The sequence below is a fragment of the Schistosoma haematobium genome, chromosome 3 (genome assembly GCF_000699445.3).
Source record: "Schistosoma haematobium chromosome 3, whole genome shotgun sequence".
Classification (NCBI taxonomy): Eukaryota; Metazoa; Platyhelminthes; class Trematoda; order Strigeidida; family Schistosomatidae; genus Schistosoma; species Schistosoma haematobium.
This window is the reverse complement of record NC_067198.1, coordinates 23,201,297-23,328,090: the sequence shown is the minus strand read 5'-3', so window position 1 is coordinate 23,328,090 and position 126,794 is coordinate 23,201,297. Positions and strand designations below refer to the sequence as shown.

Here is a 126,794-nt window from a genome sequence, read left to right as displayed (position 1 = left end):
CATCTCACTGGGAAAACAAATACCTTAAAGCCCATCCAGTTCTATGAACCCTTTGACTACAAACTGATGGAAGTGAGCCGCGATCAATTTTGAGATAATTACCGTCATCCATAGACCATTTTTGGACAGAAACAATGGAACCGACACATCACTCGTGTTGTGGCCTTTGAGATTTGCGTACTCAGCGTGCATATAGACATGCTTGTCCACTTTTGTTAACAACTAATCGTGATTTGGATAAATTCAACAGAAAGTTCAGATTAATCTGACGTGGACATGTACGGACATATTTCTTTACTCATCGTTTGATCTTAATTTTGTCACCGTAAGTAGTAATGAAGATCTAACGATATGTAGGAGTTCATTCTCATGAAGTACAAATGTAAATAACTTGAAACAAATCACTGTTGTACAACATTAAATGCTGGTCTCCATGGCAGGCGTTTGTTAAGTATTCTTGCTTCTATAGTTGGAAAACTATGGAGTTTTCGGGTCGCTTCATCACGGTTGATGTCAGTAGACTTTGAAATCATACTGGTATATCCTAAACTAATGAGAGTGATGGAACTGAATGTCTTTGTTTTATCGGAACCATCTTATTGGTAATATACATTTTCTAAAATAAGGTAAATTTAGCGTACTTAGATTATATAATAGAATATTAAAACTGAAAAGCCATTAAAATGTAGAAGAAGAAGAAAACGAAAAAAGAAGCAGTACTCACATAAAGATTAGTTGCAACACATGAATATTGGATAACATCGCGTAGCTGTCTTAAGTTGTTGGTAACGGTAAACGATCACCTAATTACTTACGCCTGTTGCCCCTCATAAGGGAGCATATGCCTCACACCAGCATTTTCCGTTCAACTTTGTCCTGGACAATCCCTCCCAGTCGCTATTCATCCTTTTCATGCCTGCCTTTGATTACCGGCGCAGTGTGTTATTCGGACCTCCTCCCTTCCGTTTCCCTTCAGAATTCAAAGTTAGCACAGTTTGGTGATTTTCACAATGTACGTCAGATCTATTTCCAACGTCTTTACTCAACTTCCTCTTCAAATGGAAACTGATTTGTCCTCTCCCGTAGTAGGCCATTACTGATGGTATCCGGCCAACGGATATTGAATATCTTGTGCGGATAACTATTTATAAATACTTGCACCTTTTTGATGATGGTTGTGGTAGTTTCTGCAAGTTTCAGCTCCGTACAGTAGAACTGTCTTGATGTTCATATTGATGAATCCGACTTTTATATTGGCTGAGAGTTGTTTTGAGTTCCATATGTTCTTCAACTGTAGTAAAGCTGTCCCTGCTTTGCTACTACTCGTCTTTACGTCTGCATCAGATCCACCACGTTCATCGATGATGCTACTCAAATGCGTGGAACTTTCCACCTCTTCCAGAGTTTCTCCATCAAGTGTGATTGGTTTGGTGTCCCTCGTGTTGTATTTGATGATATTACTTTTTTCTCGTGTATGTTGAGGCCTACTGATGCAGAAGCTGCTGCTACACTGTTTGTCTTCACCTGCATATACTCATGTGCGTGGGGTAGAAGAGCTATGTAATTTGCGAAATCCAAGTCAACTAGTTACGTCCAACCTGTCCATTTTATTTTGTGCTTCCCGTTGGATGTGAAGGTCTTTATAATCCAGTCTACCGCTGGAAGAGAAAGGATGAGAGTAGGCAGCCTTGTTCGACTCTGGTTCACATATGGAATGAGTCTGTCAGTTTTCCTCAAAGCAAGGCTTTGCAGTGTAGTTCTTCGCATCAGTCCCATATGATGTTGACTATTTCCTCAGGAAATCCATAGTGTCGGAGAAATTTCCATAATACTTTCCTTTCAACACTGTAAAATGCTTTCTCATAATCGAAGGAGTTAATGTATAGTGAGGAGTTCCATTCAGTTGATTGCTCAACGTTGATCCGTAGTGTCCTGATTTAGTCTATACATAACCAATCCTTGCAAAATCCAGACAGTTGATCTCGAAGTTTGGCGTCTACTGAGTCTTTATCCGGTTCAGAAACACTCTGTTGAAAACCTTTTCTGTTACTGATGGTAATGTGATGATGTAGAATTATGGTCTACTATGATATTAGTACTGCTCTAATAATAGACCTAATCCTAAAATTGAATATTTGTCATGATATAACTGCCAGTCTATAAGATCTTACGTGGAAGTCACATCATCGTCTACACCAACTCACTGTATCGTAACAACTACCAATACATGATGAAAAACAAGCTTAGGCTAGAGAAAAAACAATATATTTAATGTGAATAAAAGATATAAGGTAATATTCAGCATGGCCGAGCCACCACATCCGATCAACCCCAATTCCTTCAATTCCTTGTTCCTGCCTTCTCCATCGTTAGATATTTCTTCGCGTTAAATATTGAATATCTATTTTCTGAGTAATCTCGTATTGAGCTTTGAGGATTGTGCGGTTATGGTCCAATGCCACTACAATGCCTCCGTAGTTCTCACATTTGCTCATATCTCCTTTCTTTCGAATCTTTATATCCTTGTTATTCTTGTGCTTCTTCCTAAATAAACCTGAATGGAGTGTGAAGCATGTTCTCAGTTTGACTTTAGTGCTTTGGCTAGTATGTTGTTGTCTGGTTCTCCTGCTCTCCCACCACTGACTTTTCTCATGGCCATCTTGATTTATTCCATCGTTGGTGGGGTGACATCTATAGAAAGGTCTGTAGGTGCTGCCTTGATATACTATGGATTCAACGGAGCTGGCCTATTCGGTTGTCATCCATAGTAGTTTCTTCTTTCAGTAGTTCCTGTAGGGTTTGAAACCTTTCGTTGGGAGTTATCTCGAATCCTCAGAGTTTATCGGTATCTCGAAGGGAGTCTGCATTTAACCTTTTTAATACTGCTTTTCCAGTCGTCCGATGCATCTTTAGCTGTAGTTTCTTCTTGGCATCTACCAGGTGGCGATCTGATGTTTCCCATCGACCTTGTCATTTTTTTTTATGCGAATATGACCGATTTGGTTCACCCATGTAGCATTGTGAATGCGTTTGTGTGAGAATATTGTACCGACAATAACCACTTAGTTGATGGTACATAAACTTGCAAACCTGTCACCATTCTGATTTCTTTCTCCTAGTCAGTCCACGTCGTCCCATGATAGGATAACTGCATACCCGACGTCGTCCATTCCGACATTTGTGTTTATGGTAACCCATCAAAATGTAGTTTCATTCCTGAGCACTTTGCTATGATTGTAACCACATAAAACGGATTTTTATCGTCGTCGTTACTATCACTGGTGACTGCATAACACTGGATAACATTCACTGTGATCCCATCATTCTTCGTTTTGAATGATACTTCGATGATTGTGGATCCATGAGATTCCCATCATATCAGTGAATTTTGTGCTTCTTTGGATAACACTAGAGCGAGTCGATACTTGTGCGGAGCATTTTCCTTTTCGTGACTCGAGGACAGCAGTAACTCTACCAAATCTAGCTTTTTCTGTTCAGCTTGAGTCCAATGGGTTTCAGTGACTCCAAGCACTGCCAAGTGGTATCTCCTCATTTCCGTTTATATTTGACTGGTCCTCTCGGTCTCCCGCATTGTCCGAACATTCTCTGTGCTTATAATAATGGTCGCCCTGGTTGGTAGAAATGGAATCGGCCTTGTGACTTCAGAAGAATTTCGGCTTTTAACCTGGGGCGTCATAATTCTTCCCTCAACTCGGAGAACAGAGTTTAAATCGTTTATATTGCTTATTCTGGTCGGTGTTTTTTAGCAATGTTTTTTTCCTACGGGATGGGGTTGTCGACCCCATGACCAAACATCCTTTTTTGTCTGGCTTTAGGACCGGTAGTTGCTCTGAAAAAGCTATAGGCAGAGTTAACGTAGTTAAGTATGGATAACTGAGTCTAAAAAAATCAAAAGCAAAACTGTGGGCCAATAGGACGTATCCAGCAGAAAACAAGTGATATTGTCTCAGTACTGAAGACTTCAGTCACGGCTCCAGAACTGAAATTAACCCCAAACCTTTCTAGATTGTTCGCTAACGCTGTACTTCAATACCATATGAAATCCGATCCGACATGTGGTGCATGTGTTCGATGTAAGGTAGTCCGACATGGTGAGTAAGAATTACTTACTTACTTACTTACTTACTTACTTACTTACTTACTTACTTACTCACTTACTTACGCCTGTTAATCACAATGGAGCATAGACCGCCGACCAGTATTCTTCAACCAGTTGAGTAAGAATTGGCCATAGCAAAATTCACGGAATTATCTAGTTTTTAAATAAAAATTACATCCAATTATGACAAATCCATTGACCACATGGATGCAAAATGACCGCTATTTTAACCTATGATACATTTGACTGACGTGACAAAGTTGACCATATTTTTACTCGGCTGAGACATGCTATACCTCACAATTGTCCCCGCGTTCACCATTTTTAGCCTTTTGCGAGTGTTACGTGTTTGATGTGAATATTCTCAGTAACCATATGCTCGTCTTCAAATATCGTGTGGTTAGGAATTAGCACCATTACAAGCTTAGTCAATTCAGAGCATCACATTAATTAGTGTGATCGATGTGTGAATACGTAACCTAACCAAGTTTATAATCTCAATCAACTCTACTAGAATAAGATTATGATCTGAATAATTTAACTTAGTTCATTATAGGAAACGTAATTTTGAAAACCGCAGATGTAGTAATTCTTGTCCTGGAAACATTACTCAGAACTCTTGACAACGCAAACAATTACGTCTGTTCAGTAAGAATTCTTGGAGGCTTTTTAATATATCTCTCTCTAGACACCATATGCAAAAGTTATAGATAAAAGAAAGATGGAAAAACTTAAATTGTAATTTTTAATGGAAACCCGGGAAGAAATATGACCATCATTTGAATAACAAGACCTATTGGAAAAATTTACTATCGACAGAAAAATCTCAGGGATAGAAGCAAGGTAACTGAAGAAATATATTAGTAAATAATCATAAATAATAACTTATCCCTAGTGAAAAGTTAAGCGCAGTTTAAAGAAGATGAATCACCGACATTTGTGACTTTGTATTCAAAGAGAGGAAAATATTGGTGTCATACGAAACATACTCATACACGTCTATACACGAATCCACATCAAAGGGTCTCATTTTGCCAGTGGATATTGATTTTAATGTTTCTCATTTCAGTCAACTTATTAGTTGAATTCAAGAGTCAATTAAAACTAGACCATCGTCGAAAACTTAGAAGCAATGGACGGCCTCTTCGTTCTACAGTGGAACTCCTCAGCAGTATGCACACACGTTGTACGCGGGACTCGAACCTAGGACCTTCGGTCTCGCGAGCAACGTTGAAGGGTCCCATACTGGGGCGGAACGGATTTTCCAAAGTGGTCTAGTTTCAGTTGACTCACAAGTTCAGCTGTTTAAAAATTACCACAATATCCATAAACCCTAATTCTGATCGATCAACGTAGTTTGTTAATTCCCATGATCTGAACTATTAAAGTGGCCGAGTCTCGAATGAAGCGCGTGTATAAATATACATCTACAGAAGTATTTTGGCCTACAGTATCATAAAAACACTGGTAGTGCCAATTAAACGTGATTATTCATGTTTGTCCTTGTTTGTCGTTAGTATGGCCAAAACGTTACGCCGCCTAAGAGTGAGTGATGGATCAGTGATTTATGGGTCAAGTTGTCAGGGAGGAGTTTCCAAGATTCTCCTAACGATTGGCAAGTTTGAACGATTTCATGGTTTTAAAATATTCAGTAACACCCAACCTGCATTTGGAGCATAATCAACTATAAAAATAGACACAGTAGTTCAGTGTTCAACACGAAAAACGGAACAATTAGTTTTTCAGGGACACAAGAGTAAACATTATCACTTACAGGCAATGATTTTATAAAGTCTATGGCAATGCAAAAAATGAATCTTCTAATTGTTGAGTAGCGGTGCTTCAGAAGTTTCGCCCACTGAAATAATATTCTGCTATTGTCAATTTTTGATTATTAAACAAGTCAATTTCAAATCACTCAAGTAATGTTTTTACATCGATGTCCTTTACAAGAATCTTTGCTCAGAAGATTTTAGGCAGCTATGGTGCATGTCAAACTATTTACGGAAAGATGATCGTAGATATAACATGTTGGAGTCGGGGCCGGTAAAAGAAGGATATTTTCTGCCAACTCTTTTTCATATTGCAGGCTCCGAGGAAAGTGAGCCCAATCACTAGTCAACACTGCTCGAAAGTCTTAGGACAAATACAAAAACTGAAGTTCTGCGACTAAGAACGGATTAATTCAAGTGTGTGGACGTCTGTGCCGCGGTAAAATGTCGTCTCAAGGGCAGCCAAGAGTATTTTCTCAAAGCAAGCTCCTAGATATAAATTTTATGTCTGAAAATAATTTGTACAGGATTCCCACGAATACTGGTGGGTGTCCAACAAGTGTTAGAAACGTTCAATAGACGAGGCCAATTTGACATGACGGCAGCATATGTGCAAACGACTGGTTCCTCGTCTCCTGCAGAGTTTCAGACTGCCTTCAAATATTTGGTGAACGTAGATGTATAAAGGTGATCCAGAGAATGGTCTTAATAAGCGAAGATGGATATTGGTTAGCAGTGGAATCCAGGACGCGCTCTCCGTCCCATTTCGAACTCGTCAGCTGGATGTACCTGCATATCAGAGTGGATGTCTACAGTCCATTTTGTTATATCGTGACTCTACTTTCTCTCTGTTACTCCTAAGACTTGAGTTGGAACTGAGCTTAATCAGGCATTTTATGGTGCACGTCGCGAGTTTGTCAAATAAAATGGATGAGCCGTATGAATCCGGTGGTGCTAATAACACATTACTGATAGGAATATGTGAAACATAGATAACCTCTCAATTTACGGACCTGTGTCATCTAGGGGACGAGTACGACAATCGTATATTGGAAGGATTATCCCACTCTACTCATTTCGGGTTCACTCATATCCTGATTCTAGGAGAATTTAACTTTCCTTAAGTCAATTTCGTGGAACATACGTACATCAGAGGTGAAAACTCTACTGAAGCTCGGTTCTTCAACCTCATTGAAGATCTGGAATTATTCGAAACTGTGAAGTCAGCAACTCTTTGGAGAAACAGTCAGACACTGTCACGCCTAAACTTGGTATTAACAAACGAAGAATTCCTAGTTGACAACCTCTCAATCTCAGCTCCCCTGAGGAATAGCGATCACGCCATCACAGCCTTCAGTTTTATCAACAAAACTGGGCCAAGACATCCTACCACTACAGGCATTGGAATTCCGAACGGTTGAATGTGTCAGCCTTACAGGACAATTTACAGCAGGTGGACTAGGAAGTTCACCATCAACTTGGTATGGATGTTCATTGGGATTTCTTACTGCACACGATCTTATGTGCTACAAAGCAATCTGTTCGGCAAACGATCCCCGAAATCTACAAGCAACCTACAATCATCAAGAATCACACTCTTCGTTTTCTAAGCCGCGATAGGTACTGCTGGGCGGAATACAGACATACTGGTAACAACAGTACATATAGGCAATCCAAACAAATAAGAATCAGTTGCATAAAGGCAATAAGAGAAGACAAACTTCAGTACCAGATTAAGCTTGTTCATAAATTTGTCGCCAATCAGAAAAGCTTGTTCCGTCATTCAACCTCTCTTCGACAAGTCAAAACCTGAGTTTCTCAATTGCCGGGTTCTAATGGCCCGACCAACAACGACGGTGACGCCTCTGACTTTCTGACAGAACAATGCCCTCTAACATTTCAACCGACCCGCACTAACTATATTGATGAAAGCTTCACCAGCAACTTCACAGGACACCCACAAGTGAGCCTGAGCTCTGGCTTGGTGTACCGGAAAGTGCACCACCTAAAAAAGACACATTTTGGACCAAATATAGTCCATTCTGCTATACTGAGGGAAGCAGCCTCAATCCTGTCAACACCGCTTAGTGCAATGTTCTCACACTCGTTAAACCGAAGTACATTACCGGAGGTTTGGAAGCTGGCTCATATCACACCAATTTTCAAAGAAAGGTCGACCCAAAGGACCTTCAAGCTACCGATCGGTGCCACTACTCTCTATACCTTCAAAAATTATCTAGTCCCTGATATGCGAAAGCATGTATGGCTATTTGTTATTCGTAAATTTCTTTTCACCCCAGGAGCATGGTTCCAGTAAACGTCACTCTTGTACAACCAACCTGCCGATTGAGGTGGATATATGAACAATCATCCTTGAACTCAAGGGTAAGGTTAACTTTACATACCACGTATGTCTTATCAATAAGCTCAAATGATTAGGTATCAAACCACTTTTCATCGACCGATTGTTTTCATATCTAAAAAATCGGGATTTTCAAGTCACGGTTAACTTCTATTTCTCTCAGGCTATGGAATGTCCTGATGGGTTCCCTCAGAGTTCAGTACTAGATCCTCTTCTTTTCTTGACTTATACAAACGACCTTCCACATCAGTTATTGTTAGATTTACCGCTTTTCGCCAATGATATGAAACTCTGGAGGAAAGTATGCAACCAAGAGGATAAACTAACACTTCAGGAGGATCCAACTGGATTTCAAGGTTGGGAATATGATAACGGGCTTGTCGTTAACACTTCAAAGTGTAGACATTTAGACATGTAGACATGTAGACCATAGTTACAACTTGTGCGACTCCCCTCCAGAAGTAGCCCAAGTTAAAAAAATCTAGGAGTGTTGGAATTCTGTTGTGTGAAGTCTTACGCTAACTGCGACGAAAATGCCTTTCGAGCAAACTCTATACTGGAAACGTTGAAGCGCATTTTCGACCAGTTCGACACAAGAACTTTCCACATAGTCTCCAACAGTTTCATTCCTTCCCATTTAGAGTACGGAGACATAGCATTTCCTCCCTCACTCCAAAAGGATAATGGCACTTAAGAGCATATCCAACGGTGAGTCACGAAATGAGTTTCGGGACTCAAATTCAAGTCTTTCGAAAAGTGACTTCGATCACTGAATCTTTACTCACCAGCGTATAAGTGTCTTACAGCTGACCTAATTGACTACAGCATCCTTAACACATCTGGGCATTCCACTAAACACCAACTTAAGCTTAGTTCGAACACAAACCTTAGAGATAAAATCCAGAAACTGGAGACACAACTCGGCAGAACGGAATGTAAACCCAACTTTTACTCCGTAAGATTAGTCAAATACTGGAATTCGCTGCCGGCTGAGCAAGTACAAGTGACTTCTTAGGAGTCTTATAAAGAGAAAACTTGACATATTCTTAAAGACTACAGATAGTATCTTACCAACTTTTTTCTTTTTCCTCTTTTATCGGCAATATACCTAGGTTCCTGGATAGAAGTATCGGTGATCCACTGCTACTAGATACGGAAGGCTGTTAAGCGAAAGCTTCTTCAATTCCATCCAGAACCATTTGGATAATTTGAACCATTTGAGAGCATTTAAAAAATACACACTAGTGAGATAAATAAACCTACAGTTCTCAGAAACTGTCATACCATTTTGTACTGTCATTTGCAGGAACCAAAACAAACAAAATTGTCTATTACATTACTTATGAAAATTGGATCAAAAATCTTTTGTTAAGTCTCGTTGACACTCAGTCACCGCCTTGTTTGACTATAATGTCGTTGCTTGGGTAGGTCCAGATTTCGGTAAATTATTACCGTTCCACACAACTAAAACCTCTTCGAGGAAGTATTAGTGCCTGACTGTTACTCCAGACTGACGCATAAGGTGTTTATTTCACGAGGTTCGGGTTTTCCCGACGTTCATCAACATAAGTAGTATCCCAGAAATTTGCTTGTCAGATTATTTCGTTAATATGTTTCATGTCATGAGATGTTCAGAGCTGTAGTTTCTCCTAGAACCGCATTCTCTGATCTTATTCACAAAAAGCAGTTCAAATCATGCAAGTACGTAGTTGTATAGTGCCATAAAATTTCAGTCGTTTCGAATTTCTTCTTTAGTCACGATTATTCCGTCTTATATTGATAACCTAAGTTTGCTCAGGTGCCTGCCTACCTTCGTTACGTCGAAGGTTTTAAGTCATTGAAGGTCTTGGTCTATCTATCTAACTAAAAAGGCATACATAAAATGGGTTGTTTAATTAGTAAGTCAAAAGCCTGTGAGAGGCCGAGATCTTTATAGTTCTGGAAGTAAAATAACGCTAATATATACTCGTAGTGGTTGCATTTTTGTTTCGTTCGAATCCTAGTTATGGTGGCTTAAATTCCAGTGATTTACATCATAAATTACGAAGTTGGTTGTTTGCAGTTAGTGTAGATAACTATTGGTCAGCTTTTTCGCCCGTCAAAATATCAACGTTCTTGACGTTGCAGTCACGGCCTATATTGGCGTAATATTTCAAATGTCTTTATAAATAACATTTACTGAACCACTTCAGCTGCAGAAATATTTCTTCGGACAGTTCCAAAATCGACTTTAACAAAGCAAGTACTTGTGTACGTTGCCATCAATAACATGTTTTTTGTGGATTTTTATCTTGTTATAGTTTAAATATCACGGATGAGCTGTTCGACTGCTAAGCCTACAGGGTTAGATATATTGTTTCCCCAAAGAATATCCCTAACCATGTAGAACGGGAATTTTGTGTAATTTCAGTGTATACAATGAGATTTTATATCTGTAAGTATGAATTGCTTGATATTAATAGTTGCACAGTGCTTTTACACTCCCCAACAAGTAAATAACTACCCAATGGTGCTCACATTACAACCATATTGTGTCCGTTATGTTTAAAAGTTTCGCTAATAAATCTTACGGATTCAGTCATTAATGCCAGGTAGTTTGTAAGTACATGAATACTTCCAAGAAAATGTTCACGTAAACTAATATGTTTGCTAAGGGGTTGGAAAAGCTTAACCGTAGGATAATCATGTTTTCGGAACTTCATTCAATGTGTTTTTAGACAACTCCCAGCTCCAATTCAAAAGGGTTCAGATGACTATGGAACTGCTTTAAACTTGAACGTGGGTTCAAGAGTCCTCGTTGCAAAATCAACCATCCCACCGTACGGACATCGAAAAAACTGGGTGCCACGCAATCAGGAGGATTTTTTAGATGGAGGGGCGTTCCCAGAAATACATGTCCCTCAATATCCTCTTGGGATGGGGCAGGAGAAAAATGTATCGAATGCCTTGGTTATCAAGACTGATAAAGATGGAAGAATCAGATATGATGAACTTGTTCGTCAAGGACACAGCAAAGACAGGATAATCTATTCGAAGTTTTCAGACTTACTACCTAAACCGATTGATGATGACGACCCAGAATTCGACAAACCAAGTCAAGAGACTATCGAAGAAGTAGGTTTTCTATTTTTGTTGATTTTGTTAGACAACGGAAAAAACACGTAGAGCTCTAGAATCATTAGTGGAAATGAAGGTTGCTGCTGCGGCACCTGTACGCCGAGCTGAAAAAACAAATCCTGCTGAATATATACGTTATACACCATCACAACAAGGTGCTGCCTTCAATAGTGGAGCTAAACAACGCCTCGTCAGAATGGTGGAAATGCAGAAAGATCCCATGGAACCTCCTAAGTTTAAGTAAGTTCCGCTGATTCAAAGTTTTGTTTTTTCAGAATTAACCAAAAGATCCCTCGCGGGCCCCCTTCTCCCCCACCACCTCTGATGCATTCTCCGGCACGGAAAGTTACAGTAAAGGAACAACAAGACTGGAAAATCCCCCCGTGTATTTCAAATTGGAAGAATCCCAGGGGATATACCATTCCCCTAGACAAACGGGTTGCTGCAGATGGCCGTGGTCTTCAAACTGTTCATATTAATGAGAACTTTGCAAAACTAGCAGAAGCACTTTATACGGCCGACAGAAAGGCTCGTGAGGCTGTAGAAATGAGAGCGCAAATTGAAAGAAAAGTTGCTCAGAAAGAAAAGGAACGAAAAGAGGAGCAACTTCAAAGAATCGCTCAGCAGGCTCGCGAATCTCGAGCGGGTCTTCGTCGTCCTGGCGCAATTGAAGGTGGAGACAATGATCCGGGACTACTTGACCGAGAAGAATTAAGGCGTGATCGTGCACGAGACCGTGCTAGAGAAAGAAATTTAGCTCGTTCTAACAATGAAGCCAAGGCTAAGATTGAAAAGGACAAAGAGCGAGATATCAGCGAACAAATTGCACTTGGACTTCCGAATCCGCGATTTAACTCAACAAGCGAGAGCTTATTCGATCAAAGACTTTTCAATCAATCTAAAGGTTTAGACTCGGGTTTTGAAGGAGGTAAGTAATCATATCAACTGTCTACTTCTTTTTAGGTGCGGATGATTTGTACAACATTTATGATAAGCCATGGAGAGGTGATTCTGAATTAGTAACTCATATATACCGCCCGCGCCAAAAGGATACTGATGCATATGGGACAGACCTTGATGCACTTAAGAAGACTAAACGCTTTGTTCCTGATCGTGAATTTTCTGGAACTGATCATTCACGTCGTTTGGATGGTCCAGTTCAATTTGAGCGAGACGAGGAAGATCCCTTCAATCTTAGTAAATTCTTATCCAAAGTCAAAAAGGCTGAAAAACGCCCAGGTGAAGGTACCTCAGGAACAGATATCAGTAATCGTGACACTACTCATCGTAAAAGAGATCGGAAGGATTAAACCGCTCTTTTATACATTGTACATATTGTTTATGATGAAAAAATACGCAAAGTATTTTCTTGACTTTGTTGGTGAACTGTAGTTGCAAATTATGTCAATTTGTTACGCTTTCACTGAGGTTAAGATACCTCCCTGTGTATTTAAAGCCAAATTAAATTAAATTGGATATGCTACAGTACATATTACTAGTCAATATTTCATTGTTAAGTGTGTGTCGTTCTCTGTCATCATGGAAAAGTGTTTATTGACTGACTTTTTATTACTACAGTCGTTTGCAGCAATGTTTCATATTTTTTAATAGTCATTTTTTGGGTGCCGAATGTTTTTTTCCTCAAACGAACGTGACTACTGTTTGAACCATTAAAGCCTATTTCCATTTCTATTTACGAAAGCGTGTTCCCTAGAGGAATCCCCCTCACTGTCTCCAACTCCTTAAGTTAGTATTTATTATTTTGCTTGGTTTCTGAGATTAGTTGTTACTCCAGCCCACTTGTTATGCCTAGTGAGGTGTTCGTTGTTCGATATCATTAAGGCGATTTGTATCAACAGTTTATTAAAATATTAGCTTTGACATAGCAGGGGCGACAGTGAATGCACCATACAAGGACCCCCAAATGCCCTGGTATGGCCGAGAGTGGGGTGGGCTCTCCCTCCCTCTATTGTTGTCCCTATCTTTAAACTGGGTTCACGTGGTTTCTGTAACAACTATCGGGCGATAAGTCTACTTCCGATTGCGTCCAAGCAATTGGCTTCCGTCATACTTCGTAGGTTGTTCAAAACCCGAGAAAGATTGACTCGCGAGGAGCAGGCTGGGTTTCATTCTGGTCGAGGATGTATTGATCATATCTTCACCCTCCGCCAAATGTTAGAACACCGCCATACTTATCAAAGGCCAACAATCGTAGTATTTCTTGACATCACGTCTGCCTTCGATTCGTTGGACAGAACTGTTCTCTGGGGTTGTCTATTGAAGAAGGGCGTGCCTGAGAAGTTTATTAACATCCTAAAAGCCCTATATACAAACACCTCAGGCAGAGTGAGGGCATACAACCACCTTTCTCCATTGTTCCATTCGAGTAGTGAGGTTAGGCAGGGTTGCCCAATCTCACCATTCCTCTTCAACTTCGCCATCGATGACATTCTGGAAACAGTTGTGATGGATGTAAGTAATGGCGGTGTGGATCTATTGCCTGAAGAAAGAATTCTCGACCTTGAGTATGCGGATGATATTGTCTTACTGTGTGATAATGCTCAAGCCATGCAATCCGCACTTAATCAGTTGGAAATCAGTGTCCGTAGGTATGGTATGTGCTTTTCACCTTCGAAGTGCAAAGTACTTCTACAAGACTGGCAGGATTCTAATCCTGTACTCACCCTGGATGGTGAGCAGATAGAAGTAGTCGAGAAGTTCGTGTATCTGGGTAGCTGCATAAGTGCTGGTGGTGGCGTGAGTGATGAGATCAATGGACGTATAGTGAAAGCCAGAGCGGCTTAAGCCAAACTGGGCCATCTTTGGCAGCTTCGTGATGTCAGTCTAGCTGTAAAAGGTCGGATTTACAACGCGTCGGTGAGAGCAGTTTTGCTCAATGTTTGTGAAACCTGGCCTCTCCGAGTCGAGGTTGTTCGAATCGCATACGATCCACTTGAGGATCGTTCACTTTGTCCTTTAAATACTCAGGTGAAATACAAAAATATTACAATATATTCTGATCCCGAATAATATGTAAACTGTGTATCATAATAAAAAAACTGAGGTTATTAACAAATAAGTCGGTATTAACAGGCTAAACAGTAGGGGAAATTATTATCATAGTTTTCGTTGCTGTGGGTCAGGTGGGCTTTGGAATTTTTGCTTCTGACGATTAACGGGTACACTACCTTAGTGGCCCCCAAATTTACTTGTACAGTTGAGGTTGAGGGGAGTTAGCTCTCCCTCTCGAAGTGCTCTCACATGGTCACGCGTACACAGCCACTGCTAGGGAAGTCCTACTCACTGTTTTCTCGCGGCGGTGGTGTTGTTTACGAAAATGAGGACGAAAAGCGAATGTCCGGCGCTTTAACCGGATTCCAAACCAATGGTGCACATGGATACCAGTATCCTGCGGGAACAAATGGCGTATGAACCAATTGTTGGTCACCGGCTTCCATGGGACTGCATCTCCTTACGATGCTCCACTGCCTTGTGGATCAAACCTTTAGGTCGAATGCTCTAGGTGTGGCCCCCCTAAGGAAACCACCTACTACGGTCTGAGCACCTGAGCATTATCACAGCCCACACACAAATCAAGTGGCGCATATGTATTTGGCGACCTTTTATATAAATGTGCTCAAATAAATATATAACTGTCTCAGTGACATCGTGCTTTTTGCATAGTTTGAATGAAAGGAAGTTTGAGCTTGATAACTTACAGTTGTCGTAAATGTTGTCTATAAGCATCTGTATGTAAGCCTTGTGGAATTGTTTATGATGGGTGTTTTCCTCGTTTTTCACTGGGATCAACCGATAGGTATCACGAAGTTGAATAAAACTCATAGTAACCCGGCTTTTTTAGTTGTTGTCGATTACAGTTACAAATAACTGTGAGTCGGGTAACAGTATGCAACTCAGTAATTTATTATGAATTTGGCTAATGTAGTTCACATCACAAATTGTATGCATGCATTTAGTTGTCGAAAAGCTTATAACAACTGTCTAGTTCAATATTTTCGAATGTGCTTATTGGCCAGATATGCAAATCCCATCTAATTCGGTGTATTTTGACGTAGTTTTTAGATCAGTGATGGATTTATGGTCGGTGCATAACAAACTTACAGTCTTACCGCATATCGAACAATATCAGTCCATGTTAAGGTTATACGGGGCAAGTAAAACCAGTTGCTTCTGCAGACTTTTTCGTTTGACCCCTAACCAACTAAGTCTATTTTGACCACTGATAAATGCGCGTAAAGCACATACTTCCTAGTATTTACTGTCGTATGTTGGTAAAATATTGCTGTATCCTGCGAGCTTAACTGTTTACTTACCCTGTCTAGCTTTCACAAGGACATGCTACGACTCATTGAATTGGTCGTTTTTAACAGATCCCTTACTGAGGTCTTAAAATACCTCGTAATAATAATCCGTAACTGCTGTTCAGTGAGAGTGTACTTAAGCTGGTGCTGCCTCCTACGTATTTGGTATTTTGTACAATATTAGTTACTGAAAATGATTAAGTTTGGTTTCCGAACAATGTGATATTCATGAATGATTAGATTTTGTTGAATTTAAAGTAGTGGAAATGTGGCATTCACTTTTGATAGTAAAGAACGTTGTTGTTAGAACCAATTATATTTGTTGTATCTCAAAAAATATCAAAGCTGTACAATTCTCAATACCGGTTCATCCACACTTAGTTCCTAATGAATTCATCAGACCAGTACTGTTTTTATTCAAATGATAAACTCAAGTTGTGATGAAATGGTTACACTATCCTCTATAGATCGACATTTTGCTGGGTCATTGTTCCAGACATCCATATTCTTTTACACAAGAGATTCATTTCCCATGGTAGATTGTTATTATTAGTTTTGTCGAGACTGAACAGTTTTAAGTTACTGACTGGTAATAGTTTGGACGAACAATTTTAAATAATATACGGTGATAGTTCGCTAATTAGTAAAATAAAACGAACCCTTCACGAGTTTGTCATCTCTTTCAGTAAATGGGGGATCAAAGTCATTAATTGATGTCTAGACGATGTTCAGATTTAATAGCTCTGGTTCTAGTTTAGCAGAACCCAACCTCATTTCATGTTAGAAAGACATGCTCTTTCATCGGGCAAAATATAAAGCCATTTTCCAAAGGGGAGATAAAGTGAAGAGTGATGTCAGGAGAAAGTCGTACTATTTGTTAAAAAAAGAACTAGCACTGCTTGTCTAATTGTTTGGTAAGGTTGATAATTACACTTGTTAAAAACCATCGGGGAATACACAGTTGATATTAGAAACCTGTAAGTTATAGAGTTAGCACTTCAAAACTAAACTACAAAATCTAGCTGACACAAATGGAATCCATCGTAAACATTTTTGTCTCCATTGTACTAGTTCTAACGCCATTTACCGATGAGCTATAAAATACACCACCAGATCCATCTTTGTTTCAAAATCATTATCCAAATATAACTACAGAGAGATTAGTATCCAAAACATAGGAAATATATTCTTTAATTACTAATCCCAATCTTCGAGTTATCCATATCCATAAGTGAAAGTATAGATAAGGTGCGCTGTTAAAATAATTTAGTGCAATTATATCATTGTTTAGCATAATAATAATGGTAATAATAAGCATTCAATCAGAAAGGAATCACGCAATACTATATTGTCGATCCAAATAGATATTATCATGCTGTAAAATAACCGGGAAAGTTCAGCAGTTTCGCAAGACGTGTTACGACGAGTGAAAAATCAATATTTTCAAATAAGCTTGATGAATAAGAGCACAACAAATATGAATAGACAAGTAAAAAAGTATGGCAAGTCATTTATTTATTCTACTTTTCTAGAAGAAAGGAAGAGAAAAAAGAACGGGACGAAGTCGAGAGAAAAAGCATTCTTCCATTCTCTAGGCAGAAAGAAAACTGTCATATCACTAAATATAATCAATATGAGATCATACAATAACAAAATGATGAAAATCAAGTACAAAGTTGAATATACGATTTCATGTCACTCTTCCTTGTGCCGTTGATACACAATAATGGGGGTAGTTATTTTGAATAATGAAAGACTTAGGTATGCATTATTAACTGATTACTGGAGTGGTATTAGTAGTAAGATAACAAATTTTAATGATAATAACGTAGGTAGATAAGCTGTTGAAATAAATCTATTTACATTTAATTTGGAAGGTAGATTTGTAGACTACTTTATTTGTTAAATTTTCATTGGGAGTTTTTCATTATCTCTCATTGATCAACTGGTAGTGGCAGACATGTGTATCCATGTAAAGAATTTATTTGGACAGAATAAAATAAAAATAAAAACGATTAAAAATTTTATATACTCTATAACTAGATTTGCTAACTATTTACAAATGGGTTAGTGCATACGCATATATTGACAAGACGTTTGCATAAACAAATTACTTTACGACAAGGATAACATTTCTGGAAAAAGAGTTGAAACTGATATGCTTTCTGAAATCCTTCATAACCTGAAAGATTCTGGTTCTAATATCAGATAGGATTAGGGATATACGTCAACAGAGACCTTGAGAATTCGATTACGTCATGCTAGTTTCAAGTTGCTTTACAAATGACGTATTGGTTTTCAAATGTAAAAATATCTTTAAGGTAATCCTCGGGTTACAAAAATTGTCCATCAACTAATTAGACTAGCAGACAGCCAATATAACCCTGTATTATTGTAATGTACAAAATGAACAAACAAATAAATCATGCTTTTAACAAACATCAAATAAGCATATTATCACGAATAATGGTGATGTAAACAACGCCCATACTTTCTGGCAAGAAAATTAATGGATCTCTTTTCAAAAAAAGTAATAACCAAGGTGATCACACTAAAAAAGATTTACTAGTCTAAGCAATTCACTTGATGTTATTGAACAAAAACTTTTATTTACCCCAAGTCGTACGTAATAACAATTGAATTTTCAAAAAAAATAAGCTAGTCATTCACATTCATGCATGTCATTACTTCAAACAAGAAATCCTACCATGTAAGTAGATTGATGGATTGAGAAATAAAACAGTTACAGAAAATATGAAGATAATTAAAAGAATGGAGGTGCAGTGACGTAAATTTGCAGAACAAAAGCAAAGTGAAGTATTTACATAAAGTAATAATATCCCAACTGGGATGATGACGATGACGTGTATCCCTCCTAGGTCAGGGAATAGTAATCCTAACAATAATTGATAAGCATCTTGATGTTAATAGGATAACCATCCTGAGTGAATGTGCGTAAAAGAGTAAAGTTGACTTATTTTCAACAAGTACCTATAGGAGGTAGTTGTTACATGCTACACAGAACGATATAATTCGATATAGTTAGGTTCTACACCTACTGATGGAAACAGGTCAAATTCACTTCTCTGCGGAGCTTCACTGACATTAATTTTCCAGCTAATGTTAAAACACTTATCTTTGAACAAATCAACCGTATATCTCTAATTTTTGGAGTATAGCAAATTATTTTCATGTATGTAGGGTTGGTGATTTCATTACTGAAAGTTTATAACAGCCTTCGGAACCATTTTTTAAAAAAGTTATCGCTCTTTCACAACTGAATAATTAAAATTATGTGTTTTCAAAATATAATTATGTACTTTGTTTGGAAATAAAGCAATTAATATATGTGAAGTATAAGACAATTATTTCCTTCGATAAGTTTCGATAATGCAATGAGAAGACAAAGGTTATCAGAATTATGCGATATATTTGCGCAGTACACCTCGAACATTCTGACTACACATATAATGCTGATATTATTATGGTAAAACCTGATAAAGGGTCAGATATCATTATAATAAGTCCTATTACAAAAATAAAATGTAATTCATTCTCAGTAATCAAAGCAAATTTATGACTGATGTTGACTTTGGTGGATTACGTAAATCAGAGAGGAAAGGCAACTCGAACCTAATAAAAGTGCTTAACATGAATGCAGTTAGCAAAGAGAAATATAATTTGTTAAAACATATGGGTTAGGTGTATCCTAATCTATATGGACTACCAAAAATCCACACGCCCAATACCCCCATACATCCAATTCTATCAATGTGTCGGTCACCTACACATAATCTTGCAAAATGGTTGACAAAAGTATTAAACCTTATTCGAAGCCAATTTTTTGAGTATTCTTTGAAAGGCTTATTTGGATTAATTAAATACTTAATAGACATCAATACAAAAACTAAAGCAATGTGCTCTTTTGATGTAAACGCTTTATTTACAAATGTACCTCTTAGTATTTTGTATGACTATATGTTATTAATTACCCTCCAATTGACATTTTCTGTAAAATCTCTTAAAGATTTATTATTATTATTTGCTGACAATGTGAAATCCACTTGAGGGTGAGCATTTTCGACAGATTGATGGCATAACTATGGGTAGTCCTTTAGGACAATTGTTGGCTGATGTGTTTATGGGATATGTGGAAACACTAGTTGAAGACTCAATTCAAAAGATGTATTTGTATAAGCGGTACGTGTATGACACCATAGTTATAGGTGATAAGCACTCATAACAAGTCCAACGCATATTTATCTTACATGAAAGGAAGAGCTGCACACGTACCTAAATGACTGCAAAAAAACCGATTAATTCCAATGGTCAAATATGATAGGATAGAAAAATATCTTCCTTCATTGCGGAACATTTGATTGAGACTGGTCATAAGGTTTATATCAAGTCAGCCTTTGTAGTTTTGTACAAAAGTTTTCAAGGGCGTATACTAAGGTTTATTGAAGCCTTGTCTATACGAAAACTGAAACCCCCTTTATATGTTCAAAAACGATTTGTTCTTACTCTTAATATACCTTGGTAATACTAATTTATTATCCAATGTGGTTTTCACATTGCTTGTGTACACGTTATCATTGTCTTTGTTTCCGCCCACCTTTTAATTTGTCTAGTTGACGTTTTATATGTCTTAACAATTATAGGTGTGATCAGATTGTTTTAAATGTATCACACAAATAAACCTTAGTCTTCTCATTGCATTATTGAAATGTGAAGAAATCAAACTTTTTGCCATATTAAACGCAAATTATTGAAAAGTAGATTAGTAGCGGAAATTTTTCTGAAGAAATCTACTATACCATTCGAACTGTTTTTATTTCAAATTAAATCCTGTCAACGTTTGAGTTTTTCCAAATCACTTGCCTTACCTAGCATTGGTTGTTATCATTTGAATATTGAAGAAAAAGATATCTCAGAGATTATTCAACAATAAAAGGACCAGTTACAAAGTTTATCAGTGTTAATTTAATAAGTACTTAATTTTAAAAAAAAAAATACTACCCCATTTACTGTAAGATGGTATCACAAATGTTATCATTTATAGATGGAAAGAAATGAAACTCAAATGCTTTGCATAGCTTCAAAATCATAAATATCACTGAAAAACAAAAAGAAAACACTGATGTCCTAAACCATATTTTGACTTTACATCTACTTTCTTTGACTATTTCTTTTCATATGACTGGTTAGTTTCGAAATAAAGTTTAGGAATGCTGAGATTCCAATACGTCTAAAAGTATTTGATCGGTAATTCAGATGATCTCAAGTACATGAAAACCTAGTGGATAAAATTATTCTTTCTGTAGAAAATCCAATAATAATAAAGTTAAGGTGACGGTGTGATACATATTAGTCCAATACATAGGGAATAATCTGATCACAAGATTACTTGGTAAGATATCTATAGTACTAGAAATCATATCAGACAGACAGTAATACAAAAGAAGACAATAAGGCAAAATATAAATATGTGATTAGATTGTACTGTACTTTCTTCATAAATAAACATAAGTAAAATGACTATTTGAATCAATTTTTGATTCACTGTAGTTGATCTGGAATGACTCAAACAGATGCTCTGTGATGAAATAAACATTTAATTAGTAAACAATAATAACTGATGTGAATATTCTCTCACTACAACTCAGTACTTTGAAATTATACTCTTAATTTGTACTTTTAAGTACATTTTAAATCTAACTATATTTATAGAGAATAGTTATTAAAACAATACAAAACATCAATAATTTACCTCTACTTCAGCTGATAACTGATAATTATCTCTTCTTAATTTAGCTAAACGTTGTCGCTCATTTGTTAACGATGTTTCTAATTCAATAATTTTCACTTGTAATTCAACTTCCATACGTTTTGCTTGAGTTAGTGTAAGGCTACTAAAATCAAGTTCTAAAGTATTTTTAAAAGAAAAATAAACAGTATGAGCAGTATATGGTAATAGAATCAACAAAAGAATGATTATTTAAATTTCAGGAAAAAGTCGAATCTAACATGAAAACAATTTCCAATCAGTAATCTGAAAACAAATGGGTTTAGAGTATATGCTATAATTATAGTAATAGTATGGTATATGCTACCTATGTTAACAGATATAAGTAGTATGTAACATCAATCATTAATGGAATGCCTGCCAGCGAAAGATGGAGAAAATTGAATTGAAGAGAATAGAAATGTTAACAGAGAGTAATTGAAATAACAAAAGAATTGAAAGAATCATGAAGCATGTAAGGGGCAACCAAAGCAAGATGTGCAAATAATGTACTTCATGTATAGCTTGCATATTTTACGAAGGCACTCTGTAATTTTAAATTACACAATATATTTGTCACCCCTGCTAAGTCTACGTTCACTACAGCAGGTAGGATACTGAGTATTTATTCAAAGCATATCATAAATTAATTTTTATGAATTACATCAGTAATTAGAATTTGCTTCAATAGGTTAAAGGCTAGCATAATTATTCATTCGTTTATTGAGAGTCAATATTAATAAGAAATCCAAGTTTCTGGTTACATAGATGATTAATTTATTTAACTTCTCGTTTCTGAAATCCTACGCTTATCTGATATCAATACATCGAATAAGTATCGAAGAATTCTTCAGGTACAATGTGTCAAGCTTTTATGATAAGTTAAATACATACACAGGTGATCTATAATGAATGACTAAAATACAGATTAACCCTAGATTAACCCACTTACCTATCTGTTACCCGTATCATTCTGATAATCTATTAATACACGCTGTAGTAGCATTTCAATGGTAGATAGAGATTCCTAAACAGTTTGCTTGTTTCTATCTTGATGAACTATTAAAAAGCAAGAACTGTGGACTGTTAATTAAACCAGACAACAGACAATATATGTGGTAATATACAACATAGTTCTAATAAACGTTGTCTTTTCATTGTCTTATCTAAATTTATCAAGAAAACTATTCGGTATTATAGAAAATATAAAATAACGTCTAAAGCAATATTCCCCATGTGTACATTAAAATATCTAACTATAGGAAATTCTATATTCGGGACTCTTGAGTATTTGTTGCCTTGATAAGAATTCAGCCTAAAAGGTGGTTTCTCAGTTCAGTATTTTAAGTGGTTGGGATGACTTAGTTGTGAATCGTGTGTATTTAAAATTTTTCACTAATCCTATCTTACAAAAATGTGTATCTACAACTTTGAAAAATCTTTTGTTTTCTCACTTCATCTAATATTTAATTCAAGGGGACAACAGACTTGTGACTCAATGATTCAAGGACAGAACATTTAAATTTTAGTTCGGGATTTTACAATGTGTTCTATGTAGATCAGCCGGCTATCCTAACTGACATAAAGTTGTTTAATAAAGTCGTGAACTAGAAATGGTACCTGATTACCAAGTTGCACCGTTATTATTTGTATTCAGCGTTATGAATAGCAGGAATTCATGACTAGTAGAACCGGAGAAGTTGTATAATCACCAACGTTATTGTGAGATAATCACAAATGGAAGATGCTTGTGAACTTATTTTCATACAATCCCTCAAAATGTCATCAAAAAGAAATGCAATTTTTACATTCTGTAAGTTGACAGTATGTACTTTTGAGCAATTTTAATCCCGAACAAAATAGAAAATTCATTAAATAATGCATTTTATTAACTTGTCAGATGGTTTAAATTTGTGATCGTATAATCTTAAACATATTTATTCGGTCAATACCATTAAAGATTCTGTCAATCTATATATTAACTAAAAGAATTTATATCAATCAGTTTGATTCACCAAAAAAATATCACGTTTCATTTACAATTGCTAAGGTTCTATGAAATAAATAAACATTTTAAGAATTCTCAATTTGTCTGATTGTAGTTTTATAGATAATTTATTTGCTTCCAGGTTTTACATGGTGGTCTAGCTTCAACAGACTCATGCTCTCAACTATTGAAATAATTTATTGTTTATTTTATTACTAATTCAGAAGCTTAGATTTCCTTAAACTGGAAAATCAAACCATCTATCACTGATGATCTGAACACCTAATGTAATTCTAGTATCCGTTTTCAGTAGTATCCTCATTTAACCTAATTTTCTTGGTAGAATTGTCAGAAACTGTTATGAAACATATAAGTGAGATTTTGTAAAAAAAAAACTCAAAAGATCATACCTTCTATATGTTTTGCTTCAATTGCCTTTTTTACACATGCAATCAAATTTCCAGTACACTTGCATATTTCTTTACTAGTTAACTGTAATTTATTGAACATTTCAGATTGTGAAGTAGTTTTTACACGAGTAGCATAAACCAATTGAGTTGTACTAGCAGCTATCTCTTGTGAAATTACAATTAAGCGTTCTAATTTTACATCTTTTCCACAAACTATGGAATCAGCTATTTCACTGTTTAAAAACATTTTTTATGTGAAAAAACGACAGTTAAACATCTTCATAGAAAATAAACAGTATAATGATGAAGATGTTTCATGATAAACATTGAGAGAGTAAGCAGTGAAAAATTACTATTCTAGTATAAACGCCACAGAAAATCCGGAAATCATTGTGAATGAGCATTCTACACCGTTGAGGAAGTTGTTTAATTCAGTGGACGTTGGGTATTATGTGATTAACACCATCATCATTGAAGAGTGACTGATGTAGACGAAAGTAGTGATTACAAAATTGTAGACAGAGATTCGATAATCTCTCATAATAAAGACAAATTATTTTTCTTTAGAGAATTCGCAACTTTCCATAATAATTTTATTGATTGTGGTAAAGTTACCATAGTATTGAAAAGATAACGTAATAAGAAACCGTAAGTTCTGTATAAAAGCTAATGTGAAAATATAACAGTAACCCATGTCTCTTGAATTTTTCTTAATACGGATTTCAGAAGTCTAGATTAGATCATGTAGAATGGTTTCAAATTAGATGCCCACATTATTTAACCATTCGATCGTGAAACAAACTAAAAGTAGTGTTAATGACAATGTCAGTTTAGTTTTGGTAAACGTAAGTTGAAGACATAATCAAATTTATAACGCAGAACTCGATTATCATTAACGAATAAATAAAACATTGGTTACTACTAATTGATCATTGATTGTATAAGCTTTTTTAATTTTATACGAAGTAAGAAACATCCCTAACTATTTAATGGTAACGCTACGAACCGCGGCAACTGGTAATTAGGCTAGTCTCATAAGGATCGCCAGCTCCCTAAAATTTTTGAATATACCTTTCTGATGAGCGTTTACTGGAACGAAACTCTGGTTCACGACATACTGATGATTTACAGAAACCAAAAAATACTTAAATCATCATGTCGAGTTAATTACCATAACAGATGTACCAAAAGGTAACCGACAGAATTCAATTAGGATTAAGGACTGGACAATATGACATTGAATATTATGAATCGAACAGTCTGCGTACCCAAATTAAATTCATGGGATACAGGAATCTTTCTTTTTTCGAAATATCAAGTTTTTAGCTTCACGAAGTTCCCTTATATTAACGTTAATTTTGATAATTTCCACTTAAACTGAAAATAACATGTTACTGGTTACAGAGGAAGATTATTCACTACGCTTTCAATATAAGGTATAATACACTGCTAATTTATGACGGACTTTGAAACGGTTTATTGTCAAATCCTATATTGAAAAGTTATGATTCCGCAATTTAATTAATCTAATTGGAAATGAACAATAATTTCAGTAGCTACTTTAAGTTGCCAAAAGGCTGTTGTCAGAAAACTAGAGGCTACCTAGATCTATCTCAAATGTCTTGATTATAACACATTTCTTACCGGATAAACAGATTTCGGATCTATTTAAAAGATGTTAATTAATTAGCAAAATTCGTTTGCACAATCTAATTAGATAATAAAAGTGAACATAGATTAGAGGCATAAATAACGAGGTTTCGCTTAGTTTGATTGAGTAGGAAAACTAGAAGTATACAGTATAACAGGGCAACTTACACCATGACATTAGCACTAGCACCGACAAATTTAGCAGCCGATAAAAGACCCTTGGTCCAACGATTATAAGGTTTATAAAACTCAAAGGACGTTGGCGAATTCTAGGAAAGAATAATTCATATAATAGGCAGAGAATAAAAACAACGTTAAAAAGAGCAAGTACGAGTTCTTTGTATTATTCGTTAAACGAATCTGCTTCAACTGTAGAATAGATGTATAATAAGATATTAAATTAATTTAAATATACCTACACACGACAATTCGATTAACTTAGATAACAGCAATAACTTAAAAAAACATATGATACATTTACAAAGTCATTTTAACGGTTGATGGCTCTTACATTGACTTAAGTTTAGCTGTAATTCAACGGCGTCGTTTATCCTTAAAAGCCTGGTCTTCCTTTATTGTCGAATGTTATAAAACAGTTTAATAAACTACTATTACCCCACAAATATATCTCAAGATGTGTTACGCGTGACAAAAACTCGAAATCCTAAAACAATAAAAAAAGGCCGACAACATATGTTCTAGCTATTACTAATAAATGTCTAACTCGAACAGCTGAGGAGACAAGGAAAACATGGAAAGTTAGCTGTGGCTCAAACTAACGCTGATCCAATGTGAAATGCCAAATATTTTTTAAAATCTCTTGAGATATTCTTGAAAACGGGCTACAGGATAACAGATCTAATTTGACGCGCATGGTTTAAGCTGTTCAAAATGGTGATTAAAACGTTTACTTTGGAAAAGTTCTTAGAATTTAGTTATGTACAGAAAAATTAGGCACATACACAACACTAAGTTTTGCCGGGTTAGACGATAACACATATCGCTTTAAATGAGAATGAAGGTTATATGTGTGAAGAGTAAAGTTCTAAACTGTTTAGCGACAAAATAATTTTAACGTAGATTGACATCAGGTGAAGAACCATTATAATCACAATTGATTGATCACTGGGTGGTGATCAATGTCATGCTTGTCTAGTTCTTATTAGTGCAGATCGAATGCTATCGATCATGTTGTAATGTGGCCACCAGTCTAGGTGTCTCGACATTGCGGGCACTATGTATTGAGATTAGATAGTGGTTGGAGGTAGTCAACATGAAACCCTGGACCCGTGTTTCGTGCTACTTGGCACTCGTCAGCAAGGTGTACCTGTAATCTTGAGGGAACTGGTGCTCGGATAGCTCAGTGGTAACGTCTCTGACTGTGAAGCTGGGTGACACGAGATCGAATCCGCCAGGGAGCACCAGTTCCCTCAAGAGTACTGGTACACCTTGCTGACGAGTGCCAAGTAGCACGAAACCCGGGTCCAGGGTTTCCTGTTGACTACCTCCAACCACCATCTAAGAACCATTATAAGTCAAAACGTGACGGCTGTGTTATGACTACTGGTCCTAAGTATGGGAGATATTAACTAATAAATTGGGAATAAATTAAGAATCGTAAATCGTATAACAGTAACCAATAGACCAGATGAAAGTTATTGATAAAAGGAATATGAATATACATATAATGTAGTTACTTAATAGCTATCCGATAAGAATATATGTAATAACATTCAATAAATAATCCCTAGCAGTTACCATTCATTTATTCTTCGTTCAGATGTAACAGGCTCCCAAGTTTATCATAACGCTAAACTTCTTTATACAAACACACTTCACAAGACTCATGACACGTCGCTTATTTCTCCTAGAAATATATAATCATTCAACTATTGGATCAGATTTTAATAGCCTGAAATTACAATTTTACTTGATCTGCAGTAAAATAAGACGGATACTGATCACCATTGTTAGACACTTGTTTTTACCTATTATTTGGTTAGTGTTGTCGTCTTACATCTAGTTAATTTTCTCTCGTACTGTCCCAATTGTAACTCGAACCGGTATATATTTATCCAATACCTACGATAACTATTACTAGTAAGCTCTAAAACTTACGCCGTCAAAGCTTTAAAAAGTTAATTTCCAAACACCTCAATTGCTAGTGACTCAAAATTTAACTATTCAAATGAATTAATGGTATAAGAAACAGTAGAGATTTGCAGCTCTGGTAGATGTTTTAGTGGTATTGTATCCTCTAAGCTACTTTATATCACAACAGGCGTAGATGATGACTAGAGAATGATAATGACAACTTTCCAGTCAAACTAACACTACAACCTATTATGATTTCTTTTGTGTTTTCGTCTCTAAAATCATCTAAATGAGGAATTTTTAAACATACTATTTTTTCAGTGTTTTCCGAACTACCTATAAGGTGAAAACCATAATATTAGGATAATACAATACACCTCAGTGTTTCAAATCAACTTAAAATATGTCAACTTATCAACCAACAACTAATAAACACAAATATTTAAGAAGAAAAGAATCTGTAAGCTAAATGATTTACATCAAAATATAATAATCATATATAAAACAAAAGTGTAAAAATAACCAAATCGATAAAAGTATACACAGATATACATACTTCAAACTCTTGTTGAATCAGTTTAGATTGTTTCACTAGATCACCAACACAAAGTAACAATTCAGAACAACAATCTAATATAAGTGAATTCACTTGAAGATTTTCATTGTTGATTGAATTTTTTTTAGATTCCTCAATTAATCCCTAAAATAAAAGAATATGTTAACATATAAAGTTGAAGTTTTGAAAAATCCCAACTAATTTTAATAACTAATGGTAATAAGTTCCACGATATACATACAAGGTAAACGAAATCAAGGATGGTTGAACTGGACTAATGACCAATTGATTGGGATGTCAGAAATTAGTAGCTAGAGTCTCTAAGTGACATTGTTCAACATCAATACATTATTTATGTTAGTTAGAGAAATTACGTCTTTCGTGAACTTATATTCATATTAAGTCGAAGTATAAATTCTCATTTTAATGAATAGTTTCGATAATAATTTCAAACAATAAACAACGAGTATCTTCAGTATTAAAGAAATGTCTCATTGATGAGCGTCAATAAGTATGGAAATAAACGAGGTATGTGACTAAATGATGATTGAATTCAGCATTTTAATTAGTAAAAAAAAACGAAATGTATATTTTTTGATAAAGTGTAGCCTTTAAAAGCGAGTTGCTGGGTTTGAATATCAGTATGAACATCAACATCGGGATCCAAACATACTTAGTTGAAGAATCCCGAACAAGATGGAACAAGCAATCTGGATCTCACTGCTAGCCCCAGTTCATAAATTGATGAAAAAGAGATGATTACCTGGAATTTCTGTTCTGCAGCTGTGATAGCCTGAAAAGTGGTTTCCATTTCAATCTGTATCACATCAGTCGACGACATAATGTCATCATTATTGTAATCATTCGACAGAGAGTTCGATAAATTTGTTACTTCAATAGACATAGATTTTAACTGATTATGAATCTTAGATAAATGCTCTTTGATTTGATTGAAATAATTGTGTTTATCGTTATTATAATTTATATGATCCTGATTAATACTGTTGATTTGTAGCAGAACATTAAGTAATTCCGTAAATTCACTTTGAATTAAGTCTAAATTATGTAAACAGTCTATAATGTAAAAAAATTTTGAAAATAAGAATAAATTATGACAAACTTTCACCTAAAAAAAAAAACTCGAAACTAGATTATCAAGGGAACAAATTGTATGGCACAAACTTATATGTAGCGTCGATTAATACACTGTTGCATAATTATTATTGTCAGTACCATTTAATCGTCTCCAGATATCCATAACAGAGTTTTATGAAGCAAAAATAAATGGACAAGTTTCTATATATATTCCGAAACTTTAGAGAAGTTCAACCGCTTTCATAATGTTAGTATGAAAAAAAGGAAATGTGAATAACACACTAGTCAGCTGTCAATAAACTTATCAGGCTTGTGTAATGCTGATGTCTTTCTCTACAGTAGCGAATACGTGTCAGCCAGTGTTGGGACCAAAGATGTTAACGACAAACTACTTGGGATATCTAAGTTCAATAATTTTGTTTGAAATACACTATTATTTATTATCGTTAATAAAATAAAATAGCTAGTTATCAAAAAATAACAAATGACAGTTCTAAGATAGATCTTATGCTAAACAAATAATGGAAAACCATATATTTAGAGCCACAACTATGTATTATAAGTAGTACGCAACACAAATCAGAAATGGAATGCCTGGGAGCAAAAAGTTGAGGAGAATAAACTGAAGAAAAGAGAAAGGGAAACATAAAAAAAGAGAATTGGAAGAATGAGGGAGAATGCAAAGGACAACTCATGGAAAATTTTCAAATGAAGTATTTAATGTATGACCGCGCACGAAAAATCTGCTCAAAAGAATTCCTCGAAGAAGAAATTACTACAATCACCAAATGCCTACGTGAAAATGCATATCCGGATAAATTCATCCACAAATATGCTAATACAAACCTTCCGATTAAGCATGATACAGTTGAAAAGAAAAGCTGCTTCCTATCCTTGCGCTTCAAATGAGATGAAGTCACCGGAATTATCAATCACAGAATTAATTCCGCTTTAAAAGTGACCTACCCGGCAGCCAAACTGACTACGTTATGGAAAACATACTGCTCACTGAAACAAACGAAAATCGACAAGTCCTCTCCCCTCAGTTGCTCCAACTGCATTTACCAATTCACATGTACGTGCCCTAGCACATACATTGGAATAACTGAGAGAAGGGTACAGGTTCGCATTTCTGAGCATATTCCGAAGAACTTGACGCTGCGAGGGACTAAAGCTTTTAACAGTGCAATAGCTCGGCATCTACTTGACACCGGGCATACCGTCGATACTATGCGCGCGTTTAAAATTAATAATAGACAAAGAACTAGTACCGCTCTCCGCTTTGCTGAAGCCATTGCAATTAAGAAACTGAAACCGGACTTATGCATCCAAAAAGAGACTTAAATAAACTTATCACTACCCTGGTAATCTTTTTGTTTCTGTTTGTTTTGTGTTTTGGTTATTTTATTCATTTATTCATTTATTTTATACCCCCCCCTATTACCTAATTCTTAAAATAAATTTTATTCACACATTTCCACCACCTGATCCTCTTAAATCATCTTAACTTTCCAAACCCTATTTAATTATTATTACGTAATCTACCTTATCATTATTTAATTCCATTCATGTCTACAATTATCACACAATTTATGAACTTCACTAAATTATTACACCACCCACCCTGGATTAAACCCCCTCTTTTGACCTCTGACCAGTTTCTAGCATATATATATATATATATATATATATATATATATATATAGTTATTATTGTAATCAAGCTATTTACACTCATTTATGTCAATTGTTTCACACTATCTCCATGTAAAAATTCTATCACAATTTTGGTTTGTAAGCAGCTGACGAGAAACCTCGAAATAATATGAATTCATACTATTCTGCATCAATGTTTGTTCTTGCTCTATTTAAATTCGCCTAGTGTTGTTTTACTTATATTTTCCTATTGCTACTTAGGACTGCAATTGACCAGTTTCATATTGGCATCCTACTCAAATGAATTAAGGAAACAGATGGAGTGGAATTTGAATCAAATACTCCATGGTTTAAAATCGAGTAGCCTAACGGTCAAAGTGCTCTCATACATTAGTAAAATAAGTTCGATAAACCAATACATGCGCGAGACTATAATTTATGAACGACCTTTGAACGAGTCTTAAGCGACCTTGAGAAATATTAGCCAATCAGCAAACAGTCAGTACAGAGTAAAAATATGTTATACAAAACCAAGGAAATAAAGTGGATACACCTCTTGTACATGGTTCAAAAACTTTTCAAGGTTAGAAAGAAGTTCAGGGGTTCTAAAACCGTAATCCATGCAGTAGAGGAAATCATCCATATGGCTACAGAATAGTTGACCTCTGGAGCCACGATGGGGTCCCAAAAACTCTTTCAGCCTCGACCACATAGCTTTAATATTGTTTGTGTGCACTCCGGTTGTTGAGCACACAAAATGCCATTTGTGAATGACGACACGATGCACCTAACCAAGCCTATGTAGGAGTCTGTACGCTCTCCGGTCATCCGTATATTTTGTAGTATCTGGCCGCAGCCAGTGTTAATCGTGCTTTTATTATCAAGTTCGCAATAATTGTCATAATTTGCCTTAGTTAAGAATTATATATAGGGTTTCCATTACGAACTGACATCAGGTATAGTGCCAAAACTCTATTTAGCTAAATGGATGAAAGACTCGCAGCCAAAATCCGAGATCTGTTATCTTATACCTGATTGGTTCGTCCACAAATCATAATCTCGCCGGTTTATTTGTTATAGCCGCTCAATTATTACGGTTTGTTTAAAATCCCCTATGAACCGATCGTACGTTAGCATTAAGTACTGGAGTTGGCGCCGTGACCTCGGAATCCCTCAAAGGCTTCTGATTGGCTCGTCCATAAATTATAGTCTCGCCAATAGTTCGACAGTTCATTACTAACTTAATTGTTATAAATTATGATTATAACTGTACTAGTACAAAATTAGCTTTATAAGTCCATTTCATGAGAAGAAACACGTGTATTGAATTGGATTCCACTGCTAATCACATGCTATCTATTTTATATAAGCTTGTGTTGTAATAGCTATATCAAGGCAATATACACAGAATGTACATTTGCCAAATGAAACCCATCAAAATTCTGTCAAAATATTAACAAAGAAATTATCTAAACCATTGTAAACCAAATTATTTCAAAAGACTTTTTTTGATGAGTTATCCTGGTGATAACTATTGATACTTGAATAGGACTGTGATAATCTTTATTAAAAGTTTACAGAATATTAAAATTATGCCACTTTCATTTCATGGTTTAATGAAACTATTTAATTTATTGTCAAAAGAATATCAATACAAACTTCAACATAACTTTACATATTATTCATATTTCACTACTAGATATTTTGTTATAAAACAGCAGTATGAAAGTTATTCAATTTTCGTTATGTAGTATAACCTATAGAGTTCTTGGTCGATTCTGGCAACAAATATGGAAATCTTGTAGTGATGCTGAGTAGGCATCTGGTAAATCATTTAACCAGGAGTCTGGAATTGTAATTACACCACAGTTACGATACATGTTTAGGCTTCGTAGGAATTGAAGACAGTCCATCGTGTCAATTAGTGATCGCCAGTTAGATGGGAGCAGTTCAGAAATCAACATCTGAATAATGTTCATTCTTTTCAATGAATACTGTCAGCCACCACAACGTCTCTGATTGTACTTTTTGTAAATTGTACAGCGAAAGGCTGTTAGCTTTTCATTAACGTACCTGAATAGGCCATACGATTAACAGACATAATCATGTGTTAAAACAACCAAAAACAGATAACATGTTGAAATATCTACATGGCAGAAACAGAAAGTTCAGCTATTCAAGCAGACCGCCATTCATTACTAATATTATAGAATGTATAATAAATCACATAAATTTCTTGGAAAACAGAAAAAAGGAAACCCAGATGACATTTTTGAACGACTAAAATATACTTAATTTTCAAAGACGTGGAGAAATCCAATTGAGGTGTATACTTACGTGCTTGCAAGGAGAATTTAATCAATCCACACTTTTCAGAATCTAAAAACACACTAAGTTAGACACAAACAATATTAGATGAGATAAAGTACCAGGAATAATATCAATACAATCACTTACTGTATGAAGAATCACTTGTACCATTTGATTGACGTATCGATTTAGATAAGAGAGATAGTAATGATAACTGAGAGTTTAGCTGACCAATATAATATGAAGTTTGAATCAATCCTGTTAAAATATACAAATTTATATACAATGAATAGTAAATTAAAAATTGTTTTATTATACTTCTAGTACACTGTAATACAAACTTAAAACAATCATGAAGTAAAGAGTAATACGTGGTATCCCCAAATCTAGTTTAGGCGATATGTTTTACATTTATTACTGACTAAACACTAACTAATGTCACGTTTGTTTAGAACGTAATGATGGTCAAACAATATTGATCAATTCTCAATGTAACAACTAAATGAAATGACTCAATATAGTTGCACGTTTTATTTCATGGTACACAGTTATCAGGAAACTCCAAACATATGTTCCATGCTAATTTTTATTTATCAGAAAAGTATGCCAATGAACAGTAACCAATGTTATATAAGTAATTATTTAGTGTCTGGTGAAATTTAATTAATCAAGTTGTAACGTGACCATCATCAGTTTAAGTAATTTAGTATCACAGGGTATTTCATTTGATGTGAAGTGATTGTGAGGCTATAACTTCAGAGAGTGGTGGGTCCAGGTTTTTTGTCTAACTAGATCGCTAGCCAATATCGAATTTGTTTCGAGAGATGATAAATAAAAGTAAATTGCCGAAATCATAAACCTTAAAAGATTTCGTTGTATATACTTCAAATAAATGATAAACGTTAAATGGTTCATACTACGTGATGAAATTATGAAAGTGTATCAATTACGCTTGAGTGAAACGTATATCTAAAATATGTAAATATAGAAATAGGTGAATCTTTTGAGTCTCATTTCATCAGTTACTTGCACTTATGATATCCAAATTCTTTTATTAACAAACTTCATGTAACCAACTTTTTAAATTTGTTTAAAACTTAATAAATAAGCCAATGTTATACCTACGACTGAGACACAGATTAATTAATTGATTCAACTTATTTACAAAGAACATATTTCTGTACCAAGCTTCAAGCCACAATAATTATAAGGACATTTGATACTAAAAAAGTACATTAACCGGAGTAGATGGAGTGGGGTTAGTTCACGAGAATTAATGATTAGGGGATGAACTCCGAAAACACTAAGTCACTACACCACTTATTCATCAAATATTTTTTTCCATTTTCTAATTAACATTTTGATATTTCTTCCATCTTTGTTGTTGTTTATTCTAGAATATTCGTGAAGTGAAGAAACACTGATGAAATAAAACACAAAGATTCATCTTTTTTAAAATAATACTATGATCTAAAGACAGGTTTAACATAAGGGGAGAAATTTCATTCAATTCAAAAATACAGGTTGCTATAATTATATACGTATCCAAAATTAACATTTAATATTTTTCAGTTGTGATCCATCAAACAAATTCGAATATTTAAAGAATTAATGAATAAATAATTAAATTTTGAAAAATAAAAACAAATGATTTTATAATTATTACCTTTTTCATTATCCGACAAGTAGTCAGTTAATGCAGATTCAAATAAATTAAAATAGTTAGTAACTTGTGATAAATGATTTAAAAAGTACGCTAAAATAAAAATAAACAAAACAAAACAAAATGAATATTAGGTAGCGCATGATATTTTGATTTCAACTCGTTGAACAAATTTACTATCCTATTGTGAAGATATTTTGACAGTAATAATTTATATACTTTTTAAAAGGATTAAATATTTAGAAACTATTGAATTTGACAGTAAATACGTCAACTAACGAAACACATTTGAATTTACTGACAAAATAGTAATTTGTTAATATAACAAAAAATCAAAGTAATTATAAACATTAGTGATGAAATGAAAACAGAGGCATTAATAAATAAGAAAAATAGATACAATGATATTAACTGTTCAAGATTGACAGAAACATAGAGGTATAATTCAATATCTTTAAAGGTATGTTATTTGAAGCCTTATACAATAGAGGGTGGAAAATGTCTTCGTATAATCATGTAGCGATAGTGATTCAGAAAATCTTGAGATGTGATTTACAATTATTAAGTCGAATAGGTGAGTGAGAAGTCTCAATGTAAAGGAGAGGAAAACCTTACTTTAAAATCAGTGGTTCACACAGTTTTTAGGATCTCGAAAAAATAAGACAATATAAAACTCGTTTATTTATTGTGCAATACATTAATGCCTCATCTGACACTATCGTCCTTCTTTATAAATAAAAATTTTGGATCAAGAACATAGTGAATAATTCTCCGAGTAGACCATACACTCTCCATACATTGATTGGAATCATGTATAGTTGATCTTGTTAATATGCAACAACGAATTCCACCTATCAACATTATAAAAACTACGATTTTCTGACATATAATTTCTGCAAAATGTTAAAGAATTAGACTACAGATCGAATTCACGGGATTGTATGAATATAGAGGAGAAATAAAAGATAAGATAAAACTCACTTGGAGAACAATGTATGTACACTTCTATAAATTCAGGTGATTGCCCAATAGTTTGATTACTTTGTAATACAGATAATACCTGCTCAACGGTATTTGTTAAAAGCGTTTGTTTAAATTTATCCAAATGCATTGTTAATTCGCCATTCTTACAATCTTTATCATCACCAACAATATGTGTGAAAGTATTTCCGTTGCATGTATCATTTCCCCTGACTGCAAATAACTTCTCCTGGTTAAGTTGATCATTTAAAACTTGCAATTCATTAGTTAATTTGGAAATTTTCATTTCAGAATCCTTTAATAATTGTTGACTTTCTGAAAGCTGAAATTACCAATCAATTAATCAGATTATTTTAGTTACGTTTTATCAATGAAATGATGGGATAATAGACTTTCGTTACTATAACGAGCAAAATAGTATTCTAAATGCACTAACTATTAACTAAATAACTACGAAAATCATTCTGCTTAGTTTTTCGTTAATTAGTAAAAATAAATTACGGCTTGGTAAAAACGTTCGCCTCATAAGGTCACTACATCAAGTCATCACAGTGTGATGAAATTAAACATATTATTAGTGAAGGAATCAAAGTATTACCAGCTTCTATGGTTGTGAAGACCGGTGTTAGGCAAGGTTGCTTACTCTCACCCTTTCTCTTTCTCCTGGTGATCGACTGGATCATGAAGACGTCAACATCTGAAGGGAAGCGCGGGATACAATGGACATCTAGGATGCAGTTGGACGATCTAGACTTCGCAGATGATCTGGCCCTTCTATCCCAAACGCAACAACAAATGCAGGAGAAGATGAACAGTGTGGGAGTAGCCTCAGAAGGAGTGGGTCTCAATATACACAAAGGGAAAAGAAGGATTCTCCGATAAGACAGTTCTACTATATGGGGCAGAAACCTGGAGAACTACGAAAGCCATCATCCAGAAAATACAGATGTTTATTAACAGTTGTCTACGCAAAATACTTCAGATCCATTGGCCGGACACTATTAGCAACAACGTAATGTGGGAGAGAACAAACCAGATCGCAGCGGAGGAAGAAATCAGGAAGAAGCGCTGGAAGTGGATAGGACACACATTGAGGAAAGCATCCAACTGCGTCACAAGACAAGCCCTCACATGGAATCCTCAAGGCCAAAGGAAAAGAGGAAGACCAAAGAACACATTACGCCGGGAAATGGAGATAGACATGAGAAAAATGAACAAGAATTGGATGGAACTAGAAAAGAAGGCCCAGGACAGAGTGGGTTGGAGAATGCTGGTCAGCGGCCTATGCTCCATTGGGGGTAACAGGCGTAAGTGGCAAGAAGCAAGCAAGTAAGTAAGCGGGCGCGCAAGGCAAGGCAAGGCAAGTATGTAAGGCAAGTGCAAGCAAGCAAGCAAGCAAGCAAGCAAGCAAGCAAGGGCAAGCGCAAGCAAGCAAGGCAAGCAAGGCAAGGAGCAAGGGCAAGCAAGGAAGCAAGCAAGCAAGTAAGCAAGCAAGCAAGGGTACAAGGCAAGGCAAGCAAGGCAAGCAAGCAAGCAAGCGCGGGAGGCGCAAGTAGCAAGCGCGCGCAAGCAAGGCGCGCGCAAGGGGCAAGCGCGGCAAGGCAAAAGTAGCAAGCAAGAAGGCAAGTAAGGCGCAAGTAAGTAAGTAAGCAAGTAAGCAAGTAAGAGTAAGTGTAGCATCATTATCATCATATTGCTTATTTCAGTAAATTATCATTCAATTAGATTATTTTTAAGTTTACTATGTTTGTAAGGGTTCCTTTTTTTCTACAGTAAGGTTTAATTGATTAAACAAATATGATAATCATAAATATTCTATATATGTCCAATAGTAACTATATACACACTAGGAATAAGAATCACATGACATTTATTGTGTATCATTTGTATATTAGTCAGAATGATAGAGAAGAAAAAATGATAAAGAGATATGAGAATAGTTATAAATAATTTCTTCCCAGTATAAATTCATATATAATTTTAGTGATACCAATTGTATCTTTGATATTGAACATCAACTGTCTTCAAGTTCCAACAAGTAACGCTTCGCTTTGAAGCACAAATAAAATAAGTCGTTTTCATAAAGACAAATATAATTAACACAAGAGCTACAATTTTATGTAATGATTAGCTTATGGAAAATTGAATAATGTATATTTAAACAATAGTATTCATAGAATTATGTGGTCGAAATTCGAAAAGATTTCTTTTTTCAAATAATCGAAAATATTAGAATAAATACAAGGAATAATGTAAGGAAACAGAAGCAAAAGATGATAGTAAATCAGATTTTAACAACATAAAATGAAGTGATTATATTATATGAATCATGTTAATTAACACAAAATACAACATACTAGTTTGCCAGTTATTTGCTTATATCATTTTATGCTTTTCAGACAGAAGATCTACTAGTTTCCAGAACGTCTCAGACCAAAATAACAATAAACTGAGGAATGTTATGTTTTGGTTTGACTGTATAGAGATGTCTTTAAAATAGATTCCACTCACAAATGTAACTAAAAATGTTTGAAATCCATCAAATATCACCTAACAATTCACTATATAGACATATCGTCTATAATCAAGCATACATATATAAGCAACATAGAATCATTTTAAAAACTAGTCGTTAGAAAGAATAGTCATGGAAATATGTAATTCATACTTTGATTGTCACAACACGATTTTTACGAAAAGCGAATGACATTCAGACCACGTCAAGATTTAAAGGCAAACTATTGTGCACTGAAGAAGTAAAGGTGAAATTCCTCTATATTGTTTATTTCTTTGATTCGAAGTCAAATTGGTGAAAAAAATTAAAAATAAATTATCGCGCTACTTATGCCATAAATAAATAGTATACACTGGAACACTAAAAATTCTACTTCACACATGCACTGAACTACTAGATTATCATCTGTATTTATGACTAGTTTATTTCAAAAATGAGTATATTACCTTGTTAAATCAGTATGTATTTGAAGTTAGTTTGTTAAACACTGTCCCTTATTCTGCTGAGATTTAGGTTAATCTGGGAAGAATTGGTCACAGAAAAGAAACTTGAAGATGATGATGGTCAGTTGCTTGATTGACTTTATAATATACTAATAAATCAATTCACAATGAAATTTAAGTAAAATTAAAATCCGGATATTTGATATTACTTAGAGTGTGTACATACAGGTAAAACACTAGACTAATTATCTTAAGATTGTACATTAATCTAATTTTAAAGGAAGCTACAGTTTTCATACAAGAGAAACTCAATGACACAAATTAATAGAAATTAGTAGTTTAACAGAACTATGAAATGACTTCAATGCGTTTATAAGGCGACAATGAGAAACACAAAGAATTGTTTGTAAATAGGAAAAAAATTATTGAATAAGCATTATGTGTAACAGATAAATGTAGATGTATGGATGTAAGCACAATATGAATAAATTACAATTTAGAAACTGATAATCTTAATGGATAAAATGGTTTGTGTATACTAGCCAAAAATACATATAAAAAACAATGATACATAACTAATACCAGAGCTACAGATAGATATTAGATGGTAATTTAATAAGTACTTCATGATATTTAGCTGAATTAATGAAAGAAAAAAAGTCAGTTCAGACTATATGTACCATAACACTAACATGTGAAACAATCTACTGTTAGTTGTTTAATTCACAAGATACAAGATTTAAATCCATAGTTGGTTGACTGAAACAAATGTCTTTGAGAATTTCCCAGTGCTGTAATTAAACATGTTATAACTGAACGAACGATTCAGGTCAATAACTGATAAAATTTTATTAATATTAAGGTTGCTTGACTTCATTAACAAAGAATAAGTAAAGGCATAAACAATTCGATGGGATGAGGCTGTGATTAAGATACTGAGTTGTTTTTATAGTATGTATTTTATCTTGAATTCAGATACATATCCATAATAATCATAAACGTGAATAAAACCAATTCTCTGGTTAATCGTAAGAAAAAAAAGTGTCAGATTCTTTAGACAAAAAGAATTTCAATAAAACATTTAGACATAAATATTTCCATCTCTAAGGTTTTTGACCTCTATCCATTTGCTTGTTAGTTAAGTAATTATAGCTTCATGATTTCCAGAGCAGATGTAAGTAACGTAGTGGTGCATTTTGTACCCTTAAGTTTACACTAAAGAAGTTTGATAAAAATTCCAAAACAGATTGAGTTAATAGGCTACTAACTTCATTGAGTTATAAATAATCATATAAAACGTTTGATAGAATTACGAAATAACGCTGAATATACGCAAAGTCACGTATTGGGTATTCTGATACAGTCAGCTGTGATACATAGAGTTACTGACCATAGACAATCTCCACTATTTTCTCTCAAGTTGTAGACAGAAAATTCAAGTTTCCCTGATTTTTAATTCAACAGTTCGATCGATGGTCGTTCTGGTATAGTTGTATAGACTTTTTATCTTATTGTTTTCCCTAGATTTGTAAACTTTCTAGTTTGAAGATTGAAATATCCCATTGTAAATATTTTCGATTGAAATTTCATCAAAACATCCGGCTGACGTATTATACATAGAGCGAAATGTGTGTGCTAGATTCCACTGCTAGTAATATTTCATCTGTCCAATACTAATTTGTGTCATAATGACCATACTAAGGCAATCCACATGGGATGCACATATGCCAACTAATACTGATCGAATTTCAATCAAAAATATATACAATGGGATTATACAATCTATTTCAAATTGAATTGTGATTAGTCATGTTTATTGAAGAATTATTTTGACCACTAATTTTTAAAAGCGGTGTCGAAAAACATTCATTTTATCTCTGATCCCAGTACCTTTAATGACGACAGATTATTCTTCTCAAGTCACAGAGTATTTGAGTCTAGAGACAGTTTCATTAAGGAGATAAAGCGTCACAGCTTACGTCATAGGATCACACAAATGATCAAAATAATCAAAGTGAATTAGTGGCCAACTAACGGAACATTTATTTAAAAAACCACAGTTGTCATTTTATGTACCAAATTAACTTTTATACATATCTATAAATACTTCTTTGCCCATTTAAAGAGCATAAACACAGTCATTAACAATAAAGTCAAATATCAAACAAGTTTTATTCATTCATTAATCAATTCATTTCGAGCTAAATTTTAGCGAGATTTTGTGAATATGTAGTAAACAATGACCTCAGGATGTAAACGAATGACATACATTAGGACTGTCATCTATCTTTCTATTTCTAACTGAGAGATGGCTATTTCGCTAAAATGACACTGCAAGCACAACTATTAACATGAACTACGAATAATCAATTTAGTAAATATTATATTGTAACCAATAGTAAAATAAATAAGTTTCATAATAAACAAATAAGTAATTCACTTCATAATTGATTTCTAAAACTGAAAACGGCACAAACCTCTACAGTAAGTTGATCTTTCTCAGTATTTACAGATTCCGATTTTGATTCATAGGCATTCAACTGATACTGTAGTTTTAAACATTGATCGACCGATTCTTCAGTTCGATTTCCAGAAACAAGCGATTCAACTTCACTTAGTGATGAGGACATTTGGTGGTGACGGAGATCCTAGAGTAGAAAAGTAAGAATCAATTAATTAAATTTATTTTAACTTCGCCTGTAGCCCCACCAGGGTGACTGGTGATCCCAAGACCAGAGGATTCAGAATGAAATCAAAAATACCACCCGGCAGAAACCAAACTTATTAAAAAGTGCAACCACAATAAATAATTTTATCATTTAAACTCTGACCTACAATTTGAAGGATATTCATCCATAAGAGTTATAATACATTATAGTGAAAGTCAAGATTCTCAGCAAATTACGAGGCCGATTCTCCTTCTCATGATTGGAGCAACAATTAATATAGGTATATGAAATGTCCGGACAATGTTGGAGATTGAAAAGACAAGTCAAATAGCTGCAGAAATGAGGAGATTGAACTTGGCTGTGTTCGGAATAATTGGAACCCATTATATCAAAGATGGACAGAAAAGGTTAGAGTTCAGAAAAGATGCTGTTGTATTCGGTTCATGAATGAGAAAATCTTCCACACACCCACGGAGATGCACTGAAAGCGTTCAATGAACCACGAAAACCACTCACAGGATCGACATCACCAAATCATTCAGCAAAACGAAGCAGAGGATTACAATAAATGTTGTTCAGTGTTATGCACCTACCAATGATAGCAATGAAGACGATAAAGATCAGTCTTATGAAAGTCGGAAATCGATAATACCGAAATGCTCAGGAAATGAACTCACAACCCTGACGAGAGATCTAAACACCAAAGTCGGAATGGACAACAACGAGCATAAAGATATCGTGGAGTTACATCAATTGACTGGGAGAAAGAAACGAGAATGGTGACAAATTTTCAAATGTATGTGTCCCAAACAAAATGGTTGTAGGTGAAACCACATTCCCACACAAACACATACACAAGGCTACTTGTGTATCACTCGATCACAATACAGGGAATCAGGAAGGAAACAATTAACAACAGTCGAACAACAACAGAAAAAGCGATAGCACACGTCGAATACACAGAAACGAACAAGTACGTGGAGAGGAGCGTTACAACAGACAAGAAAAAAATACATGGAACACCTACCAACCACAGCTGAAAAGACTGAATCAAAATGAAATATCACACGACAATATGACACAACGAAGAAACTAGCAGTGATATATAGTAAACCAGATCGACCAGTCAAGCAGAAAGAATGCAAGCAAATCACGGAGATTCAAGAACAAAGGAACAGATGGGTTTAACACTCTGAAGAACTTTTGAACAGACCAGTCCCACTCAACCTATCAGACATCCAAACAACACACACACATTTCCATAGCTATCACTCAAACAACGATCGAAGAAATAAGGACGGCCATCAGACAAATCAACAGTGGGAAAGCAGTAGGATCTGACAAAATACCAGCTGAAGTACTACAGTCAGACATAGATGTAGTCAGTCAGTCAGTAACAACGTAGAACTCCGAACGTACGTACACCAGTTCGAGTTACCATCCCACATTAGCACAGAGATGAAGTTGTCGATTCAAATCCCGTAGTGGTAGAGGTAGCAAGAGTATAAGCAGTAATCGGAAACATTAGTGTTTGAAGACATTATTCAACGAGTATAATCCAGTGGAGTAAATTCGGAAAGCGGAAAAACGGAAGATGAAGAATTCAGAAGATGAGAATTTGTGAGAACTCAAAAAGTGGATGCACCTGCACCATTCCAAACGATTTTGAGCCAAGATCTCTAACCGTCGGTTGCTATCGTCTCGCGGATCCCAACCAGGTAGTCTACACTTACCAAAATGACTCAGCCCACTTGTCAGTGACTTCATGGATTTGTGCCATGTTTTGGTCTGGCCACCTCTAACTTTCTTCCAACCTACTTCTACACCATAAAACATCACAAGTCGGGGCAGTCGGTGGTTGGGCATACGTAACACGTGACCCAGCCATCTCAACTGATGAAGTTTCACTACTTCATCAATTGATTTGCCATCCTTACCTAGTACCCGTTTCCTAACAACTGTGTTACTTACTCGATGCTCCCACGATATACGAGAAATATTTCGAAGACATCTGTGATCGAATACTAGTAACTTACGAATATCCTCTACTCTTACCGGCCATGTTTCACTGCCATAAACTAGGACAGAACGAACTGCTGTACAGTAAAGCCGTCCTTTGGTTGGTAGACGGATATCTCGCTTACGCCATATACGACGCAAAAGCTAGTCGAGCCTTCTGTATCCGTGCTGAGATTTCGTCACACACCAGACCACAAGGCTTGATGAGACTTCCAAGATAAGTGAAGCGGTCGACACGCTCAACTACTTCACTGCCTATCGTTAGTTTGGGTGTCGATGCAACCCAATCCTGAAACAACATTTTGCATTTCGAGGGAGAGAATTGCATCCCGAACATGCTTGCATTGTTGCTTAGAGTGGTCATAAGACTCCTCATTTTGTTAGCATCTTCATCAACAAGTGAATCTCCCGGTAGAAGTTCAACCCCTGGAAATTCAAATGAGGAAAGTATCACTTCTAAAAGCACGTCTACGATAAAGTTAAACAAGAATGGAGAGAGTGGACATCCCTGACGAACACCACTTGAAGGAATTATTTCTGATGACAGTTCGCCATAAGCTCTCACTTGGCCTGTTGTGTTCCAGTAGAGAGCCTTTATAAGGTTAATGTAAGTGCAAAGATGACCCAAATTCTATTCAAGAAGTTTTAAGAGGAAGAAGGAATGTCACAGACAGACTGGAAAAAACGACACCTCGTCAAGACACCAGATAAAATATGTGTACTAGAGAGGTATCACACTACCATCAGTACCAGGAAACGTTTACGACAGTGTTAATCGACTGAATCAGTAGAAGATCAACTTCAAGATAAACAAGCTGTATCCCTCAAGGAATGGTCGCAACAATCTGAATTATCGTTGAACAATCAATCAAATGGAACTTGTCACTATGCATCAACTTTCTTGACTATGAGAAAGCATTTGACGATGTGGATAGGAGAATGTTATGGATCCTTCTTCGACATTATGATGTACGTGAGAAGCCTATCATCATCACTTGAGATATTGAAGATTTGTAGCTCAGTTAGATGATTTGGATGGAGTTCTGTTCTCTAAGTTGAATGATTTGGTCGTGGAGCTTTCATTGTTCTTATGAACGACATCATCAGCATAAACTCCGGGCAGAAGTGAAGTGTTCAAATTTCTCCACATATGACTCACCAATTGTCCTGTCAACCTTACACCAGTCATGTCCACCTCTTTATTTTGATTGTATCTTCCTTCGATTTGATTCTTCGTCCAATATTTGTCCATGATTTTTCTAATTGGTTGATGGATCAGATCGATTTCAATGCGTTTGTTGATTGCTGATTAATCTGAGTGCAAAACTTCTAAAAATCCTCTGGTGCATTGGTCTTTCCTCTATCCAAGATTTATGTGCTACACCTATTCTAAACGGCTTCAATAGTCTTGTAATTTTCTGTCTTTTGTATATGGTAGGATGATCCATTTGCTGGTTTCTGTACTTGATTTAGTTCCTGCTGAAGAGTTGAGTTGACAATTTTTTAATCAAGTTGCGTGGACAGCCATCCTTTTGAAGGATAGTCATTAGATATTCTTCTTCTATTTTCCACGCTACAAGTGTGTTGCAGTGTGCTTTCATCCTCTTTAAAAAGTTTGTATGCAGTTGATTTTGTGAGGTTTTGGGTTGTTACAACTGTAATCGAGAATTCGATCTGTGTTATTCGGCTCTGGAATAGGTGAAATCCCCCACATACCTGAGCAGTATCATCGATGAACAAGGAGGATTCGATGCAGATTTGAAGATAACGATCGGTAAACCGAGGGCTGTATTCCTACAATTGAAGTACACCTAACACCCAAAACAACTCTCAACCAATATCAAAGTCTGAATCTTCAATACGAACATCAAGACAGTTCTGATATACGGAGTTGAAAATGGAAGAACTATTACAACAATCATCAAAAAGTACGGGTATTTCTAAACAATTGTCAATGCAAGATACTCAATGCCCACTTGTCGGATACCATCAGTAACAACCTACTGTGGGATAGAACAAACTAGCTTCCAGTTGAAAAAAAATCAAGAAAATACGTTGGAGGTGGATAGGGCATACGTTGTAGAAATCATCAAACTGTATCATGAGGCAAGAGCTAACTTGAAATCCTGAAGGTCAAAAGACAACAGAAAGACTAAAGAACACATTGTGTCGGGAATCGGAATCACCTGGAAAGGACTGACCATGAAAGATTTCGATGGAGAGTGATGGTGGGTGGCCTATGCTCCCTTCGCGAAGGATAAGTAAATAAGTTTATTTAATTTAGAGAACCCTAGATTGTATAAGAAAACAAACAAATTATTGCAGGTAGAGTGTTATGTCTGAGTCTTTTTCCCTCTGAAACAGAATCGCGTATTAGAACGTCCCTGAACATCACCGAGGAATCGTTACATAAACCAAAGTGGTAGTACTTGTAAATTGTAACTGAAAAAGTGTTCCTCCTGAACTGAATGGCGCAATAATCACAGATGCACTGAGGACCACAATGAAACCAAAAGCGATGGTTTAACAGGTGATCTTAGGTACCGATAAACAGATGAATGTATTTCTAAATATTCATTTAATAGAATACCTATGTTACGTTACATACATTGTTATTACATTATGTTTGATCACGTTTTTAATGTTAACCAGATAATACATATACCTTAGCCGAATGGATATATAAATAAAAATTATCATAGTTGGCATCTCTGTGTGTTTATCATTAACTAGATTGTTTATAACTGGATAAAATGTATAATAAATACTAAATGTATACCATTAATAAAGTGAAATAGTTATATTTTACTGATAAAATCAAATAAAGACAATTTAGACTGAAACTGTAATAATATACTCGTAATTATTATACAGAGAATATGACTGAATTGAATTGAAAATGAAATTATACGAAACAATTTCAGACATGGTGTATATTAAGAAAAATAATGCCATAAGGCAATTTAGTCTAAATATATACAAGTGTGTGTGACAGAAGAAAATAGAACGAAGGGTTAAACAAACACAGAGAATCTCTAAAGGCATATTATATTAGTTACCTAAATATGAAGCTGTTTACCATCAACAAGAATTTGCTAAATATAAATCCTAGGTTTAATCGCTTGTTAAAATATCAATATTCCATATGTTAAAGATGCTACAATATCAACAAACTATTTGCTGACAGATTATGTTGTTATTTTTGTTCAATATACTTAAATTGCTATTTTTCTGCGTGTAATCAATCTATCTACAGAAAACATTTTTCGTTTTTAATACAATTAAATGATCCCACTTCATTAATGCTTTATGGGCTATCGAGCATACTAATTTCTTACCCTATGCCAAAAATCATCATTAGAAACGTGTTTAAACGCACCGATTGTTTGCTTAAACAAATCTTCTTTGATTTCCCTAATAAATCTTCCTTGAAAGATTGATTTTTGAAGTGCCTGGGGGTTAGAACGAAAAGAATGTTATGGTAGCCAAGTATCAAAGTCTAGATAGGACTTATTCTCGTATTTACAAAACATTACGATAATACGTAATTTCATTAGTGATGTTAGTTCTAACCAAAAGATCATAATAGTCACAAAAAAAGGGCAATTTAAGAATTCATTCAAAGCTGATACTCAGTAGTCACACTTATTTTTGTCAACAAATCTAGATAGACTTCAGTATCAGAAAGCTTCTTTAGAAACACACAAAATTAATCCATGAGTAGTAATTGCATTGCATTGCATAATTGGATTTATATCTTGAAATAATAAAACGATATTGCTGACATACTTCAATTGTTTTTACTAAATCTTGATTCTTTTGAGTTTCTTGTTGTAAGTTTTGTTGAACACTGCCATACTACATGGATAATATGTTAAATAAAAATAACAAACAAATATAAGATGTAATATTGTTTAAAGTTAAAAATTATGCTATATAAATGAATAGATAGTAAAGTAAGCTACATGAAAACTATGTGCAATAATATTTGTAAGTTAGTGAAGCTATACATACATCATACATACATCATTATTAAATTTATATTAGTTAAATAACTACCGAAAACCACTAAACAGTTGTCGATATTACTTAGCTCAATTTATTGCTTGGTAGAAATGTGGACATTTCGATAATTTAAATGTATTATGAAGAACAGGAATAATCTTGGGAAATTGCCAGAAACTGATTCAGTTCTCTTGAGATATTTATAAAATATTTATAAAATAAATAAAATGTTGATTTGTCATACAGAAAAGTAATGTTAGCTGAACAGTTCAGTGTGAAGATCATTTACAGTAACAGCTGGTAACTTGCATTCAAATCTTACGAGTGGTATCAATTTCCTAGAGACCGACAATACGGGCTGCTGCATGGTTTCAGACAGCAGAGAACTTAGAAAAAGATCTCCCGGCCTATTGTCTCTAGCCAAATAACATCAAATTAAACTGCTCAGAAAAATCGACTCACTTAGACCAATAACTACCTTAATTTGATATATCAGGAATTCTATTAGCAATAGGGACTATGAAGAATGATATTGGTTACTAGCCAATGCTCAGTTAATGTAGATCACAATCACAAACCAAATAGGATGCTTAGAGAACAGTCGTTGAAGGTGTTTTGAAAAAAAGTTATCTAAGCTAAAGAACAGAAAGTTGAATTGGAGTAGATTGAGCTGACTGGTAAATTATTAAAAGAAATTGATTGTCACTATATATACGAGACTTTTTCTAAAGATTTTGATGAAAGTGTACAGTTTTACTACATCGTTCGCAAAAAAAAGAAAATGACAAGCAATAGAAATTTTGTCAGGAATATCTCGAGGTGAAGTTTACAATCATGTATGTTGTTTTATGCCAATTTTCTTTTGTAAACTTATATAATCAAATCGTTTCTAAAATAAATTCATTATAACACAATATATTTATACAGAAAATCTAAGATGATGAACACACGAAAAATATATCATCCTCCTGTGTCTTATCACCTAAACACTACTAGAAAAGTATTTATTCATTCAATTACAAGTATTCAACAACATGGCATACATTTGCCTCTTTATGTTATAAGTTAACTTGAATGAATATCAAAACTTGTATGTCAGTGGATTTAAAGAAGTGATCATTTAATTTTCAATGGAAAAGTTCATTATTTTATATATGTACGTTGATCATGGCGCGGATTGCAAGACATTTTTTAATTAAACTAAAAGACTAAGTCTCAGGCACCTATATTGACAAAATATTTTTGGTGATAGTTATCCGATCAAAGTGTAGTTCGTAAATATTAGACGAATAAATCACTTAATTTATGATATACTGATGAATTCACACAAATTGAACACTATGCAATAAAAGTGCACATAGCTGATTGAACAAGGGAAAAGCTATTCAGCATTAAAATTGTTTCTACTTGCTCAAAAAGATCGACTGTTCGATTGCTCGATGTGAGTGACTTTCGAAAACAGTCTGTACTGTCTAGTGGTAGAATTTCACAGATATGAAAGTGACTGAAAATCACACTAATAATACTTTGAATTATGAAATCGTTTACTAAATATCTGTAATGTAGCTTTTATAGAGGTAAAAAATTATCTTTGTAGTAGTAGTAGTAGTAGTGCTCATATTTAGAGTCGAAATGGTGAAGTTAAAACATAATAAGAAACAGCACATCCTGATAAATTCAAGTATTAGTCTTCATTAAACGATGCTACATTATCATATTCGGTCGCTTTAATTTATCCTAACGATATTATTTAAATGCCTTACACAAAACTTTCATTAATTATATCGATCAAATATAGAAAATTTGCTATGATGGTCAAGTTACATTCTATTAATATTTATTGAAACATCCCCTCATTTTAGGTAGCAGAATTTATGATGATCAAGCAATTTCAATTAGCTTGAAAGTAAGTAGAATTCTTCCATAATGTGGGTTAGTGTTATTTCGTATGTATTACGTTAATATTTTGTTTAGATAAATCCATGTTCCTATTTTTTAGTCGATCAATTCCATTTATAATCGAGACAAATAAAAGCAAAACACATAAAGTCATTAAGCTTTATTCTAAGTATCATATGTGCTCAGAAATCTGTGTGCTTATTACAAAGAACTAACAATAATATTTGTATTGCTTTTCAATAAAAGTCATTACCTCTAACAAGTGTTATAATGAAGATTCGCAATTAGACAAATTTTTATTATTTTTATTTTATTTTATTAAGGATATTCATGCAAATATGAACAAATTTTTGATAGCTCAATGTGATCTTCATTTCGAATGGTCTGAAGTACCTAATCTATTTATATTGTTTGCTTAACAAAAACACCTAGAATTATTATGAAAGAAGCAAAGTGTAACATGAATATTGCTGTAATGAGAATAAAACCATTCCTAAACAGTTTGTGTGGATTCTATAAGAAATAAAGTATATATATATATATATATATATATATATATATATATATATATATATATATATATATATATATATATATATTATATAAATTTGCGTAAAATAGGTCGTGTAGCAGATAACATAATCTCCACCCAAAGAGAAAGGGTCAGAAAAGAAATTTAATTATGTTGAAAGTTGCTCGATTAATAAGGATTTGAAAAGAAAAAATAGATATCTAAAAGGCATTTACATTTGCAAAAATTTCAGCGACTAGAATTTTAACAATTAGAATCTCATTTTTTCACTCAACACACATTTTGTAAAAAATGTTTTGTTCGAATTTTCATAATCTTTTCGTCCTGGTTTAAGACTCTTTAAAAACGTGTACCAAGATCCCACAAGAAATCTAGAACTCAACCTTTAAATCTTGCAAAAAGCATTATTTTTTCAAGTCAATATATTTCAATCTAAAGCTTCTCGACTGCAGATAATAGTAGTAAAGCACAATACTCATCCAACTTTAATGAAGAATTACTACCTTTTAATTTTTACTTATCAGATCACATAGATCACAGTTTTTCATTGAAACTTCAAGCAATCCATCTCTAGTAGACACATACAATTACGATTTACTAATGTTTAATCACTCATCAAATATTTATACATCCAGTGAATGGAAGTTAATATGCAATATACAAAAAGAAACGTGATAAACATACATTTTTTAACAGAACAACGTGTTCTTCACGTAGTTTAGTATAGACTTCTTTTAATTTTAGAAATTTCTCTTCAAACATTTGAGCTTGACAAACTTTTTCAGTTAATTTCGTCTCATAGTTCACTTGTTGCTACAAAAAAAAACGTGGAAAAGAAGAAAAAAATACTGAGATGAGATTGTTCAAAAATAATTAGTTCATTTTTATAATAAACTGAATTAATGTATACGAGAAAATTTCAATGAAATCCATATTTAATCATAACTGAGTAACTTGGTTACAATTAACGAAATAATTTTTAAAAATTAATAATATTTACAACAGTCATCATAATTTTACTATACAACTCAATAACTAAGTATAGACATTATGTAATTGATTTTATTTTCTGTGATAAAGTGTTAATATTACTTAGTTCTATAAACCAAGACAGATGAGACGAGGTTCAAACGCGCAACTTAATTTCTAAAATGTTCAATACCTTAGTTACTATGGTAAGATCGAATGCAATTTCAATTATGCTAAAAGATACTTGTTTCAAATGATAAATAATGTCAATTGTCCATGTTGATAGAGTCAAATATTTTTTTGGAATATTTCTGGCCCAAACTGTCAAAATTTAAATTACTTTTCTTGCGTATACGGTTAACATATACTTTTTAGATTTGACTAGTACATTGTCTAGTTTAGTAGATCATTAAAGAATGTTCTAGGAGTATAGGATTGTTTTCAACCACAAAGAATGTGTTATTGATTAGATGCCGTGGCTACTGATAATGACCACATAACAGTGAGGATTAAACAAAAGTTGGAAATGAGAACAATTAGATTCAAACTCATATATCCCATATCTAGGGTTTAAATTCGACTAAAACAGTCAAGAAAATAATCAAAGTCATCCAATACAATATATTTTACTTGGAAACTACGTTTATTATACAATAAAACATTTGCTATGAATAAATGTAAATATTTGCCTTAGTTCAATTATATAATTAAAAGTGACGGAATATAAAATCAATCGGACAAAAACAATACTTATTTTTTTTTACAAATAACCAAACAACATTAAATGTCAAAAAAAGAGATTAGAATTATAAAAACATAACATATTTCGAATTTCGGTTAGAAAACTAAACATCAGTATAAAAAAGAGTAAATGGATGTATTTATACACATAAACAGACTTGAAATAATACAAAAGTTTACAAAGAGATCCATCGGTTCAGGCTATTTCACTCTCCAAATAACAAAAATAGAAAAAGAAATAGAAAAATGAAAAAACGGACAAAATTAAAAGGATGAGAAGTATAAGGAAGGTAACAGGAGTTACAATGAAAAAATATATATGAGAAACATTAGTTGAAATCATGATTCAATTGAAGCTAGACCGTCATGGAAAACCTGGAAGCACTGGACGGTCGTTTCGTCCTAGTATGGGACTCCTCAGTGTTCGGGAGCTCGCACGCGAGATTGATAGGTCCTGGATTGGAATCTCGCGAGACGGGATCGTGAACGCACATTGTTGAGGAGTCCCACAATAGGACGAAACGGCCGTACAGTGCTTCTAGGTTTTCCATGGTGGCTTAGCTTCAATTGACTCATGAGTTCAGCTATTGAAATTATTAAAATCTCCACAAAACTCCTGATGAGAAACATATTCAAAAAATGCGTGAGACCGAAAAAAAGTACACAATAACATGAAGCCCAAGTATCAGATGATAGTATCAAATGAATACAGCTATATTGGTGAATGAATCCAGTCATCCGTCTCTAAATTAAGACTGTGATTATCTCGTTAATAAAAACGTTTAAAAAATCTTAATGTGAGTCAAATAAGCAGTTGGTGACCTTAAGAAATGATCTTGTGTCTTGATCGTCACCCTTTCCCAGCTTTTGTTTAACCTACTTCTATGATAGCCGATATTTAGCGTTGGCGTATGTGGTAAGTAATGATGTCTAACACTTATCCACATTATCTTAATCAATAAAGGTTTATAGTCTCATCAATCTGTATCCCATATTTAGCATATAACCTACTTCTACTCTCTGAAATATTCTTTAGCATTTATTGTCTGTGGTGTTAGTATTCTCATACAAAATTTTGCTTTCGAAATTTTAGCTTTACATTCAAATTCAGTAGATTGGCATTCTAATTCAGAATTGAACTATAGTATAGTTTTAATAATCCCTTATTTTTAAGTAACATATTACTAAACACACATAGGACATATGATTGACATTGATAGTAGTCGCGACATTTCAATGGTTTAATTAACCCTGTTATATAGGTTAGCTAATAATGTTGAATGTATCTTTTTATCATAATATCATGTTAACTTGAAAGTATTCTATCATAAAAATAAGAAATCCGTTTAGTAATATAAACAATTGTAGAGGTTATTTGAAGCGGTAACAGAAAGTAACCATAAAAGTTACTTTTAGAAACGTTTAAATCCTTCAATATAAAATTAAATATCTTACAAAAAATAGTCAATCCAATCAGGTATGCCTAATTCAATATTTGGTGATAAAGTATATTTTAAAAATTGTTACACTATTATATTTTGTTCTTTAACAGTTTATTTAGCGATAGATACTGTAGTAAATTTTTATATATTATGAAATGAGCACAGTTCGCATTGATTTTATAAGGGAGTGGTAGCTCGAAAATTCATAACAAATCCTAAGTATCTATCATTGAAAAAGGAAACGTTAAAAATTTGAAAGGCGTATAGGTTGTTACCGAGATATTTCATAATTTCTTGATGAGTATTGTACAGTACTGAAAATTTCATATGAAGAGTTTCATGTCCACCACCACCTCCAACTGTCTGTATTCTATCAAATCTCTAATTCAATTCGTAGTCGAAATGATGAGTACTTCACAGTACATCATTTAAGTATTTTTTGCTATTCATATCATACATCCTTTAGACAATATGACCAATTCAATCCATTTTATGGTGTTTTTTTATTAACTAAATAAAATACTTGTATTATTTCACTGCAAAAATGATTACATTAGCGAAAAATTAGTTTCTATATCTTAGATCCCCTAACATGTTTGCTGGGTATATGCAAAAATAACCAATTGAAATGAAAAATATCCTAAAGTTAAAACTTAATTATACCAAACATCTGCTCATAAGATAGAAGGATCAATGTCTTAAAACATATATATATATAGCTGCAAAGGTGTTTTAGTTGTCAATTAAAAAGTCCAATGATCAGTCACAAGCAAAGTGGGATCTGAAGCACATAAATACCGGTCCATCTTGCCACATCAGATATCAGCAAAGAAAGATGTATCTATCAAGATGAATACTATAGTAATAGAAGTAGTAATGAAAAGGTATCGGAGATAGTGTAATAAATTAGAACACAGGCGGGGCCAACCAATAGTACTTTAACACATAATTACAGAATGTCTTGGTAAAGTATGAGAACCATGCAATTAATACTCCATTTGAAAATTTCCACAATTTATCCCTCTCATTATGCATGATTCTTCCTATTAGCAATTCCTTTCTATTTGCATTTCTGCCCCCTTCAACTTGATCATCTTAGCCTTCTGTTACCAGGCTTTCCACTTCCGATCAGTATTACATACTATGTATGCCGACAGACATAGTTAGCATATACCACATTAGTAAAAAGATTAATTTTAAAGAATTTGACTCAAGAGGAAATAATTGATTCCAAGAATGAAAGATGCAAAATAATTTTGAAATCCAGAGTATAATAAAAAACAAAAATAAAAGGTAAATGAAAATACAAACCATTAACAGAGTTCAACTATACAAGTTTGCAATTGACCATGTAACAAGTTAGTTGACAAGTGAAGACGATAATCACTGTTTCATAAAAGCAACGACAAGTGATCCGAGTAAGCTGGGGAGTTGTAAACTTTCTGAATGAGATATTTGGGATAATGGAATTCATTGTTTACAAACTTCGGATTTCATACAGCGAAATCGACCATAATGATGGAGATGCATCCGTGACTTTTCTTTTCTTTACGTCTTGAATACTTTATATTTGTCTCTTCCTATTTTATTCATAATAATTTTTCCACTTCTACTCTTTTTTCTTACTGTACTGTTGTACAGAGAAATGACAGTAATCAATTAACTTTAGTGAGATTCTACATAGTTCTATGTTTATTAATTTTACTAAGTAAAAGTATCAAGGTAAGACAAGTAGATACTCTTGATATTCCGATCCTGATACATACATATCTAATTGGTCATCGGGTTTTCATTAAATATTTGTGAATTCATTTCAAAAATAGTCATTAATAGAAACTTAATTGTTCCTAGGAAAGCGAGTTTGTGAATATTGTTGAATTTCAGAGTAATTTTCATAACGAATTATGATTAATTGTAAAGCGAATGAAAACCAGGTAGTACAAAGCATCTTTTGGGTTTCTTAGTCAATAATCTTAATACACCTTTCTTAATAAATCTCCTTAACAACTGGTTAATATAAAATTTAATAGAAAATAACGACGTACTTCTACTACCGATACTACCAATGATACTAAGAATAATAATAAACAGTTAGGCATTGAACTTTTTTTCTGAAACATAAAATGGCACCGAAAAAAACAGTAGAAATCTGGATAGTAAACAAGCAATAAGCAATTACACATACAGACACGATTAAACAAACAATAGAAAGAACAAATGAAAATTTTGTTTAAAAATGAGAGAACAAATAAGAAATTGCTTCTTTAGAAGACTAAGAAGAAAATGTTTTGAATGGATTAGTGCGGAAAAAAAATAAGAAAGGAAAATTAATCAATTTTTGTTTTCCAGCTACCATACACAATGAAATTCACGCACTGAAATTTTGTAAAAATTGCGTTCTTAAGTTAGATGGTTTGATTATTAAATTTTCATTGCCTTTCTAGACAAAACTTCATAATTAGACCACTCAGCACAAATAATCCAATTTCAACAATATCATTCTCGTAAACTAAAAATATTCACTAATATCTCAATACAATAAACTACTTCATACTGTAGAGTACCAGAGAAAATGACTGAATTTACAAAACATCTAGTTAAATAGAGATCTCATCTTCATTTTATTAATTTATTTTGGAAGAACTGAAAACTGTTGAAAACTGTCTATTAGGTAATTGATATATACTAGTATTTATTCACAAATGTAGGGAAACTAAGGACAATAAAGTAGCTACAGTAATTAAAATACCCATTAAGGACAAATAGTACAAGAATTAACATTGCACCAATGAGAAACTAATCTGAATCCAAACCAATAATCCTGAATAAAATAACATATTTATTAACTCAATCAAAAGACACCAGACACAGTCATTTTTACATAAACGTAGGTGTAGCTGCCAAACAAGTCATATTGCTTAATGAAAAAAATGGACTACCGTTGATTTCTCCAGAAACGCTCCCTAAACCCTTCGTTTAAAAGGAATACAGACATTGAGTATCGCAATTTCTATACATAATTTGGAAATAGAAAAACAAGTAGGCACCATGAAATCTTTACTGAACCTATTGCCACTAAGCGTCGGAAAGCTGATCTGTGTTAAACAGGAAATATTTGTCAATCATTTTTGTCTTTGAAACTGTTCTTTCATTGGGGTTTTTCAACTCATCCACCCATTCGATTAGTTCGTTATGTCATTTCGTCGACTCTCTTCTAGTTTAGTAATTTTATCGCCAAATAATTAAGCTTTACTTTTTTTACTCTTCCTTATTATTGTCGTTTGTTTTTTACGTGACCATTTATTTTTAAGCTTTTTGTCTTTTTCTATTATTAATGTTCCAGAATTTATATCTATCAGTTGCTTGAATCTTCCCAATAATGTTTGAGACTGCAATTGATCAATCGCTTTTAGCACATGTGGATCTTGTGCTTCTATGTTTTGATCTCGCCACTATTCTCAACTTTAAAATACATGTAACTTAGTTGCAATATCGAGGCAATCCGCACAGGATTCACATTTGCTAAATGAGACTGATCAGTTTCAGTCCTAAATATTAATAGAAGGATTCGACTAATCAGTTCATATAAATTAAAGTTCACCCATCATACAAGCTAGTGACTATCTGGACTCGGTAGCTAAGTGGATAAAGCGATGGCACTCAAAGTGAATGGTAATGGGTTCGAGTTCGGTAGTGAACATCAACTCTGTAGCGCAGGTGCATACAGCTGACGAGTCTGATAGAAAACGAAACGCGGGTCCTGAATTCCAATCCTGACCATCATGTATATCTGTTTTAAAATGTTCCAGGATGCTCTTCTACACATGATCTATCACAATTGATTGATCACTGGGTGATGATCAATGTCATGCGTGTCAAGTCCTCATTTAGTGCAGATCGAATGCTATCGACCATGTTGCAGTGTGGTCACCGGTCTAGGTGACTCGACACTGCGTGCACTATATATTGAAATTAGATGGCGATTGGAGGTAGTCGACAGGTGGTCGATAGCATTCGATCTGCACTAAATAAGGACTTGAAACGCATGACATTGATCCCCACCCAGTGATCAATTAATTGTGATTACATCACAGTCATACAGTAGGTCAGTCACGGCCCGGATAGCTCAGTGGTAACGTCTCTGACTGTGAAGCTGGGTGACACGGGATCGTAATCCGCCAGGGAGCACCCGTTCCCTCAAGATTACAGGTACACCTTGCTGATGAGTGCCAAGTAGCACGAAACCTGGGTCCACGGTTTCCTGTTGACTACCTCCAACCGCCATCTAATCTCAACATATGATCTATGTTTAACATGCTTTATTCAATCACAGATCATTGAATATTTGATTTCTTTTCAGTATATTTAGATAAGAATATACAAATGGAAGACTAGATAAGAGGACACATTTATCTTAAACTTTTAACAAATCAAGTCACTGATATATATAATATTTCAGAAAAAATCAATTCAATTTTTTTTAAAAAGAAGCATTTATTCCCTTTAGAGTTGATTTTAGATTTTCTATGGCGAAATTTTGATTCACATACAAATTTTGAGAAAATTCACTGCTTTTTTATGGCTATAACCTTCACTAAAAATTGGTCAGATGATGCTATTTTTATGTATACAATAAAATGCATGCATTAATTCTTCAATTTGACAGTTAGAAATAATCAATAAGACAATAAGATCTAACGTTCAATTTCGAACGTAAACATATTTTGATAATCAGACGAACATATTTTATCGCCATTGATAGAGATTTGTAACATGTATAGAATTTAATGGACCCTATACAAAATAAGATATAAGAATAACTGGACGATTAGGAATCACCATTTAATGCTAATCAGATAGTATAATTCATTGTACGATTATACAATCTTCAAGTAATTAACAAGGGTGAAAACATAAATTTAGTAGTCGAAATCAACCAACACTGACTTCAGGTTTGAACCATTTCAAACAATTTAAACCCGATAGTTTATATTAGAGACAATCGTAATTGGTGGTTGAAGTGATCAGAAGATATGGGAAAGAATGGGTTGTAGTGGAGTAGTTACATTTTTATCTAATATTCAACCAAATCTTCGGTTTTATTTTAATTCGTAGCACTCTTTGTTCATTGTCACTCATTTTTATTACTCGTGGGGAAATTGGTACTGGGGCTTCTTAGCACTGTACACACAAGACTCTACCAGGTGTCGAACGCATGACCATCAAATCTCTTATCGAATGACTTACGTTTATATCAGTGAATCGGTAATCAGTGATCTACATAACGTACTCTAGTTTATTCAAAGGCATTCATTTATTGCCTTTTGTGATGACTGTCTCACTTTTAACACGGCTGTAGTCCACCGCTGATGGCTTCTCAACAGAACTTTGGGAAATATTTTTGGATTTAGTTATTAATGTGCAACTGAATATTATTATTTTGATGAGAGACATATTATTATTTAGTTTGAAGATACCTTACAAGACAAAGCGATACTAAATCGATAACCATAGAAAATCAAAAGGCAAAGTTAATCTATGGTGTGAATGATCTTTGAGTAAAACACGATTTCCATAAACCTTTAATCAATATAGTATATTTTCAAAAATATTTACCTCTTCATGATTAGACTTATATTGTACAAGTTCTTTGATTTCATCTTCTAATATTCGTATACGATTCAAAAGCGAATAAGATTGTTCATGATGCTAAACGAAAACAGGAAGAAGTAAAGGGGAGATGTAAATAATCCAACATTCATATCTAGAAGATTTTCTTATTAAGAAAATACCACGAAAACATTCAACATGAGAAAAAAATTACTGAGTTAACCGTAACTACGAAGTAGTAAAAAAATGTTTTGTTCATTAATTTTTGAACTTTTAAAGCACTAGTCATTCAAGGTCGGAATGTACAGATATCGCTCCTCATAGACTGATCCCAATTCACGTACCACTGAAAGCATTGGAAGTGTTTTGTTCTCGTATGAGAATCCTTACCAGTGCACACTCACGACTCCAACAGAAATCGAACTAAGGACCTTCAGACATGTCGAGAGTGAAATAGTCATCAGTGCCGTTGAATAATCGTCGCCCTATATATATACTTTTACATCATTTATTTTACAGTCAAGTAAAGCGAGAAAAAACATGGTCCTGATGATATATTTTCTACTTCAAAATTATTACACACAGTAATAACAGTTCATCTTATTTATCTTTAAAGAAAAGTAACCATAATGGCACTGAATGTTTTCAGTTATTCCTTACTCTTTAAAATAATCTACAGTATATTTTTCAGCTAAATTGCCGGTCGTTAAAATCGTGATGACTACAGATCAAATGATCAATGTACAACTACCTTTTTTTAACTGGTCACTTTCAAAATCTTTTAAGAATGATACAATTCCATAGTTTAACATTATAGTTTTTAGAGAACTTTTAACAAATCAATGTATAAATATTGCTTACTTCTGCTTTTAATCTTTCTATTTCAGACTTCAACAACTCCACTTCAATGAGTACTTCATGTCTAAAAATTAATTTTTATCGGGAAAACAATGAATCACTACCTTTTTAAATTAATTGTAGAAAAAAATAGGAATTTGTGTATATTTAATTTTCATATCAAATAAAGTCATGAATAAGTAATAAAAGGAACAACAAAATCATCAAGTATTTCGAGATCTGAAAAAGATGATTATTTATTCAAATGTGAGAAAATACGCAATTATATAATGAAACGGTGTTTTACTTCATTCCAAAGTAATATATATCGTGTTGAACTGGTTAACAGGGTTGAAAACGTTATAACACTGACATCATTAAGTTAACACAAACGTTTTTGTAACTTTGAGTAGTTTATGCAATCATCTATGAACTTTGTAATTATAATAATTATAATAATGCTATTTAGCATTTGTTTATAATACATTAAATATTGAATTAAACTACATCATAATGTATGTTTAATCATATTACATCTCCAGTGTACAGCGTGTGGCTTTGGATTCCTCATGAAGCATTGCTGACAAATGAATTATACGATGAAGAGTGATGGCGAATCAAATCAGGATGCAAAAACTCATGGAGTTGTCGTTCAACAATTTAATCTGTCACTATGTTCTCACCAACTAAAGTTTGGACAGTTATGCAGTCATATACTAGTTTTCATACAAATACTTATGACTTAAACCATTGTATTTAATTACTCAACTGCATTCCGTATGACTTAATAATCATTACATTCATCATTTTCGCAAGGAAAATGAAGTTTAAAATTTGATAAACACAATGTATCAACATGAAAACAAACTTCAAACTGAATTGTTAAATTGACTCAATGTATCGGAAAATATACACATATCTATCTAGATAGATCGTTAGACTTTAAAGTGACTGTACCAAAGTATCAAAGTTAAAAAATAATAATTTGTTTATCAAAGAATAATAGTTGAATTACGGTCAACCAATATAAACAATTGAAATAATTATCATAAGAATTCAATTACAGTTTAGATATTTATCAATACAGCTATGTATTTACTATACAGTATTAAGTGGAGAAAAAAATACAACGAAATATTAATCTGTACCGTAGATCAGTAAAACAGTGTTTTAAAATAGTATAGAAGATTAATGAAAAGTTAAAATATACAATAGAACTACCGAAAAGACGTACACATACACACAAATATAACTAAGTAGATGACAAGATAATATATAATGTCGCTAAAAACTCTCCTCTATACACTACACCACTAATGATTACCAGTGAACTGATGTAAAAAGTAGTTATCGACGTAAAGTAAGTAAGAATACTCGATATATTCACAGAGAGAAAAGTAGTAAGAGTACAAGTGAACAACATTATTCCAGATTAATAATACTTTAAGTTTGTATCAACTTATTTCGATCATTTATTTACTCTGAATAAGTGGCTTACATTGTCACGAAACGTCAGAAAAATATATAATTACTTAACTGAACAACGGCAACATAACTGTTGACAAACAAGCAATTCTATTTAAGGAATTTATAACTCTGTTACGATGACGGAAATTCATATACTTTATTTATGTTCAGATGATAATCATCTTTAGTAAAATAGAATGAACTCACGCTACCGTAATTAGTAGTTTATATAATGAAAAATCATAATCAAGACTTTCGTTTATATAAGGTATGAAGAACTGAAAGATTGTAGACTAATAAAAATTGATTATTAAATAGATTGGGTTTAATGGAAAGTTTTTATAGATTCCAATGGTGAATTTCATCGTAAACTGATGTCAGCTGGATGATGAGTAAAACTAGAGAGTACTGGGCCATTTTTCCGTTCTAGTTTGAAACTATACAACAGTGTACACACCTATGGTCAATTGAAGATTTTCAAATCCCCCCAACGGTCACAATATATTTAGTATATTGAATCAGGGTCCAATGGCATCAAATTTCAGTTTCAATCAATTTTCGACACATCGCGATTCTCATTCACTGTTGGCTTAATTTCTCTTTCAAACCTTGGCTGACGCCACAGAATACAGAGATATAGTATCACTTGTCGGGAAAAAGAAATGATGTAAACATAAAAAATGTAAGTCATTATGAAAACCCAGTCAAATCTATCGATTTATTCATTCCAAGACGAAAAGAACCAGTTATCATTAGTAGATAATACAGTGACGATTGAAGTGAAATAGTTCCAACAATGTATACTAGACTGAGAGCAGGAAATAATGAAAAACAATCAATTCACCGTGTACTGTGATTCATGTCATCCTTGCTTTATTGGAATTTTTGGATTGAGACTATTGCATGAAATGACAACAGAGAGTTTACTTTGGATTAATCTATTCGAAACCACAATACTGAAATACTTTGGATTAGATATATACTTCATAGTATCAAATGAATTGTCAATATAGTACATGAAAGCAACATGTGATCTAAATTATTATTTTAGTTAAACAATGATAATCTATGTACTGAATGAAATAAGATTTTTAAAAGTATATATATATATATATATATATATATATATATATATATATATATATATATATATATATATATATTAAAGTGTTTTCAAATCAACGGTAACATAAAATAAGTCGTGCAATACCGAAATCCAATGGCAGTTGACAGTCAGGACTACTTCACATTTATTTCCAAATATTCAGTCAGATATAGAAAATGATCAAAACCAAGTTGTATGATTTGATGACATATTCGAATAAAATAGTGGGATGAAAGTGTCCGTGTAACAAAAAAATGTAGATAAAATATACAGAGTAAACTAAGTACAGTCAGTTATTATTTTAGTGTTACTAAAAGGATGGAAAATATTTTCCGAAAACCAAACGATGTTTTCTACAGTTCTACTAGTAATAACCCTAGAGAATGGATGTATTTAAAGTTATTAAGTTCAACTGTAAATCATCTGTTGTCATTTAGGACAACATCAATTTACATGAAGAACAGAAATTGTTATCATTTAGATCATTCAACTAAGAAAATACAACATTATTGAAAGTAAATTTACTTTTTTTATTAAAATTATTCTCTTAGAAAGTAACCTTGAACCGTAAGAATAAATAGTTGAACTTAAGAAATAAAGAAATTATTGAAATGAAATCCTTCAAGAGTACTGAGTATTAATCATTGAATATTGTATACAATATGAGAGAAGGATATTAAGAAATTGGAATTAGTTAACTCAATTCTAATCTAATTAAAGGAGGTTAAATAACGCAAACTGTTTATAAATTTTGATGCATATACACTTATCAATTTGATGAATAATGAAATTATATGGTGGATAAAGAAAATTTGACTGATATTTGTTAACCCTTGAAAATTTTCCATATAAGCAAAAACATGTAGTTTGATTATGAATACACTTTTATTATGAAGTTAATTAAATGCTCATTATGAATATACAACTGATATCTAACAGGAACACTTACTTTGATATCAGTAACCTAAGGAAATCGATTTTTTAATAAATTTATATTGATTATTATTTAGGGTAATATTCTGTTTATTTTTATCAAGTGAACACCTTAAAAGTCTTTAATAACTATACTAAATAAAGAAATCAAAGTATTTGATTTCGACTGAATCAAAATCTGGTGGAAATTCACGAAACTATTAGCTAATAAATAGATCGTTAGAAATGTAAACAAATAGAAATATCGATAATAATGGGGATTATTCACCACAGTACAATTCAGGGTTATTTGTCAAGGTAAGATCTTAGATTTATTCCAAAATTTTCATCAATGCTCCTTTTTTAAATCATTTTATTTGAGCATATGTTCTTTAGTTGTCAAGAAAAATAAGTTTATATAGCGACAATTCTTCTTGTGAAAAATAAGCTTCAAACGTTGATCAGTCCTTAGTGCATACAAGATTGCACGATTTTGGTTTTCTTTTCTTTTTTAGTATCATCAAATGACACGATTTTTAAGAGTAGGTTACTGTACCTGCTACCAAGTAATTCACTATTCCTCAAAATTACTGGTATAAAGATCTATTTTTAAACATGGCTTTCAATTAACTATTATTGAGTGTTTAAATTTTCCTTCATTGCTACTGACTTAATCAGTTTTGATGTACGATAATGGTACACAAAAATATCCCAACGATGAAGCATGTGTATATTTTAACTTAACACACAGCTGTACACTTCTTAATACAATTCAGAAATATTCCACAAACTTTGATAGCTATCAACAGTTAAAATCTTCAACATGACACAGTGGTCCTAAAAGTTAGCATATACTAATCGTTGTCGTTACTATTGAGCAATGAACTATAAATACTGATCATCTAAGGACCTACAGACAATACATGACATCTGAATATGCTACGACTATTTTATTGACCTAAAATCATCGATTTTCCCATATACCTTCTAAATAAGGAAATGGTGAAAAAATTTCTTGTTCGAAAATAAATCAAGCATGTCTAGTGAAACGTCGACAAATCCGTAGTTTATTATAAAACAAGAATTAAAGTCTAGCATAATGTAGCGCTTGGAAACAACTAGAAAGGAGAGCCCATAATATAGTTGGTTGGAGAAACCTAGTGGACGGTTTATGCTGCCCCTAGGGGTAACAGGCGTACGTAAGTTACTAATCTGATCATGGCCTTTGAAAAACCACACAGACAGCTTCTGAAGATTCGATACAAACTCAACGCTTCTCTTAATATGCCGAGTATTCAAGTATAACCCATATAGAGATTTAAATAACCACTTTTCGGTTTCTAAGTAGGCAAAACCTGGTTCAATCAAGCAAACAGGTGGGAATGTTTAAATTAATCAACCTGAAATATTAGCCCAATCCATATCTGCTTGTATTTGTTATGATCACCAAAGAAAGTGTTTGTGTCGACTTCATAATTTATGAAATATACATATACAATTAAAGTATTTGACCCCTCAAGTAAGCTACAAATGGATGGAATGGGATTTTCCGAAGCTTATTAAATAATGAAGTACATAGATTTTAGATTTACAATACTAACAGAAGTAAAAAAAATGTGAACCATTCGAGAGTTGGAGAATCAAAAAAAGCACTAATGTTCGGACTCGGATTGAAATATATTTAAAAATTAAAAATTAACAGTTTACGAATAACTGTGTTGAAGTTAACACTTTTCAGTATATAAAGTTTAGCAGTGAACTGAACGACATCTACAAACTTGTCATCCTAATACCGATAATGCTCTTATGCTCACTATCGATTCACTTCAATAATTCTTTTTGAGGTTATAGTGAAAAGTAGATGGTCATTGTTGTGCAGGTGCATTTAATCTTTGTCGTATTCTAAAACTTAATTTTCAATATTACTTCGTACAAACTTTTAAACTGTCATACCGAGCAACACTACCAACGTCTAACCTTCCTCATATCACTGCTACCACATCATTTTAATTAGTCTGCTATTCATTCTGTTAATTTCACCTCATCGTGCTAAAATAATATGACAACTTGAACCAATGCACATTTGTGATAAGCTGTACGTTGTTTATGACTGACTGATCTGTAGAGGTTTTCTTATATCACGAATAAACTAAAGTATAATATTTGAACTACTAGATAAGAACGCAGTGATCTAAAGGTTATATTATAGCCACGAAGTCAGGTTTTCGGTCTAGGAGCGTACATGAGCACTGGCTCAAACGTTCCGTGATAGGACAAAGCGATGTCCCAGTGTTTGCTGGTTTATAATGATTAACCGGACAAATTCAGTCCTTGATGTGAACCGTTTTTAAATTGCATTGTTTATTTGAACCTTCCCATTGATGTACAGGACTGTAATTGAACGATAGAATGGCTTTTTACTAGTCATCAAGTATAATAACCGTACGGTCCAAAATGTTTCATAGCGATTTATAATATCATCGCACCAAGTTAGATTTGAAATGGGAAGTGAACTAGACATGTAAACCAACTGTTTAGTCATATTGTAGTTAACAGAACACGGGTGGTGACAATCGGATGTATTTGACATGAAATTACAGAGCATCTCAATAAAATCTGAGAACTATATATCAAATCGTTAATCTGCAAAATGTCCACCAACTGTCTCAAAATGCCTCAGACTTCATTGTTCTTACATTTTCATACAAATTTCATTCTATTCCCGCTCTTGTTTTCTTGATCTTCCCTCATCTTCTGCTGCCAGACATTACATTCCTGACTCGCACAATATACTACTTATATCAATATAAGTAGCACGCACCACAATATAGTTATCGACTTCAGCGATGACAATATTGTAATTAATAAAACAAGCTTGTAATTATTTTATTATCAAGAGCACTAAAACATCTTATTCATTTAAATATCTTTAACTCTACAAAGTTATTAATTGATGGGTAGATGTTAAATAAAACTCTTCTTTTATTCCAAACCATTTAATTATTCGATATGAATTATTATTACTTAGTAATCAATTAAATGTTGCAGCATGCGGTTTTGAGTCCCACTTTCAGTCACAAGAATAATCATACTACTACACTACCTTAACAACACAATATTTATCAGTCAACAGTTTTAAACATCTCATTAAATATGAACCCTCTATTATATAGCATCCAACTCATCATTGGCATCCACATATATATATATATATACGTAGTAAAAAGCTTCCATCACAAAATGTACAGAATATGATTCACAACAAGTTCTTGATATTTTGACAACTGAAAATGTAATATCTATGTACACATGGTTTTCTAAAACAATTCAAAGAAATCGGAAGTATATTAATTGAAAAATAAAAATTTAAATTATATAAGAGTTAGAACGATAATTTATTAATGTGTTTTTTTGTTTACATTTTATTTGACTCAGTATTTCAATAACTGGTATAAAATTTTATCGGCTAGAGTAACTTCAAGTTGAATTTAGATAATAATACAATGTTCGATTATTGTAAATATTGTACATTCAAGTAGTTAGTGATTACGTATCTAACAGATCACATCTTATTTATACATTGATAACTAATACAGTTAGTTTAATTTAACTTTTGTAACTAAGTCATAACATCACTATAAATTTACTACATACAAAGATAAAGACTACTCTCATACTTATTTTAAATAATTTTATCCGTTTTTTTAATTGAAATTAGTAGTCGTCAAACAGCTGATTCTAAAATATGTGAGAGTTTAATAAACAAGAAACTGTTGTAAGTAACTAAGTTAACTGATGTTCAGTCGATCGCTTTAATTACTGTTATAATCGTGTAACTGCTGTATATTGACCTAGATGTAAATCACTCACGTATACGTTAACAAGTCTATACCAAATAATCTAGAGAGATCACAAAATCAACTAGGAATAAGTGCAACATCATAAATAAATCCACGCCCCCAGTTACACTTAATGTTCTACAAATAAACGATATAACCCAGTGAAAAGGTGAAACCTGAAACGCGTCCACTGATCAAGAACTAACTTCCAAAAAATCATAAATGATTCGTTACTTTTTGTAAATGGATTTGGAAACAATAATGAACCCAAACAGGCTTAGTGTGATCAGTGACCGATTAGGTTAGCGGTTATAACAAAGTGCATTAGCGTATCTGATCAGGAAATCACAGAAACAGATTATGTGGTGCCTTATGGTTTCCTGTGGTTGCTCAACAAAATTAGTTGATGATACATTTCTGAAGCATGCTACACGCCTATTTTAATCCTCCTGACAAACAACACCAGGAAATAGAATTTACTATGGAGTATAAGGATGAAGAAAAAATCCATTTCTTAGGAATTGAAATTTAACGAAGTTCAAGTGAGAATGATTCATATAGCTTCACCTATCGGAAAAGCACATGGAGCGAAGTTTATATTAAGCATAACAGATTTAGTTCAACAAGTCATAAAGGAGAGAGAGTACGGACCCTTTTGACTGTATTCATAAACCATGAGTCAACGAAAGACTAGAAGAAGAGTTTGCAGTCATTAACAACAGTTGACATTAAAATTCATACTCACAGAAATCCGTCGAGAAGCACGCTGCAACTAACGAACTTGCTAATCATGACACAACAGAAAACAGAACTTGCTCTGTACATCTTCGCATAAAAGAGGAAATTATTTGAATAACTGATGCTACAATGCGGATTACTTATACACCAGGAAGGCTAAGTACCTCATGTGAAATCAACTCCTCCCTAAAACATGAGTAAGCCAACAAGTTCCCTTTTCTCAGTTCCTTCAACTGTATTTGTTAGTTAGTATATACGTCTTAAACCACATACGTTGGAAGAACAGAGAGAAGAACACATGTTCGCATTTCCAAGCACGTTTTATATAGTTGGAGACTAAAAGATGCAACAACTAGGTACTTAATTGACAACAGGAATATAATTGACGTTTCTCAATCCTTTAAAATGATCCCATTTCTTTACGTTTCGCCTAAATAGTATCAATTAAAAATTTCAAACTGTATTTATCTGTCTAGAAAAAGATAGTTATTAATTTATACTTGCCCCGGTAAATTCATGTTTTCGATTAAAACTACCATTAATTATTATCATTATTATTATTCATTTTGATATTCAATCTTCAGTAAGCTAAGTGCTACTTCATTTATGCTAAATTTATCTTTTCATTCATATCTGCATCTTTCACCAATCTAATTCTCAAAGCTTATGTCAACTCTTAAAATCTCCTATAATTACTACACAATTCATTTTTTGGTTTCCAGATTCTACATACTACCTCATCTCTATTTTTTTTTAGTTCCATGTTAAAATGACCTCACACATGTTTATTCATATATATAACAGACAATCATTGTTTTAATTATTTCTGTCACCAGTATCCATAATTTCATATCGTATTATAGTTCAATGCTACATTTTAACACCAATACAGGTGTAGGCAGCTGAGACGAAACCACGAAATAAAACAAATTAATGTTATTCTGCCTTAATTGTTGTTATGGATTCATTAAAATTATTTTCTGTAAATTAAAAGGAAATTTGTGAAATCAATTATTTCGAGAAAAAAAAAGATACTATTCACTTACTTTTCATCCGTTACATGAGTATGATAAGGTGACAGTACATGGTTTTTTGTTTGAATTGAATTATCCAAAAATGGGTTCCAATTCATTTTCCAATTATTATCAATAGTATTACTATTATTATTATTAATATGGTGATGTTTATCATTGACACTTGGATCCTGAACGTTGATATAAAAGTAAAAATTCATTAAAATTATAAGTTGTATGTAGTTTAGCTATCAGGTCAAACTTAGTTAGGAAATTACTGAAAACCAGGAAGTAATAGATGGCTATTTTTTGTAGTATGGGACTCCTTAGAATTTACTCACTGATGACGCTGACTAAGGATCGTAGTCTGTCGTAAATTGATTGGCACTGGAATTATAAGACAGTGGATTCTACCTCAGTGATCTAGAGGAAACGCGTGAACTGCGGGCTCTGTCGTTTAATAGCTGAAGCTTACTTTTGGTAAGATCGGTATCAGGACGAAGTAGCTGTCCAGTATTGTCTGGTTTTCCATGGTCACCTAGTTAAAATTAGTCCATGATGTAAATTACCTTAAGATCAAACATCTCATTCCAACAAATTACATACAAATAACCAAGTTAAACATCAGTTATTCGTCAATAAATACTGATAACTACCATCTTTTATGCTAAGGATACACTACACTTTCCGGTATAATTTCATGGTCCCCCAGTTCGTAAAGAAATCAACGGATGAGTTATTTTTGAACGTAAAATCAATCTTTTGTTGTAAATTTACAGCCAATAACATCACAAAAGCAAAAAATGAACTTAATGGTTACATCCTATCCTAGAATTTAGACGCTTATCATCCATAAGCGATTTAAAGAAACAAATATAACTTTTGTATGATCTTAGATAGATTGGTTTAAATGAAAACTAACAATTGTAGTTGTTAACAACAGACAATGAAAATTCTGTTATCTAACACCGATTGGTAAACTGCATGATAATTTTTTCATTCATTTAATCAATTAAGGAAGTTTATCTGAAATTATGCTTTGTGTGTGAAGCTAAAAAGTCTACAAATCGTAAAGAAAAGTCGTACATTTTCTACATTTCAGTAGTTTTTTAAATCATAAGGTGCCGTAGAGCTACTACGTGTATTCCAATTTATTATCCACCAGCCAGAGAACATTTTACTCAAGATGACTTAGATTATTTTTATAACATTTTGAACCAACTAAGTTTAAATGAGTACTGTCAACAATAATGAAAGATTAGATAATTTGATGAAACCTAGATAAATGGTCCATTAATTAAGGCAATGGTATGGATTACCACTAGTACATGTCTTGAAAGTAATGAACAGTGGGCCCACCTATGAATTTACATATCAAATTACTTCTGAATGCCTTACTAAAAACTAGATTAGTGACCACTTTTAGTGATAAGGACAAACCCGTACCAGTAGCAATGAAGGACAATATAATACGATCCACACACTAATTCAGTTCAAATTGAGGTATTCTATCACTAGATACACATGTTATACAATAGCTAATGAAGCGAAGTGATTAGAATGACTAAACTAAGTAATAGAATATACAAAGCAATGAATCAATAACTGAAAGCTATATCCGTAAACAAACGAATGTTTTTCCCATAAAATAATAAAAATTAGAAGATACCGAGTTTTAGACTAAAATACAATAGTTTGGTACTAATGTATACACTACAGAACCTGAAAGCACCATAGTTGATAAAAGAAAAGAACTCAGTAAAGTAGTACTTCAGAACATTAGATTGAAGCACAACGGTTGTGTAGAGCTCTCTGATTTTCATTTATTTTAGGACAGAAATTGACATCATGTACAAAAGAGAGAATGCAAAAAATAGTCAAATTAACAGTAAATTTCACATTCTCATCATCATTCTTTTTCGTGTGGCAGCTTATGAGCAAGTTAGTAAGAAATAAATTAGCACCATTGTGGTTACGGTCAAATATAAAATGGTTAATTTTGGAAAATATGAATGGAAATTTTCAGATAATAAATAAAACTCTTGTTAAACAGGAACAACAAGTATTTCAGGATGAAGTGAATTCATTTCATTTAGAAAGCTACAAATTTTCCGCATACCAACTGATTTACATAAATAAATTTATTTACCCATTAATGTTTGTTGTTCTTGTTTTACAAAATAAGAATTTCTCACCATTTTCACTTCTTTTGACAACATAACCGTCTTCTCATTTACATCCGTATTTTCAGAACCTAATTTAATTAGTGTCTGTTTTTCAGTTGATAATTTAGTTGGACGAATTTGTGACATAACTTTAGGTACAATGGTTAATTCACAAGAATCTTCTTCATCACCTGAATGTGGACTGTTCCGTTCATCCACTAGTACTGCCGTCGATGACAACAGTGAAGATGGTGGCAGTGGTGGAGATAATGATTGTGATTCATTCATCGTAACTCTAAGTGTAGTATGTTCACTCAGTTCTGACTGAACACAAAAATTCGGCGGATTCTATAGACAAACATAAAAACAAATATATATGTACATGGATTAAAAAAGTGTCAAGCAAGAATACTGAATAATTGTAATAGAAGAATAAGAATAAAGTAAATCAATAAGGTTGACATAAAATATTGGTTGAAGTAAATAAGAGCAACAGAAGAGAAGAGGGTAAGTTATTACTTATATGATAACTTACAGTAGTTATGAGATATATGTGTAGCCATATGGAGAATCCTAGAACTCTTGATTGAATTTTAGAAAAAAACAAAAATCGATGGTTATAAGTTTTTAAAAAACTGACTAGAAACTTTTATTAGTGAAACAGGTTCGAATACATTTTACTCCACATCTTGCCACAAATCTTCACCTTTCATCATATAATTTGGTATTATATTGGCTTTGATGTTTTACCACTCTTTATGCGTTAATTATAAGAGGCGTTTCTATTATTAATGTTTTCAAGTATAGCTGAATAAATGGTATTTCTTACATCTCACAACGACTTCAACCACTCATAGCTAGTTTATATGAAAGCAATGAAGTCCCGCTACATAAATTCGGTCATACTTTATGGTCTAAAAGTCACGAGTTTTCTGTTATATGATAACAAAACCAATAAGACTTACTATAAAATTTTTGTATGAAAATGACTCATTTATGAAGCACTCATTCATAAATTTAAATCATTAAACCACAAACTATGATGAATCACTAAATACAGCAGGCGGATAAGAAAACTATAAGGTATATAAATAGTCTGCTGTTAGTAGAAAGTCTTATGTTGACTAACAAACCAAAGTTAACCTAGAATCCTGAATGCCTTTCGCTAAACCTAACCGTTCGCAAAGTTCGGCATTTTCATTAAACCGTAAGCTTCATTTGTGTGTTGAATAGTCAGTGTCCATTTCGTAGCTTTGATACATCCCTGACAGTTAAGTATCCAATCAAAACTACTTATTTAATTCTTTTGCTTATCACTCTGTCCAAAAACATAAGTTGGAAGATTCACCAAGGCTCGGTACTAGTCCATCAAGTTATTGACCTTAAGTCTGGGGCGCGTAGGGAGATTTAGACATTCTTATTTTTGTGACGATTGTAATCTATATAAGGAGACCTGAAATTAAATCACCGAAAAAAAATTCGGTGGAGAATATGTATTGGTCATTTTTCTCCCTCTGAATCTTGGTTTCCAAAATCAAACAATATCTTGAGTTCTTCGATTCCATCCAATCTTTTCGAAATTTACTAGCCATTTTCGGTTTTTTGCCTCATCTGAAACTAATTTCATTTTCTTATCTTTTGCCTAGTTTATTTCCTCTCTAGCCATCCAGAAATGAAGTGTGTACACTTGAACCAATACATACTTGTGCCAGACCGTACGTTATCCATGAGTGATCGATGAACTCTCATCAACTGAAATTTATAAGGCATAAAAAGGCTTATATACGTGGTAGACCAACATTAATGTACGTCAGGTGTAACAGTTTACCGTCTATAACGACAAATAAGGTAAGTTATAGAATGAATGAAAGCCAAATCCTTCATAGAATTTATAAAAAAACGTCGGACCCTATGTGCCGAATATTTTAGTCAGTTCAGACTGGTAGGACAATTTTATTAAATCAGTTGAACTGAATGCCATATTAGTTTTTTAAAGTGAAATTCCCAACACCACATAGCAAGCATAGCATATAATAATCAGTTCACTTAAATTAGAAAACTATCAGAATAAGCCACCAAAAACAAATTCCCTAAAAAGACCACACGCACTTGGTTACCCGTGTCTCTGAAGCATTTCTTGTACATAGTTGAACCAATTAATGAAGCCATCTAGCCTGGAGCTTTACAATGTAGAAAGTGGGTGTTGATGAAAAGAAGCACCATTAAAGGTTGAAAAATGGTATTAACCTCCTGTTGAGGTGCAAACAGAGAATAACTTATTTCTGAATATCTATATATTTCGGATCGTACCTTCTATCAGACCTTATCCTCGACATTCTTGAATTACCTTTACTATGGCGTACTGAAGTAAAGGCTGATAGGGTGTACTGTCGTATTGGGTTTCACATTTTATCGATGTTAGTCCCATTATAAAATTGGATGAATAGTGTCACTAACTCCAAAAGAGACCAACGTTTATACTATATTGTTAAAAATGAAATCTTTTTACGTAACAATATATTATACTAAACAGTTCAACAAAAATATGTCATGGTTGGACCCATTGCTAGTAAAATGATTGACTGACACCTCCATTTCGTACTTGCAAAAAAGATTATGAAGATTTATTTAATTGAAAATTAGAAAAAAAAGTAAATTAAAGGAAACTTCAGTAATAACGCTCAAAAAAATTGTAGAAACACCCACCAATATTAAACAAGCTAGTGAAGTCCGAAACTAAAAACTTTTATGTTATCGGTCACTTAAGATTTTGATTAATACTACCATTACTATCAATAACAAAGGGGTTAGCATTTTGACAAATTAAAATGCAAAGTAGTACAAACAAACGCCTAAGTAATGAAATACGTTTTGACAACTAAATGTCAATAACAAACCTGGGATATTGAAGGTATGTGAACAAATGAACGGAAATATTGCATGTGGGATACATTTTCAAAAAATTTCTTGACAGAAATATGGAGATCTCTGAAGCGTTCTCTGTGACCGGACATTGTTCCATTGCCTAATAACTCGTGTAACTTAAAGATTACTTGTACGCTTAGTTCATAGAGTGCTGCAGCATCTTGAATACATTGAATGAGTGGAATAAGTTTACATTGACCAGAGGGAGTGAATGAAGCGGCTTGAATACCCTCCAAAGAAAGGAGCACAACATCTTTGAAGCGCAATGTTTCTTCTAGCATATCCATGAGATCGACACTAAATTGAAATCTTAAGAAAAGGAACACAGTAACTTTATTCATGAAACCCTGAATCCTGATAACAAAAACGAAATAAACCGTAAGATGTTTATCTACATACTTATATATTAGTAAAAGTGGAACTTTAAGCGGTCATCATTTCAGGTAGAACCAAACTGATAAAGCAACAATCGGATCGTTTGATGTGGTGTATGTCCTTACTACTAAGTACTAGCGAGAAAGTTTTATTAGACAACTGATAGCTTTGAGGTATATCACCGGATCAATATCGGGTTCAGTAGAATCAGTTAAATTATTTTTTAAATCCTCAACTACCACTAGACTCCCAAAATACTAAGTTGTTTGAAAATCAAGTCAAAGGTTACATAAGTGAGTTTGAATGGCAGAACAAACTACAAGTTTGGTATTAAATACTTTTATCTTATAGTTTGTAGCCGTTACATATAATATGTATGCTAAGCCGCTCCACATCTAGTAGGAATGGCTACATAGGGGAAAATAGTGAAGAAAGCTTCACAGAAACTGCGACATGATGTCAATCAACGGGAAAATCTCTTTAGGTTAGCACAGAGAATCGTAATCCTTCTGACTGACGCCCTAGAGATTTTGAGAATCAATATTTGTATGTTAAAAACTAACAGGCTAAAAACCTACACTAAAAACATGAACAAAGTTATTTTAGACTCTTTCCAGTCTTAAATATAGACACAAGTATGTTGGAAGTTTCCAAGATTTTCTGCTGAAGGTCGGAACGGTTTAGAAACTAGGCTTAAAGACAAATTGAATAACAGTTTTTGAGTTATCAATAAAACCCTTTATCTTCTCAGTCCTTTTTTCACAGGAAAGAAGACTAAATACTCAGATATATCCAGAGCATTATTCGTAACGCACTTTTAAAGCCTAAAACTATTACTTGACCTTTGACACTACGTTGAGATGTTATATGGTCGGGTACATATTCTTACTTGAATAAAATTCTGCAGTTACTGGCTTAAGCTATCAAAATGAATCGGTCAGCCAGTTACATAAAGGGCAAAACCTGGCACACGTGCATCCACCCAAGTTTTCATTTTACATTACCACAGCAAGACAAATCCCAGGAAAGTAAGAGTAATAACAGCATGAGTAGTAATGGAAAAGATTAGGTTGTTAGAATATCTGGAACATCTTCAACAATCAGGTACCACGAAAAAAATATTTGGAAAGCTATGACTCGCTCTTATGAGGTTGTTGTAAAAGCAAGCTTCCAGGCAAAAAAAAATGGTTGTATAACACGAAACCTGGTATCTTGACCAAATTACATTCTTAGTTAGGTCATTGTAATGACATATGTTTTATGATTATAATCATAAAACATTAGTTCAAGAGTTACTTAGATATGAACCACTTTCTGCCATGAAGGCAATTTATTAGTGGAAAAAATAAGTTTAGTACTAAAATGACTTACAAGTGGTCTACTTGTGCAGAAAGACAACTCTTCAGCTCACTGGGAGTTAGCTCCAGACTTCCAGGTAATACTCCATACTAAAATATCTTGATCGAATAAATTTACATGGTTACTTTTCTGTGTAGGCTGATTTTACGGGTTATCAGTTGACAAAAGTCTACGATCGGATATCCACATTTTGTCGCGTGATTACTCTAAATTATACTAGACTTATTAGCTAAAATTTACCCAGGCAGACTGCAACTGGGAAACTCTGGTTGCGTGACGTAGTCCGTCACTTACGCACTAAAATATGGCATAAATGCATTAATCAGTTGTATTGTTATACAATACCTCACGGTGCCCATCTCGGAACAATTTATGGATAACATATAGAAACTTCCAGCAGACTACAGGATTGGTGTATATAGCGAGCTTAAGTGCAGTCTCATAAAAAAACAACGAAGACTTTCCACTAAATGTAGCTAAAATAATTCCACGAATATGTTTTTGCTTTGGTGGGACTTCCTGATCCGTGATTCCCTTCAAAATATGCACAATCTAATGATTTTAGAAATGGATATGATTGAATACTTGTTGTTTATTTGCGTTATCTTTTCCGACGGCGATGTTTTTCAAAGAATCTAGGTTAGGTAGCGGCATTCTCCACAGTCTGCATACAAAAACGACCTTCAAGTTTGAAACACGCTCTTTCGGGCCCATTAGCAACGCCAAACTAATAAGTTCAAATGGTTGTGCACGAAACATTAGTTTCTGTCTGGCTTAGATTGTTTTCAGCGAAAATTTGTCCTTCATCCATCCTTACTTTAGCACAATAATCGAGTTCCGCCTATCTGGAAAAATTACTGTAATACTCCTAATACTATATTTATAATTATGTGACCAAATATATGATCGAGATGTTTACCCAGTACATCATAAGAAGAGAGAATGGAAAGTAATCACAAAAATAAAAAAGTCGCATGTATATAAATATTTGGAGTAAATCCAGTTTAATATGTCTTTATGTTATCACATCGATACGTAAATAAATCCCAAATAATGGGGTTTTGTTTGTCGAGTTTCAGCACGTTTATCTCTCTGATATCTCTGTCGCGATTTCGCATAAGCTGATTAATTTCTCTGAGCTCCCCTCTCGTCGTTCTAGTACAGTTACAGGTATTTCGTAACGTCCAACGTATGGCATCCTAGCCACTCTATTGCAGTAATTCTGATGAGTTTGGTAGTTGCTTGTAGATTTGTGTCTTTTAAAATTCAAACTAACGAGTGAGGTTTCGGATAACAGAAGTTATTGTATTACCAGTTAGGGGGCTAGTTGGTCTTAATGTGAAGAATAGTAAAGCGATTATTCGAATGCAAAGAGATGATGGATTCAAGAAGTAAATGACTTAATTAATTAGTATTTCAGACAGAGTGAAAAGACCAAATTGAAAGAACAAGTAGAAACACGTAGATGGCAGTAATTGAGATAGAAAGCGGTTGTTAATGATAACTATCGTAAGGCATGCATCAGGCACAGCTAATTCAAGAGGGAGATGGTAATCCAAGGGCGAGTACGTATTTGTCAGGTCCCTGCATCCGGAGACATATTACAGATTGTTGGAATAATAAAATACTCTACTGAATTCTGAGACAATTACTTCACAAGAAATTGTTATTTGACGAACATACATTACTTGGATCTTATTGGTATAGATTGGATAGACAAACTAAATTTACGGGATGTACCACTGAGCGAAATATGTGCGATGAAATGCTCAAATAGTCCTTCAGATCTGCTTTTCGTTTATGTGGCTAAGAAAGCCATAAAGATAGAAAACCTTTTATGGAAACATACCAACTTGCTCCAGAATAAGTTAGGATGTTGCACAATCGTATAAGCAAAATTATACTGATGAGATGACGTGAAACTTGTTCTTCAAACAAGACGTCTTATTCTATATGCAGCTGCTGACAAAGTTGACAGAGAATTAGACCGACTAGAAAAGCTCGGTGTTATGCAACTTCAGCACGGACAGCATCAATTGAAGTAGTTCAGAAAGCAAACGGGGCTATTCGCCTTTGTGCAGATTTTTCAACAGGATAAAACGATGTTTTACAAAATAATTCATATCCACTACCTTTGCCATAGGATTTATTTGTTGAATTATGCGTGTGTGTTGTTTTGCTAAACTTCATTTGTTTGAAGTCTACTTACAAGTGGAAGTTGACAAATATTCACAGGGGTTATAAACCATTAATACCCACCGTGGGCTCTATCGACTTAACCGATTACCGTTTGGTGATAAGCCAGCTCCAGAAATTTTCCAGCAGATAACGGATACTATGGTGTCTAACGTCGAATGTGAACGCGTGAAGTCAAACCCAGCAATATATATGAATATGAATAATATGAATACGAATAATCAAGAAAGCCCAGCAGAAGCTATGTTTGGAAGGAAAATTAGGATACCATTAGAACGGATGAAATCAAAACCTAGAATCAGTCTATTTAAGAATAAACGGACTAAACAACAATTCAAAAAGCGGCATGGTACACTAACCGGAAGTTCAGTATAGGGTAAACGGCAATAGGATGAGATTTCCAAGGAGTAAAACTAACAAGGAAGATTGAAACTATAGTCTGCAGAGGAGGAAAAGTCATTTGTAAAGTAAAAGTCAGAGGGAAAAGATGGGTAGGAAATGAGAACCAACTACGGCCCATCAGACAAGAGGGGCAGACTGAGAGTGATTTAAAGCCGGATATACCATCAAACAAATGAACCGAGTTGTAAAATGGAACTAAAAACTCAAGTACAAAGGGAAAAAACAACACCTCCAAAGTAGTCCCAGCGCATCCGGCGGATAACAAATCGATTAAAAATAAATGCACTTGATCTTCATTACGCCTAACGCCTCAAAAAAAAGAAGGTATTATATCCAAAGAAGAATAAATGATGGGAAACTTACGGAATTTCTTTATATACTGTTTTTACAAATACATCAATAATATAAAGCTAGTCATGGATATGTATGGACATTCAAGATTAACACTTATTTGGCTGGTGACTTAACCTGAAAGCATCTCTCAGCGACTCAGAACTTTACGGTGCATCCGTTTCTCAGTGCCAATTACGACCTACAATCAGTCACCCGGGAAGACTCTCCACTTATGCCAGGCTCTCTTTTTGGTCTTTAGCAAGCATCCCGTACCTCGTTTGACTCAGTATCTGCGCTTTCTATGTGTTTTTTTTTACCTCGGATCCATTGGATAGAATAGCATTCTGAATAATGTCCCTCATTATCTTTAAGTGGCCATCTACTGTTAGCCTCCATCACTCTTGTGGTCATGTAGGCATTAAAGATCCTCCCTCATGGTCGTGTAGTCTGCCTTGGTATAGCTGGGATAAGAATTAACCCCTTTCCCTCGTCCCGAAGCATTTCGTTTGAGACCACGATAGACATATCTGTACCGTTGTTACTGTTTCCTATTGACGTGTGGACACGGCAGATAGATAGAAGCTGATCATCTATCAGCAAACAACCTGAGCTTGAGGACTTTTCGTTCATACCCCAACTCAAGGAACCACCAACATACTCGGACAATCATTAAACTTAACGTATGTGACAGGTCGCTAGCAGAACCACCATGAAAATATCGTCTCCTGCTTGCTGTGATTTCAGCAGTGACGTCACGTGCCAGTAGTGTTTTGGTCAACCGTCGGGTGTGGATGTTTTAGTATCGATTGTGATATCGTTCCGGTTGTTATAACATGTGAGTTGTCGATATGTTTCTTTAATTAAGTACTTTGAAGAGTTCAAATGGAAGAGCTAAGAGCACGATTCTGTCACGTTGGTCAGTTCGATTCTGTGTGGAGGTACGTCTTTGATATGACTGTTAATGTATATTGCCACTCCACCCACTGTTTTGCGTACTCTACCTCCTCAGAGAAGTTTCATGCGATAGCCACTTTTCAGTGGGGACTACGATCTTCGGGTCTAACTGAAAGCACGTGTTTTTGATTTCCCTTAGTTTACCCCTGGTTCTCTTACGCTGCCGTACAGGCACATGATGGTTTGTCTCATCACTTCGTTCTCTCCTACATCAGAATCTGCCTCCTGCTATTTGTAGAGATCGTTGTCTAAACAGGGCTGGCCAGTTCCGTAGGGACTGGTCGCTGTAGGTGTCGTATCTGTATAGAGTGTTCCTCTAGCGGGACCGTGGCCTTCGTGCGATGCACTGTGATATGTTGATTAAATTGAACCGATATAGAAGTTTATTTTACTGGGCATTTCTGCCTTCGCCCTACCGATATAGATTGGTTCTCACAATATATTATGTTACTGCGGAGGGTATTTTTCGTGCTGTACAATGGCTGAATTACTTCAGTTAGGCTCCCTTGGTTTCTGTAGTTCACAGGAATCAAGTACGAAAACTCAGTGGCCGTGTGGTGTAACAAACGAGGTAGTATGGACACGCCAATTATAGCAGTGGTGTGAAGACATGTGCCACGTGATGGCTAACGCTGCTGTTGCATATCGTATTCGCGAACTTTATCACAAAGACCAACCACTTGTTTAGGTGCTCTTTAAACAGCTTCACTGTTTAGTTCTTGTAAGGTTGACGATCTAGCGAGATCCTTAACAACCCACAGTTCCACGTGTCTAACTTGCATTTGAGAGGACCACGTAACGGACAGTCTCAAAAATGTCCGTGAGTTTTCTTCTGAATCGTGTGCTAAGCCTAAAATTACACTCAATGGAGTAAGTCTGTCTTATGCTACGTTTCGTCATTTATAGGGATGGAATGTTTTGGCCATAGTAGTAGGGTTTTTCAGCATTGTCCAGTATTTACCCCCCTTTTTATTCACTCGCTGCCCTTTTTTCTGATTTCCTACTCTCCGTAACTGGAAGGCAAAGTGAAATCAGGGAGTTTTGTCAATCGTCTTTGTCCCTCATCTTCATACTTTTGAGAGCTATAATGTTGTCATTTCCCTGCCCAAAACCCATCCACTGCTACTTTTTATTACCGGATACTGGGGTATTAACAACAATCGGCAATTGCATTGGTCTGTGAGCTGACGTTCTGGCTCTCATATCCGCGTGTTGATTCTTTTTCGTCAGTTTGGATATACTGTTGGGGATTAATACGGTTCCTTTCGTTGGAGTCATATGCTTCCCTTTTCTTAGTTCGACTGATGCACATTTTATACGCTCTGAGCAAACATACAACAAACACGGATAGGCGTGACCTAATACGAATCCATAGTAGTAATAATTATAACAATTTATTCTCAAGTAACAGTTCGTTACATGAAGCACGGGCATTCTAATATGTTAGAGAAAATACGTGTAAACAAGGCACTGATGGATAAAGAACTGTATAAATGAATGTGGTTCAGAAAGACGCTGAAAGTATGGGATTATGTACAGTTATAAAATATAGTGCTGAAAACAGTATTCTGATACATAAATGGCTCTCTCTTTTTTCTCGAAGCTATTTCGGCCCATTTTTGTAGATTTTATAGGGTCTTGAGAAATCTTCATTTTTATTGAAATTTCCAATTTGCTTGTGATAGGATTACTCTGTAGGAAGTGAAACCAATTCAGCATTCTATCACGATTTAATGAGGTACATTACACTATAAATGAGCATCAATACCACTAGACCATAAGGAGCCGTAATTAATCACAATGTTCTGCCCTACAGACATGGGTGGATTGAAGTTATCTCCCCACCATCATGTTTGCTGGTCAGTGACTCCACCCTCCCTCTTTATGTGATGTTGGGCTCTCTTACGTTTGTAGTAAGTATGAATAATGCTCTAATTAAAGCCCATGGCCGGAATACACTGTCTCTACTAGTTCCATGTTACAGGCAAATCAGATAGTTAAAGAATTTGTATTATGGGTTAGATGTCCATTTAGTGTATCAAACTACTATGAAGATAACTAATGGTTTAAAGAAAGTAAGGACTAATACCAAATCATAGGATATGAAAGAGTACATAACTGTAGAAAAAATTTTAGGGTAAGAAAAATAAAACATTGAGCAACTCACAAGACTTTACGACTAATTTTGTATGATCGGCCTTAGTAGATCAGCGTCCATAAGATTAGTGAGTTATGTCTACTTGCAATAGAAATAAAAAGGCACTACACTTAGAAGGAATAATATGTATTTAACCTGTAGAGAGATTTGGGAACTGAAAGTGAGTGTTAGGAGCATAAGGCCATGATTAATGAACAATTAACAATAGGCAAGGATAAACCATATGTTCTGTAATTTAGTTATATTCATAATAATAGCAATGGGGCTCGTTATATTCTTGTTCCGTCTAGATATTAAGCGGTTCATAATAAAGTGTTTCATTGATGGGTGGGAGTTCAAGGAATAGTTGGAGCTTCTCAGATTCTAGTAACAGGGTTATTAGCCTTTTGAATTTTGTAAAAATGTCACAGTTACGATAGGTACTGGCAACCTTTTCCACAATAAACTATACCGCACTGTAAAAAACCTACAACGTATTTGTTTTTGGTGTTTTACGGTAAGAGCGACTTGGTACTTTATTTGAGACTACATTTTCATGTCAATGTCAGCTTGTTTGTGCTTCTATACATTACAGAGTATTTTGTGAAATGGTAGATATTTCAGTTATGAAGTATGCTGACAGTAAGATTAATCAAGAAATAGTTCGTTCTAGAAGATATTCAGATGTGTAAGAAAGTAAGTGATTGTTCATTAAGGACAGGATTGCTCAAGATCAAAAAGTCACATTCGGCTTTCACAAAAAATGTTCGATCTGCCCAAAGCATGGTGTTTGGGAAAGAGATTAAGATGCTTTTTTTTCCAGAAACAAGTACAAAAATCGAGGTAACGTACTCCCCACAACAAATGTTGAAACCTTTGACGATATATCTACCATTATCTGTTTTTGTTTAGTTTAAAGACAGTTCCACAAAACACCCTATCACATCGCCATCGAAGCGTACAATTACAGGTTTGGTTTTATAGTATCATCGTAAGTTAGAAGGATAAGCTGATGCTACACAGGTGACAGCAACAGTTCGAAAAGGATTTTGTTTATTGATATGTGGTATAGTTGTGATATGGGTGATGAGAATCAATGTTCCTCCCAGAAGAAGGAACCCCTGTCATATTCAACAACTAGTGCTACCACTACTGTTGGTCTACATAGAGAATTGAAACTAGTGCTTATCAGATGGATAGTTGTTGCTTCTATAATGGTAAAGCAAGGTGGAAGTTTCGAAAAGCACCATGGTTGTGACTTTAATTATCTAAAATTGAGAGCTTGCTATCTGAACATGGTATGTAGCTTACTAATGACTGGTTTTTCATGGCACTAATGATGTTTGTTGATAGAGTCTATCCAGGAGAGGTGCTGCGATTATTAATCGAATTTGAAGAAACTCGACGAGAATTAAAAGAATGCCTTCAAATTTTGGCAGAGGGGCGTATGCATTCTGACTTGCTCTGGAAGAGGGCTGACTGATATTTCAATCCTCCGGTTGCTAATCACTGATAATGAGTCTGGGAGCTCATGATTGTCTCTACTCGTAAGATACTAAGTCCTCCTGCAAATGAGCAGTTCTTAACAGATGAGTGCCTTAAAACTTCATTATAAGCATCGAAAGTATTGTTCATAGTCGACGTCTGGTTACTATTAAGGATGACTCGGACGATCTTGAAGCGATAACACCATCCAAGCTGTTGCTGTTGAGAGAAAGTGACATTACTTAGTGATACTCAATAAACTGGCAGGTTTCCTAAAAGGTTTGCAACGGCGAATTCTTCGGCATTGGAGTTTTTTGAAGTAGTGGCTCAAAGAATGGGTTTTCATGTTATAACACAGTCAGAAATAAACTCAGTTACAAAGAAGTACGGGGGAAGGTGACTTGGTAGTGATATGCACTGATTTCTCTAGGGGAAATAGACGACATTGGATCCAGTGCAGAAAGCGGTAAATAGTAATGGTTGACGTCTGATACAAGTTGAGTTGAGGACAGGAAAGAGGATCTTCGTAGGGGACATTAGGCGGTATGTGATGAATGATTACTAGAATTTCTAAGCATACTGACGGAAATCTTTGGGGATCATGTAGTTAAGTAAGGTTTTAAGTGTACCTCTGTAGACATCGAGGCTAGTGTTTTTCTGATCATTGCCTAGTTGCTTATGATACTTATTCTCACCTGGATCAGTGCTGACAATTTATTTGTCTGTTGAAAATACCAAGCTTCTTCCGGTAGGGAGTGTTGTTTGATGAATTGAAAGCAGTTAATCAACTAATAACTCCTATTTCAACATCATTAATTTCAATATTTGAATACATTTGTTTTACTCAACTATTGAAGTGGTTTGTTTATAATTTTGGCCCATCTCAGTTTCAGTTTCACAATATTTTCGCTAGGTGTTCTGGAGGTTTTGCCGTTACTTACGCCTGTTACCACTCGTATGGTGCTTTCAATTCCCGACACAGTGTTTCCTGATCTCCCACCTTACCTTTCCTCTTCAGGATTGCAAGCAGGCGCTTGTCTTGCGAAGGAGTTTCATGGTTTCCGTAATTTATATCCTATCTACTCCCAGTGCCTCTTCCTAATTTCCTCTTCAGTTGGAAGCTGGTCTGTTCTATCCCACAGTAGGTTGTTGCTGATGGTATCCGACCAGTGGGTATTGTGTATCTTGAGTAGACAACTGTTTATAACTACTTGTACCTTTTTGACAATGGTTGTGTTAGTTCTCAAAGTTTCAGCTACGTACAGTGGAACTTTCTTCACGTTCATATTGAAGATTCGAACTTTTTATATTCGTTGACAGTTGTTTTGAGTTCCATATGTTCGTCAATTGTAGGAATGCTACCCTTACTTCACCAATCCTTGCCTTTACATCCTCAACGGATCCTCCTTGTTCGTCGATGGTGCTTCCCAGGTACGTCAGAAATTCCAATTCTTCCAGAGCTTCTCCATCAAGTGTGATTGTGTTGGTGTTCTCAGCGTTGTGTTTCAGGATATTGCTTTTCCTAGGTTTTTCCACAGGAACCTAAAAATTAAAAGTTTGTTGTGAAATTGTTGAGAATTATTATTAGAAAGATATACATAAAATAATTACATGTAAACTTCAAACAAATCTTAGTACCTAATTTCAACTATTGTTACTTTATTGTTTCAATTGCAAGCTATATGTGTATCATTCGATCGTAATATGGATCATAGCAGAACTGAGATACAACCTTTAACACCACAGAAGAGGGAAGGGTGGCGTTTTTAGACAGAAAACATAACGATTGGTATATAACCTTAATCCACCCACGCCTGCAGTGCGAAGCATTTCCTCTTCTACCGGCTCCCTATGTCTTGATGGGAAGCAACAAAACAACGGTTTCGCTGTTGCTCTCCTCTTCAAACTGCCTCTTTTTTTACAAACTCTTGTGGCCTCAAATTGGCCCCAAGTTTCACTAAGGATTTCTATCACAAGCTAAAACAAACTCTTAGGCTAAAACAGAGTGACTCACTTGTGACTTTGAGAAAATGGATAACGATAATAATGATAAAAATTATGAATAAAATAGCTAAAACGACGTTTGCATTATTCAAACTTTGTATTTCCCTTACCACATTTTGAAGATCCAGATAATCTCAAATTGCATCCACCTTTTTAAATCTCCCCTATTGGTGCAGTTCTTCACCCACTTTTTTACGTACTACTGAATGTTTTCTCTAATTCATCTAGCAAATGGAAATAAGTTTGAACATTCCCATCTTAATCTTTCCATCACAAATGATTCATATCATTCGTCATGAAAGCATATATAACTTTTCTGTCATTCTTTACACCTCTGATATATGATAAATATTTACAGTTCTCACTATAGGCCTGTTTTAACTTTTGTCTGGAAAATATTAACAAGAAGCCGTAGAAATATGTTGGGACTGGTATTTTAAGAAAATAACCGTGCGTTCACCGCAATACGTCTATTGTAAGCTCCGAAACCCGGTTTACTTTATTTTTGGACCACCGGTTGTTCGTTGCAACGCAGCCTCCACAAAACATGCCAGTGTTTACACTGTACATTTTAGTCTTACCATCATCAGATGTATTCTTATGCATCAGAATTTGTTGCTCTGTCCCTATGAATAATGTTTGCTGGAACATGTCCTAGCTGAGTAATTTACTACTTAAATCTTGCAGCATTCGTAACATTTCCGTCTTGCCCTCGAACATGTATGACTTGTAACTTTTTATCTCATAACAAATTATTGTTGTCAAGGTCCATTAAGTATACATTGGTAAGCAATGGAAACTCCCCTTATATCAAAAAAGTTCGAGAATCTTAGCTGCTTAGCAGCTGTATCATAACCGTATGAAATATTACCCAGTTATATATAGTGTTTGAATAATGCAGTTGTTCCAGTTGCAATTATAATCGTATTTATTACTATAGTGAGACGTGTTTTCTCAATGTTTTCAGGACTACATAAGTCATTACCAGTCATCAGTAGTGAGTGTTGCTTCTCTTAAATGAATGCAGATTGCATATCTACAAGTCTCTCTGGATAAAGCTTCTAGTGAAATCATAACTATTAGATATTCATCAAGGTTACTTGAATTTGATTTGTTGCTATTTCTCACCGCAATTTGGGAGTATTAATGAAGAACGTTATGAGGTAGATAATTTTAGGAGTTCAATGATCACCTCATGTATAAGAAAGTCTATAAACATTCGAGTGGACATACAGTGTATAACTAGCTCAAGTTTATGATATAACACGGCCGATTCACTATAAAGCGTTGATTTAGAAGCAACAATAACCGATGAAAATTACTGATAACTGGACCAAACATAAATATCATAAAAACAGACTGCGATTGGTCATACTTAAAGTATAGGGAAGCCCAAAGGAAGCCGAATGCAAAAGTCGAAGTAGTGGTAAAAATAGGAGAATAATCTCGATATCATTGAATAAACGTCTGAATTCTGATCATAAAGAGATCGAAAAACAAAATGTTCTAATCTACAAACAATAGTGAGTTGCAATCATCCTGTCACCATCAGTGTTTACTGACTAGTAACTGTACTCTCACTGCACTTTCGTTGTTAAGCTTTTTCCAAGCTTGAGGTTCGTTTGTGATTTCTGGCCCTGCGATAATCGACATGAAGTTGATATTTTGTGATTTAACTTAGCCGAAAGCAAATGAGATTTTTACAGTCCAAACATACTTTAATAATCCCACCAAATATATATTGAAAGATAAAATATTTCCATTATGTCCCTAAAACGTTGTTTAGGTTATGGACAGATTTTTACTGTTCAGTTTGAAAAAAGATAACAAGCCTATCTCAAGACTGTTTTGTCGGCTGATAATAAAGATAATTGAGTGATTTACCATATACGTATGTGACTATAGCATACCCAAAATACTTAGGTAATGAAAATTCCTTTACGTTGATTTCCAACTCCCAGCTCACGTTGTGACGATGGATTTTGCAATGGGGGTGTGGCCTTCAAACAGTTTTTTTCTTTTCCCTGTTCTATGTCCAAATTTTTAACCGTCATCACAGTAACATGAACGTAATTGGGTCCTGAAATGAAATCGTTGTCCAATACGATTCCCCAACCAACGTAAAGGGATTCATTATTTGCTTTTCCAACATATTCATTGAAGATCCCCTAGTAACACTCAAAGAATTTCTGCCATAGGAAGCATGGTGTCTAATAATGGCATTCTTCACTTTTAAGTCTCTCAATTTGAAATCATTTACAGTTCTAACAGGAATTTTGAAATATTGACAGGAAAAAGACCAAAATACTTTGTGTGTCAGTGAAAGCACGAAAGACAGAGTTAAGCACTGAATTTACTAAAAGCTGTGAATTAACAAAAATAATGGAATTTATTGTTCGCGAACTACACTGTTTCCTTAGAACAGGGAACGAAGTTCATTTTCAGGTTGTCATACTTCTTTACAATAACATCTGCTTCATCTTTACCTATACGGGCATATGCTTCATGGAGTTTGAACCCCTTGAGATCAAAAAGATTTTCAGACATCTACATAAAATTTTTGCTCTAAGTTTTTACTCAAAGTCTTGAAGGAATGTACTGCCCTTCTTTGCTCTCACTCTGCTACTCCCTTCAAGTATTCCCTAGTCAAAAGGAAGCAACACTCTAAATGGAAAAATGGGGTAGTTATGTATGTACTCAAAGAGGTTGGCAAAGAGTAAGTCTCCATTATCCAACCTATCTTCTTGCTCTACATTGTACCCTTGTTCTATCTCCACTACTGTAGGATGATGTTAACAAAAAATAAATCCCGCTTAGCCTCGTACATATCGACTTGATTCGCGTTGGCGAATAAGAGAACAAAATAATTACGAAAAACGGTTCCTGGACGAACATGTTTAATACATCTATCAATTCGGATGGACAGTAAGAGAAAATGTGAGTGGAGATGGCAAGCGTGTCAACCTATTTTAATGACGTGCGACTAAGCATTTATATCCATACGGAAAAACAATCTATAGATATGTGACTCATAGAGTGAGTGGTAGACACATACACACATGTCAGCTCCTGTAGCCCCTTGTGGGCTAACTAATTCTATCCTGGGCTTTTCTTTCAGGCTGATGATGTCACAGGTATTCAGTGTTTGACAACGCTTCTACCAGTAACACCTTCTAATATATTTCGTTCCCACCAAGAGAAATCAAAAGACAGAGTCGAGGAGATCGGAAGAGTATATTTGGCGATGACCAATATACCGGAATTCTCTGATCTAATCTGGCTAGCGATTGCGGTTGATGTTGAGCACGGCGTTACCACACGTGATCTGGTGCGGATGCCTGACCGAGCGCCTTCAGCCAGGTGAGTCCACTAAAACATATGGTCAGCATCCAATGTCGAAAACTTAGTGCTATTTATTTTGGGGATTGATTTACCGCTACAGATCACTCCCCCCCTAGTGGGGCAGTGACGACCCTAAGACGTGGCCAGCCAGAAGTTTAAACCCAACGAGTTTGTCGTTGGTAAACACTCTTCTGATAGCTTACTAAATTTAGCAGCGTCTGGTCGTCTTTCCTTACTATATGGGACGGAGGTACAACATAGTAAAAAAAAGAAAATGTACAATGAAAATTTCGGATCCTCATAAACGTCATCGTTCTTTTCCAGCCGTCCTGGAAAAGAAAAAAGAAAATGTAAGTGCATGTCGAAATACACTCGTATGTGCGTAAAAACACAATGTCGGCGGAAAAAAATGGAAAATAAACTCATGAACACGTAATAGCGTTAAAAAAATTGTTTTTTTGTTTGTTTTTTTTAAATAGAAATAAAAATATATAAGCATATTAAAATTGTTTTTTTTAAAAAATAATATAAAATGTCGAGAAGTGCCTTACGTGCAGTAGTCGTTTAAATGTTCTGGAAATCTCACCCTTCTTCCAGAACGCGTCGTTTTAAGTTTATTTTCGGATACTGTCGAAGTATCATCGTGTGTGTTGGTTGTCGGATGAGGTATTGTCAGTGTCGGAGTCGTGTCGTTCGATTGTACCGAAGAAAATCGACGTAGATAGGATTTCCTTCTAAATACGCTGCTTTTAAGCGATCGATGCTGATGCTATCGTTGGTTCCGTTCTTATCGACTATATAGTACTTAGATTCACGTTGACGAACTTTGAGAGGTCCTTCGTATGCTGATTCGAATGGTCGTCGATGTGAGTCTCGACGAACGAAAACGTGTGTACTATATCGTAAGTCAGGTTGAACGAAAACATCGGTTGATTGTGGTCGAGTGGAAGCAGGTTTAACTGAACGCATTGCGTTTGTAAGCCTGTTCGTGTAGGAGGTTAGATCCATGTTCGTTGAAGAGGATGAAGGATCCACGAATTCTCCTGGAAGTCGAAGTGTCGTTCCATAAACGAGTTGAGACGCAGTGTATCCAATGTCAGCTTTCACTGCATTGCGGATACCTAGTAAGACTAGTGGAAGAGCGTCGGTCCACTGTGAAACGTTTGCTGCTGATAGCGAAGCTTTCAGTTGTCGGTGAAAACGTTCTACCAACCCGTTTGCTTGTGGATGGTAGGCGGTCGTTCGGAAGCGAGTGATTCCTAAAAGTGTGGTCAGACGACGGAAAAGATCAGATTCAAACTGACGTCCGCGGTCTGTAGTGATGGTTGAAGGGCAACCGAAGTTTGCTACCCATCGTTCGACGAAGGTGCGGGCCACTGTTTCAGCAGTGATGTCCTTAATAGGTACTGCTTCTGGCCATCGAGTGAAACGGTCAACGCAGGTTAAGAGATAAGAGTATCCATTTGAATCTGGTAAAGGTCCTACCAAATCCAAATGAACATGGTCGAAACGAGCATCGGGAGTTTTAAACGAGCCTAAGGGACATTTATTGTGTCTGATAACCTTAGATTTTTGGCAGCTTACACAGGAGCGTGCCCACTCCCTCACGTCTTTATTCATTCCAGGCCAGCAAAACCTTTCTGCTATAAGCTTGATGGTTGCACGAACACCTGGATGAGATAGTTTGTGCAACGTATTGAAGACATTGCGTCGATAATGTTTCGGCACGATTGGGCGATCCCTACCTGTAGATGTGTCACAAAGTAAGGTTTCTTTACCTGTTCCCATCTGTTTGATGCGTAGTTTAAGTGTTGTGGACGATAACTCGTGCTGAAGATCACTGTCTTCTTTTTGAAGCTCGGCGAGTTTAAGAAGGTCGATTCCTTGGAAACTGTTCAAGGAAGTTATACGAGATAAGGCGTCTGCAACTACATTGTTTGCTCCAGAGATGTGTTGAATATCTGAAGTAAACTGCGAAATGTAGTCCAGTTGTCGAGACTCACGGAGAGAGTACTTGTCAGAAGGAGAGATTAACGAGAAAGTGAGCGGTTTATGGTCCGTGAAAAGAGTGAATTCACGACCTTCGATGTAGTGTTGGAAATGCCGTACAGCACAATACATAGCTAGGAGTTCCCTACCGAATGTGCTGTACCTCGATTCGGTGTCTAGCAACCTTCTAGAGAAAAATGCCAAAGGTTGCCAGGAGTTGTTAACCCATTGTTGTAAGACTCCTCCGATTGCTGAGTCGGATGCGTCTACTGCGATGCTAATGGGTGCTTCGGTGTCCTGATGTGCGAGCATTGTTGCTTTAGCAATCAGTTCCTTAACTGTGGAGAATGCTTTTCGTGCGGTGTCGTCCAAATTAATGGATTTCGCATTTCCACGAAGTTGGTCGGTCAGAGGTTTCATAAGTAATGCGCATTTGGGTATGAAACGTCTATAGAAACTTACGAGGCCGTTGAACGTGCGTAATTGCTTGATGGTGGTCGGTTCTGGGTAATCCAGAATGGCCGCCACTTTGGTCCTAAGAGGTCGAATGCCTTGAGCATCGATAGTGTGTCCCAGAAAGTCTAATGAGTCGGTTCCGAATTGGCATTTCTGAACGTTTACAGTAATGCCATGTTTTTGAAGTCGTTCGAAAACAAGATCCAGATGCTTGAGATGTGTTTCTCTGTCCGGACTTGCGATTAGACAGTCATCAACATACGCGTGTACGAAGTTGAGACCTCGAAAAACGTCGTCTATGAATCTTTGGAATGTTTGAGCAGCATTCCTTGGACCGAAAGGCATTCGCAAAAATTCATAGAGTCCGAAAGGAGTTATGATAGCTGTTTTCGGTATGTCGTCAGTAGCCATAGGGATTTGGCTATACGCTTTAACCAAGTCGATTTTCGAAAAGACAGTTGTACCTTTCAAGGTAGCTGTCAAATCGTGAATGTGAGGCAACGGGTAACGATCGGGAATGGTTTTCGCGTTCAATCGCCGATAGTCACCAGTTGGACGCCAATCGTTGCTGTCCTTTTTATGGACCATGTGCAACGGAGATGCATATGGGCTACTTGACGGTCGTATGATTCCTAAGTCCATCATATGATGGAATTCGTTTTTCGCTAACCTTAGCTTTTCAGGAGCTAGTCGTCGTGCTTTAGAGAATACAGGTGGTCCTGTAGTCGTGATGTGATGTGTAACGTTGCTGGTTACACACGGTAGTTTCGGTTGAGTTTGTTGTATCCCAGGGTACTTATCGAGTAGTGGCTGATAAAGTGGGTCGATCATATGCTTAACTGTGACTGGGGATAATCTGCAACCAGAAAAGGAAGTTACGCAAACGGACAAATTAGTGTTTCCGTCTACTAGCCTCCGTTTGCGCGTGTCGATGATCAGATTGTGGTGTTGTACAACGTCCATACCAATGATTGGCATAGAAACATCTGCACCAACGAAAATCCAGTGGATGGGTTTGCGTAAACCCACGTTAAGGTAAACGTACCTTTTGCCATACGTAGCGATCGGTTTTCCGTTTGCCACCTGTAAGTTTAGGGTCGATTCGTGTAGTCGGTCGTTAGGATTTGCTGGGAGAACGCTAACTTCTGCGCTAGTGTCGACGAGGTAGCGAACTCTCGTTGTCACATCTGTGACGAATAACAGACGGCTTTGTTCGCCGGCTACGGTTGCCGTTAACGCGTGCCGGCTTGGAAGTTTCCCGAATTGTTTTTCGAATCAGTCGGTTTCGTGTTGGGAAAATTGCAGGGTTTTCTGCAATTTCTGGAAAACTTTCCATACTGGTTATGATACCAACACCAGTCGGGGTTATCTGTCTCTCGTGGTCTAGAGACAGATCGCTTACGAGAAATGCTTCTACGTGGTGTGCGCGATCTCTTACGGTCGGTACGAAGACTAAGATAACGCGTGAGTGTGTGACATAAGTCGGTTATATCATTCTGAGTCGTGTGAGGCTTTTCTTTGACTGAAAATGTTATATCCGGTGAAGATTAAACTACAGGTAAATTCCAAGGACTATTCATGGACTAATATTCTATAAATATTCTTATTGTATAACTACGCAACAATTACACTATGGATATTTATATTCCTTTTATGATAAGCTTTATTTTGACCTATAATTTATTATTGTACGATTTACGGTCCTTAAGTTATGTTCAGTTTATTAACTACTGCCTCCTTCATTCACAGCCACTTTTTGGCTTATTTGTGTACAAATATTATTTCCTATTTTATGGTACGTTGCGGTCTGTATGATTGATATATAAACCAAGTATGCCTGAAATAAACGATCTGCTCTGATTCGGAAGCTGGTATTGTGTTCTGGACTCAAGTGGAAGGGCTCGTAGGACATAGGACCAATAAGGACGCTAAACTGCCCACACCGGTTGAACGTCATTGGTTGGCCTAGTGTGAAGATTCGTATAAGTCGTATTCGGATTGGTAGATAAGTCGTGTGATCGAAAAGTCAGACATCCAAGGTCATAACAATTGGCGACGGGGATTTTGGCAAAAACAAAATAATTGGGAGACGCAAGGTCATAACAATTGGCGACGGGGAATTTGGCAACAAAGAAATAATAATAATACAAGTGGTGACTCAGATTTTGGAAATAAATTAGCTGTAATAAGTTGCCGGTGATTTTTGGATTAATATTATTATTAGCAGTAAAATTTTTATTTTAAAAAAAAAAAAAATGTCAGATTCTTCAGAACAATTGCAGTTATTATTACAGCAGCAGCATCAAATGTTAGCTTCGCAACAACAACTATTGGAGGCACTTTTGGGTAAACTATCTATTCAACAAGGTAATCCAGATTATAGAAGTATAGAATCATATCTCAATCCAATTCCAGAATTTATATTTGATGCAGACAGCGGTCACACTTTTGAAGCATGGTTCGGCAGAGTAGAAGATATTTTCGAGTAGAATTTGCTACTATGGATGATGCAAAGAAAGTCCGGCTGCTATTACAGAAACTTGGTCCTAATGAGCATCAAAAGTATAAAAACCATATTCTGCCTAAACATCCGCGAGAAGTTAATTTCGATGAAACTGTTAACATCCTAAATAAAACGTTTTGTGAACAGGCGTCTTTATTCCGTATCCGGTATAACTGTCTACAGCTGACTAAAGAGGCTGATGAAGATTATAATACGTACGCCGGAAGAGTAAATTTACAAGCAGAACGATTTAAATTAAATGTATTAACCAGTGATCAATTTAAATGCTTATTATTCATTTCTGGTCTGAACTCTCCTGTTGATGCTGACTTTCGCATGAAGTTGTTATCCCGTATGGAACATGATGATGAAATGACGTTACAAACTATCACCACTGAATGTCAACGATTAATAAACCTAAAACAAGATACAGCTATGCTGGAAACCAAAAGTGTTGTGCCCTCAAATTCTGTTCATGCTGTCAAGACAGGTCAAAGACAAAATAGTACCAAAAGTCATAAATATCACTCAAAAGCTCCTAAACCTGCAACTAAATGTTGGTATTGTGGTGCATGGCATTTCTCAAGATTTTGCCGGTTTAGAAATCATAGATGCACTATATGCAATAAAGTTGGCCACAAAGAATTAGTCTGCCGAACTAGAGAAAGTTTAAGACCAAAACGAACCAGACGTCCGCACCAGTACGAAAATAAGTATATAAACAGCGTATATTCTACACGGGCTCTAAGCGTAGCGAATAAAAGAAGATATGTGGAATTAATTGTTAATGGTGTTTATATTCGATTGCAATTGGACACAGCGTCAGATATCACACTAATCTCGAGACGAACTTGGTATTTAATTGGGTGTCCGAAAGTATTACCAACAGAGCACACTGCACGGAATGCGTCCGGAGATATATTGAAACTTGTGGGAATGATAAAATGCTCTGTTAAATTCCGAGGTAATTACTTTACAGGAAATTGCTACTTAACGAACAGACATGAGTTAGACCTTATTGGTATAGACTGGATAGATAAACTAAATTTATGGGATGTACCATTAAATGAAATATGCACAATGAAAGGCGCAAATAATCCTAGAGATCCACCCGCAGTTCATGTAACCAAGAAAGTCGTAACGATAGAAGATCTTTTGCAGAAACATAAAAACTTGTTCCAGAATAAATTGGGATGCTGCACAATTGAGAAGGCAAAATTATACCTACGACAGGATGTAAAACCTGTTTTCCGTCCAAAGCGTCAAGTTCCATATGCAGCTATTGACAAAGTCGACAAAGAATTAGACCGACTAGAGGAACTCGGTGTTATACAACCTGTTAATTATTCGGCATGGGCAGCACCAATTGTAGTAGTTCAGAAAGCGAGCGGAGCTATTCGCCTTTGTGCAGACTTTTCAACAGGATTAAATGACGCTTTACAAAATCATTCATATCCATTACCTTTGCCAGAGGATTTATTTATTAAACTAAACGGTGGACGTTATTTTTCTAAACTTGATTTGTCTGAAGCTTACTTACAGGTGGAAGTTGACGAAGATTCAAAGGAGTTATTAACCATTAATACCCACCGTGGACTTTATCGTTTTAACCGATTACCGTTTGGTGTTAAACCAGCTCCAGCAATTTTCCAGCAGATAATGGATACCATTTTGTCTAACGTCGAAGGTGTAGCAGTTTACTTGGATGATATTATAGTTGTTGGCTCTTCCGCGCAGGAATTAGTGCGTCGGTTAGATGTGGTGCTCACTAAAATATCACAAGCTGGGTTTCAGTTACAAAAAGAAAAGTGTGAATTTCTGCTCGAGTCTGTTAAATACCTGGGATATATATTTGATAAAGATGGTCGTCGACCGGATCCAGACAATATAAATGCTATCAAAAATATGCCCAAACCGACTGAGGTTACAACCCTTCGTTCATTCTTGGGGATGATTAGTTATTATAGTATGTTCGTACCCCAGATGTATAAATTGCGACAACCATTAAATCAGCTCTTGATGGCTAATACAACATGGCACTGGACGAAAGAATGCCAAGATTCTTTCGATGAAATAAAAAGGATTTTATCTTCTAAACTATTGCTGACTCATTATAATCCAAAGCTTGAAATAATTGTAGCCGCCGATGCTTCAAACTATGGAATTGGAGCCGTTATCAGTCATCGTTTTCCTGATGGTAAAGAAAAGCCAATTGCTCATGCATCCCGAACTCTTAACTCAGCCGAACGAAAATATAGTCAGATTGAGAAGGAAGGATTAGCTTTAGTTTTTGCAGTAAAGAAATTTCATAAAATGATTTATGGTCGTCGATTTACGCTTTTAACAGACCACAAGCCGCTTTTATCTATATTTGGATCAAAGTCAGGTATTCCTGCTTATACAGCGAATCGGTTACAACGCTGGGCTATTACGTTGCTTGCTTATGATTTCCAAATCCTATATAAATCAACTGAAAAGTTTGGACAAGCCGATGCTTTATCTAGATTAATTGCTAATCAGAAGCAGAAAAGTGAAGATTCTATTATTGCAACGATATCGTTGGAGAATGATGTTCACCATATACTACAAGTTGCCATAAAAGCAACACCGTTATCCTGTGAAGACATTAAACGTTATACTCAAGAAGATGATGAATTGAAGCAAATTATTAGATACCTCGAACATGGTTGGCCTGCCCATATACACGACAAAAATATTGAACAGTATTCCCACCGTCGGAATTCCCTATCACTTGTGGATGGATGCTTGATGTTTGGGAGTCGAGTAATCGTACCCATAAATTTACGCCGTAAGGTGATGTCACAATTGCATGCCGCACACCCAGGAGTAGCAAGGATGAAGGCACTTGCACGTGGATATGTATATTGGCCGAATATTGACGCTCAGATCAAAGAGTATGTTGAGACATGTTCTGCGTGTGCAAAAGCTACCAAAGCCCCTCGTAAGACAGAAATGCAGAGTTGGGGGACACCAACAAATCCATGGTCAAGAGTACACGTAGATTTCGCCGGTCCCATAAACGGAAAACAGTACTTAGTGATGGTTGATGCTTTCTCAAAATGGCCAGAAATCCACTACGTAAAGTCTCTTTCTACAAAAGCTACTATTGAAAAACTGAGACAAGTATTTAGCTGTTTTGGGTGTCCAGATGTATTAGTATCCGATAATGGACCACAGTTCACCTCCGCCGAATTCTCGAAGTTCTGCGCCGCCAACGCTGTTAGACATATAAAGACACCCCCATATCATCCACAGTCAAACGGTCTAGTTGAGAGGTTCGTAGATACATTTAAAAGAGCACTACTTAAAGCTGAGGGAGAAGGTGAAATAGACGAGATGATTCAAAGATTTCTACAGACATACCGAGCAACACCAAACCCAACAACAAATAATCAAGAAAGCCCGGCAGAAGCAATTTTTGGGAGAAAGATTAGAATACCTATGGAGCAAATGAAACCAAAGCTTAGAGCCAACCTCCGAAAGAACAAACGAATGGAACAGCAATTCAACAAGCGGCACGGTGCATTGCCCAGAAGGTTTAAGGTGGGACAAGCGGTAATAACAAGAGATTTCACGGGAGTAAAGCCAACTTGGAAGTTTGGCATAATAATACGAAAAAAAGGGAAAGTTATCTACGAAGTAAAAGTTGGAAAAAAGATATGGGTGAGACATGCAAACCACATACAGCCAACCAGACAAGAACGAGAGACAGGAAATGCTACAAAGTCGAATATACCAATAGATATATTAACTGAGTTGAATAATGAAATTAAAAATTATCCGAATAATAACGAGACGTGTGAAACACTCCCAAGGAGGTCGCAGCGCATCAGACGAAAACCCAATCGGATAAAAATAAATCCTAAGGATCATTATTATCTCTAATGCTTCAAAAAAAAGGGGAGGTGTTATATCCGGTGAAGATTAAACTACAGGTAAATTCCAAGGACTATTCATGGACTAATATTCTATAAATATTCTTATTGTATAACTACGCAACAATTACACTATGGATATTTATATTCCTTTTATGATAAGCTTTATTTTGACCTATAATTTATTATTGTACGATTTACGGTCCTTAAGTTATGTTCAGTTTATTAACTACTGCCTCCTTCATTCACAGCCACTTTTTGGCTTATTTGTGTACAAATATTATTTCCTATTTTATGGTACGTTGCGGTCTGTATGATTGATATATAAACCAAGTATGCCTGAAATAAACGATCTGCTCTGATTCGGAAGCTGGTATTGTGTTCTGGACTCAAGTGGAAGGGCTCGTAGGACATAGGACCAATAAGGACGCTAAACTGCCCACACCGGTTGAACGTCATTGGTTGGCCTAGTGTGAAGATTCGTATAAGTCGTATTCGGATTGGTAGATAAGTCGTGTGATCGAAAAGTCAGACATCCAAGGTCATAACAGAAAATACCTCGGTAGTAGAAGGTTTCGTAATTTCTAGAATGCGGTCGGCAGATACAGCTAGTTCGTCTAAGGCGTTGTTCTGGAACGAGACCAGAACTGCTTGCACCTGTTGGGGAAGTTTTGACAAGAAGAGTTGTTTGAATAGACCTTCGTCGAAAGTTCTTAGGCCTATAACCTCTCTCATCCGTTGCAACACGTCTGTCGCAGAACCGTGTTGCAGGTCGATGTTATTGAAGAGTTGATCTAACCTTTGTCGATCGGTTAGATCTCCTCGTTTAAGAATCGAGCGTTCTAAGATTTCGTAAGGATCGGAAACATCACTAGTAAACATGCTAGGTGTTACGTACCTGTTGAATTCGCGCGGTAGTGCCTTGACTACTGCGAGGAATTGTGCACGTGTGTCGATCACGCCGTGCTCGGAGAAGTCGGCTTCTGCGTAGCAAAACCAGGCTTCGATGTTGTCGGGCCAGAAAGGCATCAGTTGAAACGAAGGTGGGGACGAAGTCTTAAGCTTGAGTACTTTAGGTGACTGTTCAGTCCTGATGAAGTATGAAGTACGATAATGAACGAGGGGAAAATATATATATATTCAAGAAAAAATACGAAAAAAAACACAATGTTTAAAAAAAAATAAAAAATAAGGCAATGATATATAAAAATCCCAAAAAGGAACAGACTCACAGTTGCAATTAGGTGTACCAGATCACGTCAGGTTCACCAATGATGATGTCACAGGTATTCAGTGTTTGACAACGCTTCTACCAGTAACACCTTCTAATATATTTCGTTCCCACCAAGAGAAATCAAAAGACAGAGTCGAGGAGATCGGAAGAGCATATTTGGCGATGACCAATATACCGGAATTCTCTGATCTAATCTGGCTAGCGATTGCGGTTGATGTTGAGCACGGCGTTACCACACGTGATCTGGTGCGGATGCCTGACCGAGCGCCTTCAGCCAGGTGAGTCCACTAAAACATATGGTCAGCATCCAATGTCGAAAACTTAGTGCTATTTATTTTGGGGATTTATTTACCGCTACAAGGCTGTTGGTATATGTCACTCATCCCTTGGTTGTCACACTAAAACTCCTGGAGCAATGTGTTCTTTGGTTTCTCTCTTTTCGTTTTCTGTTGACGATTCTGAAAAACGCTTTGTCTTATGAAGGAGTTTGATGGCTTCTGCAAAATTTGACGTACCTATCCCCAGCGTCTTCTACATGATCAATTACTGGAATGTCAAAAATTCCTTCCATTCAATATCACTAAATGCAAAATACTGGTGGGGAGCGGCAGTGAAACATTATTCACCACGTACTATCTAAGAAATTCTGGCATAACTCTAAGGAGAATATCATCATGACGTATCATACTGGTCATAGTTCTCTTTAACCTAACAGAATACGTTTGGGTAATAAGTCACTCTTAGGACATCCACTCGAGATAAAACACGAAAGAGCTTGAACCGAAGTTTACGTAAAATTTTTGGCCGTGCAAATCAGTAAGTTGCGAAGTTGCATATTGGAACCTATGACGATGACACCCTCTGCTGAATCTACCAGGATAAATGTCTATGATTACTTTAGTTCGGAACATACAAAGGCGGAAAACTGTAGATGCAACTCCCCGTGCAGTTCTATCACCAATTATATTATGTTTCCTTTCAGTTTTTAGAACGGCTACAGAAAGAGACATACATATCTGTAATTACGTATGATCTACAACTTCCGGGATACAGATCTCAAGGAAAAAATAAATCACCAATTCCTCCAGACAAAGTTGCGGACTTTTTTTAAAACCCATTCATCACTTTAAGTTCGCAGGAAGGTCTTAGGTTGTTGTTTATCGTCCTCTCAGAAGAATAAATAAGGCGTACAGAGTAGTGTATACCAAATTGTTTGTTTAAGCTTTGTAACACCTGCCTCTTACGATTCTCATAAACGGTGATTGACCAATCAGAAAGATGGAAGAGTCTAGGGCGCTTACGCCATCTTGTTCACGGGATTTCCTGGTCTTATCTATTTCGATTCTGTGAATATCTCGCTTAAATGCGGCTTCTGCATAATGTAGGTGGTGGTTTTTACGAAACTTGCTAATCATAAATACCTCGTTTTGTTTTTATATCTACATTTGACCTGTTCCAATTATATGTGTAATAATTGCATGTCACTGAAATGTCGCGATGTTACTCAGTTTTCTTGTTAAATAAATCATTATATGTTATTTATAACCACAGTCTCGTGTCACTGTTGTTTATATATATGCTCTTACATCAATTGTCTTTTTCAGAATTCACTTCATGGCTCAAGAGACTCAGCAAAATGAACCTCGTGGATCTATTAGCCTACGAAATACTCAACTGCAACATCCCAACACATTAGCAATTATTAATAATTACTCATCTTCTGGGGAAATTCATACGATCCAGATATCCAGTTCATCGGCTAAACTGCCTACGGCAACATCCATCTGTTCTTTGTCAGCAAATAATCAACCCATTCAGTACATTGGACCGGAGGCCAGGACTTTATGTGTTCCTGTTTGTGGTGCTCATTCATCATATTCCCATTCGATTGTGCACCGTGCATCCCCCAATTCAAATGTTGGATATAATCCTGGATCAATGACTCATGCTCACTGCAGCACTCCTGCTAGCCAGCCTGATATGCTTGAAACATTGCTATCCAGAAATGTATATAATACACAGATTCATGCACAGAATCACTCTCCGCGTGTTCTCGGTCCGTCAATAGTCGTAACCAACATACCAAGTCAAAATCCATCAATAATGAGTAGTCCTGCCAATATTCGCAACGCGGCTCCTGTTTCAAGCAGTCACTCAATAGGTCAGACATATACAGCCACTACTAGCGCCCCTTCTGTGGTTGCAACAGATCCAGAAAAACGTCAACTCATCCAACAGCAGTTGATCTTATTACTTCATGCTCGCCGTTGTCAGCGCCAAGAAGATGAGAGCAATGGACGAATAAGCCAATGTACAACACCCCATTGCAACACAATGCGTGGAGTTTTACAACACATGACTTCATGTACACAAGGTAAAAATTGCCAAACGCCACATTGTGCTTCCTCTCGTCAAATCATATCACACTGGAAGAACTGTAACAATCGGGAATGCCCTGTGTGTGAACCTTTGAAACAAAACCAACACTACCAACGTAATCAAATGATACGTCCGCCTCAAAACTCAACTCAGGTACATCCAGTCACGAATCGCGTTCCCGAAGTAAATGGTGTTGATTCCAGTCCTCATTCCTGTGCTGCTCAGCAACCACCTAGCCAACCTTTTCGAGCCACTCCCATCGCTAGTGTTCCTGTTAACACAGCTGTTACACGAGCACCTGGCTCAGTCATCCCCAGTACTCAGATCTCAGATGCTTCGAACTTAAATGGTGTCAGTAGTCATGTCGCAGTGAACTGTACTCCTGTTGAGCAAAATGACTGGCGAAAAGGTGTGGATATATCTCAACGTAATCATGTTGTCCGCAGAATGTGAGTGGTAGATTTTATTTAATTTAACATTTAGTGCTTTATTTAACATCCTCAGTTGTGTTTACAATCACTTTCAGTAATACTTGTTTATGCATATATTCGTTTCCTTAGTGTTGGCTTTATTCCGTAAAATAGTTACAAGTGCTTTTTTGAAACTTAGAAAATGTTTCGGAGAACCAGCTTCATTAGTTTGCATTCCTACTGTGCAGTGGTGACCTACGAGTTCTGTAATTTCCTGAAAACCAGTCGGTTGTTTCCTTCGATGTCTTCCTGAGTCACTCATATGTCGGATGTCTTATTACCACTTACACTTGATACTTCTACTATTAGATTTAGCTTGGCGGTTTCATGTCGCTGTTCTAGTGGAATGTAACTCCTGGCATACACCCATGTTCTAGGTTTTACGTTGTATATAACGATGCCTTCCTAGTTCGCTTGGTACTCCTTGGACTTGGTTAGCCCAAAATTAGGTAGAATTTCATACTTGTATATGTGGTTTCCTAGCTCTTGTCTCCTCATCAACTACTCCAGGGAGATGTCAATACTTTCTTAAATCCAAAGAGTACTTCATGATGTTTACGATTGTTGATCTCTAAATATTCTGTCTTTATTAAGAGCGTGTTCGGTCTTGCCGTGTACTAAAATCTGAGGTGAGTTACTCTGTGATTTCTAAAATTTAGGCCTGTAATTTGGCAAAAATGAGACTGGATACGTGTTGGCCGGTCAGTTTATAGTAGTAATAGAAATGTCCTATAGGAAAGTACTAGGTTAACTTGACGATTATGTTGTCAAATAGTCCTAAACATCTACCTGCTTTACTATTGCTCTAATTTGACCACTTCATTTGGATCCCACGGTATTTTTCTCTCTTGTAGTAGTCCTCGTTTCTTGGTCTCATTTTTGACTTGAAGCCAGTGTTTTCAAATTGTTAGTGTTTCTTGACCACTGTAAAATTTATAGCTTTACTTTTTTGCTAGATGTACCATGGTACAAACGACTATCGCGTGCAATGTTCTTTCAGATCGATTTGTTATGTCACTAAGTGATTGCCCGATTATTTCGTTCGTGGAGTCACGATATTTTTCTCCTTTGTTAGGCGTTGATAATGAGAAAATATCTGAATTGTTATCGCATCATTCCAAGTCATATTAGGAACCTATTGTATGAATACAGTATGTCGTGTTTCGAAATTATTAAGCAGTTTTTAGGTCGAAATTAGTGCTAAATGAAACAAGTTAGTAGTTGTTACCGTACGTTGACCAAACCATCTGAATCTTGATTCAGGTCTCAAAACTCTAAGAGCTTTTTTACTTGCTAATTGTTTTGAAACGTGATGCCAGTGCTAACATCGAACCAATTACCATTTATCCCTTGATTATAAGACTAAACGATTTGGTAGTGTATCTTTTACTATTGTTTTCTGCTTCAACGTTAATATTGTTATCATTATTCATGCTTTCTTATGATAGCTTGTTTTTATTGTGGATTGTATCTGTTCTGGTTGCTATTTTATTGAGGCATCCTACGTCTGCGAGTTGTGTTATGAGTTAAGGTAGTCGGGAAAGATTCAGATAAACGATAAGCCAGCTCAGGTCAATTATCTCGGTCATATTTACTCAGACGAGATTCAGTAATATCAGATACGAAATATGGTAAAAACACTTGTCACGTCACAACTTGATGATGGTTTTTGAAACTTTACAGCAAGACGACTTGAAGTCTTCAAGTATGTCTGAGCCACCACATATCACAATTGGATACAGTCAAGAAAAATGCAAACGATTAGGAAATGCTTGCAGGAGTTGAATATTTGAGTGGTCAAACGTAATGGGTAAAGTCGAGGAGTGAGATGCGTCAAATAGCATTTAGGGCCTGAAGGAGGGTAACTGAATCATTTTCAGTTATGAAGGTTCACATTTACTGATTATCGATGTCCATCGGACCATATTTATTTATTTATTTTAACACATAGATATTGGTACAAGAATGCACCAAATACATATGCGCCACACAAATCTTATTCGATATGTGTGAGGGCTGTGATACTGCCCGGGTGCCCATACCGAAGCAGGTGGTCTTCTTAGGGGCCACACCCCGAGCCTTTGACCTAAAGGTCTAACCCACAAGGCAGTGGAGCATCGTAAGGAGATGCAGTCCCATGGTAGCCGGTGACCAACAATTGGTCCATACGCCATTTGTTCCCGCAGGATACTGGAGCCAGCCCATGTGCACCATTGGTTTGGGATCCGGTTAAAGGACCGGACATTCGCTTTTCGTCCTCTCATTTTTGTAAATAACACCCCCGCCACGAGAAGGCAGTGAGTAGGACTTCCCTGGCAGAGGCTATATACGCGTGGCCATGTGAGAGCATTTCGAGAGGAAGAGCGGACTTTCCCCACTCTCGGCCGTACCAGGGCATTTGGGGGCAAGAAGAACTGTATCTACCCTACATACGTTAAATATATCTTTCTTCACTTCATGTGCTAATGTCATGTTATTCTAATCACTATCGTTCATTTTCCGACCTATCTAGCATAGCTTGCTGTGACAGGCGGTAACCAGTCTATTAAAGCTTACTTTCCAAATAATTTGCTCAATTTATCCAACACGTCTGATACTATCCTTTCTCGTCCTACCACTAACGGTGCACCGAAAGCACGATCTAATAAATGTTTTCTATCCACATGGCCGTCTATTAATTCGAATCAAACTGCCGAGCGGTGTACTAGTCCTTTCGTAAGCTAACAGACAGGTAGCACTAGTTGGCAGTAAGAACTTTGTAACCCTTTTGTATCCGTGCGTAGGTCTCAGTAACTAACGGGTTTGACTAGACTCGAAATATTTAATACAATTAGTGTCCTCACTTATTTCGCTTCCCAAAGTTGGAATTGAGTATTGGCACAAACTTGTCCTTAGGTAACATTTTGAACTTCAAATCAAAGGAAGTCGTTCCGAATAATTCAATGTTATCGCTTTGAAGTTAGCATCTGGTTAAGTTAATAAAAATTCTCGAAAACACCAGTCTGTGAAAAGCAAGAAATTTGTCTGTGACAGTAAAATTAGGAAGAGATAGATGTGGTCAGCTCTAATTACCCGACCAAGTGTCCGAGAAAAAAAGCCTCTGGTTTTCCTTTCGATGATAAACTGCCAAGATACGCTATATCGACAGACCGAAATCCAAATAAATATTAGGTGATATTTCAAAATCAACTATTCGACCTTAGATTTGCAGCATTATCAACAATCGTGAGATCAATAAGTAAATGGTTGGGGTTAAACTTTTTGTTTTTCTCATCTATGCTCTAGTGTTCCTGCCACTAAGTTCTGTATCAATTTATAAGGTAGATCTCAGTAACCATACCACTATCACTTAGCAATTTTTCTTAACAATTTCATTTTGTCGTGCCAACGTGGTGTGACAACTGGAATCGATGTACGTTTGTGTCACTTCCTACAATACATATGTCTAGCTGACGCAAAAATCCATTAGTTTTTATGTTAGCTCAATTACTCAGTCAGCCTCCTTGGTGCCTCCTATAAAAAATAGGAGGTTTCACAATGTTAATTGTGTGATCCATCGGGCCAGGAAAGAAAGTTATGTACATAGACCACCTTGAGAACTTCATACTTTGACGTTGGTCGTCAAGGGGTTGACTTTGATGTAAGATGATGATAGGTGAACGCGAAATTCGAAATTTGGCACAGTAATTGTTCGAAGTTATTATTTTTTGACCCAACTGGTCTATTGTTCCAGCTACGTCTATCAGCCTGTCTTGTGCTCATTGGTCAACGACTACCAATCTACCTAACGAAGATGTCCTCAACTCCAGATCATAAGACGCCACAAGTTGCCAAGCCCAAACAACCTACCCTAAACCTTTTGTGGATGGTGGCGAACTTCCGGTCATGGAACTAATTGGGTTTGCAGGTGTTTGTGAAGCAGTTTCCTAACACCTTAGAATAAAGCGTCATTCGTCCCCATTTCTAAAAAGGGTTTACGTTATGTATTCCAAAAGTTAAGTTTCATCATATTTCGCTGACTATTCAAACTCCGTGGAAGGCTGACTCACAGAGACCAGACTGGGTTTGTCGTGAATGTGTTGTTTATATCTCTATCCTCCATCAAATGTTAAGACATCGGTTTACTTATTACAGGTCAAAAATCGTTTTTTTTTTATAATCGGGCCGCCTTCGATTCGTTGGACCAGGTCTGTTATCTGGGATTGTTGTGGAGGTATGTTTCTAAAAAGGTTATGTATACGAGGGCTTCAAGTAAAATGATGGTATACAATTACCTCTCCGTCGTTAAGGAGAGTTACTCGACTTCACTGTTCCTTTTGAATTCTTCTGGCAATGATATTTTGGAGACATTTCTGGTGAGAGCTCGTGGTGTGGATCTGTTACACATAAAAAGGCTTTTTGATATCGTATATTACTGTGTTTTAAAACAACTTATCCAGGCAGTATTTAGTTCTCGTAACCAGGCCATGCACGTTGCGGCTTCCAAATGCGAAGCAATCTTACAGGACTTGTGCCTGTTCTCTCTGTGGTAATATATCCCAAGCTGTCGGGAAGTTCGTGTGTCTGAGTAGTCGTGTAAGTGCTGCTAGTGGCATGGGAGATAAAATCGGTGGTTCTGTTCGGTCGTCGTATTTGGAGAATTGTTAACATCTATGTTAGCAATGCTGAGGTTCTCGTTCTTTGTGTCACAATCATGGGACACCGCTTTTAGTGGGTTAAAAATGTATGAATGTCATCCCAATGACTTCCACGATGTTCGTTGGTTGTTGACGCTGAGATTGGGTGAAAAAAGCGACAGTCAGTGTATAATAAAACACCTTGGTATGGTGAAAAGCTATGTAGGGTTGCCGTCCGCCAGTTCGTTACGACCCCGTGGTTGAGGTCCTAGTGATGGTGTAACTCTGGCTTGAGAAGTTATCTCATATCTCTCGGAGTAGAAATCGATAGCAACCTTATTGTCGTTTTCCGTACTATTCATAAAAATAAGAACCCTCATCTGAAAAAAGTTAATTTTACTGCTTTCAACTGACCTTTTTCCGTACATTATTCTTACCTATTTCATGATTTAAATCCATACTCTTTTATTTCTTCACAACGTTATCTCTTTCTTGTGTGTGGTACGTATTTTTTGTTATTCAATCGTACCTGATTTTATGAGTGCAACACGAAATAAATAGTTCTAGGAAAGCATGGGATTCGGTTAGACAAACCTCCAAGCTGAACTATTTCACCAGTATCTCTCATGGTTAGATTCTTTAAAGTGACCACTCAATTTTATCATGTAAAAGTCTACCTTTTCAAGTCCTATGAGTTCTAGTGCTTTATGTAAACTGCTACTAGATTGTCCTCCATGACCACATTTGTGCTCGTAGTTCTTTATTTTCAACATGAATCCCCAGTTTGCACATGTCGGTTCAGCTGCATTATCAACAATTTTAGTGTGCAGCTAGCTAAACTTCACAGACGTACGCAAACTTGTAGAGCTTGTCATACCATCGCTTTATCATACCAAGTAAAGGTTTTTCTGATTTAACACTATTACTCTCCCTTAATTACTAAACCTTTTCTTTTACAGTGTACGTTTCATTTTCCCGTTTCCGGATCCTGCTGCTTATTCAGATCCAAGAATGCGAAATCTAATCGAATATGCACGCAAAGTTGAACGCGAAATGTATGTTACTGCTACAGATATTGATCATTATTTTCATTTGTTGGCTCAGAAGTGTTACAAGATACACCGTGAGCTAGAAGAAAAACGTAAAAGCCGCCAACTTGGAGTGGACAGTTCAGTAGGGAGTTCTCAGTCTGTAGTAACATCATCTTCTGCTGTTAACTCATCGCAATTGAATCAGAGTTTATCCACATTGTCTAATCAGTTAGCTTCACCGTCCAATTCAGTTTCTTCTACATTAGGTTCTTGCACAGCAAGCAGAGTTCCGAACTCCAATATTACCAACGGCAACTACAATTCTTCAACTGAGAGCTATGAAATGAATTCATTTGCAACTCAGGATTTAAACAACTCAGAAACCGACATGTCAAGATTCGAACATTATTTACAAAATGCTTGCAATCGTCATCGTTTCAAGTCAGATTCAGGAACAGCAGGATCTTCTGATTCACCTGTTGTATCCTCATCAGTTACAAGTCTGAAAACCGCCACGTTACAGTCCAGTATTAAATCAACAATAGAAGATACCAAAATGGTCAGCACTCCATCTGTAGCTGCCCCAGGAGATGGCATCCTTGTTAAAAGCAAAGTAGTAAAGGTTGAAATGAAAGCTGATGAGACGCCATGTAACGATCCACCAGTGAATAATGACTCATTTTCTGTGGACAACACATCAAACCTTAATTCAAGCAGTGTCTCATTAGCTTCAAACATGTTACCTGTAAAACCAGATGAAAGCAAGTGGAAAAAGTGGTCACGCGAAGAGCTTTTGCGCCATTTCCTCCAGTTGCATGAAGAAGTATACAATGATAAGTATGCAGAACCTTTCCGTGCTCCAGTCGATCCAGTAATGCTACATATACCTGATTATTTCCAAGTTATTAAAGAACCTATGGACCTTACGACTATTCGAAATAATTTGGAGGATGGTAAGTACACGGACCCATGGCAGGTCGTGGATCACTTTCGACTGATGTTTAATAATGCATGGCTGTACAACAAAAAAACCTCCAAGGTTTACAAGATGTGCACCAAGGTATGTTAGAGTAATTTCGCTTAACCTTTCCACTGTAGTTGGCAGAACTTTTTCAGAGTCGCATAGATCAGGTCATGCAAGCAATGGGGTTTTGTTGTGGTCAGGATTATGAATATCAACCTCAGGGTTTGTATTGTTCTTCTTCAAATTTATGTACAATAAACCGGGATGCTACTTATTTCGTCTACATCAACAAGTGAGTTCTTTAATATATTATTATTTACTTTAGTGATAAACAAATCGGCCTCGTATGTGATAAATATTATCAATGTGAAAAATGTTTTAGCGAAGCTGGGGATGTAATTATATTAGCTGACGAACCAAATCAATCTATGTAAGCCAGATTTTATTATTTTTCAACTAATTGATATTTTTTTAGCCCGATTAAACGAGAGATGTTTGAGAAACGAAAGAATAATGTGAAGGAAAAAGAAGAATTTGTTATTTGTGTGGAATGTGGTAGACGATGGCATAAAGTCTGCGCCTTGCACATGAACGAAATATGGCCAAGTGGATATATTTGTCCTGGTTGTTTACGGGAGCGCGGTATAAAGCGGAAAGAAAATCGGTTCACTGCTAAGAAGCTACCCGTAACGCGCTTGAGCAATTTCTTAGAAAAGCGTGTTAACGATTTCCTTAAGAAAAAAGAAGTTGGTACTGGAGAAGTTACTATTCGCGTGCTGGCAAGTTCTGATAAGGTTGTAGAAGTTAAACCTTTAATGCGTGCAAGATTCACTGAAAGTGGCGAGTTGTCTGAATCGTTTCCTTATCGACTGAAGGCTGTGTTTGCTTTCCAAGAAATCGACGGCCAGGATGTGTGTTTCTTCGGTTTGTACGTGCAAGAATATGGTTCAGAAAGTCCTCAACCCAATCGTAGAAGGGTTTATGTTGCTTATCTAGATTCAGTCTTCTTTTTCCGACCAAAACAATATAGAACAGATGTGTATCATGAGATTCTCGTTGGTTATCTTTTGTATGCAAAGCGATGTGGTTATGCGATGGCACACATATGGGCTTGTCCACCTGGCGAAGGCGACGATTATATTTTTCATATGCATCCTACCGAGCAAAAGATTCCCAAAGCAAAGAGACTGCAGGAGTGGTACCGTCGGATGCTTCAAAAGGCTATCATAGAAGGAATTGTGGTGGACTACAAAAACATCCTGAAAGACGCATTAGACCATCAACTTGTGTCACCTACAGAGATCCCTTATTTTGAAGGTGATTTTTGGCCAAATACACTTGAAGATATTCTTAAGGTAAGTAAATCTGTCATAACAGTATTTTCGTCCTCTGCATTAGCGTTTTCATGTGTATTGTTGGTCTTGACGTAAGTGCCTCTTTGCATTGCACAACTAATATTGATTTAGATTTTCAGGTTTATAATTTATTTTTTCCAGTAAGATTTTTGGATTCATCCCAAAGTTTTCCCCTGTTATTGTTTATCTTCTTTAGAAGAAATCGTTGTGACGAGTTATCATCACTCAGTTACTGCCTAGATTTTCGAAAAACATGGAACTCATATTCTCGACGATTGTCTTCATAACTTGAGGAATTCTAGACACCAGTAACTGTTCAGTCAGTCAGTAACAACGTAGAACCCCGTACGTACGTACATCAGTTCGAGTCGCCATACCACATTAACACGAAGATGCAGTTGTCGATTCAAATCCCGTAGTGGTAGAGGTAGTAAAATTATAGGCAGTAATCGGAAACATTAGCGTTTAAAGATGTTATTCAAGGAGTATAATCTAGTGAAGTAAATTTGGAAAGCGGAAAAACGGGACATGAATTCAGAAGATGAGAATTTGAGAGAACACAAAGAGTAGATGCATCTGCACCATTGCAAATGATTTTGAGTCATGTCATTCAGGGTCTCTAACCATCAGTTGCTATCGTCTTGCGGATCCCAACCAGGTAGTCTACACCTGCTAATATGTCTCAGTTCATTTGTCAGTGACTTCATGGACTTGTGCAGTCGGTGGTTGGGCATACGTAACACGTCCCAGCCATCTCAACTGATGAAGTTTCACTACTTCATCAATTGCTTTGCCATCCTCATCTGGCACCTGTTTCCTAACAACTCCATTACTTGGTGGTTCCAGGATATACGAGCAATGTTTCGAAAACACCTATGGTCGAATACTAGCAGCCTTCGAATATCCTCTACTCTTACTGGTCATGTTTCACTGCCATAAAGTAGGACAGAACGAACTGCTGCACAGTAAACTCGTTCTTTGGTTGGTTAACGAATATCTCGACTACGCCATAAATGACGCAAGTTGGCAAAAGCTAGTCGAGCCTTCTGTTTCTGTGCTGAGATTTCGTCACACACCATACCACAAGGGTTGATGAGACTTCCAAGATATTTGAAGCGGTCGACACGCTCAACTACTTCACTCCCTATCATTGGTCCGGGTGTCGATGCAACCCAATCCTGATGATAACTTACAGATTAGTAGCCTAGTGTCGAAACCATAGACAGGTTTTTTTTTTAAACGGAAGATTAAGCAGTAGCAAGTGACATGTTTTTTGTTAGTACACTTTGTGCTCATGTCGTAGTTCTAAAGTTTTAACTCGTTAAGTTCTTTTATTTCTAATTACTACAACTTCCAGCAGCTACTCAGATCTACATAGTTTCAAGTTGATATCACTTGAATACATGCCATGTTTCCTATTTGTTTTGTGTGACACTGTGTCATCGACTTGATGATAAAGGTCACTAATGAGTCTTAATTTTTCCGTTAAATGTTGTAATTCAGATTCAGGAACTGATCTAAGTGAACCCGTAAGTCACCTTTACTACTCTTGTTAGCACCCATCTTTCTAGTCAACTAGTCAAAAATACCTGTAGTGATTATTTGACTAACTGACAATTAATGTAGGGCCCGGTAAGAATGTATTAGCCTAAGTAGTCATACTTCAAATTTTCCTCAACATAATTGAGTCAGTGCGAGTAAAAACCACGTTAAGATGATAACAGTAAGCTTGTAGCACTGAAAGAGGTTTCCTGACTTCAATCATAATTCAGTTTTACGGCAGTGTTTTCTTATCAACTTAGAGACTTCTGCGAATATCCATTCTTATTGTTTTCTACACTTGGCCTCTAATTGTTGCGTAAAGTGTTGTTTTTAAGTATTCAGTTTGGATTATATTCCCTTCTGCCAATAACCAAAATTCAATACTGGTAGAAAGTACAAAGGATATACATTAACGCCAAAATGTACTTGATAACAAGAAAAAGAGATCCCTATTGACTTTTTGGACAGTTGTCAAGCGACGAACACGCGAAAAATCGATCTACTTTGCAAAAAGTGACAACTTTTTGTTGTTGTTTCGGTCCGATTCAATCTTTACTTCAGCTGTTGCAGCACGTTTTAGTAGTCAGTGATTTTAGATTTATAATACAACCCAATAATCTCTGAAAACGTTCATAACCTTATCTTATTTACTCCCCTTAGTTATTACTCTATACCTAACACTCATTCTTCGCTTTTCCTACTACACTCAGGTAGTTTCAGAACCACATTATCGAATATCTGTGATCTGTTCACATTTTTCAGCGATTATGTCTTAGTACTTTAAAGTAGAACGAGAGCGATTTCTATTTATTGTGCTTTTGTACGAGACATCAGGGCATATCATGCTGCTACGGTTGGTATTGGTTGACCAATGCTGAGTGCATTTTTTGTATCTGTGATGTCTTGTATCAGGGTCACTGTGGTCTAAGTGATCATTGTGATCAGCTATGAATTTTCCTTCTAGTGAATTTGGAGCTACTTGACCGCTTTGCTCCCATCAGAAGTCTCTTCATTGATGTATAATAAAGTAGTCTGAAAAGATGAACAACATGATCTTATTATTAAGCTGTTTGCTTTCCTATTGACAGGAGTTTTCTGTTTGACAAGTATTTTCGTTATACTTAATAATGTGACTGGCGTTATTCTGAAAATTCAAAGCATCCATAATCGGTATTTATCCATATTGTGTTTGTATCAGAATAAACTATTCACAATTGATATCTCTAAAGCGTTCTAAATTTTGTATTAGTCATCTTGGTCCCATCTTCATCCAAGTTTTTGTGTGACGTTTTTTATCGCTTCTTTCTGATACCGTTACAAACTCACTTGTGATCTGTATAATAAAGTTACTTTTACAAGTTCTAATTGTTTGATTGATATTTCTCATCCTTATTTCACAGGAACTGGAAGAGGAGGAAGCTCGTCGGCGTCGTGAGGAGGCAATGGCTCAGGCAGAGGCTGAAGATGATGAAGCAGATTGTTCAAGCTCCACTAATGAGGGGCTACCTGGAGATCCTGATAAGCGCAGTGGTAAAAAGAAGGCTAAGAAACGCAAAGGTAACAAGAAAGGCAATACATCAACTGCAAGTAAAAGAAAACGCCTGGATGGACCAATAGACGGTGCTGAAGAACTTTCACGGAAGGTGTACGATACTATGGAAAAATTAAAAGAAATATTTTTTGTGATACGCCTTCACCGACATAACTCGGCTGCCTCACTTCCACCCACCACTGATCCAGATCAACCTGTACATAGTGAGCTAATGGATAGTCGAGATGCGTTCTTACAGATGGCCCGGGAAAGGCATTTAGAATTTTCATCTTTGCGTCGTGCTAAGTATTCTTCTATGGTCCTGTTGTATGAACTGCATATGGAATTGCGTCAAAGCTTTATGTATAACTGCAATGTTTGCGGTGCTCAGATCGAAACTCGATGGCATTGTAATGAGTGTGAAGAATATGATCTGTGCTCTCGTTGTTATAAGACAGAAAATCATCCACATCCTATGGTTCAATATGGTCTTGGTATAGATGAAGATTCAGGCACAAATGAAGAAACAGGTGATAGACCCAGTGGTACTGGTGCTACACCTGATCGTCGAATCAGCATAGAAGGATGCATAAGGTCTTTACTTCATGCTTGCCAGTGCCGGGATGCAAATTGCCGCATGCAGACTTGTGCTCAGATGAAACGAGTTTTATGCCACACTCGGAACTGTACCAAAAAAGCGACAAATAGTTGTTTGCTCTGTCAACAGCTGTTGTCGTTGCTATGGCACCATGCTCGAAGTTGTGAAGAGTCTAAGTGTCCTGTCCCCTTCTGCTCAAACATAAAGTATAGAGTTAAGCAAAAGCTATTGCAGCAGCGGTTGCAACAAAATAAGTTGCTCAGACGTCGTATTTCGACAATGCACCGAGGAGCACTGCCAACCAGTGAATCACAACCTCCTACACAAAGTTGTCCTACCTCTGTAATAGCATCTATCTCTTCTACTTCCTTAAATCCAAGTAGCATTAATTCAGTGCATCAAACTCAATCTCCCATTCACCAGTCCTTAACCACGAACACAGTGAGAAACCCACAGTTATCTACTTCCTCAAACTCAGTAGAAAAACCTCTAAGTAATACTACCCCTGTGAGTTTTCAACCACAAACTCAGGTACAACAACAAGGTCCAGTGTTGCTTTCCACGGGAAATCCTCAATATTCGCAGCCACCTCGTATCCCAGTACCGACTGTCGCTTCTCAGAACAATCAGGGTGCAAACCCACGTCCACCTGTTGTATGTTCTTCATTAATGCCTTCCGGAGGTCGTGTCATAATGCAGCCACCAATAAATACAGGCCCCGTACAACGTACAAATACTCCAGTCACTGTATCCGTCACTTCAGGTTGGCGACCTCGCCCAGTAATAGCTACTGCATCTCAAGGTACAGTTCACTCGTCTACCGGACAACAGTCACAAGCGCAGCCAACTTCTGCAACATCAACTCACTCTTCTGTGTCTGTTCTTAACCCTGTAAACAGTCAAAAACCAACCATATCTAACAAACCTACGCAAGTTGAGATAGACCATGTTAGTCAAGTAATTAGCCTTATTAAGGCTACCGGGACTTCAAGCGATGAACAAAACCGTCGGGTGAGCAACTTACTGTTTTTAAAAATGTTGACAAATCGTTTCTTTCTGTTGTGTTTGTATACAAAACATGCTCACTACATAAGCCGTAAGCATAAATATTGTAAAGCTTGGGTGAGTTATTGGGTAATTTTTGAACACATGAATATGCTTGCTAATATATTACCAATCGAAATTCCTTATAATGAGTATCATTGAGAGTATTAAATTGATAGGTAGCTCATGAGGAAATTAAACTCGTTTACTTTCACCATACGATACATGTTAATTTTCCTTAAAATTGTATTTATATTAGGTGATGCGTTAAATGGCACTGGAATATTGCTATTGATTTTGATATCGGTTACACCACTGTTTTATTATTTTGCCTGATAAATGGGAAACGAACTTCACTAACCAATATCTACTTGTTTATTTGTTTTTTAAATATTGTTTTTTTTATTCTCTCATAGTTCATCGCATGGATCAAACGCCATCCCGAGTTTCATGCTGCCTTTTTTGCTCTACATTCGCAACATAAACAACAAGCTGAGCTACGTGCTCAAGCAAATCAAAGGCGTGTGACTACTTCGGGAAGTATGCCTGGTACGTCATCACTATCTACGAGTTCTGCACTTGCAACTTCCTCAATATCTGATGCCTCCCAATCTCTTCTAGGTTCTAGTGGGGTTTCGGGTAACGTTGTTATCGTTCCATCATCTGTTTCCGCTAATTCGAATTCTCAGAACACAGGATTAAATCGAACCCAAAATATAAACAGTCTTTCTACACCCATGTCGTCCATGTCTGTCGTTACTGGTTCAACCTCTTTAGGTTCCACTCCTGCTGTGATGCATCAACCTGTTCAGTGGATTTCTATTCAATCACCAATCACTACAAATCATCACCAACCGTTAATTACTGGATGCACTGCACAACCAATCCAAACTGTCCCAAACACTACGACTCTGCGTTTCCGAGCAGTTCCGGGCACTGCGACATTAGTGCAGTCACAACCACAACAAGTACAGCATTTCTATAATACGACTCAACTTGGTCCAGACTCTGCGTTCAGTGGCAATGAACCTGGATCTAACATGTTTGTTTCAGCTACTGGTTCCAATATATTGTCTGTAGGAAATCAACAGTCTCAAGTTCTTAGTGCTGTTCCTCAGCGCTTAACCCCAGCTTCAAGTTCAAATATGGGTCGTCAGTCCTCTACACCACAAGCAGCTATTGTACACTTTAGATCACAACAACATCAACCCTTGAGTGGTACAGTGAATGCTATGCAACCTCACATAATACTTACTAACACAACCGCTCCTGCAAGTGGCCCAACCCACCTCTCTCACCAGTCCCAACCACAACTTGTTTCTGCCACTTCCAATGGTCGTCAGGTTGTTGCTTTAATGACTCACCAAAATATTCCTCATACAAATGTTTCTGATCCAGGAGCCCCTTTACGTGATTCTGGTTCCAATAATTCTGCTAATAACCTTGGCAACGGCATACAATGATTTCTATCTTTAAACGTAGAGAGAACACTTTCATGTTGCTGGCTGTGTAAGTAATTTTAAAGCTGTTTTTGAGCTGACATGACATGGTCATGTTTTCTGTATCAATCCAAGTGCTAGTTAATTTATCCCAAATTACACTGGTAAAAACACATCCTAATTGCAGGCTCAAACTATTATTCAGGGAGGGGACTTTTAATAAATGCTCCATGTCCCTTCAATCTAACAACTTTGTGATTCGTTAAACTTTAACGTCGCATTTATGTTAATTTTGATTCCTGAATTTCCAAGCCAGTTGTGTGCATTCTTTCACTTTGTTCCGGTGGTCGTTCGCTCTGTTTGGTTGCTGCGCACATTATTTTGATACATTTTGTAGTTACCCCTCCCTGATTGGCAGTGCTTACACATCAAATGAGTTTATAATTCCCGAGGATATTCAAAATATTTTTCCTGTTGTCTTTATTTCCTGTTTATTGCGGTCTTCGGAACGAATTCACAACTCTATCAGATCTTACGAAATTCACTGGTAACGAATGATTTGTTTACTTTTAGATTCAAATTTGTTTTCTTATTTAAATGTATGAGCTAATCTTTTGTAGCTCATACTTTTCTTTTCTTCAGCTTGTTCTATCAAATCAGGTTGAAGTGTGTTAAATATTTATCACTGTATACATATATGTCAGAGTTTTAGAACTGGTTTGGTTGCGCCTCCATTTGTTCAATATCCCAAGAAATAGTTTAACATTGCCTTTCCCCCAAAACGTCTTTATTCGAACTTCGGGGTAATATAGACTTGTGTTGTATATAGCCGAAGAAACTAATCTCCTAAATACCCTTCTTTATTGCCTAGCTTTGTACATGCGACACGTACTTTGTGCAGTCAACATTTTTCTTTCTATCAAATTTCCTTCCATTATAGTATAGTATAACTTTGCTTATGTATATGCTTTTAAAATCCGGTCTGTTGTCCTTTCACTGATGTATCCCCAACACTTACTATCTTCGATTTGTTTTTGTACGCATGAAATGCGCCTGCTTATAGGTCACCCACAAAATTACTTTACTCTGTCTTTGTAAATTATTTTCTCTTTTTATTAAGAGTTCTATTGTCTATTATGTCCTTTTATGAAATTGAAAATCGGATAATTGGATTATGTGCTGTTGAAATAATTTGTTTGGTTTGTTGTATCAGGATTAAAAATTACTCCTGACGTTTGGGAATTAGCCCTAAATTTAGTGGCTTTAGTCGTTCAGGAATACAGATAATGCTTTCTTAGTTTGATTTTCGGAAAAGCTTACTTCTGTAATTATGGTGTTTTATCATAAAAGTCATAATTTATTCTTCGGAAATACAGTTTGAGATCTGCGATTTTAAATTCGGCACTAAATACAAATTAAAAACCAGGTATTTGGGAACTCTAAAACCGGTTCCGCTTTCGTGGTGTAAATAATTCGTGTAGTATACATCTTGACGGTTGTTTTGTGTGGTGTGGTTGTCATGTGCGTCCTGTTAACCAGTGATCAAATTGACTAAGTAAACCTTATTATCGCCCCAGCTATTCAAGTGATAAATTGAAGGTTCATGTCAATGTGCATCACTTCAGAAGTAATGTGGTTATACTTAAATCGCATTTGTCGGAGTGAATCTTCATCATTGGACCTTAAATGACCCAAGCGTTTCTAAAAACGCTTTTTGAGTCGTTACGTGTGATTATCTGTGCAATAAGATTAGGTTGCAAATCAGTTTCGGGACTTGTGTTTAGTGGGACAAACCATTTTGAAAACCTAGTTACAGATACCTCTCTGGGTCAGGGTGATATATTTTCCTAGTGAGGGGAATTTTTCACCAATTCACACGATATACGATTCATAAGAATTCGAAAATTTGGTTCGAACGTCTTATGGTTTACTGCCATTATAAAACCACCTTTTTGGCTGGTAATTGTAATTTTTAAGTTGAGGTTTAAATCGACAGATTACTTAGTCATTGTGTTGTAGTACGATTCGCATTTTAACAAGCTGTTCATATTCTTACTGCCTATCAATTCATTCGTCGGTGAATAAAGAGCGATTATTTGATACAAATCGTAGACGAAAAGCATTATGATCATTTAACTACGAGATATTAATAAATGGAACTCATCAAAGTTAACATTTATATATGAATGAGATTATCTTTGTGTTTCTTGTACGTTGATATTAATGATCAATCAAATTGTTTGCGAATCTTCAGTGTTTTTCACATCAAATAATTATTGATCCCATTGTTGTTAAATCAGTTTGAGACAATAAATAACTTCACATGGTTTTACTTTGTTTCAGTTAGACAGCAATTACCAAAATTAAACGTGAAGTTCAACCTATTACCAATTTTTATAATTATTCTTCACATTAAACTAAGATAACCAAAGTAGCTTATGAGTAAGATGTTTCGAAAATGTTATAAATTTTTAAACATGGAAATGTGATCTTGATTGGTACGCGGTCGAAAGTGCTAATCACTACCCAGACATTTAAAAGGCTCAAATGTATTTAATGATTCATTTCTTTTATTAACGTTTTCGTTTTAATGAGGTAGATTGACAAATGCATCTCATGTTGACTGAGTGCTGTGGTAATTTTCTGTTTTTGATTTAATATTGGCAGTTTAGTAAGCATTACTCTTTCATTTGTTTAGAGTTTACACTTTAGATTGAAATGCATGTTTTAAACTACGCTACTCAGCGTAACTTCACATATATGTTGATGTGAATCACCAACTAAAATAAAATATATAATTTAATGGTCTATACGTAGACATTTCAAATCCTTGTGTTGTTATAAGAGGAATGTCGCTTACTTCGTACAGGCTAATTTATTTACTTTTATTTTCCTCATTTAATCATTTTGAATGATAAATAAGGAATTCGGATATCAGGTAATAGTTTTCATGTTTGAACCCCCTAATTTGGTTCTAGGCAACTAGTTAATATCATTAGTCTTTATACAGCGTGATTCTACGCCGGATACAGAGCATCGCACTAGGTAAGTGGATTATATTCCTCCACTAGTCAGTTTCTCATATCTAACTACTTATAAAATCGTTTCGGGATCGGATTTCTCCCAGCATACTTTCATCAGTACTTAGCCCTTAGAATCAATCAAGATTTAGTTGCTACCATGCTCGAACTAGAAATTTATCCTTATTATAAGAAGTTCTAGTAGTTTCTATAGGAATTTCCTAAACGATTTGAGTACTATATGATTATTTTGAAATAATTTGGATTTTCGGGTGATACTTATCCTCGGGATACAATTGATATATTTCGTAGAACTCATTAATTGCGTGTTCTCGTAAAAGGCTCACTAACTACAACGTTTTTTCCAAATCACTGGGATCTTGAAGTGAATTCTGTAGAGATAGCTTTTATTATTTTATGAATATTTTTTTATTTAGTGTTCCAAGGCGATTAGAGTAAAATAATAAATGTTGAGTTCAATGAATGGTCATCGATTCATGCAAAATTAAATCAAAATAGAAAAATACACTACTGAATAGTTTACAATTAGTAGTATAAGTTGGTGAGTATTTCATAAAATTGCTTGCCAATAAATGTTGCTGATCATATCAATGTAGGGTAATAAGTTGTTTGTGTGAGTGGATAGGTGATTAGCTCAGCTTCATGCAATAAATATTTTGAAAGGTTATTCTTTTTAGGTGTATATCAAGCGAGCTTACCTGTATACAATACAAGGAAACAAACGTCATTTTCATAAATGACTATCACTTGGAACAAGTTTATTCTAAAGAATCACACCTTATAAAAAAGGTTCTCTGATGATCATAGATATTTTGAGGGCCGGATTTAACACAGTTTCGTTGTATTCCAGAGATGTACCGGAAAACGAAATATCATGTCTTGCAATGCGAAAAGTAAACATTAAGAGTCATAGAAAAGAACGATGATTTTAAGTTAGTTTTGAATAGATTATTTCTAACACCTCTAAGTCTATAGAACCATATCTAGACATGACTTTTATGTTCAGTTACTTAGATATTTATAGATCTTTGCAACGATATTTCAAGGTAACTTACCATCAGACGTAAAAAGGATCCATTCAAAGAAAATAAATTCGTTTGAGGCAGTCATTTCTATGCATGAAGTAATGTCTAAATAATAGTGTCAACTGGTTCCACCAGAGGTGAATGGCGTCCTGATAGGCGATTCTAGTCAGTCGTTTTTCATGGAATTAGGTGTTATAACTCACAAAAGTAGGAAAGGATCGAGCACTAAGTTTTGTTCATTTCTTTCAGATGGCTATTGCATATATAATCAAAACAAAATATGCCCTTCCTAAGCAGCTACATCGAATATTATCCAGAAACCTTAGTAACATTTACAAATATATATCTGGGTTTAAAATTGACCATCACTTTCGATACATCGAATCAGAAGTTACACCTTATGATAGTATTAGTTATACAAATCTCACATGAATAACAATCCTCCAATCAGTTTGTATGGTGCTCTGTAGTTCTTCAGCACTTGTGGTATATGCTACTGATGTCGACAGATATAAGTAGTATGTACCGTCGATCGAAAGTGAAATGTCTGGTAACAAGGTCAAGAAGATCAAAGAAAAGAGAACGAGAAAAAAGAATGGTTGGGGTGTAAGCAAATGAACAATGAAGTCGGAGACGATTGACTGATATTTGCAAAAGGAACAGTCTAGTTTGAAACAATTGATTGACATTTTGTAAATGAAGTATTCACTGTATAGTTCTCAGATCTTACCAAGATGTTCTGTAAATTTGTGTTTAAATATATTCGATTGTCCTCACTTGTGTTCTTGTTCACTACACTTTTACTGGAAATGATTTTTGTCAGGATGGTTTACTAGAAAAGCAGTTAAATATGACTCGAGTGTAATGATTCACTATATAACTCAATTATACTCATTATCGAACTGTCTGTTATTACTCATTGTAAGTCATCTCAATTAAACGTAGTAAATTGTGGAACACTGTAAGTTTTCATTCGTTTCTTATTTTAGTAGGATTATAATTCCTTTCAAGTTGTGATGTCCACAAAATATCTAGGTTCATGACATTTTGGTATGTTCTTAATTGCCATTAAATAACCGCAGAAAACCAACCAAAAGAATAAAAAAAACTAGTAGATTTAATGATAATCTAGTTCACCTATGGAAAACCTGAAAACTAGTGACACTGCATACTATGGAAGAGCTTGAGAGTCTTAACTTTTGAAACAAAGTAAATTACCATAAACATCATTTCACTACTTTCAAGCCATCACAGCATCCTTTTTTCAGTTGTATTTGCTAGTCGATAATCCTCTAAGAAGATCGAGATTAATTCAGATATACGAATAACCATCCATGTTATTAGCAGGGTTTTCGCGTGGTAACTGGAAATGACAACTTGATTTAACGATAACGTAATGGGTGATTCATCTATACATTGCTGGTGCAACGACGAGATAGCTACCAATATTTCTGTCGGGTGTCTAAAGCTAAGGTAAAACTATACCTGATTTACGATTATTTATTTGAACACATAAATATTGGAACAAGAGAGCGCCAATGTATATGCGCCACACAAAACAATGACAAATCGAAGAGAAAAAAAAGTAAGGAGCGCAAGAAAAAAAAGAGGACAATAACGAAGGGATTGGTGTAAGGTAGTGTGGTAGTAATGAGGGAACGGAAAGGTACAATCAGAAGAAATCTTTCAGGTAAGGGAGACACAACAACTTTTTATGAAGAAAGCAAAAGAAGGTTACAGTAAGATCGCCACTGGCTTCTATTCTTAGCCATATCTGATAACGTCTCTAACCACTGTGTTGCAACGTCTCTCGGACCCCAACCAGGGAGTCGTGAAGAACCAACAGAAGCCAGTCCTTTGCAGCTTTCTTTCATACCACGACAACATGTCATGCACTGACCACCTCTCCGCTTCTTCCAACCAGTCCCAGAGTCGGCAAATAATGCACGACGTGGAATTCTCTGGGACGGCATTCGTAAAACATGTCCAAGCCACCGAAGTCGGTGCTTCAAGATGGTGACACCGATTGCATTATCGTCTCTGTGACCGAACACACGATGCCGAACCTCTGCATTACTGACATGGTGTTGCAAATGGATGTCAGCGATCCTTCGGAGATAGCGATGATCGGACACAGAGAGTCGTCCAACGTCCTCAACTCGGAGAGGCCAGGTTCCATAAGCATAGAGCAAGACTGCTCTCACCGACGCGTTGTAGATCCGACCTTTTACAGCCAGACTAACATCACGAGGGCGCCAAAGGTGGCCCAGATTGGCATAAGCCGCTCTGGCTTTCAATATACGTGCATTGATCTCATCACTCACACCCCCACCAGCACATGCAGCTACCCAGATACACGAACTTCTCGTCTACTTCTATCCGCTCACCATCCAGGGTGAGTACAGGATTAGAATCCTGCCTGTCTTGTGGAAGTGCTTTGCACTTCGAAGGTGCAAAGCACATAATATATCTACGGACACTGACTAAGTGCGGATTGCATGCCTTGGGCATTATCACACAGTAAGACAATATCATCCGCATACTCGAGGTCGAGAATTCTTTCTCCAGGCAACAGATCTACACCGCCATTGCTTACATCCATCAGAGCTGTTTCTGGAATGTCATCGATGGCAAAGTTGAAGAGGAATGGTGAGATTGGGCGACCCTGCCTAACCTCACTGCTCGAATGGAACAATGGAGAAAGGTGGTTGTATGCCCTCACTCTGCCTAAGGTGTTTGTATATAGGGCTTTTAGGATTTTAATAAACTTTTCATGCACACCCTTCTTCAATAGACAATCCCAGAGAACAGTTCTGTCCAACGAATCGAAGGCAGCCCTTTTGTCAAGAAACACTACGATTGTTGGCCTTTGATAGGTATGGCGGTGTTCTAGCATTTGGCGGAGGGTGAAGATATGATCAATACATCCTCGATCAGAACGAAACCCAGCCTGCTCCTCGCGAGTCAATCTTTCTCGGGTTTTGAACAACCTACGAAGTATGACGGAAGCCAATTGCTTGGACGTAATCGGAAGTAGACTTATCGCCCGATAGTTGTTACAGGAACGACGTGAACCCTTTTTAAAGATAGGGACAACTATCGACTCATTCCATGACGTTGGTACACTTTCTAGGTCCCAGACTTTTGTAAACAACGTCGTCAATTCCTTAGTCAGAAAGTCATTACCATCTTTAAAAAGAGCCGGAGGTAAGTCATCTTGGCCAGGTGATTTGTAGCGCTTCAAGGGTTGGAGTTCCTTGCAGACTTCCGCCTCATTTGGTGGATCAGCCGTCACCGGCCATGGAGGACAGGACAGTCTGACCGATGTTGCCGGAACAGCAGGCCAGTTGAACTGCCCTTCGAAAAATTCTGCCCACCGTCCAAGACGTCGATGGATGTTAGTGATTGGCATCCCATCATCCTCGCAGATTGTTTCGCTCACACCAGACTTCTTGCTGCCAGTGGCTTGGATGAGTTGGAAGAGCTTCCGGTAATTACCAGATGCAGCTGCTGCTTCCAGCTCATTAGCACGCTCCGACCACCAGGCTTCTCGGTCCTTACGCAAGCTTTGCCCAATTTCCTTACGTAACATCCTTCGTTTGTGGTTAAACTCACGGTCACCCGGAGTAGACCGACGGGCTTCAATGAGTTGTAAGCAACCAGAAGAAACCCAGTGCTGAAAAGCGGGACGTTTCGCAAACTCACAACTGATTGTACCCGCCATTTTCATGGCGTCATGCAATTCCAACCAATGCTCATCTATACTTTTCGTTGGTATGGTAGCTAGCCTAGAAGCTAGCTCGATTCGATACTTACTTGCAACAGGAATTGCAACCAACTTGCTAACATCAATCCGTTGGTGGCGGTCACTTCGTTGTCCACTGAAAAGTAAGGCAAGAATGGCGCAGACCAAGGCATGGTCAGAGTCCAGATAGGTACTCCAAAAGGAGCGGCAGTCTTGTACACAACCACGCCAGCGGTAGCTGATCGCGATGTGATCAATCTGAGTCCAGGTTTGAGATGCAGAAGGGGGACGCCAGGTGGCGCATCGGCAATGACTGTGCCGAAAGTTAGTGCTATCCAGAAACAGGTTGTGGTCTGTGCACAGTTGCAGTAGACGGTCCTCGTTAACTGACCTGCGACCAACGAGTCCCCATCGGCCACCTAAACGACTCTCTTCTGTGCCTAGACGCCCGACCTGAGCATTCAAGTCTCCGGCTAGTACTACAATATCTGTCGAACGCACTTTCTGGAGAAGAACAGATAACTGGTGGTAAAACTCATCCTTGATTGCATCCGGGCTGCAATCTGTCGGGGCATAGGCGGAGATGACGAAAAGACATCGTTTCTCTCGCCGATTTCTCACTTTGATGGAAGTTTCTAATCTAACAGCACATAACCGACTGTTAATGGGGGATCCAATCGATTAGTGCTGCCTCAGGTCTAGTGCTTAGTGCGACACCAACGCCAGCAAGACCAGATGAAGATGCCACAGGGTCCCCGGATAAGCGCACGTAAAACAAGCTTTTTGAAGCGACAAATGGAGATCGAATTTGTAGTACTTCGCCAGAGTCTTGAATACGGGTCTCGGATAGACAACAAACATCAATATTAAGACTTTCTAAAGACATAGCCAGCCCTATCTGTTGTCCGACCTGCATAAATGTGCGAACGTTGAAGGCAGCCAGTTTGAATGGTGCACGTGGTTTCAGAAAAACTGCTTCAGTACTCATATTCGGTGGTAACATACAATTTTCAACCGGACAGTGACTCGAGAACGTTTAGACACAGTCGAATTTCCACCAAAGACGAGCCGCTGTATAAGTATAAAAGAGGGTGAATAATGTGGTAATAATAATAATAATAATAATAATAATAATAATAATAATAATAATAATAATTTGATTGTTAGTTGAAGCAAGTAAAGTAGTTTCCATAATTATAGGCAGTTCATCATATTTGTGTGTGGGCTGTGATACTGCCCGGGTGCCCATACCGAAGCAGGTGGTCTTCTTAGGGGCCACACCCCGAGCCTTTGACCTAAAGGTCTAACCCACAAGGCGGTGGAGCATCGTAAGGAGATGCAGTCCCATGGTAGCCGGTGACCAACGATTGGTTTATACGCCATTTGTTCCCGCAGGATACTGGAGCCAGCCCATGTGCACCATTGGTTTGGGATCCGGTTAAAGGACCGGACATTCGCTTTTCGTCCTCTCATTTTTGTAAATAACACCCCCGCCACGAGAAGGCAGTGAGTAGGACTTCCCTGGCAGAGGCTATATACGCGTGGCCGTGTGAGAGTATTTCGAGAGGGAGAGCGGACTCTCCTCACTCTCGGCCATACCAGGGCATTCAGGGGCCATTTATTTATACCTGATTTACGATACATATACACTTGCAATAAGTACATGGTGTAAGACGATCGCTACCAGTAATACTCACGTTTCTCCTCCCGTAATATCAACTCTTTTTACAAAAGCATCTTTTGTTTAATTCTCCTCCTTGCATATGGTTATTTCTGCCTGTTTAAATATCTTTTCATTTTAGTTGACTTTCTACATGTATATGTTATTGAGTAAAATAATTTAAACTAATATGCACTTTTGTGCTTTTCTACTTATCCATCTGACCTAAATGGTATTATTTTCAAAATGACCAAGAACTATCAACGTGTATATACCTGACAATTTTAGAATTAATATCAACCAAATCTATTCAGTGTTATCTCAGATTTTTAGGTATAGTACATTTTTTAAAAAGGTCTGTAACAGCATTGTTTATATATATAAGTAGACAATGTTACTATGTACTTCTAAATAACAGTCATTTCTTAAGTACACTCAGCTTTTTTAAGAAAAGATAGAATTTAACCGCTTGAAAGTAAGGACAGTCAGAATTTACCTTGAAAGTTCATTGAATAAAAAATTGATCTTTCATAAACAATTTCAACCAACCATTTACAATAAGTATATTAGAAGTTTTATTTCATCTTATTACTTGTGGCTATAATATTAAACAACTTAAGGAAAATAATCTGACATAATCGATTTGCTTATTCTTAGTTAAAGATTGTTTCAATCACGGAAATATATTAGTTGAAAAAGTTTAAAACCGAACACACCTAATAACTGTTTAGTTTACCAATTAGTGACTACTTTTGAGATGATGTTTTTTCGAAGATACAATGAGAAATTGTTATGCTTCGAGTTAACAAGGTTGGGTATCAGTCAGTTATCCTCTGGTGGAATTAAGTGATAATTGTTTCTCATGGCAACTAAACTAGAGTCCGATTGTAAATCTAGAACCAGTCAATATATTGGCAATGTTATTTTATATACCACCCTTGACTGATCCTTTCATTTATTCAGTGAAGTTAACAATACATCAGCGTGTATTAACCAAGTGGTTCACTTTTTTATCATTCCCAAACTGTGATCATTACACGTAAGTTGAATTGTTTTCTAAATATCACATCTTTTAGTGAAAACAGTCTTTGTGTATGGTTTATTTTTTTCTTGTGATTTCAACCTTTTCATATTATCTACCTACCACCAAAAAGTAATAAACTTGTCAAGCTTCATTTTTTACTAAAAAGTTAAATATCTTTCAAAAAATAAAATCACTAGTGAAACGTTAGGTTAAATAATTTTACTCTGATTAACTACTCTAAGTATTACATTGTTCATCCATTCTAGCTTATATCTCAGTGTAAAGGTTAGTTAGTTGCGTTTAGATATTATTACAACTATGATTTATTATATAAAGAAAGCTATTCTGAATTCGAATAAGTAATTCCAAGATTCGACGTTTCCATGTACAAAAAAAACATGAATTTTTAATAACAATCAAATGATTAGGTTCTACGGAGATTTCCTTAAGAAAACAAAAATTTCCAGACTATATACATGATCTATTAAACACTGTTGCTGGTTTGAGGTAGTAACAAATAAACTTTACGCTATATTTAATTTAGTAGTATAAGTAGTTGACATTCGTTCATAACTACAGCTGATAAAACCAATATAACTGATATAAACCCAATAAAAATGAGTTTACTCATGAAGTTGTGATCATCAAGATTTTATTCTATTCAATTTAACCTAGAGTCGGACCACTTAAATATGATTACCTTACGTTGGTGATGTTTAAAATTATAGCGATCTATCTAATGGAATGATTTTGAAAATGCGCTCATCAAATTAGGCGGTGGTATTTCGGATCTTAGTGGCAGTTAGTCCTGGGATCTAAATATAAATCAAGTTATCTCATTATTACTTGATACGGAAAAAATGGAATCAATGGTAAAAGCAATGCTAGGAAGGAAGGATTTTTTATTTTCTTATTTAAATACAATATAACGGCCGTCTCTG

General features: G+C 35.8%; 4 protein-coding genes across 11 annotated transcripts; 3 read left to right on the top strand and 1 right to left on the bottom strand.

Moving 5' to 3' along the window:
* Positions 1-9,637: 9,637 nt before the first annotated feature.
* On the top strand, positions 9,638-14,717 carry CNTN5_5 (Contactin-5). Of its 4 annotated transcripts, XM_051213322.1 has the most exons (6): positions 9,638-9,678; positions 10,555-10,688; positions 10,725-10,927; positions 10,972-11,368; positions 11,400-12,299; positions 12,335-12,962. In XM_051213322.1, the coding sequence occupies exons 5-6, from the start codon at positions 11,696-11,698 to the stop codon at positions 12,679-12,681; spliced, it is 951 nt and encodes a 316-aa protein (XP_051069290.1). In that variant the 5' UTR covers positions 9,638-9,678; positions 10,555-10,688; positions 10,725-10,927; positions 10,972-11,368; positions 11,400-11,695; the 3' UTR covers positions 12,682-12,962. The 4 variants fall into 4 exon arrangements, with proteins under 4 accessions (XP_051069290.1, XP_051069289.1, XP_051069291.1 ...); XM_051213321.1 differs by lacking the exons at positions 10,555-10,688; positions 10,725-10,927 and having other exon boundaries at positions 11,400-11,611; positions 11,647-12,299; positions 12,335-14,717; XM_051213323.1 differs by lacking the exons at positions 10,555-10,688; positions 10,725-10,927 and having other exon boundaries at positions 10,972-11,611; positions 11,647-12,299.
* Positions 14,718-14,806: 89 nt separating this feature from the next.
* HIP1_1 (histidine permease) lies at positions 14,807-76,264 on the bottom strand. 4 transcript variants are annotated; one of them, XM_051213319.1, is made up of 22 exons: positions 76,044-76,264; positions 75,804-76,010; positions 75,699-75,755; positions 75,584-75,664; positions 75,471-75,547; positions 73,697-74,033; positions 70,830-71,147; positions 68,668-68,825; positions 59,585-59,645; positions 58,730-58,822; positions 50,646-50,774; positions 47,315-47,383; positions 41,315-41,485; positions 35,880-36,201; positions 34,902-34,991; positions 33,383-33,493; positions 28,939-29,249; positions 28,176-28,319; positions 25,694-25,794; positions 23,876-24,108; positions 21,464-21,618; positions 14,807-18,396 (listed from the first exon to the last, which is right to left on the bottom strand). In XM_051213319.1, the coding sequence occupies exons 1-22, from the start codon at positions 76,215-76,217 to the stop codon at positions 18,352-18,354; spliced, it is 3,444 nt and encodes a 1,147-aa protein (XP_051069287.1). In that variant the 5' UTR covers positions 76,218-76,264; the 3' UTR covers positions 14,807-18,351. The 4 variants fall into 4 exon arrangements, with proteins under 4 accessions (XP_051069287.1, XP_051069286.1, XP_051069285.1 ...); XM_051213316.1 differs by having other exon boundaries at positions 14,807-17,638; XM_051213318.1 differs by lacking the exons at positions 14,807-18,396; positions 21,464-21,618; positions 23,876-24,108; ... (1 more) ...; positions 28,176-28,319; positions 28,939-29,249 and adding an exon at positions 71,335-73,400 and having other exon boundaries at positions 31,003-33,493.
* Positions 76,265-92,528: 16,264 nt separating this feature from the next.
* MS3_00000081 (uncharacterized protein) lies at positions 92,529-97,293 on the top strand. Its single transcript, XM_051207993.1, has 2 exons — positions 92,529-93,123; positions 93,172-97,293. The coding sequence occupies exon 2, from the start codon at positions 93,212-93,214 to the stop codon at positions 97,163-97,165; it is 3,954 nt and encodes a 1,317-aa protein (XP_051069283.1). The 5' UTR covers positions 92,529-93,123; positions 93,172-93,211; the 3' UTR covers positions 97,166-97,293.
* Positions 97,294-99,642: 2,349 nt separating this feature from the next.
* MS3_00000082 (uncharacterized protein) lies at positions 99,643-121,095 on the top strand. 2 transcript variants are annotated; one of them, XM_051207995.1, is made up of 8 exons: positions 99,643-99,770; positions 99,994-101,217; positions 106,814-107,945; positions 107,984-108,141; positions 108,175-108,279; positions 108,325-109,204; positions 112,147-113,886; positions 114,336-121,095. In XM_051207995.1, the coding sequence occupies exons 2-8, from the start codon at positions 100,004-100,006 to the stop codon at positions 115,380-115,382; spliced, it is 6,276 nt and encodes a 2,091-aa protein (XP_051069282.1). In that variant the 5' UTR covers positions 99,643-99,770; positions 99,994-100,003; the 3' UTR covers positions 115,383-121,095. The 2 variants fall into 2 exon arrangements, with proteins under 2 accessions (XP_051069282.1, XP_051069281.1); XM_051207994.1 differs by having other exon boundaries at positions 99,994-107,945; positions 108,325-121,095.
* The last annotated feature ends 5,699 nt before the right edge of the window (positions 121,096-126,794 follow it).

Bases quoted from the DNA above. Each gene is read 5' to 3' on its own strand.
- HIP1_1 (XM_051213319.1), bottom strand. From the start codon at position 76,217: ATGTTTCGTGCACAACCATTTGAACTTATTAGTTTGGCGTTGCTAATG. The intron at 76,011-76,043 runs GTATTCAATCAT...TAAAATCATTAG, and splicing joins ATAACGCAAATAAACAACAA to ATTGTGCATATTTTGAAGGG. The intron at 41,486-47,314 runs GTATGTCAGCAA...TTTCTACTCTAG, and splicing joins ATTTAGTAAAAACAATTGAA to GATCTCCGTCACCACCAAAT.
- CNTN5_5 (XM_051213321.1), top strand. The intron at 11,369-11,399 runs GTAGGTTTTCTA...TGATTTTGTTAG, and splicing joins GTCAAGAGACTATCGAAGAA to ACAACGGAAAAAACACGTAG. The intron at 12,300-12,334 runs GTAAGTAATCAT...ACTTCTTTTTAG, and splicing joins AGACTCGGGTTTTGAAGGAG to GTGCGGATGATTTGTACAAC.
- MS3_00000081 (XM_051207993.1), top strand. From the start codon at position 93,212: ATGGTTCGGCAGAGTAGAAGATATTTTCGAGTAGAATTTGCTACTATG.
- MS3_00000082 (XM_051207995.1), top strand. From the start codon at position 100,004: ATGGCTCAAGAGACTCAGCAAAATGAACCTCGTGGATCTATTAGCCTA. The intron at 108,142-108,174 runs GTGAGTTCTTTA...TATTTACTTTAG, and splicing joins TATTTCGTCTACATCAACAA to TGATAAACAAATCGGCCTCG. The intron at 113,887-114,335 runs GTGAGCAACTTA...ATTCTCTCATAG, and splicing joins GCGATGAACAAAACCGTCGG to TTCATCGCATGGATCAAACG.